Source organism: Corvus hawaiiensis, chromosome 2 (genome assembly GCF_020740725.1).
Source record: "Corvus hawaiiensis isolate bCorHaw1 chromosome 2, bCorHaw1.pri.cur, whole genome shotgun sequence".
NCBI lineage: Eukaryota > Metazoa > Chordata > Aves > Passeriformes > Corvidae > Corvus > Corvus hawaiiensis.
Window position 1 is genome coordinate 122720705 of NC_063214.1, and position 133250 is coordinate 122853954.

Consider the following 133250-nt stretch of genomic DNA (forward strand, 5'->3'; position numbering starts at 1 on the left):
ATGCCCATCCCACACCCCAGCGCCCAGGGTAAACATCCTGCACGCCAGCCCAAATACCCAGGATCTGCACCCCACACCCCAAGCCCCAGTGCCAGGATCCCACCTCCTGGGATCCCCACCTCACACCCCAGAACCCAGGGTCCACGTCCTGCACTCCAGCTCCAACACCCAGGATCCACATCCCACACTCCAGCACCGGTGCCCGGGGTCCATGTCCTGCACCCCATTCCACCCCCCACCCTGCCCAGGGTGCTGGGCTGGCCCCGCTGGCTGTGCCAGGGCTGTTCCAGGGCTGTGCCGGGCTGTGCCAGGTGGAAATGCTGTGGAGTTTGCCGAGAGCTCACAAAAATACTCAGAGCTTTATTTCCACCTCAAAGCCAAGGCGCCGCGGGGCAGCGCGTCACACGCATGCAGGGACGCGGATGGAGCCCATGGATGGGGACACTGAAGATGGACACGTGCGGCAGGACCCGCTCAAAGCCAGCCCGGCCCCAGCTCTGCCAGAGCCCCACAGCTCCTGCTGGAGGAGGCTCTGCCCAGCCCTGGGAACACAGGGATGAGCACTGGGACATCCCAGGGGACTCTCAGTGGTGGCTGTGCTCAGGTGAAGGGCAGGGAGGGACCCACGCTGGTCCTTCCTGGCCAAGTGTGGGGTGGGATGAGCCCTGGCAAATGCAGAGCTCCCCAAAATCAGGACAGCTCCAGGTGCCCCTCCCAGCAGCACTGCAGGAGGAGCTTGGGGACACTGTCAGACCCGAGCTTCCACCCAGCCATGTCCCCCATGCCCTGGCAGCCAGAGCTACACACTGGGGGCACTGCTGGGCCCCAGCAGTTCCCAGCTCCACCCCACAGCGCAGCACAGGGGAATCCATGGGAACATTGGAACAAAGACCTCCAGCACCAGCACACTCGCCCTTCCTCCCCAAACTGGGCTGGAACAGGCACAGCACCCCTGGGAGCAGCCTGTGCTGCTGGGGGCGCTTCTGGGAAAGGCAGGAGGGAGATGTGGATGCTCCCAGCACCTGCCCTGCCCCAGGTGCTCCCACACTGTTCTGGGCAGTCCCTGTATGGCCCAGTATGCTCCTCCTGCCCCCCTCCTGGGAACTCAGGCAGGGACGGGCCAGGACCTTGCCCCAGTCCAATGGGAGACCAGTGCCTGAAGCCAGTCCAAAAGGCCACCAGCCCTTTTTGAAGACTTGCCCCAGGATGCCCAGCCTGGAGGAGGAAGCATGAGACCCCCCCCAGGCCAAGAAAGGACAGGGCAGGGCTGGACCCATGCCCTGATACCAGGAGCAGCATCCTGCCTTGCCTGGAGCATCCTCCCAAGAAACAGGCAGCAGGTCCCTGTCCCTCCTGTCTTGCCCTCCTGGAGCTGGCAGGGAGCACGGCAGGGGGGCCCTGGGAAGAGCCTGCTGCTCCCCTGGACGAGAGCTGCAGGTGCAGCCAGGGACAGACACTCCTGGGATCTCTGATGATCCTCGCAGCGGCTCCACAGCAAACACCCCGGCCCCAGCAGGACAGGGAAGGGGCTCTCTGCCTCCCCCAGGGAAGAGGAGCCCCCAGCAGTGGGGCTGGCTAGAAGTGCTTGTCCTCCAGCAGCGAGCTCACCACCAGCTCCTTGTTGCCGAAGTCCCAGAAGGCAGTCATGTGGAAGGCCATGTTGGAGAGGACAACCAGGTACTCCAGGAAGGCAAAGACGGTGTACACTGGGGGAGGAAACACAGCAGGTGAGGGGGACCCGGGGGGCTGGGGGGTCTCTGGGCCACCTGCTTGGGGCAGCAGGGCACGGGCTGGGGGCCTTAACCCCCACCAGAGAAGAAGCATGGCCAGGCACCATGACCAGGAGCTGCCCTGGGCTGGGATTTGGAAGGCAAGGCATCACATTAGGAGGACATTGGACATCAGGGAGAATTTTTGGACATCAGAAGGAATTTTTTCACAGAAGGGGTGGTCAGGCATTGGAAGGGGCTGCCCAGGGAGGTTTGGAGTGCCCATCCCTGGAGGTGTCCCAGGAAGGCCCTCAGTGGATATGGCACTCAGTGCTCTGGGCTGGGTGACAAGGTGGGCATCAGGCACAGCTTGGACTTGCTGATCCCGGGCATCTCTTCCAACCTTAACGATCCTGTGATTCAGTGATTCAGTGACCACCCAGCCCCCTCCCCACACACACCCCAAGGCAGCCCCCTCACCTCCGGGGCCGCAGTACCAGTTGTGGTGGAAGTAAACACACACGGCAAACGCGAACGTGATGAAGGTGAAGAAGAAGAGCAGCTGCTTCCACTTGTATGACTTGCGCTCCTGGAAGAGGCCAAGGTCTGAGTGATGCTGGAGTAGCCATCCCCATCCCAGGGAAGCTCTGCCCTGGCCCCACACAGCCCCGGGGGTCTCTGCACCCTGGCTCCTTGTGCAGAGCCCCCCAGCCCAGGCCCAGGGGTGGCTTTGGCAGGGCTGTGCCCAGGGGCACACGAGGCTCACACCTACATGGAGATACAGGGAGTGAGGGAGCCACAGGGTTCCAGCAAATGGGGGGGCCCTGGGGCAGGAGCCCCCGGTGCTGGGGCGCACAGGGGACTCCCTGAGGATGGGCCAACGGCTCTACCAGAGGCAGAGCCCATGGCCCGGGTGGCTGCAGGTGGCCCCGGGACATGGGGAATTCACCGGGTGCTGCACCCCCCACTCACAACAGCACCAGGGAAGAGGAAACCACATGAAGGGGTGGCAGCCAGGGAGGGTGCTGCGCTGGAGACCTCGCCCAACATGCTCTGGCACAGAGGGGCCCCATCCTGCCTCCCAGCACCACCTCTTATGGGGCAGGAACAGAGCATGGGGATGCTGCCAGCGGCCCCACACCCTCAGCTCACTGCTCCTGTGCCCCAGAGCTCAGCCTCCACAAAGGGGACAACCCAGGGGCCAGGCCTGTCCCCCACAATGGGCTCCCCCGACCCACCACCCAGCACCTCAAATCTGGGGGCTGTGGGTGCAGTGACTCCCGGGAGGTACTGGCTCCAGTTCCCTTCCTCTATTTCTCCCATCACACTGAGGGTCATGGATAAGGATCCTATAGCCCTGGGGGCAGAGGAAGCCCAAACCATGTCTGGAGGAGGGGGGCTGCAAGGGGGGGGGGGAGGGTGTCAGCCCCACACAAGGGGCCTGAGGATGCCACAGACAGCCCAGGCTGTTATAGGTGGGAGGGGAATTTCCCCCTTGTCTGACACTTCACGTGAGACAAAAATTCCATTCCGAGGGAGTGCTGATAATAAGGAAAATTTAAATTGCCCCATCACACTTTCCATTATCCCCGGAACGCGTGCCAGGGGCCCGGCCAGGGAGGAAAACCCAGAGAGGAAGGACGGGTTCACGGGCGCCTCACCATGCGGGGACACGCGGGTGACGCCACCTCCAGCCCACGGGGCCTGGGCAGGTCCTTCCCGCTGGCACTGACAGGGTCCCTCTCGCCAGCAGGAGCTGGGGTGTGAGGAGCAGCGGTGCCACCGGCTGTGGCAGAGCCCGGAGCAGGGCCGGGGCGCGATGCCGAGTTTCACACCGGAAAAGCGGCTCGCAAACACCTCGCTGTCACCGCGCTGTCACCGCGCTCCCACGGCAGCGCCAACGGCTGCGCTGAGCCCCGGCACGGCCCCGCCGCACCCCACAGCCCTCCCGGGGGCTCCAGGGACCTGCCGGGATCACCGAGGCAGAGAATAGCTCGGGGCGGAGGGGACCTTAAAGCTCATCCAGTGCCAACCCCCGGTGCTGCTGCAGGACCCCGAGTTGTCCCTGCAGGAGCGGCCACCCCGGGCTCACCACAGTGACCCTGCACCTCTGGGTGCCCTCTGAGCTCCCCCTCTCCCAGTCTGGGCAGAGGATTATCACACGGGTAATTAGGTGTTAATCCCTAATGCCAGGGCACGGCTGGCTCAGCCCAGTGCCAGAGGATCACAGGGCAGGGTCCGCAGGGGGGTCCAGGAGGTGGCACACGGTGACATGCCACGACGCTGAGCAGCGCTGGCTTGGAAGGTGGCACCTCGGGGCAGGTCGCTGCAGGAGCACAGGCAGGATGCCCAGGCACGGCAGGGGGACTGGGGCGCATGGGGACCACAGTGGGATGTGGGAGCTGGAGTGCTACCCCTGTCCTGCTGCAGGAGGAGGAGGGAAGGGCCAGCCTGGACTTCGGGCAGCATGGTGGGAGCTCCAGGACTGCTGCATGGAGAGGAGCTGCCCATCCCCTCACTGGTGTGGGCTGGACGCACTGCCCTGCTCACGGCTCAGCCAGTGCCAGGCACTGTCCCTGCTTCCCCTGGCCCCAGCTTTGTGGGGAACCCCCACCTGGGGACAGCCCAGGGAGCCAGACGGTGGCCAGAGGAGGGCACCAAGATTAGAGAGATGGAGTGCCTCTGCTGTGAGGAAGGACTGGGAGAATTGGGATTGCTCAGCCTGGACAGGACCAGGAGCCCTCCAGGTCAGAGCCCTGGAGAGCAGCTGGCAGCTCCAGGCAGCCTGGCAGGAGGCCACCACGCTCCGGTTGCCTGTGAGGAAAAAGGGGGTAAGAAAATCCCAAGGACAGGGTGCTCCAAGCTGAGCTGGTGCCAGGCTCCCCTGTAGCCTGGCTGGGGCTGCCGGGCTGGCACAGCTGGGCTGCCAAGCCTGGCTGTGCAATTTCCTCCTGGCAGGACAGAGCGGGGCACCCGCGGCCCCTGCGAGCCCGCCCAGTGTCACACAGCCACCCAGCCCTCCGTGGCTGCACGTGTGTCTGGCCCAGAAAACCACAGGGGGATTATATTTAGTGCCCAGCTGGCGGCCGGGAGCTGAGGCACATTCCCTGGCACACCGAGATGAGTCAGGAACAGGGGCCGGACAATGGGGGGAGGAGAGAGTGGCTGCAGCAGCCAGCCCGGAGGGCACACTCGGGGATGGTGCTCCCAGCTCACGGGAGGCACTGGGGGTCTCCTTCCCCCACCCTGGGAGAGCCCCAAGCCCTGCAAATGCAGCTCCGAGGGCTGAGGGGTGGCTGCTGTGAGCCACCAGCAAGAAGGCACAGGAGCCTCCTGCTTCTTCCACCGCCTCCAGAGAGGGAGAAGGACTCTGCCCACACCCCAGTTCCTGATGGGGACAGGGATGACAGTGCTCCTAACTCAAAAGGCAACAGCTCACTCTGCAGGGACCTCCCAAGCACTCCTTCTGCCCTGGAGCCACCATCCCTTTCTGGGGGACAAGTGGCACCTGCAGGCTCTGTGTCACACACCAGTCCCAGCTCCCCTCGAGGGTTTCCGGGTCTGTGCAGAGAGCCCGGAGCCAAAGGGCCCCACAGAGAGCTCAGCTATTTATAGAGGGCTTGTCTGAGGCACCGCCAGCGCTCCCAGGGGCGCTGTGAGGAGCTGGGGTGAAACCACGCGTGGTCACCAAGGCGCTTGTGGTCCCTGCTGCTCACACGGCTCTGCCGCGGCAGGGACACAGCTCAGCCACCCTGCTCCAGCTCTGGGGGCTCAGCTGCGCCCAGCGGGGCTGTGCCCCAGCAGCTCCTGTGCCTCTGCACTGGCTGCAGCCTGGGCTGGGCTCAGCCTGTGTGCCCTGCGGGTGCCGGGGGAGCGGGATGTTGTGGGATAGAGCCCAGGGGCTGGTGGCAGAACAGGACCCAGCTCCACTGGCCACAGCATGGATTGGACTGCAAGCTTGTCCCATTCCACCATCCCAGGCTGCTCCAAGCCCCAATGTCCAGCCTGGCCTTGGGCACTGCCAGGGATCCAGGGGCAGCCCCAGCTGCTCTGGGCACCCTGTGCCAGGGCCTGCCCACCCTCCCAGGGAACAATTCCTGCCCAATCTCCCATCCAGCCCTGCCCTCTGGCACTGGGAAGCCATTCCCTGGGTCCTGTCCCTCCAGCCCTTGTCCCCAGTCCCTCTGCAGCTCTCCTGGAGCCCCTTTAGGCCCTGCAAGGGGCTCTGAGCTCTCCCTGGAGCTTCTCCTCTCCAGGTGAACACCCCCAGCTCTCCCAGCCTGGCTCCAGAGCTCCAGCCCTGGGAGCACCTCCGTGGCCTCCTCTGATGGGCCTGAGCCAGCCAGCCCGGTGGCCACCACATGCACACACTGGTGTCTGCTGGGGCCACTAGCCCTGAGCTAGGGGGAAAAAAATGTGTTTGCAAACAAGAAGTGAAACCGCTCTGCCCCACTGCCTGGCTCTGAGCCTCAGGGCTGGGGGAAAGGAGAGTTTTAAGGGTGAGCAGCCAGCCAGGAATAGCAGAACTGCCAGCCCAGGTGGGCACTGCCACGCCACAGCCAAGCACCAAGCACAGGGCACAGTGATCAGCCACAGCTGGAGGATCCCAGGCTCCATTTCCCTTTTCCACGCAATCTCTCTCTCTGCTTTGCCCCTTCCCCTCTGTTTCTCTCTCCTGCTTTCTGTTTTCTCCCCCCCGTAGAGCTTTATTTTCCTTTCTCTCACCACTTGCCACCTCGTAACTGGAAACCGCCTGTACTTCCCCATTGCAAACCAGTTCCTCTGCACCTTCCTGCCCTCGCAGAACAGCAGTTGCAACAGGAGCCCCACCGGACGACAAGCTTTTGCAAGACCAATTCCCGTCCCTCCTACGCCGCCAGACCTGGGGAGCTTCACCCCCTCCAGCAGCGCCAACAGCAGTGCCAGCCATGGGGCTGGGAAAGCTCAGCCCCCCTGTTCCCTCCTCCAGACGGATCCAGCTTGCCAGCTCCTCACGCGGAGTTTGTCCTGGAGATGGTCCCAGGTCTGGCCCTGGAGAACCTGAACACCCGTGGGGACCCTCTGCTGAGGAGGAGGGAAGGATGGAACACGGTGGGATGGGAGCCATTCCTCGCCTGTCCCCTCCTGCCACCGCCGGCTCCAGGGCTGGGGGAGCAAATGTGAACAAAGGCCCCCACAAGGGACACAAACAGAGCCAGAACCTGTCCCCAAGGTGCCGTGATGCACACGGAGGGATCAGCTGTGCCCTGGCCTAAAGCAGCCCCACGAGCGTGGCTGGGCAGCTCACTGGCACTGCCCAAGCCCTTGGATGGGGCCAGGCTGTGGCAGCAGCACTTCCCGTGTCCCGCTGTCCTGCCCAGCCAAGCCAAGCAAGCTGCGGGTGTCACAGGAGCTGCATCAAGCCTGCCAGGGGCCACCAGCCATGAGCAGAGGGCTTGCAGCCTGAGGAATACAGACAGAGAGTGGGACAAGCCCCAGGAGACCCCGCTCGGCTCGGAGGATCCGCGGGAATGACTGGCGCAGGAGCCCAACGCACATCACCAGACACGGAGACGCGGCAGCTGCAGAGTCACCAGAAGTGCCTTGGCCAAAGATGACGCCTGGTGGTGTGACAAGCGTTGTGCCCTCTTCACCCTGACACAGCTGGTCTGGGAGCTGTGTCACCCCGTAGCACCTTCCTCCTCCTCCCTCACCCGTCACCCTCATGCTCTAGGCGACAGCTCCATCCTGCGGCCCCACACGAAGCTGGCGGGGACACTGGAGCTGGCACAGGGACACTGCACCTCTGGTGGCCTCAGGGCTGGCCCTGGAGGGCTCCTCTCCCCTTGGGGAAGCCCCCAGCTTTGGGGGGACCACACACCCCCGAGGGCAGCTCCCCTCCACCAGCAGGGCTGTTCCAGGATGGGAGGAGGAGGTGGGTGGTGTCACTGTGCCAGGCAATGGCATGTTCAGCCAAGGTGTCACCATGTCCCCTGCCCTTCCCCCCAGGGATGTGCAGATTCCTCCAGTCCTCGGGGAGAACAAAACCCATGAGGCTGGAAAATCCCTCTGAGACCAGAGTCCAACTGCTCCCCAGCAGTGCCAAGACCACTAACCCATGTCCTCAAGTGCCACATCCACAGGGCTGTGAAATCTCCCCAGGAATGGGGACTCCCCCCTAGCCCTGGGCAGCTGTGCCAGGGCTGGACAGCCCTATCTAGGAAGGAATTTTCCCAATATCCACCCTGAGCCTGCCCTGGCCCAGCCTGAGGCCGTTCCCTCTCCTCCTGTCCCTGTTCCCTGGCAGCAGAGCCCGACCCCCCCGGCTGCCCCCTCCTGTCAGGGACTTGTGCAGAGCCACAAGGTCCCCCCTGAGCCTCCTTTGCTCCAGCCTGAGCCCCTTTCCCAGCTCCCTCAGCCGCTCCTGGGGCTCCAGCCCCTTCCCAGCTCTGTTCCCTGCCCTGGACACACTCCAGCCCCTCAAAGTCTCTCTTGCTCTGAGGGGCCCAAAGCTGAGCCCAGGATTTGGGATGCCTCACCTCTGCCCCCTGCAGGGGAGAGGAACCAGCCCCAGCAGGTGACGTGGCAGGGGATGAGATCCGGGGCTTTGGAGGTCTCACCCAGGAACAAGACAAGCCAAAACAATATGACATAAATAAAGGAAGCCGTGGGAAAGCTGCCAAGGAATGACTGTGAGCTCTCGCTATTCCCGTATCACTTCCAGTGAGCAAGGAGAACCCCAGCATCTCCAGAAGGCCCTTTCCTAAGGAATCTTACAGCCAAACAACTGCTGGAAGCTTCCTCTCCAGGTCTCTGGAGTAAGGCAGCAGGGGACAGGCTCAGTGAATTGGCGGAAGGGGAGGATCAGCAGCGGTGATGGAGCAGGAGCTGCTCTGGGACTGCTGGAGCTGGGCCCCCCAGCACTCATCCTGCTGGGACACGGATCCCAAGCACAGCACCTGCCCTGCAGCCCCACACACTGTGCCTTGGGAGAGGCCTGTCCAGCCCTTGGAGCTTCCCAGCCCTGGGACACAGGCACACACCTCCAAAGGGCTCTGATTTGCACACTGTCACCCTCCTGGGGCAACACAGCCCCGGGAACCCTCCCCATTTAACACTGGGACCACGAGGGCTGGACTGGGATCGGCTGGGGAGACGTATCCCAAGGGGAAAGGACAGAGAGATCCAGGCAGCCCAGACCCACAGGTGAAGCCAAGCATGCAGGAGCCACGTGGGCACAGAAGCAGCTCTCATACAGCCTCAAACCTGGATGTCCTGTCCTGCCCGTGGCTGTCAGTGCCCGCAGTCCAGGACAAACCTGGATATCCTGTCCTGCCTGTGGCTGTCAGTGCCTGCAGCCCAGGACAAACCTGGATTTCCTGCCCACCTGCCCCATAATCCAGGACCAACCTGGATGTCCTGCCCACGGTCCAGGACTCACACCACAAACCAGCACAGCACGGAAGCTGCATCCAGGCAATGGAGCCAGGAGCAGCAGCGGATCCTCCACTGGACCCGCTGCCCCCCCAGCCACTCCCTGCACCCCCTGACCCCTCCAGTGAAAGAGCCAGAGCCAGCCTGCTCCACAGAGTCATTCTGGAGGAAAGGGAGAACAACTCTGGTTGCCCACTGCTCCCAGCTTGCAGGACCAGCAATTCCCAGCACAGAGAAGCCAACTTCAGCTTAGGAACAGGCACGGAGAAGGGATGAGCAATCCCAACCCACAGGGATGCCAATAGTGGTTTTCAGTATGATCTCTCAGTGAAAGCTTAATCAGATACTGGGAAGAAATCCTTCCCTGGGAGGGTGGGCAGGCCCTGGCACAGGGTGCCCAGAGCAGCTGGGGCTGCCCCTGGATCCCTGGCAGTGCCCAAGGCCAGGTTGGACATTGGGGCTTGGAGCAGCCTGGGACAGTGGAAGGTGTCCCTGCCATGGCAGGGGTGGCACTGGATGGGCTCTGAGGTCCCTTCCAACCAAAACCATTCTGTGATTCTATGGCAGAACCAGAAAATAGGAAACTTTGCTTTGGTAAATAATGGGTTTTGTTGACTTTCTCCATTTCACCTGCTGCTGTTGGCCCCTTTAGCACGTGCTCAGGGCTATTTCACAAGCAAAGGCAGCCAAAGCCCTTCACTGCCAGCCCAGAGCCCCCTGCCAACTCCCAGCATGGCCCCAGAGCCCTGTCCCAGCTGTGGCACAGTCCCAGAGCCCCTTCCCAGCTCCCAGCACAGAGAGAAGAAAGGAAAGTGTCTGTACCTCAGGACTTACTGTGTGTTTCTTAGTCATTCTCCAGAGGATGCAGGTGAGCAGCATGTGGCCCAGGGCCGATGTGATGAACACAATGAAGGCATTTTCGTGGATTGCTGGATTGACAAACAACAGGTTTCCTGTTCAGTCCAAGCCAGGAGCACCAGGGGAACGTGGGGCAGGATTTAGGGGGGGCTTTGTGCATCCCGGTGATGCTGGGACTCCAGTGGGGTCCTTGCAGAAGACAAGCAAGGCTCCACAGCATGGCACAGCACGGCTCCACAACCTGCTCGTGGTGCCTCAGGGCCCCCTGGAAGGGGATACAAGTGCCTGAAAGACTTATCCCAAAGTGCCAGGAGGGTGTTTATGTGCTCTGGGACCATCGCTTCACACGGCTGTAAACTCAGGGACCCTTGGGAGCAGCTCAGCATCACCACTGTTGTTCTAGGGATGGGGAAACTGAGGCACGGGGGGGGGGGGGGTGCAAAGTTAGCCAGTCCAAAATCCAGAGGAGTCCATCTTGTGGTCCCTGTATTACCTGCCTGCCCATTAGCACCATCAGCAGCCTCATCTCCAGCGCAGAGGTTGCCTCATGCACACCTGGACTAGTCCACGTACAGTATCAGGCTGGGAAAGCAGCTGGAGCTAAACCAGAGCTGCTCCCCAGGCCCCAAACCCCACACAACCCTTCAGGTGAGAGATTTTTGTAAGTGCTGCTCTGAAAAGGATTTCCCAGCCCCTTCTCCAGACACTGAACCTCAGGCTGAATTCCCAAACACCTGAACATCAGAAATGCCCATCCCTGTTTCCCTTCTCCATGCCAGGGGAAGGGAAGCACGTGAGGTATCAGCAGGTGGGAGAGGTCAGGCCGGGGTGTCCCGCAGGGATGATTAACCTGAGCACAGCAGCTCAGGGCTGAAACTTTCCCCACAGCCGTGGGATTAGTCTGGGATGAGGATCCCAGAAGTGGGTCAGCCTCGGCTTCCGGGTGGCTCTGCCCGGCCACACCTCGGGCTCCCCCTCCCAGGGCTCCGCACAGGGCCAGGCCAGGCTGGGCAAGTACCCAGAGCTTGAAGGAGCACCTGGCTTTCCAAGGGCAGGGGCCCAGCCCAGACAAGCTGGAGAAGCCCCTGAGGCAGGTCAGGCTGCTGACCCTGCCACGAGGGGACACTGCCAGGAGGGAGGCACTGGGACACCTCGCCATGGGGACAGGGAATGCTGGCAGGAGACAAGGAGGGTGCGCTGGGCCGGGACACGGCCCAGACCACAGACCTCCATCAGCAGGAGGTTCCTGTCCTGCCATCCCAGTTACTGGGCTCCACCATAGATCATCCTCACCCCAAAGGCTGGGGGAGATCCTGGGACTCTGTTCACAGCACCACAACCCTGAATCCCAGAATGGGTTGGGAGGGACCTTAATAATCTTTTCATCCCACCCCCTGCCATGACAGGGACACCTCCCACTGTCCCGGGCTGCTCCCAGCCCCAATGTCCAGCCTGGCCTTGGGCACTGCCAGGGATCCAGGGGCAGCCCCAGCTGCTCTGGGCACCCTGTGCCAGGGCCTGCCCACCCTCCCAGGGAACAATTCCAGCCCAATCTCCCATCCAGCCCTGCCCTCTGGCACTGGGAAGCCATTCCCTGGCTCCTGGCCCTCCATTCTTTGTTCAAAGTCCCTCTCCAGCCCACAGCTGGACACAATATCCATCATCAGCATCCAGCTGTGCAGGCAAAGCCAACACATTACTTCCCTGCTGATACATGCCAGCACGGGGTTTGTTCCACTGCAACAGCACCACCTCACTGGCTCCTGGATTTCAGTGCTCTCCAACTAATCCCTGGTGCCTCCTCCAGATTTTAGGATGAAACAGCAGCTGGAGATCAGCATTGGCACTTAAGTTCTTCTGAGCTGAGACCATGAGAGGGAAGAGAATTTCCCAGCCTGACTAGGTTTTGGACACATGGATTTAACCTGAAAAACTCTGATTCTGTTCCCAGGAACTATTAGAAGGCAGGAGCCTCTCTGCTCTGGAGCCAGGCTGGGAGAGCTGGGGGTGCTCACCTGGAGAGGAGAAGGCTCCAGGGAGAGCTCAGAGCCCCTTGCAGGGCCTAAAGGGGCTCCAGGAGAGCTGCAGAGGGACTGGGGACAAGGCATGGAGGGACAGGACACAGGCAATGGCTTCTCAGTGCCAGAGGGCAGGGATGGATGGGAGATTGGGCAGGAATTGTTCCCTGGCAGGGTGGGCAGGCCCTGGCACAGGGTGCCCAGAGCAGCTGGGGCTGCCCCTGGATCCCTGGCAGTGCCCAAGGCCAGGCTGGACATTGGGGCTTGGAGCAGCCTGGGACAGTGGGAGGTGTCCCTGCCATGGCAGGGCTGGCACTGGATGGGCTTTGTGGTCCTTTCCAACCCAAACCAGTCTGGATTTTGTGATTCTATGACATTTTCCCCAGAAATTCCAGGGGAAGGTATCCAAAGACAGCTGGAGCAGAGCCAGCTCCGAGCCCAGCCCAGCTGTGGGGATGGAGGGGAAGCAGGATGAGCTCTCACCCACCTCACTCCCCCGCCCTCACCCCCTGAAGCAGGGCCTTGCACACGGGTGGAACCAAGTGCCGAGGCCTGGTCCTGGCCCCATCCCCAAACTGAACCCGTGGCTTCAACCAAGTACCAGCGACCCAGAACTGTGGGAAGAGCACGGCTGTTTGCACGTTCTGAACATATCCTTCCTCTACAACTATGAACTTTAATAGTCTCTGGGGGTTTTAAACTGTTTTTTCTCCCCAAACTTCCTCATTCCAAAGCAGTGGTCCAAGGAAGGGCTCAGGAGAGCAGGGCCCCAGGCAGGGGGTGACACCTACCATAGTTTTCGGTGGAGGACACGTAGGTGAGGATGAGGAGGGCGAAGTTCTCGAGCAGGTTGAGCAGCAGGGTGATGTGGCACAGGCGCAGGTAGCGGGGGTGGGGGCAGTGGCAGCTCTGGTAGTGGTTCCAGTAGGCCACGGCCACGAGGACGCGCGGGGCCGAGTGCAGGCCGATGCACAGGCGCCACACGTAGCGCTGCGGGGTCTCGCCCCCGATGGCCGCGCTGATGGACGGCAGGTAGTTGGGCACCTGCAGGGACACGGGCTCGTGGGGACAGGCACATGGCACAGCCTCACAGTCATCCTCTTCCAGACGCTGAAACTGTCCTCTTTTTAAATCCTAAATGAGTTTATTCCTATTCCCAAAGCCAGGGAATGTATCGTGGCAGCGCCGCCCCTGGTCCATCCCACGGGGTCGTGGACCCTACAGCCCTGCTGGGACAGTCCCGGGGTGCTGGGGGCCCTGCTTGGGTTTCTTGCCTTTACACTTTTGATCATCCATAGAATCCCTGGATGACTTGGGTTGGAAGGACCTTAAAGCCCAGGGACACCTCCCACTGTGCCAGGCTGCTCCAAGCCCCAATGTCCAGCCTGGCCTTGGGCACTGCCAGGGATCCAGGGGCAGCCCCAGCTGCTCTGGGCACCCTGTGCCAGGGCCTGCCCACCCTCCCAGAGAACAATTCCTGCCCAGTATCCCATCCAGCCCTGCCCTCCGGCACTGAGAAGCCATTCCCTGGCTCCTGGCCCTCCAGGCCCTGCTAAAGTTCTCCTGCTGGTGTGAGATGACTCCTGGCCTCCATTCCCAGCTCATATCCAGCTGCTCATCCAGCAGCCTGAAAGCCCTGGGGAGGAGCCCAATCTCACCCCATATGGAACTCCAGGCCCTGCCTCCCTCCCTCCCTTCCCAGACACCTGTGACTCCTCTGAACTCCAGCAGACCCAGGGGCAGCAGCTCTGGACCAACCCCTCCAAGGACAATGTATTTCCCTTCAGCTTCCCCACCTTTGTTCCTCACTGCAGTAACCCCCAACGTGCCCAGTCCAGACACCAGCCTGACCAGTCTCTACTTCCCTCAGTCCCAGTACAAAGCCAAACCTGCTGCTGCCAGTCCTGAGGTGTCACAAGGACAACAAAATAATGCAGCTTGTTCTGGATTCTGTAACACTTCTGATGGGAAAGCCCAAGAGAGGAGCCCAGAAGGACAGAGAAAAGGAGAGAGGAATCCAGAAGGTGGATAGGAGCCCAAGAGGAGAAAGGAGCCCAGAAGGACAGAGAAAAGGAGAGAGGAATCCAGAAGGTGGATAGGAGCCCAAGAGGAGAAAGGCACCCAGAAGGAGGGAGCTCTGTCACCCCCCCAGCTGCCCCAGCCCTGCAGCAGTGTGGGTTTTTCCCACAGCACTCTCTCACCCCACAGTGGGTCGCAGTCGTCTCACGGAAGTGGAAAAGCAGAGACCAGATCACACAGAAGAGGAACCCAAAGAGAGGGCAGAACACAGTCCCAAGGGCCAGTGTGGTGAAACGCAGCCGGAACAGGATCCCGTCCCGATCCAGCGGCAGCGGGACCTGCAACATCTTGGAAAGCTGGAAATGAACAAACAAATGTTTGACCTGGGTGCTCTGTCCTCCCGCTCTGGGCTGGTTGGTAAGGTGGGGATCGGTCACAGGCTGGGCTCGATGACCCTGGGGGGCTTCTCAAAACTCAGTGATTCTGGGATTCTGTCCACAGCCCTGGGCAGGGATGGACACACGGCTCAGCCCCTCAGACCCTGCGTGACCCCACACACACCGCTCAGCCCTTCACACCTGGGGCAGGCCGTATCACCCCTCTCCCCACCACAGGCGGCTGGTGCAGACAGGAGAGACAACCCAGGCGGGCAAGGCCCAGCAGGTATCATCTCCTGGCACCAAAAGGTCTGCCAGCTTAAGAGATGTGGGGAGAGATAAACAGAGGTGACCAAAAGGCCTGGTTTCACACTGTAAAAGTACTACAGATTATCACAGAGGCAGAAGTCTCTTACAAACTCCCTGGGAATGCGTGAGACAATTTCTCCCCAAAGCTTGGACGCAACTTTGCAGTTACTTTTCCGGAAATTGAGGGAAAGGATTTCGATGTGTGCCCCTTCAACAGCTTGGTGGTAAGATACATTGGATCCTAATCTATGCTATTTTGTCACTAGCCATATTAAAAATGGTTACCTTATCATGCACAGTGTATTTAGCTAGAAATAGCTTCTTTTGTCTTTTTTCCTGAGTGGTAATAGTCTGTTTAAAGTCTTACGTCTGTTAGTTTTGTGTTTATTAAAGAAATAATTCATTCTATAATAGACTGAATCAGCCATTATTAAAGAACTTGTAAGCAAGAGTGGGTCTTGGGGTGCTGGCCACCTCAACAAAGCTACTGCCTGCTGCCAGAGGCCTGGGCAAAAGGCAGGGACTTATCTAAACCCCTCATATCTAATTCAGAACAACACCCTGCATGACCCCACACAGACACATGGCTCAGCCCCTCACACCCGGTGTGACCCCACATGGACACACGGCTCAGCCCCTCACACCCCTGTGACCCCACACGGACACACGGCTCAGCCCCTCACACCCCTGTGTGACCCCACACGGACACACGGCTCAGCCCCTCACACCCCTGTGACCCCACATGGACACACGGCTCAGCCCCTCACACCCCTGTGTGACCCCACACGGACACACGGCTCAGCCCCTCACACCCCCTGTGTGACCCCACACGGACACACGGCTCAGCCCCTCACACCCCATCACCCCACACGGACACACGGCTCAGCCCCTCACACCCCCTGTGTGACCCTACACGGACACACAGCTCAGCCCCTCACACCCCTGTGACCCCACATGGACACACGGCTCAGCCCCTCACACCCCTGTGTGACCCTACACGGACACACAGCTCAGCCCCTCACACCCCTGTGTGACCCCACATGGACACACGGCTCAGCCCCTAACACCCCATCACCCCACACGGACACACGGCTCAGCCCCTCACACCCCTGTGACCCCACAGCCCCAGGGTGGGCAGCATGGAGAGGCATTCAAAGCAAATCCCCTTGTGGGGACGCAGGAACCTGGAGACTTACGGCCAACAGGGAGCAGGGGCAGCGCAGGGCCGTTCCCCGCAGGGCTCCAGAGGGATCTGGCAGGAGGGGCACGTGAATCTGTCCCGCGGGATGCATCCAGACCATTCCCTGCGCTCGGGGCAGCGCTGACGCAGCCGGGCCACTGCTGCCGGTGCCGCCGGGAGCCGCGGCTCCCCCGGCACATCCCAGCTCCCACAGCCCGCCCTCGCCCCGCCGCTCCCGGCCCGGCCGGCAGCACCGCCCGGAGCTGGGCCAGGGCAGGGTTAGGTTAGGTTTTAGGGAAAGGTTCTTCCCCTAGAGGCTGCTGGGCACTGCCCAGGCTCCCCAGGGAATGGGCACGGCCCCGAGGCTGCCAGAGCTCCAGGAGCGTTTGGACAGCGCTGCCAGGGATGCCCAGGCTGGGATTGGTGGGGTGTCCGTGCAGGGCCAGGGGTGGGACTGGGTGATCCCTGGGGGTCAATTCCCACTCAGACATTCCATGATTCCATAAAGCCCCGGCTGCAGGATCAGGGCAGCACAAGCCCCACACACCAACGAAGCCGCGGCTTGTCAGGTCGGGAACCTCTGGAACTTGGCAGGTGCCCAGAACAGGGGTCCCCGCAGCCCAGGGCTCCCCTCAGCCCCCCCAGCCCAGGCTCCCCGTCATGCCCTAAGGGATCAGGCTGGGATGGATCCCACCTCGCCACCCCCCGGCTGCGGGACAAATCCGATTTGCGGTCAATCCCTGAGCCGTCTGGGCAGTGCCCCAGGGCAGCACGGCCACTCTCTGCCAGCACCAAAAGACCCCCACAATGGGGGACCAAGCCTCCAGGGAAGGGACCGACCCCAATCACCGAGGGGCCACAGAAACCAGAGCTCAGCCCCATCCAGGCTGCTGGGGAGGGAGAGAGGGAATTATTTCCAGGACAAAAGCAAAGAGAAAGGGAAGCTCCAAAGGGCCGGGACTGGGTGTGGAGGGGGGTCCCCGGCCGGCTCAGGCTCCCCTCCCCAGGACCCCGAGGGGCTGGGTGGAGCCCCCCAAACCCTGGCCCTCCCTCGGGGGGTTCGGCCGTGGGGCCACAGCTCCTTGTGCCGTGGGGACACCCCGGGGATCCCACAGAAGGGACCCCGCAGCCTCTGCGCTCCCTCCCCCCGAGGGTCTTGCCCAAAGGGGGCAAATAAAAGGCGAATATTTTGTATCACGTGTTGAATGGCCCCGACCTATCCTGCAGAAGCAGGGCTGCGCCACCCCGAGACCTGCCCCGGGTACCCCACAGACCCTTAGAGACCCCCCTGAGACCCCCCCGGGTATCCCACAGACCCTTAGAGACCCTCCTGAGACCCCCCCGGGTATCCCACACCCCCTTAGAGACCTCCCTGAGATCCCCCCGGGTACCCCACACTCCCTTAGAGACCCCCCTGAGACTCCCCCGCGTACCCCACAGACCCTTAGATACACCCCTGGGACCCCTCCCCGGCCACCCCCCATTCCCCCGAGATCCCCGCAGGTGTCCCCCCTCCCCAGGCCCGCAGGGTCTCGCAGTGAGTGACCCCTCGGGGCACCTCACATGCCCCAGGGACCCGTCCCCAAAACCCGCGTGTCCCACGGTGACGGACCCCCGACACGACCCTCACCGCTCAGCCCCCTTCGTGCTGCTCCATGTCCCGGCCCGGCAATACCACCACGCCTCCTCCGCCTTTTCCTTTTCCGCCTCCTCCTCTTCCTCCCTTTCTTCCACCTCTTCCTCTTCTTCCCCCGCCCCCCCCAACTGCGCAGCGGCCCCTTTAAGAGGCGGGCCCAGCTCCCGCGCGCCGCGACACACGATTGGTCCTGGCGGCAGAAGCCCCGCCCCCTCAAACGCCCCGGATGTCGGGGCGGTGCCGCGCCACGGGCCGTTCTGGACCCTTCCGCGGCTCCCTGCCCGGCCCCCGCCCGCCCGGCCAATGGGCGCTCGGAGCGCGGCGCCGTTCCGCCCAATCAGCGCTGAGGGAAGGCGGAGCGCGGGGGGGAGTGGCCAATGGAAGGCGGAAGCGCGGCGGGCGGGGCGGGGCTGGGGCGGCGCGCGGTGGTGGCCGGGAGTGCGCGCGCGGGCTGTGACGCAGCTGCGGCCCCGTGAGGCGGCGGCGGCGGCGGCACCGCGGGCCCGACCCGGCCCGGCCGCTCCGAGCGGCGCTTCCCGGCACCTGCGGTGAGCACCGGGGCAGGGGGGGCTGCCCTGCCCGGCACCTGCGGTGAGCACCGGGGCCTGCTCACCCTGCCGTGCTTAGTATGGTTGTGGCGCCGCCGCCAGGCCTTTTGTGCCGGGAGACCGGGTGGTCCCGCGGGGGAGGGCCGCGGGGAGGCCCCGGGACGGAGGAAGGGCCGGAGGGGAGGCGGGAAGGCCTTGAGCGGGTGGGATTTCTCGGGGAGGAGGGACCAGCTCGTCCTGCCCCGGCAGTCTCCGGAGTACTTGCCGGCTTTGGGGGTTTTTTAGGCCTTTTTGGTGGTACCGGTGCGGTTGGAGATTTCGGATGTTTTCCACAGGGGATACGCGGCTTTTGATGCGGGTAACGGCCCGGCTGTTCCCGGGGCCGGGAGTTATTTACTGTCGTGTTAATTAGTTGTAGTTTAAAGTTAGGTTGGTTATACGGGATTTAAAGTTATGTTGATGACTTGTGGTTCTTTGGGTGGTTTTACGGGGATTTTGTGTTGTTGCTCTTACAGTTCAATTAGAGCCCTTTGGCGCGGGGGTGCAGCGAGTGGGAGAGAAATGTTGTGTAAACCCTCGAGTTTTACTAATTCTGCTCCACCTCTTGAGTTCACAGAACCCCTGAGGCTGGAAAAGCCCTCCCAGCCCAGCCAGGCCCAGCTGTGCCCCATGCCCACCTTGTCCCCAGCCCAGAGCACTGAGTGCCACCTCCAGCCCTTCCTGGGACACCTCCAGGGATGGGCACTCCAAACTTCCCTGGGCAGCCACTGCCAAGGCCTGAGCTCCCTTTCCATGGGGAAATTCCTGTTGCTGCCCACCCTGAGCCTGCCCTGGCCCAGCCTGAGGCCGTTCCCTCTCCTCCTGTCCCTGTTCCCTGGCAGCAGAGCCCGACCCCCCCGGCTGCCCCCTCCTGTCAGGGACTTGTGCAGAGCCACAAGGTCCCCCCTGAGCCCCTTTCCCAGCTCCCTCAGCCGCTCCTGGGGCTCCAGCCCCTTCCCAGCTCCCTTCCCTGCCCTGGACACGCTCTCCTGCCCTGAGGGCCCAGAACTGGACACAGCCCTGGAGGAGTTGCCAGGAAGGTGGGGTGGGTGCGAAGTACAACGAAATGCACACTGTGGGAGGGAGAAATCTTTCCATAACTCTTTTTTCCCTAGAAAATGATATTTCAGGTTTCTTCTTAGGTAGGTTTTGGTGTTTAATGATCTCAGGACAATGTGAGAGCAGTGACTTAAAAAAGAGGAACCACGGAAAATGAGGGACTTGTGAATTTGCAGATAAGGCTGAGAGTCACAACATCGGACAACTGGAACGTGCAGGTGATTTTTATGTTGCCTGAAAGAGAGACTTGCACTGGGGCAAGGGGAGATGGCTGAAAATATTCCGTAGGAGTGGAGAGGTGTGTTTGGGAGCAGGTCCTGGTGGAGAGGGAGCTGGGGGGGTCAGCCTGTAGAAAAGGAGGCTCAGGGGGGACCTTTCCACTCTCATAACTCCCTGACAGGAGGCTCAGGTTGGACAGCAGCAGGAATTTCCCCATGGAAAGGGTGGTCAGGCTTTGGCAGGGGCTGCCCAGGGAGGTTTGGAGTGCCCATCCCTGGAGGTGTCCCAGGAAGGGCTGGAGGTGGCACTCAGTGCTCTGGGCTGGGGACAAGGTGGGCATGGGGCACAGCTGGGCCTGGCTGGGCTGGGAGTGATTTTCCAGCCTCAGGGATTCCATGGGAGAAGGTGAGGAGGGCTCAGGATGCAATGTTACCCTGTGCCAGAGGACCTCTCCCAGGAGCTCCTCTCAGCTTGGGGAGTGCCGAGAGTTTGTCAGAGCAGCTTTTTCTGGCATTTACTGGGATCATTTCACTGACATTCCTCTTCCTGTGACAAATGAAATCCATAAGGATTTGCCTGTGGAAGTGTGGAGACCCTTAACACTCCAAAATTGTGGTGTGTGTCTGTTGGAGTAGTTGGAGATGACACAAATAATCTTTTTAGTTCTTTGGTCAGGGAAGTGTGGGATGCTGGTTGCTCTGGGCTGATTTAGTCTCCAGCTGTTCAGGGATGGTGGAAGACTGTGGCTGCTCCCAGTCTGGATTTGGCCATTCCCAGAAAGTGCTGTTGGTTTTAGGGAAACAAACACCTGAACTCCAAGGATGGGCAGATGGATGTAGTGATCTCCCTGCCGGGAGGCTGTGCTAGGCAGTGCCCAGTCCCCCTGTGCTTCCTTTGGCTGGGAGGAGGTAAAGGGGGCTGAGAAGAGGCAGCTGCCAAACCTGGGCACAGGGAAAGGGCAGCTTTGGCTTTAACTGGAATTGTTGGCTTTGGGCATATTCCTGGTGTGGGCCGTTCTTGAACTGCACTGCTGTGCGTCAGCTACTGCTGCCAGGGAGTACCTGGGAATGTGGGGGAATTCCTGCATTTCCTGCTGAATATGGAGGAGGGTTGGGTAATACTGGCATTTTTCTGGTTAATAAGGCATTGTTTTAGTAATACATGTTTTTTCTGGTCAATATTGTCAGTTTCTTTTGGCTGATATGGGTTTTCTCGGATCGTTACGCCCATTATTTTGGTTAACATGGCATTTTTGGGGTAATACTGTTTTTTAACACTGGAATTTTTTGGGTTAATATGGCATTTTGGTTTTGCTAGTTCTAGCTTTTTTTTTTGCTAGTATTGCCATTTTGGGGGTACTATGTACATTTTTTTGGGGGTAGTACTGGCTTTTTTTGTTAATCTGGCACGTTTTTGGCTAATCTGGAATTTTTCAATGGTGGAGCTGCAGGAAAACACCACACAATTCCCTGACAGTGTGCTCAAGGAGCCGTGGGGATTGTGCTGGATTTGTTGCCAAACTCAGGGAGTTGGAGCAGAGTTTGTACCTGTTTGTGCTCGGGGAGGAGATTGAGGAGAGGCAGCAGGGAATGTGCTGTAAATAAACCATGGGGGGGGGAAAGGGAATTGGGCCCAGCAAAACTCCCCTGGAACAGCAACTGCTGGGAAGTGCTGAAGTGGGAAGCAGAAGGAGGGTGGATTCCTGTAATCCCTGTGCAGTGCATTCCCCTTTGTTGTGTTTGAAGCAGTTGGCAAATAGGGTTGAACAGGAAAATCAGTCCTGGAAACCCCCGGGATTGCTGTGGGATTGCCACAGCCCAGGTACACAGGCTGAGATGGGCAGGAACTCCAGCCATAATTGGGGGTGACACCATAATTTTAGGAACACCGATGTTTAGTGCCACCTCCTTACCTGTGGTGTCACTGGAATGTTGGTGTCCTTGACCCCACAGGGCTCTGGCGGGGTTTGGAATCGCACAGTGCCATGGGGCTTGTGCTGAAAGATTCCGGTGGGATTGCTGCCCTCGGCAATGAGGGAGATGGAAAATGAGTTTGTAGGATAAGCTTTCAATAAAACCTGCATTCTGCTTTCCAGGTCTAGGGAGAAAACCTGATATATCCCCAAAATGTTTAACAAATCCTTTGGAGCTCCCTTCGGAGGCAGCACTGGCTTTGGGACGACTTCAACCTTTGGGCAAAGTAAGTAAAATATCTAAGGTGGTGTTAAGGTGGTTTTTAATGAGGTGTCTTTTCCTGGAGTGCAGCTCAGAAAATCCCATGGAGGTGGTGATCCCTCATGGGATGGAATTAGGGAGCTGCTGGGTGCTCCAGCTGGCTTGGATGAAGTTTAGGAGCCTGAGCTTTTAGTTTGGGCAGACACCAGGATTCCACGGCTGCTGTGGAAGCTTCCCTCTGTAGGAAGAGCGGAGAATGCAGTGCTTAGGGAAGGTGGTCTCGCTGGGGTTTTTTGGGGTTGCAGTCAGTACTGGGTTTGTTGGGAAGGCTTGGAAGGAAGAGTTCTGTTGTGAGGGGTGCTCGTGGCGCTCCAGCCGTGCTCCCAGCGCGGCCGTTGGGAAGGGACTCACTGGGCTCTGCTTCGCAGATGCCGGCTTTGGTACCACCAGCGGAGGGGCCTTCGGAACATCGGCCTTCGGCTCCAACAGCAACACCGGGGGCCTCTTCGGGAGCACGCAGACAAAGCCAGGTACTGCCCCGGGGGCGGGAGCGGGGCCTGCAGGGGGAATGTTGGTGAAAAAGGGAGGGAGGGGGAGAAAGGGAAAAACCCCCAAACCAAGGAATCCTCAGCAAAAAATAACCTAGTGCCCTCCCAAGCCCAGAACAAGAACCCATCAAAGCTCCCAAGCAAAGGAGGTTGTGAAGGATTAACAGCCTGTTTCTGTCTGCAGGAGGGTTGTTTGGGTCAACCACATTCAACCAACCAGCCACCTCCTCCACCAGCACTGGCTTTGGGTTTGGAACATCCACTGGGACATCAAACAGCCTCTTCGGAACCACCAGCACTGGCCTCTTCTCATCCCAGAACAATGCCTTTGCACAGAACAAGCCAGCTGGCTTTGGAAGTGAGTGAAACTGGTGCCCCTCTGCTGTTTGAGGGGAGAGCAGGGGGAGCTGGATCTACCTGGGGGCTGGGACAGGGGGCAGGGTGGGGCTGGGGGGTTTCTCCTGGAGGATACAGTGACATCCTTGGGCCCACAGCAGCCAAGGAGCAGCCCATGTGCTCCTGAATCTGTAGCTGTGATGCCAGCCCTAAATTTGAAAATAAATTGCCAGAGGCGGTTGGCTGGAATTTTTTTATTCTGAAGTCTCTTTTGGTGCTGCTTGATTTTAGGTTTTTATGCTGTGGCAGAGCAGCTACAGTTGGGTTTGTCTGTGCCAGGAGAAGACAGGGAATGCTGTTAAACTCTTCTGTAATTCCATGAAGCAAAAGCAACTGCTTGCAGCCCCTTCTGAGAAGAGACAGGGAGCCTTGCTGATTCCCTTTATTACAGAATTACTGTATTATTTTCTTCCTACTTGTCAGGAATAGAAGGAAACTGGCTGCTGTGGTTTGGTGTTTCTGAAGTTCTCTTCACAGCAGAGAACTGGATTAGCAGCACCATCAGTTTCCAGTTCTGCTGTCAAATTCTTTCTCTCAGCTGTTTTTTCCATTTTCAAACCAGTTTCTAATTTGAATAAAATATTAGGGTTTAAGTTTTAAACTTCAGGTTTGTTTTAATACTGATGATGTTATTTTTTTATGCTTTATTCAGACTTTGGTACGAGCACCAGCAGCGGAGGGCTCTTTGGCACCACCAACACCACTTCCAACCCCTTTGGGAGCACATCTGGTTCTCTCTTTGGCCCAACCAGCTTTACTGCTGCTCCAACTGGCACAACTATTAAATTTAATGTAAGTTCTGCTTTTTCTTCTTAATCCAGCCCCTTCACTGTGGGAAGCATTCAGTTTTGCAGTTGTTCGTGTGATGTCTTGGTCACTGAGATGAAAAAATGAGTTTATATGCAAGTGTTCTGAAATGATTTGAAAACATCCCTTTAGAGGGACTGTTGCAGTGGAAATAGGTGTCATTAACTCCAGGTTTTATCCTGAATTTGAAAAGCTTCTCAAACACCATAGGATTTCAGACTTGTGGGATTTAGAGCTGTGCTAATGCTGAAGGGGTAGAGGAGCTCCCAAAGCTGACCCTTCCCAGGAAGTGCCATGGAATTGAAGGTGATCCATGGCAAATGCTGGCAGCAGTAATGGTTACAGACATCTTGGGATGGGTCAGGATCAGGGCAGCTCTCCTGAGCCAGCCTGGCTTTGGGAATGGGACCTGGAAGGAGAGGAGTGGTGTCCTGCCTCCTCTGGACGAGTCCCCTTTAAGACAGGATTCAGTAACTGCTACTAAGTTCTGTGGCAGTTGGACCTGGAGGGAGGCCCAGCAGAGAGGCCTTGAGGAACTGGGCTAACTGGGGCCTGCTGGAAGAGGGACTCCTTTCCCCAAAAACTTGTTCATGCAGATCTCGTCTCTCTTCATTTCTGGATTGAGCTAGTGTAAGACTGAGGCTGTGGGGGCAGAGCTGTGGTGCTGCCTGGGCTCTTGCAGTGCTGCTGGTTTGTACTTTCATAGCACTGTTAAAAAAGGGGGGATAGTGAAATTCATGCAGAGCTTCAGGATTTGTGTCAGTAACTGAGGTAAACTGCTTTTAAAGTGAAACCAAAAGCAGAATTGCTGGGAGTTGTTTTGAGTGCTCCTGGGGTAAATTCCACTGTTGATTGTCATTGAACACACCTGGGTGAGGCCTCAGCTGTACAAATAATGATGGCATCATAAAACCATGAAATCACACAAGGTTTGGGTTGGGACCTTAAAGTCCATCCAGTGCCACCCCTGCCACGGCAGGGACACCTCCCACTGTGCCAGGCTGCTCCAAGCCCCAGTGTCCAGCCTGGCCTTGGGCACTGCCAGGGATCCAGGGGCAGCCCCAGCTGCTCTGGGCACCCTGTGCCAGGGCCTGCCCACCCTCCCAGGGAACAATTCCTGCCCAATCTCCCATCCAGCCCTGCCCTCTGGCACTGGGAAGCCATTGCCTGGGTCCTGGCCCTCCAGCCCTTGTCCCCAGTCCCTCTCCAGCTCTCCTGAAGCCCCTTTAGGCCCTGCAAGGGGCCTAAACCTGGAGCTTCCCTTCTCCAGGTGAGCACCCCCAGCTCTCCCAGCCTGGCTCCAGAGCAGAGGGGCTCCAGCTGTTGGAGCATCTCTGTGGCTTCCTCTGGACTCGCTCCTACAGCTCCGTGTCCTCCTTATCCTGGGGCCCCAGGGCTGGAGGCAGCTCTGCAGGTGGGGTTTTGCCTGAGCAGAGCAGAGGAGTCACACAGAGCCTCAGATCTGTGCTAGGTGTAGGATTTCCCAGGGTCTGCAGGGAGTTCTCTCTGTGTTCCCTCAAATTCATCTGGATTTTAACCTGGCCCTTCCTCCCTGCCCGGCAGCCCCCAACCGGCACCGACACCATGGTGAAATCCGGCGTCAGCACCAACATCAACACCAAGCACCAGTGCATCACTGCCATGAAGGAGTACGAGAGCAAGTCCCTCGAGGTCAGTGCAGGGGGGTACACAGCCTTACCCTGGGCCTTTCTGGGCCATCATTACAGTCTGTGCTCATTAATGGAAGAATGTTAATGAACCTTCAATATCTGCATCAAACACAAGAGATGTTGTCAAGTAAAGCAATTAATGCAATGCCACGTTAATTGCAGTTGGGTTTAAATGCTTAATGCAGGTCTGGAAGAGCTGAAATTCCATCTTGTCAGAAGGACACAAGATCCTGTTGGGAACAGATCCTGCTCTGCAGGATCCCATGCAGAACTCATTTGTTTATAATAAACTGATGTTCCCAAGGATTTAACCTGAGGCCTTCCAATTCTGGTTGGTTTGTTTGACCCTTCAAAACAGATCTTTTATGAAAAGATCTGAAAAACCTCTGGGAAGTCAAATTGAAGCCTGAACATGGATCTAGGTTCAGGTCTTGTTTTTGGTGTCCTTATTTTTAAAAACATAGATGTTGCAGCTTTTCTTGAGCCTTCACCTTGGGGAAGGTTGGGTGCTGTGTGCCTGTGGTAAGGACACTTGTCTGCCCTTGTCCTGTGTAAAAAGAGCTGGATTTTCCTCTAGGAACTCCGTTTGGAAGACTACCAGGCAAATAGGAAAGGACCCACGAATCCTGTAGGAGCAGGAGCAACTGCTGGCTTGTTTGGCTCTTCCACTGCCACGTCCAGCACAGCCACGGGACTTTTTGGCTCTTCCACTACCAATACAGGCTTTTCTTATGGACAGAATAAAACTGCTTTTGGAACCAGTAAGTACTGCCTGGCCCTGCCCTTCCTGGGAGTGCACGTGCAAATATTCTGTTAAACCATTTAAAATTCGGTGGTGCAAAATGCTGAAACACTGCTGTGAGCTCAGAGTTGTGCTGCTTGTATTGCCAGCATTCACTGGTGAGGCTCTTTGCCATAGAAATCTGTTTTCTTATGTTTCCTTGGAAAAATTGCAACAACAATTGGATTTTTATTAGTTTTTGGTGCAAACTGAAAGGTAAGTAGATCATGGAATCCCAGAGTGGTTCAGGTTGGAAGGGACCTTGAAGCTCGCGCAGTGCCATCCCTGCCATGGCAGGGACACCTTCCACTGTCCCAGGCTGCTCCAAGCCCCAATGTCCAGCCTGGCCTTGGGCACTGCCAGGGATCCAGGGGCAGCCCCAGCTGCTCTGGGCACCCTGTGCCAGGGCCTGCCCACCCCTCACAGGGAAGGATTTTTTCCTAATAATGGGTATTTGTGTTTGTGGAATTTGACTGTAAACAGATCCAGATCCTCCAGGCTGTAGGAATGGAGGTGGTTGTTGGATGAGCAGAGACAGCAGCCAGGGAGCGGCTGGAGCTGGGCCAGGGCAGGCTCAGGCTGGAGAGCAGGGAAAGGTTCTTCCCCCAGAGGCTGCTGGGCACTGCCCAGGCTCCCCAGGGAATGGGCACGGCCCCGAGGCTGCCAGAGCTCCAGGAGCGTTTGGACAGCGCTGCCAGGGATGCCCAGGCTGGGATTGTTGGGGTGTCTGTGCAGGGCCAGGGGTGGGACTGGGTGATCCCTGTGGGTCCCTTGCAGCTCAGGAGCTTCCATGACCTTTCTCCCTGTTTGAGTGCCGGAGTGTGGGATCTGCTGGCTTTGGTCTCTAATCCCCATGTGGTGTCCCAGGTACGACCGGCTTTGGCACCGGCACCACGGGCGGGCTCTTTGGGCAGCAGTCCCAGACCACGAGTTTGTTCAACAAACCCTTCGGCCAGGCCACCACCACGCAGAACACCGGCTTCTCCTTCGGGGGCACCAGCACCCTGGGCCAGCCCAACACCAACACCATGGTAAGAGGGGCTGCAAGCTGGGAATGGGGCTGCAGCTGCTCCTGTGGGACACGGGAGGCTGCGGGATTGGGATGTTCCTCACATTCCAGTACAGTGTGGTAAAAGCAGGATGCTGGGCTCTGAAGGCTGCGGTGGAGAGAAGAACCTGCTGCCAGTCAGCTTTGTTCCTGACAATTGGAGAGCAGTCAGCTGTTCACCAATCATGTACCCACTCACCTCCTCAAGCAGCTGCTCTCTAGCAACTCCTGTGCTTCCAATCATCTTCACACAGATTATGTCATTCCATGATTAACCCTCTGTGGGAATTCAAATCCTGGGCTTTCTGGTGACAAATGAGCAGCATTTGTGGGCTTTTGTGACAGATTCTACATAGCTGTAACTTGTTGCATAACTAGAGGCTTTGGCTCCAAATATCCTGTGTTCTTTGTGAATTTGTTGTGAGTTCTCCCAAAAACCCTGTGAAATGTTTCTTTTCCATCTCCCCTGCTCAAAGCAGTGACGAAATTCCAATATCCTTTAAAGCTTGGAGCATACCTTTTTTGGTTTTTTTTTAATTTCCTTTTTGTAACTAATGTCTTGGAGGAGAACTAAAGCTTCTGGAATGCTCTTCACCCCTCCTCTTCCCCCAGCACGAAGGCAAATGTAGCATTGTTTTATTGCCTGATTTTGTGTGTTGGGTCTGTTGTTGTCAGTGCTGGACTTGGACAAGCCTGGGAGCATTACCTTAACCTGGTTCCTGTTTGTAGGGTCTCTTTGGGGTCACCCAGCCCTCTCAGCCTGGAGGCCTTTTTGGGACAGCTGCCAATACAAATGCTGGGACTGGATTTGGAACGGGAACTGGCCTTTTTGGACAAGCCAACACAGGATTTGGTGTTGGTGGTTCGGTATGTCTGTGCCTTCATAATACTGAGAGAAAAGCAAGCAGAGCCCTGCTCTGGGGGGCTGACCTTCACAGAAGTTCTGTTAGCGTAGGAATTAAGATGTCTGAGATGCAAAAGTCAGGTGGTTTGCTGTAAACTGGAGGATAAACAGGTGTGGTAGAGTGCTTTTTTTAACAAGTGATGTGTGCAGTGGTGAAAGCAGCAGGACAGACTGAGGTTCTCAGTGCCTGGGGGTGCCTCAGCATAGGATTGGAAATACAGGTTGTAAGGTGTGATGGACCAAAACCAACCTTGGTTTTTGATATTCAGTCATTTTGGTTCTGCTGGAGCAAAAATCACAGGATCACTGAGATTGGAAAAGTCCCTTAAGCCCCTCGAGTCTGACCCTAACAGCTGCTTTTGGGGGGTCTTGCCCACAGCTTGGGATAACCCCATTCATGGGAAGGTGGGCTGGGGGGGCTCAGTTGTGCTTGGCTTTAGTTCTGCGTCCTTGCCTGCAGCCTAACACTGTTATGATTCCTGTGGTATCAGCCTCTCAGGTTTCCAAATTCCTGTTGTTTCCTTTCAGACCCTGTTTGGGAACAAGCCTGCTGGATTTGGAGCCACCACGACCAGCGCTCCCTCGTTCGGTACCACCACGGGCGGTGGCCTCTTCGGTAACAAACCAGCTCTGAGTTTAGGAGCCCCTGCAAACCCTCCCAGTTTGGGGACAGGGGAAAAAAATGGGGTTTCAATCATTTAAAGCTGTACTGTGTGTACCACACACTGCTGAGAGCACGTGCTAAGTATTGCAGTGTTGGATTTGTCACGTGAGCCATGGCCCTGCCGCAGGGAAATGTGCTGGGTGCTGGGTTGTGCCTTTGCTCTTGGTGGGACTCCCTGACTCCGGAAGTAGATGGTCAAGTGCCACTGTGTTGGTGGGTCCTTAAGGGAAGGTTCAGCCTGTGATGGCCAGGAGAGCCCCTGGGATCCTGGGGAGCGTTGGGAAGAGCATTCCCAGCAAGTCAGGGAGGGGATCCTGCCCCTCTGCTTGGCCCCAGGGAGACTCATCTGCAGTGTCCTGTTCAGTTCTGGGCTCCACAGTTCAGGAAGGAGCAGGAGAGGGTCCAGTGAAGGCCACAGAGATGATTTGGGGTGTGGAGCATCTTTGATGAGGAGAGGCTGTGGGAGCTGGGCCTGGTCAGTCTGGAGAAGGGAAAAGGCTGAGAGGGGATCCATCAATCCATCCAAATCTCTCCAGGGGCTGTCAGGTGGTGCCAGACTCTGCTCAGTGGTGCCAGTGGCAGGACGAGGAGCAATGGCCAGGAACTAAACCACAACAATTCCAGCCCAGCCTGAGGAAGAACTTCCTCCCATGGAGGGGCAGAGCCCTGGAACAGCTGCCCAGGGAGGGCCTGGAGTCTCCCTCTCTGGAGACATCCCAACCCCCCTGGACACGCTGCTGGGTCACCTGCTCCAGGGGACCCTGCCTGGGCAGGGCTTGGACTGGGTGATCTCCAGAGGTTCCTTCCAACCCCAACCATTCTGTTGTTCTGTTGTTGAAAACTCCTGAAATCAAAGATTTGGGGAGCAGAGGGGTTTGTTAGGAGGCTGTGAACGCCCTGTGTTGCCACAGCAGCACTGGGGGAATTGGGGTAAAACCAGGGATCCCTGGGCTTGGACAGGTGTCAGGAGATCCTGCAGTGAAGGTGAAGTCAGTCAGCTCCAGTTTAGCTGGTGGCTGTTGTTCTCCTTGGTGGTGTGAAGGACCAGCGTCCTGAGGAACTGGGTGTTGTGTTCCTGGTGGCCTCTGACCCTGATGTGAGAACTGGTGTCTGGTGAGTGTGTGACTGAGCAGGAGGAATGTGTAGGGATGGCTGAAGGGAGTGGCAGCTTCTTTTCATGGGACTCTGAAATCTCTTTTGCCTTCTTAATCCTGGATTTCAGAGCAACAAAACTGTCTCTAGAAGTGACTAGGCGGGGGTTGGATCCTGACATCCCTTTCCTGGGGTGCTGTTTTGTGTTGGTTATTTAAAGACAGTGGGGCCTGCCATGCCTTTAGCCTGCTGTGCCAGCCTGCCAGGATAGACAGGGAAGAGCTTTTGGGAACTGGATCCTTCCCAAACTGAGCTCTGTGCAGTTCTCAGTGCTCTGAACCAGGGCAGCACCTTGGCAAGCAGGGTTTGACTGTGGTGACCAGTCCTGGGCAAACCTCCCAGGGGTGTGAAAGGTGCTTCCAAGTTCTGGTTCTGCTGGTCAGGGTCTCCATAGCCCCACCAGTGTGTTGCCACTGTTTGGTGGAGACCAGCCTTTGCAGTGTGTGGTTTTGGTTTGCCTGTGTAGCATTTTGTAGGAGGAATGGAGAGGGAGTTGGATGGAGAGGGTTGGTGCACACCTGCCATTTTTCAGGTTAATCCTGGCTTTGTGTTCTAACCAAGCATGGGATGGGGTCAGCATCTGCAGTAGAACTGAGCTCAGGGTAGATTTGGGGTGGCCTTGTTGCAGCTACAGCTGTGTCCTTCAACTGTGCAGATCGGAGTTCCCACCTGCTCTGTGATGAGGGTCAGAGAAATGAGTGTGTGGTATAAACAGGATGAAATGAGGTGTGTTCCCTTCAGGCACTTAAAAAAAGCCAGCACATTTTACTCTGTTGCCAGATACAACAGCATGGTGTCAGCTCTGCCTTTCAGGGAAACTTGGAAGTTTGTAACAAACTGAAAAGCTTAAGAAGGCAGACAGCATTTTTCTGTGCTGCTTTAATGCTGTATTTATAACTAAAATATGTTTATTACCAGTGAAGGCCCTTCTTGCTGACTGTCAGTTTAACCTGCACTGCTGGAAACAGTGAGAAGTTTGACCTTGACTGTGGCAGGGCTTTTCGACCCTGTGATGCTTATTTATTTCAGTTTTAATTTCATCTCTAATGAGCTGCTCATTCTGTTGAAGGTTTTGGTGCCAACACTGCTGGAAATAGCTTGTTTGGAAATAAGCCTGCGACTGGGACTCTGGGAACTGGACTTGGGACCGGGTTTGGAACAGGTAAGCAGTTTCCCAGCTCACTTCTTGGCTGCAGTGCTGGTCCAGCCTGGGTATTGCCTGTAACTGTTGCAGTGGGGATACTGCAACATACCTATATCAAACCCTGAAAAGATACCTTCCACGTGTAACTGAGGTAGGAAAGGCTGGGAAAGTTGTAGCTTCAAGCCAGGATGTCTCTGGGCAGCTCCAAGGGGAGCTTCTTAGCACGGTGCCAAGTGACCTGATAGAAATTGGGCAGCACTGGTCACACTGGTGGGACTGGTGAGGTCCTCTGTGCTCAGAGCCTCTGATCTGATCACGAGGCTTGAGTGTCTGCAGCATCCATGGGCATGGAGAGTGTTTCCTGCAGTTTAATAAGGAATTGATTGTTGTGCTTGTGAACTTGTCACAGTCTTGTAGTAAATGACAGTCACCTCTCGTGTCACAGCTCTGGGGGCAGGACAGACGTCCTTGTTCGGGAACACCCAGCCAAAGCTGGGGGGAACACTGGGAACGGGAGCATTCGGAGCCCCAGGATTCAACACCTCCACAGCTACCCTGGGCTTTGGGGCCCCTCAGCCTGCTGTAGGTGAGTGTCCATGAAGCTGCTGCTTGCTGCCTTGTTCCCATGTGCCTGAACACAGGAGCACACCTCTCCCAAAGGGTTTGGAATGACAAAACATCTCCTTGAGGCCACTGCTGTTCTCAGACGCAGTGCAGACCATGTTAATGACCCTTTTTTTGCTAGTTATATGTGTATTTTTAAAGGAACTCAAAGTTGTTTTACACGCCCAATAATTGCACCTATTTTAGAGCGTTGTTTTCAAGATTGGTAGCATTTCCCATCGTTGAATTTGGGGCAGCAAGAATAGATGTTCACAAGGAAAGTAAGGGAAGTGCAGCATTGGCTTTTTCAGTACTTCCAGATCGGAGAGGCCTAGAGGCCCTTTATTATCAGGAATGCTGTGCCATTGGGACAAAAATAAGACCCAGTTGTCTCCAGCTCTCCTCATGACTTCCTGCAGACCCAGAGAGTAAGCTGCTGTTCTGAGAGTGGTTTTGTTGTTCTTTAGGAATGCCCACATTCACCCTGGTTTTGTTGGAATTAGAGTTAAGCTGCTTTTGGTGGCTGGAATGTTTCATGGTGTGAACTCTTAGAGCATTTTGATAGGAATTAAAATTAGATGGTATAAGATGGAAAGATTTAGAATCCATTGTAGAGGGCACTCTAGACCCGTATGTTTGGTTGTGGTAGCAGGAATGTCAAAATTCTGCATGAAATATTTTCCCTGCACACCCTTCAGAAGCCAGCTGGATTCACTGAATATTCTGGCAAGCCAGGCTCTCTCCACTACTCTGTAGCTCTCTGTGCCCTCAGCTTTTCACCCCTGAGAGCTCAGTGAATATGGTTGCCCTCTCTGATGGAGGAAGGAGATGCTGTGAGAGCTGTTGTGTTTCTGCCTGCCCTGGTTCTGTTCCCAAAGCTCTAAAACTAAAATGCTGCTCCTTTTGTAGCTCTGACAGACCCCAATGCCTCTGCAGCCCAGCAAGCTGTCCTCCAGCAGCACCTCAACAGCCTGACCTACTCACCCTTTGGAGACTCCCCACTCTTCAGAAACCCCATGTCAGACCCAAAGAAGAAAGAAGAGGTGAGTGCACATCTGCACTGAGCTCATTTATGGGTGACACTTGAAATTACTTTGGTCTGTGTGCAGCCTTCACCTAAATGCACAGCGAGCAGCCAAGCAAGTTGCCCTCTGTGCTCTCCCAGTGGTGCAGTGGCTGTTTACCCTCCAGGACACAAAGTGCTTGATTTATTCCAGTGGGAAGTTCCCTGCCCATGGCAGGGGGGTTGGAACTGTGTGATCTTTGAGGTCCTTTCCAACCCAAACTGTTCCTTGATTTCCTTCTTTTGCCTGCATCACAACCTTGGCTGTGGAGTTCCTGTGCTCACTGCTGCTGATTGGGAATAAAGATGGATCATTGTTAATGCTTGGAATAATTGCAGTGCTTTGCTTAGGACATCTCTGAGAGTCTCTGATAAATCTTTCCCTGTTGCTTTGTTCAAAAGATGACAAACACTTCCCAGTCTTTTGAAGCGTTAGGGGAGGTTCTAAGTGGCTGCTGCCCCTGACAGGTTCCGGGGGCTGGAGGTGAGCCCTGCCTGGCAGCTGGAGCCTGGAGGGGCACGTGGATCCGGGCTGATGGATGGGGCTGTGCATGGAGCCCTCTAACCTGGCTGCAATTGCTGCTTCCCCTTCACCTTCCAGGGCCCTGGGTGGGAGCACCCTAAAGCTCTGTCCCCATGCCCTGAGGGTTCCAACTGTCCATCTTTCTATTCCAGAGGCTGAAGCCAACTAACCCAGCAGCCCAGAAGGCCTTGACAACCCCCACCCACTACAAGCTGACCCCACGCCCCGCGACCAGAGTGCGGCCCAAGGCCCTGCAGTCGGCGGGCTCGGCCAAGTCCCAGCTCTTCGATGGGCTGGATGATGATGAGCCCTCCCTGTCCAATGGAGCCTTCATGCCAAAGTGAGCTTCTCCTTTGTCTCTGTGTGAGAATCTTCTGTAAACTCCTGTATATTACCCTCAATCCCGTGGGTTTGTGCCCTGGTTCAGATAGGAAGAACAAGCAAGTTGTCTGTAAGAATTCACTAGAACTGTTTTCTGTAGAGGAGGTAAAAAGGTTCGGCTCAAACTCCTAAGGCCAAATAAGCTGTAAAATGAGGTCAGGCCACAATGGGAGCAAAGCTCCTATAAAGTCATTTAGGAATTCTTACAAGGAAAGCTTGCACAGGGTAATAAATACTTCCTGCTCCTGAACTGGGAGTGTCATCAGGCTTGCTCATGCCCTTACTGTGGAGGCAGATTTCTGGTGATTTTACCCCAGCCCTGGTTCTGTTTCAGATCCACAGGTGTTTCTGTGAGAAATAAATTGTGGATCTGCCTGAGTGAAGCTTTGGGTTCAGTTTTTAGGTGCATCAGTGGCAATCAAATAGAAAAGGGGTTTGGAAAGGCCTGGAGTTGAGTGAAAACAAAGAGCAAAAGACTGAAGTGACCCTGCAGTAAAATGAACCTGCACCTGTGGGCCAGACCTTCTGTACTTCGAGAAACGCTGATTTGGGAAACAGAGAACACTGTGGTTTGCTGAACTTGGCCTTTGAGCCTTTCACTGGCTTGTGCGTTTTACACCTCCACATAAGCCAGAGCCTTAAATGGAATTCCCCAAAAAATTTTAGGATCTCTGACAGGAGACTTGATATGTCCTGGGTGTGGGAACAGGTCTCAGAGCTGGGTCCTGGTCCCTGGAGCATCTGAATAAGTACGAAATATATATTTATGCACTGGACAGGTCCAAATTTCCCTTCCTTGGTGTGTTTTGCTTTTAGGAAGAGCATCAAGAAGCTGGTTCTGAAGAACCTCAGCAGCAGCAACCTGTTCTCTCCCGTGAGCCGAGAGAACGAGGACCTGGCGTCGCCGTCGGAGTACCCTGAGAACGGGGACAGGTGAGGAGTCACCCTGCGGGGGTTTGTCCTCAGCAACGCAAACTGGTTCTGCCTGTCCCTAAATACTGCTGTACTGCAGCCACTTCTTCTCAGGGATGTCACTTCACTGTTCGTTGAAAGCAATTGACCTGCTGGGAGATTAATTTCCTCCTGGAGCAACCATGGGTTCTTCCTGTGTGGGCACTGCCAGGTCACCCCACTCAAAATCCGGGTCAGAGAGCAGGGACTTGTTTTCTGGATGAGTCTCTCTACGTGCCCTGTAGCAGGAAACCAGGACATGCCTTGAGGGAAGTGCTAAACCTGACTCTGAGAGGAGAAGACCCTCCCCTGGTCAGTCCTCAGTGATGTGGGAATTGCAAGGAGGTTCCACTGATCCTCATGCCTCATATTTCTATTTTCTATATGTTTATTTTGTACAGATTACAATGAGGAACCTCTAAAGCTACATCTTTGCCCCTAAAAGCCAGAATCCAACCTCCTCTGAAAAACCTGTGGCTATATTTCAGTTGAGCTCTGATTTTGCCTTGGTTTTCTTTTAATCAGGGTCTGGAAAGAACCTCCTGCTCAGCTCACCATGTTGGTTTTATTGAAAGCTACTAAAATAAGAGCTGCTGTGGGAGTGAGGTCACCCTGGCGCTGTGGGCAGAGGGTTTGGAGCTGTGGGGTTGCTGTTACAGCCCTTTTTGAGGCTCCTCTCCAGCCTGAGCTCCCTGTTCCGCTCAGCTCTGCAGAGGGCACGTGTTTCAGTCTCCAGCACCGTGGGGACTGTCCCAGTCTCTCACTGTCCTTGCTGTAGTGGGAGCCTCAGTGGCAGAGGTGGTCAAGCAGGAGCAGAGAGAAGGGGAATAATCACTGACACTAACCAGTTCATGTGGTCCTGTTGGCTCTTTGTGTGGAAAGAGCAGAATTTTAATCATTGAATCACAGAGTCTCCTGAGCAGTGAGGGACCCACAGGGGTCATCCAGGTCCAGCTCCTGGCCCTGCACAGGAATGTTGGTGTAGGTCTCTTAGAATGTAATAATTGACATTATCCTTCCTCTGCCCAGGTTCTTCCTGTCGGTGCCTCCCGAGGAGAACCACAGGCAGGACGGGGAGCAGCAGGAGGAGGAGGAGGAGGCCCACGAGGTGACCAGGTTTTACACCAATCCCATTGCCAAGCCCATCCCCCAGACCCTGGAGGGCAGCGGGCACAAGCCCCACTCGAGCGTGGACGACACCATCGTGGCGCTGAACATGCGCGCGGCCCTGCGCAATGGGCTGGAGGGCAGCAGCGAGGACGCCTCCTTCCAGGAGGATTCCCTGCAGGATGAGCAGGACAAGGAGGTGGAGGCCGTGCACCAGCTGCATCCTGCAGGTGAGGCTGGCGGGGGCAGCGTTTCATGCAAGTTTTCTGCTCTTTGACACCCTCAGCTTTTGCTTTTTCCCCTCCTCCTTTCACCAGAATACAAATCTTGCATTCCTTACCTACTGCAGAAATCTTATCTGCTGAGTCAATGAGGCTTTAAATTTTATCCCCCAATTTTATATCATGTGTGTTGGAGTTTTTTAAACTTGAGAAGGGAAAAGGAAAAGATCTGTTAATCGTTCCAGATACTACTTACGTGGCATGTAATGAAACTGGCAGGTGGCATGTGCAAAAGAAATGTCTCTAGACATTTTGTAGATGCAAAATGCTTTTGGAAAATAGGAAGATCATTAGACAACTTAATAGATGAAGAAGAATTGGAGCCTGTTAAATGTAGAAGAAGCTGCAGCTTGGTCAGCAGCGCCTGAGGCCCCAGGCTGCTAAAGCTGGGAGAGCGTTTCCTTCAAGTGTTGATGCATTTGCAATTTTTCTTTTCCCTGTGCACCATCTTCCCTTCCTGTTTGCACACCTGCTGCTCTCTGGCAGGTGCCTGGGCTGGAAGAACCTGCCAGAGCACTTGGTTTAAATGTACTCTGGAGGCTGTGGAATGAAGGTGTTCTGCTGTCTGTTGGCTTTGGGTGCACTGATCCTCAGTTCCTCTGAGGCTTCCAGCTGTTCAGGCTGGCAAAAGAAATGGGATGGGATGACAGTCTGGGAATGTTGATGCATTGCTGCCAGCCCTGTGCTCAGGGAATGTTGTGTTGCAGGGATTGTTCTGACACGAGCTGGGTACTACACCATCCCCTCCCTGGAGGAGCTGGCCCGGCTGACCAACGACAGGAACGAATGTATTGTGACAGACTTCACCATCGGCCGCAAGGGTGAGACCCCCCAGCCTTCCCAGGGCTTCACCCTGATCCAGGGATCTCTGGAACCCGAGTTCCAGACCCTCAGTCTGACTGTAACCAGTGCCCTTGCTTTGGGAGCAGCTTGCATCAAAGTCTTGTAGGATTTTGGGATAGAATAAATCACAGTATCACAGACTGGTTTGGTTTGGGAGGGGCATTAAAGCTCATCTCATTCCATGGGCAGGGACACCGTTCCCTTTCCCAGCTTGCTCCAAGCCTTGTCCAACCTGGTCTTGGAGACTGCCAGGGATCCAGGGGCAGCCACAGCTGCTCTGGGGCCTGCCCACCCTCCCAGGGAACAATTCCTGCCCAATATCCCATCCAGCCCTGCCCTCTGGCACTGGGAAGCCATTCCCTGTGTCCTGTCCCTCCATCCCTTGTCCCCAGTCCTTCTCCAGCTCTCCTGGAGGCCCTGCAAGTGGCTCTGAGCTCTCCCTGGGTCCTTTTGTTCTCTGGGTGAACACCCCCAGCTCTCCCAGCATTTTGATATCAGTGTCAAAGTTGATACTGCTCCTCCAGGGGTTTCCTGGGGAAGGAGGTGTCACTTTGCTTGGGAGACAGGACGGGGCTGGGTGGGGACAGGAGGAGCACAGCAGGAATGTGGGCTCTCTGGCACATGACTTTTCACAGACAATTGTGACCTTTTGGGTTGTTTTGCAGGTTATGGATCGATTTACTTTGAAGGAGAAGTAAATCTAACAAACTTAAACCTGGATGAGATTGTACACATCCGGAGAAAAGAGGTTATTGTTTACCCTGACGACGAAAGAAAACCACCCATTGGGGAAGGGTTAAACAGGTAAGCGTTAGATAAAGATGATTTTTAAAATCCTGACAGTCTGCTATGTTTGCAGGCAGCAACCAAGAGACAAATCCAAATGTGCGTTCAGTTTGCGGCGTTAATGAGTTACTTGCGAATTTCTGAACCACAAATTGGGTTTAAAAGCTGATATGAGTTCCCCGGCCCAGCTTCCCCATCCCTGTTCCCGGGCAGCTCTGCCTCAGCCCCTTGTCTCTGAGCCTGTTCCGTGCCCTCCCAGGCGAGCTGAGGTCACCCTGGACGGGGTGTGGCCCACGGACAAAACGTCGCGGTGCCTGATCAAGAGCCCCGAGCGCCTGGCCGAGATGAACTACGAGGGCCGGCTGGAGGCTGTGTCCCGCAAGCAGGGCGCCCGCTTCAAGGAGTACCGCCCGGAGACCGGCTCCTGGGTCTTCAAGGTGAGGGCATCACACGCACCCTGAAGCTGGGATCGCCTGAGAATTTGTAATTCAAGTGGTTTGCTAACTTGGGACAGCTGTGCCAAGTGCCTCGGCTCTGGTGAGAACTGTCCTCACCAAAGCAGCTTCTCGTTCCTGGGAGTGTTCAGGGTTGGGTTGGACAGGGCTTGGAGCAACTTGGACTAATGGGAGGTGCCCCTGCCCGTGGAATGAATGAGCTTTAGGGTCCCTCCCAGTCCAAACCAGACTGCGGTTCTGTGGTGAAACCTGTGGCCCCAGACCTGCCTAGTGTGGGTGGTTTTTGTCAGTGGAGAGGCTGAATTTGTTGCAGGTGTCCCAAGACCCTGTGTGTTTTAGGACACCTGTATAGGGCACAGTTACACCTGCCCAGTGTTCAGGCTTTCCAGAAATCTCACTTCCAAGCTGTGACATGTTTGTCCTTCTCCTTAACACAGGTAGCACACTTTTCCAAGTATGGCTTGCAAGATTCAGATGAGGAAGAGGAAGATCATCCTTTAAAAGTGGACACCAAGAAGTTAAAGACCACACCTGTGCCACCCCTAGGGCACCTGCCTCCCCAGCAGATGGCCCTGAATGGCAAACCAGCTCCCCCAGCTCAGGTAGAAGGAGAACAGTGACTAAAGGGGGTTGATGACATGGAATTTGGAGAGTAGTTGGTGCCTGGGAAGGGGGTGGTTGGAGTAACCTGGAATCTGGAGAGTGAAGCCATACAGAAACTCTTCTGAACTCTGGCTGAGTGGCTGCATGTTGTTTTCCTTTGAGACACTTGACATTGCAGACTGAGGATGGGGCGGGGAGGCTTTCAACCCTTGTTTCTTGTTTGAATTCTAGTCTGAGTTTGGCAGATTTGCACCTCTTCTGGAAGAACCCTTGTTTTTGTGACTATTAAATGCACGCCCGTAATGCCAACGCTGTGTGCTGCCTGCCTGGACAGTGATGCTGTGCACTCAGTTGCCTTTACCACCATTAGTGTGCAAGACTGTCTGCTTTCTATTTTAAGAATGTGCTCTATTTTTATTAAAATAATACTTTTTGTAAGGCTGGCTATATGCTGGCTTTGTAAACATATTTGTGTTGGATGTGACTGCTTTAAACCTTTGCAAAACATCCTCAGTGCTGGGCCCATCTTACACAGGAATGTTCAATCCACAGGCAGTGTTTGATCCAATTCACTGGGAATACCAGGAGCCCAGGTGGGCAAGAGGCCAATGGCCCTCGGCTGTCCCAGCCCTTGTGTGGCCACAGCCCCAGGGCAGGGATTGTCCCCCAGGGCAGGGATTGTCCCCTGTGCTGGGCACTGTGAGACCCCTCCAGGGCTGTGTCCAGTTCTGGGCCCTCAGGGCAGGAGAGCCCTGGAGGGGCTGGAGCGTGTCCAGGGCAGGGAAGGGAGCTGGGAAGGGGCTGGAGCCCCAGGAGCGGCTGAGGGAGCTGGGAAAGGGGCTCAGGCTGGAGCAAAGGAGGCTCAGGGGGGACCTTGTGGCTCTGCACAAGTCCCTGACAGGAGGGTGGAGCAGGAAATGGCCTCAGGTTGTGCCTGGGGAGGCTCAGGTTGGATACTGGGAAAATTCCTTCCTGGAAAGGGCTGTCCAGCCCTGGCACAGCTGCCCAAGGCAGTGGTGAAGTCACGTCCCTGGAGGGATTCCACAGCCCTGTGGATGTGACAGTTGGGGATGTTGTTAGTGGTGGCCCTGGCAGTGCTGGGGAATGGTTGGACTTGATGGGCTCAGAGGTTCTTCCAACCTCAAACAGTTCTGTGTTTCTAACATCAAAGAACTTTCCCCTGGCATTCAGTGTGAGTCTCTGCTGGCCACTTGTGTGGCAGGAGAGCAGAGCTCTCCAGGCAGGTGAGAGGGGCCTGATCCCTGTCCAGCAATTCCAGAAGCACCGTCTGCTCCCTGGGCAGGACATCCTGCTGCTGGGGCAGGCAGGGGGGCTGCCAGCTCTGCTGGATTCTGCATGGAGAGTCCCAGAGTAGTGGCCAGCTGCTGCTCCAGCTCTCCCAGCTCCTGGGCTAATTAACACCCACTCCTTCATCCCTCTGCTGGAGCAGATCCCTAATTATTTGCATTTTGAGCTGCACACTTGGCTGCCCAACAGCACCACTTCAGCTCCCCTTCCTGCTTCATGTTGAGATTGGGGGGACCAGAGCTGAGGTTTTAAACCTGCAGGAATACTGGGAATATCTCTGGTATTTTCAAACATTCTTACGCATTCCAGTGTACTTAGCAAAAACCCCTCCGGCTTCATTAACCTTTCTGACTTGCATAACATTAACTCAGGTTTTAATTTCTGAAATAAGGAAAAACATCATCTGGTTTCCCAAAACCCTAAGAAACATCATAGCATTGCTTAAAACTTTCCAAACTCTTGGTGCAGAACACACCTGACAATATTATTATTTGGGCTGTAAGAAGCATTTTGTATCTAGACTTGGTTTTTGTTTTGTCTTCCCTCACTAACTTAAATATTAATGAATTTATTAATGTTGCAAGGGAACCTGCTGCATTAAAGCCCAATGAAGGGAGCAGTGCAACTTGTGTGTTTGTAACCATATTTTGACTTGTAAATCTGTTCCACATGCGGGGCCAGGCTCAGATTCTACATCTGCCACTCAGTTCTGTCCTCACAGATCCCCAGGGTGATTTTATCTGCCTCAGCTGAGAACCTTCACCCCATCCTGGCTGATTCTACAGGGCTAAGCACAGCTTTGTGAGTGTGCTCCTTAATTCCTGAGCACGATTCCCAGGACACTCCCTGCCTGGGTTTCCTCACTCCTGTTTTTCTTCAGTGGTCTGTGCTGTGTTTTTTCTGGGAAGCTGGAAGCATGAGGCTTTCACAGGACATGAAGCTGAGTCATGGGTTGGTTAAACTGGAGCCAAACCAGTACGTGGGAGCTCAGGTCCCACAGAGTGAGCTGGGCAAAAGCACAGCCCATGACAGTGAGCAGAGTTAGCCATGGAATCATGGAATGGTTTGGGATGCAAGGACCTAAAAGCCCATTCAGTCCCACCCTCTGCCAAGGGCAGGGACCTATCCCAGGGTGCTCCCAGCCTCAATGTCCAGCCTGGCCTTGGACACTGCCAGGGATCCAGGGGCAGCCCCAGCTGCTCTGGGCACCCTGTGCCAGGGCCTGCCCACCCTCCCAGTAACCATGTAAAATGCAGTTCTTTGTGGAAAGCAGGCTCTGTGATTGGAATTTGTGCCACGTGGGGATGGATTTGGGAGGAGGGGAGGGAGGCAGGACACACAGAGCTCTCCATTCGCTGGGCACGTGAGAACTGGAAAGCTGAAGAGCAGTTTCCTAAACTGAGTGGCGGAACTGGGAAAGCTCCAGGAGGGCACCGCTAATCTGGGACTGCTCCTTCCCTGGTATGGCACACCCTGAAGGTTCTGTGTGCCCATCCCTGACCTTGGTGTGGAACCTTGGCAGAGCCAGGAATGCTCCGCAGCACCCACAGGTGATGGTTGCGGCTGTGGCTGTCCTGGCAGAGCTGTGCTCTGGGTGTGACGTGGCCTCTGTATCCGCAGCCCCCGGAGCTGGAGCAGCTGGGCAGGGTGGTGGAGCTGGACAGTGACATGGCCGACATCACCCAGGAGCCAGCCCAGGAGCCCTTGGCAGAGGACGCCCTGGCAGAGGAGCAGGAGGCAGTGCCGGCATCCACCCACATCGCATCCACCCAGGGCATCAACCCCTACGTCCTGCAGGTCAGTGTCCTCCTGCCCCTTGACCTCCCCAGGAGAGGGCTTGGGAAGTGGAGCACTTCTCAAGGATGGATTTGCCTCCCCAAGGGTATTCACACACCAGCTTGTAATGATCCCGTGGTGTGGGATTGAGCTCACACAGCCCATCTCGCTGTTCTGGGGGAAGCCTCGCACGTGGGAGGCTCAGTGCTGATGTGAAACACCTTAAAGCCAGAACTCGAGTGTGGGCACTGCAGTAAGCTGAACTAATACCAGAGCAGCTGCCTTGGGCCCCTTCTCCCTTGGTGGAGAAAAAGGTGTTGGGATAACTGGTCTTGGTTTGGGGCTTGGTGTTGATGCTTTTATTTCACAATACCACAGAAGGTTAAGGTTGGGGAAAAAACATAAATCCCATCCAGTGCCACCCCTGCCATGGCAGGGACACCTCCCACTGTCCCAGGCTGCTCCAAGCCCCAATGTCCAGCCTGGCCTTGGACACTGCCAGGGATCCAGGGGCAGCCCCAGCTGCTCTGGGCACCCTGTGCCAGGGCCTGCCCACCCTCCCAGGGAACAATTCCTGCCCAATCTCCCATCCAGCCCTGCCCTCTGGCACTGGGAAGCCATTCCCTGGCTCCTGGCCCTCCAGGCCTTTGTAATTTTTGTGGAAGCACAGTACCTTGAACACTCTTAGGCTTCTATGTGTAATAACAAATAGACAGAAGTTATTCCTTAAGATGACAAACAGCAGACAGAGCTAAGATCTAAGAAATCAGGATTATTTTGGGATGTCACCCCCATCCCCAGCAAGTCCTGTGCACTGATTTAACCAGTAGTTGTAAAACCTCATCCATCAGGCGACGAGCCTGAGCTGTGCCTCCACCGTTCCTTGGAATGTTTGCAGCATGGCTGTGTTGTTTGGTCATGTGCTGCACGTAGGAGTTTTTTTGGGTGGGAAGAGCTATTTTGATGAGCTTAGTGAGCTGCTGCTGTGGGAGGGATTGCTGATGTTCTGGCTTGGCTTCCCACATGCTCAGATCATGAAAGCTTCCTTGCTTGCTGATGATGACGACCTGGATTTGATCCTGGATTATCCTGGGAAGCAGCCTGTCAAGATGGACACTTCCCAAGAGATCTGCTCCCCGAGGCTTCCCATTTCAAAATCACAAGGACAGAAAAGACACACAGGTATGGTGAGAAACCACAGATTGTGTGAAGAAAGTTGCATTTTAACATGAACAGGCAAAATCCCGGGGTGTGCAGCAGTTCCTTCCTGCCACTCCTTCCTCCTCTGTTCACCCCTGCCCTGAGGGCTGCGAGTGCTCTGGTGCCTGGAGCACCTCCTCACCTCCTCCTCTGATGCTTGCACTGCTCTTTTGGCTATTTTTTTTTTTTTTTTTTTTTTTTTTTTTTTTTTTTTTTTTTTTAAGATCTCCCAGAGGCACCAACTTTGCAGCTTGGTTTGGAGGTGGCCTGTGGTGGGTCTGCTGTGGGCACCAGCTGTGCCCAGCACAGGGTAGCCCCTGCCAGATTCCCCCAGTGCCCAAACCTTGCCCCTTACACCCAGTGCTGCACCTACTAAATGGTGCTTTCCTTAGGGATATTGAGGAATACCTCTGGGAACAAGCAGGAGGATGCTCCCTGATTGAGAAAACCCATTAATTCATATCTGTTAATCAATTCCAAGCCCACGTGATTGACAGGAACAGACCTGAGGTGTGTGTGGGGCCAGCGTGAGCCCTGCTGATCCGTGTCTGACACCCCACTTCTGGTCTGATGTCCCTATTCCAACATTAAATTAGGGACTTCTTTGGGAACGGCCCAGTTTGGGGTGGGGCTGTGCCTTTCCCGTTCCTGGGAGCACCCCATGTGTTCCTTTGGGCAGTGCTGGAGGGTCAGCAGGACTCAGCACTGCAGACAGTCACACTGAGCTCCATGTTCCCGTCACACCATCCAAATGTTTGCCACTGGCTGCTCTGGGAATTCCAGGCATTCCAGAAATCCCTTTCAATGTCCCAGTGTGCCAGAATCTCCCCTGAAATCCATGTGCCCTTCCACTGAAACGTTCCTCCTGCTTCTCCCCACCAGTTGCTGGGCTGCTGCAATCCAAGTTTGCCAATGTCCTTTTCCAAGCACCGAGTGCTGCTGTGGCAGATGCCAAGGGCCCGAGGACTTTGGGCAGCCCCCCCTCTGCTGCCCTGTGGTCAGCGGCGTCCCCGCTGGCCTCGGCGTTCGCTGTGCCCCCGGCAGTGCCCGAGGTGCAGGTGAAGGCAGTCGGGGTCCGCAGGCAGCGCGGGCTCGTCCCTCTGGAGAGGTCCATCACCTATGGAAAAGGGAAGCTCCTGATGGATATGGGACTCTTCATGGGGCGCTCGTTCCGTGTTGGTTGGGGACCCAACTGGACACTGGTCAATTGTGGAGATCAGTTGAGTGGCTCGAGTGAAGTGGAAGATGCTCAGCTGGAGTCCGTGGAATATGGATTCCTGCCGACTCCCGTGGCTCCCAAATCGTGAGTAGTGGCTTCCTTCGGGGTGGGTGTGGCATGCTCGCTCTTGGTGGCTGACAGGATCCTGCCTGCGGCTCGCTGTCCTTCTGACGTGCAGGAGTGGTGCAGGATGGTGTTAGCCGTGGAGATCTCCTCCATGGCTCTTCTCCACAACAGCATCTCTGTCAGATCCTGCAATAGCATAGTAAGAGGATTTCTTTTTTTAACCAAATAGCACTGTCACCCAGCACGAGGTTACAGAGAAAGTTCGGAGTTGTTGTCCAGAAAGCTTCCAGTCTCTTTTCTCCCTGAGGACATCTGCCCTACCTGAGGAAGTTCTTGTTCAGCTTCTCAGTTCCCAGACACCTTCAATTCTGCCTGTGCATCCAGTGGCACACAGGCTTTAGGGTCTCCATACCTGAACTTGACTGGAATATAGCCCAGTCCCACCATTTAAGTGCAGCCAAAAGCTTGTCTGGATGTTCTGCAGCATATCTGAAGTGCTGAGGAATGAGCTGGGGTGAAGGTGTGCTCGCTGCCTTTGGAGAGCTCAGTGAGTCACGGTTTATTCGCCACATAGAAGGTTTGGGCTGGGAGGGACCTTAAAGACCATCTTGATCCAACCCCCTGCTGTGGGCAGGGACACCTTCCACTACCCCAGGTTGTTCAGGGTCCCAAAGCCTGGCTCCAAATCCCAGTATCTCACCAGGATCTTTGTGCCTTGGGTCATGTTTTACTGTCATGTTAATTAGGACAAGCTGCAGGATGAGCTGCTCCACTTGCATGGGGAACATGCAGGACATTTGCTACCTGGTCTGTCTTCTCTTTTCCTCCAGACTCACAGAATCCCCTTTCAAGGTTCATGTGGAAAAGTTGAGCTTGGAGCAATGGAAGATGGACAGAGACAAGGAGCTGTATCTCACCCCTCTGGAGATAAAGCTGAAGCACAGCACTGTCCATATGGATGAGCCCTGTCCCCTCCTGGCCCCCAATCCTGGGGTCTCTGCTATCCATGACTATGCTGACTGGGCCAGGAAAGCATCTGAGGATCCCACTGTGGCAGAGAGTGAGTATGAAATGATTCTTTTCACAGAGTGGTTTAGGCTGGAAAAGCCCTCCTAGCCCAGCCAGGCCCAGCTGTGCCCGATGCCCACCTTGTCCCCAGCCCAGAGCACTGAGTGCCACCTCCAGCCCTTCCTGGGACATCTCCAGGGACGGGCACTCCAAGCCTCCCTGGAAGCCCCTTCCAAACACACTGGGGACAGTGACCCCTCCAGGGTGGGGCAATGAACCTGCCAGGGTTACCATCACATGAGCCCCTCTGAGTTCTGTGCTTTCACTCCTGATGCTGGGCGTGTGTCCCCACAGCCGTTGTGAAGCACTGGTGCTTGGCCTGGACGTTATGTGAAGCTATTTGGGGCAACCTGAAGGAGCTGGAGGCCAGCCTGGAGGAGCCCAGTGAGTACGTGCTGGCCCTGGAGCGCCGCAGGGCCTTCTCGCGCTGGCTTTCGGAGACGGCGGCCGGACGCATCGAGGACGAGGTGTCCCTGTCCCGGCACGGCAGCCACGTCGAGGCCGTGTTCAGCTGCCTCACCGGGAAGAGGATTGGCGAGGCCTGCAGGCTGGCACAGCAGGCAGGTGAGCACCCCAGGCTGCTGGGCACTGCCCAGGCTCCCCAGGGAATGGGCACGGCCCCGAGGCTGCCAGAGCTCCAGGAGTGTTTGGACAGCGCTGCCAGGGATGCCCAGGCTGGGATTGGTGGGGGGTCTGGGCAGGGCCAGGGGTGGGACTGGGTGATCCCTGTGGGTCCTTCCTACTCAGGATATTCCCTGATTCTTTAAGTCTCAGCTTTTGTGTAGAGGAGGAAGGAGATGCACAAAGAGAGTTTAAACTCTGAGAGCTCATAGTCACTAGCTGCTCTGCATGTGGAATGTTCCCTTGTCAGTGACCACAAAATCATGGAATGGGCTGGGTCGGAAGGGACTTTAAAGATTATCCAGCCCCACCCCCTGCCATGGGCAGGGACTCCTTTCACTATCCCAGGTTGCTCCAAGCCCCGTTCCACCTGGCCTTGAAGATTGGGTAGGAGCTGCTGGAGTCCCCAGTCCCCCTCACTCTGGCTCTGTCAGCTACCCCCAGTTAGGAAGTGCTGCTGGGGATTGCATTTGGAACTGGGAGTGTTTGTAGTCACTCCTTTGAATTTTTAATGAATCTTCTTTTTAATTGAGCTTCTGTTCAGATGTTTTACATTTGGGTTAAAAACATGTATTTTCAGAGCCTTATGGCAGGTTTTATCCCTGTCTGTTATACCAGCTCACATTAAACTTCATTTGTCTCCCTTGAGGACACTGCTCTACCCCTTCCTCTGTCTCCTCCTCCTGGTCCTGTTTTCCCAGGCGTTTATGGAGTGGTTTATTTTGTAAGAAATAGTGGAGTTGTGGCCTCCTCATCCCTGAAAGTGTTCCATCCCCCAGTGGATGGAGCTTGGAGCAGCCTGGTCTAGTGGAACGTGTTCCTGTCCATGGCAGGGGCTGGAATGGGATGAGTTTCAGGATCCCTCCCAACCCAAAGCCTCCTGGGCTCTAAGCTGTGCCCGCAGCCCGGGTGTGCAGCCGTGTCCCAGGCTCACAGCGTGTCCCTGCAGGTGACCACCGCCTGGCCCTGCTGCTGTCACAGCTGGCCGGGAGCCAGCCCGTGCGGGACCTGCTGACCCTGCAGCTCGTGGACTGGCACCGCCTGCACAGCGACCGCTTCATCCAGGAGGAGCGGCTGCGCCTCTTCGCGCTGCTGGCGGGGAAGCCGGTAAGGATGGACCCCCGAGCCCCTCAGAGCCCTCCCCACACAGCCACGGGCAGTGCAGGGAGGGGGCTGCTTGCCCAGGGCCACCTCCTGCTGCTGCACACCCGGTGAGGTACCCACATATGAATATCGATCTCATATCGATATCCAACTGAGATGGACAAAAACTCTCTAACAGTTCAGAGTTAGAAAGTGCATGTTTGATTTGGCACCGGGCACTGCGTGGGATAGCTCCCTAAGACGCAGGGCCCCGATCCAAGCAAACACGATACCTTTTATTTCCAAATATTATGAATATCCAAAATACAAATGCATATTCATAACATTAACACCTCCCATTCTCCGCTTCATATGGAAATGAGCTTAAATGTCATTAAGCATGCATAGTGTGTGTCCTGAATGGAGTCGGTGGTCTTGAATTGGGTCAGTGGTCCTAAAGAAAGATGAAGTAACTCATCTTCCTCATTTTGACCTTTTTGCCTTTCTGAGCTTTAACAATCCTAATTACTTTAGTGACCTCTAAGTTTCTTTTTGCGTGGCTTTTGAACGGGTTCCCACCAAGGGAGGAAATTGGTAGTTGTCCTTGTTCCCTACACCAACTTAGCAATGTTTTATTCCTAATTCTAAGCACAGCTAAACAAACATGCAAATGACAGATCATCAGTTATTTGGCAATCAGTTACTAACATCTAAAACCCTATTTCAGGTCCAGCTCTCCAAACTATTTTATTTAACTCTCACTGGGCTCAAATTCTTTCCTATTCCACCCATTCCAACACAGCTAGCCTGTAACTAAAATCTTTATGTTTCTTCTAAATCTGTGTTTCACCGGCCCGTGAGGCAGGCCTGTGGCTGAGCAGGGTTTGTGTCCCCAGGTGTGGCGGCTCTCCGAGAGGATCAGCATCAACGTGTGCTCGCTGCTGGACTGGAAGCGCTGCGTGGCCGTGCACCTCTGGTACCTGCTGCCCCCCACGGCGTCCATCTCCAAGGCCCTGGCCATGTACGAGTCGGCCTTTCAGGTGGGTCACTCCCTCCTGCCCAAAAGGAGCCCTTCAGGCTGCTCCTGCCTGTCTGGTGGGGCACAGAGGCTCCTATGAGCAGCCAGGAATCGCTGAATGTGGGATTGAGTATAGGACAAGGGGGAATGGCTTCCCAGTGCCAGAGGGCAGGGCTGGATGGGAGATTGGGCAGGAATTGTTCCCTGGGAGGGTGGGCAGGCCCTGGCACAGGGTGCCCAGAGCAGCTGGGGCTGCCCCTGGATCCCTGGCAGTGCCCAAGGCCAGGCTGGACATTGGGGCTTGGAGCAGCCTGGGACAGTGGGAGGTGTCCCTGCCATGGCAGGGGTGGCACTGGATGGGCTTTAAGGTCCTTTCCAACCTGAACCATTCTGTGATTCTATAGAATCATAAATTCTGTGGAGAAAACTCATTTATGGAGTGTTTCCAGGTTTTGTCTAGCTGTTTGACGGTTGGAGAAAATTAGGAAGAGGGACAGTGGCCAGCAGCAGGAAGGCCCTTTTGAGCCAGGCAGCCTGTTTTCCCACTGGGATCATTAACCCTCAGCTGCCTTGTCCAGCAGCCTGTGGTGCCCCACACCCTGTGTGTGCCCCCCCAGCCCTGGTCCCACACCCCGTGTGGCTCCATGCATTATGCAGAGCCCTGAGTGCTGCTGCAGAGCTCTCAGCTCTCTGTGCAGCAGGACAAAGGGTTCTGCTGAAAAACATGTTTAATGATTTAACTAAAGCCAGCTCAGCCCTCCATCCTCAAGGCAGCCTAAGCACAGCAGCAAGTCTGGAATCTTGTCACTGATGCTTGCTTCAATATTTAGTGTTCTCTGTGTACAGTGTCCAGCACTTCTAAATACTCAGCTCTGGTGAAAGTTCTCAGTTAAACTGTTCTGACTGACTCAGTGAGTTCAGTGCTGCTCTTGGCTGCCCAGACCCTGCTTAGCTACAGAGAGAAGGCTCACTGGGATGCACCTGCTTCATTTCATCAAGCCCTATGTGGTTTTCCAGCTATAAAATCCTTCAGGAATACAGGCTGTGTGTGAGAGCTGGCTGTACCTCCAGGCAGGGGTTTGTAAGAGCTCAGTGTGAGACATGAACCTGCCAGAGCATTTTGGGTTCAGGTTTTTCATGTTGGTCCATAGTTCTGGGGAGGTTCCAACTGCAGGTGCAGTTGGTTGCACCTTCTTTGGAGCAGAAAGATTCTCCTGAGCCTGCTGAGCTGTGGAATTCATTTTTGGTCAGAATATTATCCTTAAACTTACTGTTAAAACTATGTCCCTAGAACACCTCAGAGTGTGAAAAATACGCCTGCTGTCCTCTGCCTCCTTACCTGGAAGATTCTGGGTGTGTCATTGAAGAAGATGACAATGCAGGAAGGCCCCTGAGAGATGTCTGCTTCCATTTGTTAAAGCTCTACAGTGACAGGTAAGTGGGCAAAGAGTTCAATGAGTATTTAGAAAAATCATGATCAGTCAGTGACTTCCTGAGTTCACAAAGCAGGGCTATGAAATCAGCCTGAACTGCTTAGAGCAGTCCAAAATCAGCCCCACATGTACCCCCTGACAGAAGGTGGTGTCACACCTGGGGATGGTAGACATGGGGAACCTTAGGCTTTGGGGCACATCTGTGGGCTTTTTAGATCCTTTCTGTGTCTGAAGAGTGCGGGAAGGCTTCTCTGTAGCTGCCTGTTTTGAAGGCAGTGAGAAATCTGCAGGGGAGCACCTACAGAGGAAAAGGGGTGATAGTCTGGGTGCAGACTCAAAGGAATTTTAGTAGTAAATACTGTTATTTTTCTTCTTACAAAACAAAAACCAAACACCCACACCGATATAAATCACACACATGGAGGTGGGTGAAGGGAAGGGATTGGATTTGATTTTGTGGGCACAATCAGCTCTTGGAGTTACCACTGTTTTCCTCTCCAGGTCCTATGAGCTTGACCAGCTGCTGGATCCCAGGAGTGTCACCTCTGACCCGCTGGATTTCCGCCTCAGCTGGCACCTGTGGGAGGTGCTCCGGGCCCTGAACTACTCCCACCTGTCCCAGCAGAGCTGGGGGGTGCTGAACACCAGCTATGCTGCCCAGCTGGAGAGCGAGGGGCTGTGGGAATGGGCCGTGTTCGTGATGCTGCACGAGCCTGACACGCAGTGAGTGACCCTGTGTGACTGTTCTGGGCCTTGGCACAGTGTGAGTGACCCTGTGTGACTGTTCTGGGCCTTGGCACACCGTGAGTGACCCTGTGTGACTGCTCTGGGCCTTGGCACACCATGAGTGACCCTGTGTGACTGCTCTGGGCCTTGGCACACCATGAGTGACCCTGTGTGACTGCTCTGGGCCTTGGCACGGTGTGAGTGACCCTGTGTGACTGCTCTGGGCCTTGGCACGGTGTGAGTGACCCTGTGTGACTGCTCTGGGCCTTGGCACACCGTGAGTGACCCTGTGTGACTGCTCTGGGCCTTGGCACGGTGTGAGTGACACTGTGTGACTGCTCTGGGCCTTGGCACACCGTGAGTGACCCTGTGTGACTGTTCTGGGCCTTGGCACGGTGTGAGTGACCCTGTGTGACTGCTCTGGGCCTTGGCACGGTGTGAGTGACCCTGTGTGACTGCTCTGGGCCTTGGCACGGTGTGAGTGACACTGTGTGACTGCTCTGGGCCTTGGCACGGTGTGAGTGACCCTGTGTGACTGTTCTGGGCCTTGGCACACCGTGAGTGACCCTGTGTGACTGCTCTGGGCCTTGGCACACCGTGAGTGACCCTGTGTGACTGCTCTGGGCCTTGGCACACCATGAGTGACCCTGTGTGACTGTTCTGGGCCTTGGCACACCATGAGTGACCCTGTGTGACTGCTCTGGGCCTTGGCACGGTGTGAGTGACCCTGTGTGACTGTTCTGGGCCTTGGCACACCGTGAGTGACCCTGTGTGACTGCTCTGGGCCTTGGCACACCGTGAGTGACCCTGTGTGACTGCTCTGGGCCTTGGCACACCGTGAGTGACCCTGTGTGACTGTTCTGGGCCTTGGCACACCGTGAGTGACCCTGTGTGACTGCTCTGGGCCTTGGCACGGTGTGAGTGACCCTGTGTGACTGTTCTGGGCCTTGGCACACCGTGAGTGACCCTGTGTGACTGCTCTGGGCCTTGGCACACCGTGAGTGACCCTGTGTGACTGCTCTGGGCCTTGGCACACTGTGAGTGACCCTGTGTGACTGTTCTGGGCCTTGGCACGGTGTGAGTGACCCTGTGTGACTGCTCTGGGCCTTGGCACACCGTGAGTGACCCTGTGTGACTGCTCTGGGCCTTGGCACGGTGTGAGTGACCCTGTGTGACTGCTCTGGGCCTTGGCACACCGTGAGTGACCCTGTGTGACTGCTCTGGGCCTTGGCACGGTGTGAGTGACCCTGTGTGACTGTTCTGGGCCTTGGCACACCGTGAGTGACCCTGTGTGACTGCTCTGGGCCTTGGCACGGTGTGAGTGACCCTGTGTGACTGTTCTGGGCCTTGGCATGGTGTGAGTGACCCTGTGTGACTGCTCTGGGCCTTGGCACGGTGTGAGTGACCCTGTGTGACTGTTCTGGGCCTTGGCACACCGTGAGTGACCCTGTGTGACTGCTCTGGGCCTTGGCACGGTGTGAGTGACACTGTGTGACTGTTCTGGGCCTTGGCACACCATGAGTGACCCTGTGTGACTGCTCTGGGCCTTGGCATGGTGTGAGTGACCCTGTGTGACTGCTCTGGGCCTTGGCACACCGTGAGTGACCCTGTGTGACTGCTCTGGGCCTTGGCACGGTGTGAGTGACACTGTGTGACTGTTCTGGGCCTTGGCACACCATGAGTGACCCTGTGTGACTGCTCTGGGCCTTGGCATGGTGTGAGTGACCCTGTGTGACTGCTCTGGGCCTTGGCACACCATGAGTGACCCTGTGTGACTGCTCTGGGCCTTGGCATGGTGTGAGTGACCCTGTGTGACTGCTCTGGGCCTTGGCACACCGTGAGTGACCCTGTGTGACTGCTCTGGGCCTTGGCACACCGTGAGTGACCCTGTGTGACTGCTCTGGGCCTTGGCATGGTGTGAGTGACCCTGTGTGACTGCTCTGGGCCTTGGCACACCATGAGTGACCCTGTGTGACTGCTCTGGGCCTTGGCATGGTGTGAGTGACCCTGTGTGACTGTTCTGGGCCTTGAAATAACATGGGCTCAGTTCTAAAGACCTGTGGCTGTCGTGGTTTCTCCCACATGGAACTGTGCACCCGGAGGGCTCTGCGCCACTTGGGAAAACCCCGGAATCCCAGACTGGGTTGAGGTGGGAGGGGCCTTGAAGCCCATCTCGTTCCAATGTCCTGCTCCTTGTGGTGAAGTGACCTTGTGGTGGGTGACAGGAAGGGGCTTGTTGCAGCTCAGGCTGCTCTCTCTCCCCAGCATCCGGGAGAAGGCCGTGCGGGAGCTGCTGAGCCGGCACTGCGCCCTCGCCGAGACCCCCGAGTCCTGGGCCAAGGAGACCTTCCTGACACAGAGGCTCTGCGTCCCCCCTCACTGGATTCACGAGGCCAAGGCAGTTCGGGCGAGGATGGAGGGTGACAAGCACAAAGAGGCCCTTTTCCTGTTCAAGGCTGGGCACTGGAACCAGTGCCACAAGCTGGTTGTCAGGCACTTGGCCTCAGGTGGGTCTGTGCTGCTCCTCTTGCATCCTGCTCTCTGAGCAGCACACACAGGCACATGGCAGGAGTAGGAGTGGATTGTCAAGGCTGGAGCCCCTCTGCTCTGGAGCCAGGCTGGGAGAGCTGGGGGTGTTCACCTGGAGCAGAGAAGGCTCCAGGGAGAGCTCAGAGCCCCTTGCAGGGCCTAAAGGGGCTCCAGGAGAGCTGCAGAGGGACTGGGGACAAGTGGAAGGGGGTGGGACTGGATGATATTTAAGGTCCCTCCCAACCCAAACCAGTGAGTGACTCCATGATTTCCAAGGCATGGGGGGGGGGGGACAGTGAAGAGATCAGGCTGGGTTTGGAGCAGCAGGATTAGCACAGAGGGCCTGACAGTTCCAAACCAACTCTCCCTGGGTACCTGGTGTGGTGCTTTTCCTGGGCAGACAGGGAAGCAGGGCGGTGCTTTCCCTCTGCACAGCCCCACCTTCCTGGGGCACAGGGGCAGCAGTGACCTTCCTGTTCCCTGATCCTGTGGGTGTCCCTGCTGTGGGAGATGGGATGGCCTCTGTTCCTAACTCCTGTTCTCTCCAGATGCAATTATCAACGAGAACTACAAGTACCTGAAAGGATTCCTGGAAGACCTCGCGCCTCCGGAGCGCAGTGCGCTCATCCAGGACTGGGAGCTGGCGGGGCTGGTCTACCTCGACTACATCCGTGTGAATGAGATGCTGGACAGGATTCAGCAGGTAGCAGGCAGCTGCTTTGCCTGGGCTTTGGAAGCTCACACAGAGTCTGGATTGAAGCTGTTTCTGACTGCTGAGGGGGGGGAGTTGGTGCTTGTCTTTGGCAGGCACTTCAAACAGAACATGGGCATCTCTAAAACCAGGGCTTTGCTATCTGCTGTCACAAGGGGTGGCTGTGCCCTGCACATGTGCTCTGTGGGTGTGTGACAGTGACAAATGAGAGGGACAGGACAAACCCAGCAGTCTCCATGTCTGGTCTAGGCTCCCCCTTTGCCTGCTCTGGTGTTAATTCAGGCAGGTTTTTGGTGTAGTGTCACCTGGTAGGTGAGTTTGGCTCTGGCTGTGCTGCCTCAGAGCTGACTCCTGTTTGCTTGCAGCTGGATTGTTCCACCTATGAGCTGGAGCGGTTACACACCAAAGTGACGTCCCTGTGCAACAGGATAGAGCAGCTGCAGTGCCACAACGCCAAGGACCGCCTGGCTCAGTCGGGTATGGTGACATCCCTGTCCAGCAGCTGCCTGGGACAGCCTGGCTGACACCTGGGCTGCAGCTGTATCCCAAATCCACAGAATCATTTAGGTTGGAAAAGACCTTTCAGGCTGAGTCCAGCCATTCCCCAGTACTGCCAAGGCCACCACTGACCCATGTCCCCAAGTGCCACATCCACAGGGCTGTGAAATCCCTCAAGGGATTGGGGCTCCACCACCTCCCTGGGCAGCTGTGCCAGGGCTGGACAGCCCTTCTGGGAAGGAATTCTCCCAATATCCACCCTGAGCCTCCCCTGGCCCAGCCTGAGGCCGTTCCCTCTCCTCCTGTCCCTGTTCCCTGCGAGCAGAGCCTGACCCCCCCGGCTGCCCCCTCCTGTCAGGGAATTGAGGAGAGTGAGAATGTTCCCCCCCAAGCCTCCTCTTCTCCAGGCTGAGCCCCCTCAGCCCTTTGGGGGAAATAATTCTCCCCAATATCCAAGGAACCGGCTGTTTCCTCTCCCCCTGTGGCTGCAGTGCCTGTGCTGAGGGAGGGGATGGGGAAAGGACAGCATGATCCACATGCCTTCACTCCCCAATTGCTGCCCACCCCATCAGTCCCTCCTCGGGGGTTCGCTGTGCAGCGCTCCCGCAGCGCAGCCCACGCAGAGCCCGCTGTCCCTCTCTTGCAGACATGGCGAAGCGCGTGGCCAACGTGCTGCGGGTGGTGCTGAGCCTGCAGCAGGGCCCGGAGCCGGGCCCGGAGCCGGCGGAGCCGCGCGTGCCCCTGCGGCTGCTGGCCCCGCACATCGGCCGCCTGCCCATGCCCGAGGACTACGCGCTGGAGGAGCTGCGCGGCCTCACCCAGGCCTACCTGCGGGAGCTGGCCCTGGCCGCGCACTGACCGCCGGCGGCCGGCCGGGCCTCAGCCTGGCCAGGACTGAACCAGGACTAGTTCTGGGACGAGCAGAGAATGCCAAGCCGCTCGCTCGGAAATTGCTCCGCTCGGGTCCCGGGGTCCTGCCCAGCGGCCTCGGCCCTGGCACTGCCCCGTGCTCACGGAAGGTCTTTATGCATGAGGAGTATCGAAAGGTTTTTATCAAAAAAATATAAATAAATGCTCTAGATTATTTTCCTGTCTTTTTGAAAACAATAAATAAAATGTTTATAGTACTCCCCTGGGTTCCTTTGCTTTTTAAGGCAGGGCTTGGGTTTGTAGGTGTGTGTCCCTTGCTCTGTCACCCTGGGGTGGTGGGGCTGATTGGGTGGGGGCACAGCACAGCCCCAGGAATGTCTGACACAATCCCACCTGCCTTTGGTGGGGATCAGGGAAGGCTCCTTCAGCATCTTGGGAGGATCTATCATCTATAGATTATCTGTCATCATCTATCTCGAGGATGGGGTGTGGGGAACCCAGATAAACCAGATTGTGGCCTTTTGGTCCTGAAAGGGGCTCGTGTAAAAGCTGGAGAGGGACTGGGGACAAGGGCTGGAAGGACAGGACCCAGGGAATGGCTTCCCAGTGCCAGAGGGCAGGGCTGGATGGGAGATTGGGCAGGAATTGTTCCCTGGGAGGGTGGGCAGGCCCTGGCACAGGGTGCCCAGAGCAGCTGGGGCTGCCCCTGGATCCCTGGCAGTGCCCAAGGCCAGGCTGGACATTGGGGCTGGGAGCAGCCTGGGACAGTGGAAGGTGTCCCTGTCCCTGGCCGCGGTGGCACGTTCAGGTGACACTGGCTGCGTGCAGGGGCCGGGTCACTCCGGCTTCGCCTCCTTCCATTACTGTAATTGGGCCTGAGCGGCCCCGGCGGCTCCGGCCCGGGCGGGACGGGCTGGGATGAATAATTCACCGCCTGGAAACAAAACCTCCGGCCTCAAAACCGCTCGGCATCTGCCGCCGGGGCTCGGCGTGGGAAGGGTGCCAGGAGACGCCGGGAGAGCGGAGCCGGCGGATTCCCCGGGGCTGGAGCTGGGGATGCTCCGGCACCCCTGTGCCAGACGCCGCTGCCCCTCGCAGCTTTGTCTCCTGACTCGTGTCCCTCCCTCAACCTCCCGGGATTTTCTCCTCACCGAATGGGAATAATCTGCCTCTTCCCTTCCCCTGCTCTTTTGTAAGACCAGAGAGCGGGATGCCCCTTGCTGCGCACGGGGGTCACTCCACGCCAGGGCCGCAGCGGCTGCCCCCGGCTCCCGCCCCGCCCCGGTGTCCCCGAGCGGCGGGTCCGGTGTCCCCGGGGCTGGGGCAGGTGCTGGGCAGCCCACGGGCACAGCGCGGCTGCGGCCAGTGCCTCCCAAAGCCCTGCCAAACGGGACCCGGCTGCACCCGGAGCCCGTCCCGGCCGCTGCCGCCTCCCAGCCGGGACCCCCGGGGGTCACCCCCGTCACCCCTCGCCGTGGGTGCCTGGGGGGCCGTGCCCCCCCGCCCTGTCCCCGCCCTGACGTCACCCGCCCCCCCGTGTCCCCGCACCTGCGGCGGGATGGAGCCCGGAGCTCGCCTGTGCCTCGCCCTCTGCCTCGCCGGCGTCCTCCCGGCCCCGGGTGAGCAGGGGGGGCTCGAGGGGCGCGGACCCCTGCTCCGGCTGCGGGGGGGCCCTGGAGCAGCGTCCCCCGCACACAGGGAATGCCGGGGGTGGGGGGCTCAGGGTGGCGGTGAGGAGGGGCGGGGGTCCCGTCGTGCTCCTGCCCCTCCCAGCTACCGGAGAGTCCCCGCGGCCGCGTCCTGGGGATCCCTCGGGAGGGGTCCGGCTGCACTCCGGCCCCTCCAGCCCCCGCTCCGGCTCTCTCCAGGCTGCCGGGGGGCGCAGGGCAGGCTCGCCTACAAACTGCTCCACGACCTCTTCGCCAACTACTCCAGCGCCCTGCGCCCCGTGGAGGACACGGATCGGGCGCTCAACGTCACCCTCCAGGTCACCTTGTCCCAGATCATCGACATGGTGAGTGCCCGGGCACGGCACCGCCACCGCGCTCTGCTCCCCGCAGCAGCTCCTGCCCAGCCCCACGCTGACGCTCAGCCCTTGAAACCAGCCCGGGTCCAGCCCCAAACCAGCACAGCTGCCCCCGAGTCAGCTCAGACCATTTTGCAGACAGCCCGGTTCCCCCCAAAACCAGCACGACCCCCTCGAATCCAGCTCAGCTTTGCGGGGCACTCGGATAGGCCATTGGGCTGGGGGCTGAGGGGCGTGGGGGTGGCACCGGGGTCTATTCCCCACGCCCACCCTCTCCTCTCGGCAGGACGAGAGGAACCAGGTCCTCACCTCCTACCTGTGGGTCCGCCAGACCTGGCTGGACGCCCACCTCAGCTGGGACAAGGACGGGTACGGCGGCATCGACAGCATCCGCATCCCCAGCAGCTACGTCTGGCGACCTGACATCATCCTCTACAACAAGTGGGTTGTGCTTGGCCCCTCATCTGCTCCCGGAGCCAGGGGGTCCCCGGCTGGGGCTGGGGGGCTGCACGGGGCGGTGCAACCTTGGGGTGGGAGCAGGAAGGTCCTGCAGTGGGAGATGCAGGGAGATGGGGGGCAGGGGGTGCTGGCAGCAGCCATATGTGCCTGGGACTGACCCCCACCACCGAGGGGACAGCCGGGGGCTGCAAGGGGCGCGGGCAGGGGACGTGGCACCACGGCCACCCCTCCCTGCCCAGCGCCGATGAGCACTTCGGCGGCTCCATGGAGACCAACGTGGTGCTGCGCTCCGACGGGCACATCATGTGGGACTCACCCGCCATCACCAAGAGCTCCTGCAAGGTGGACGTGTCCTACTTCCCCTTCGACGGGCAGCAGTGCCACCTCACCTTCGGCTCCTGGACCTACAACGGGAACCAGATCGACCTCCGCAACCAGCTGGACACCGGGGACCTGACGGACTTCGTGGAGAACGTGGAGTGGGAGGTGCTGGGCATGCCCGCCACGAGGAACGTCATCACCTACGGCTGCTGCTCCGAGCCCTACCCCGACGTCACCTACACCTTGCTCCTGCGCCGCCGCGCCTCCTTCTACATCTTCAACCTGCTCCTGCCCTGCATCATGGTCTCCTTCCTGGCACCCCTCGGCTTCTACCTGCCAGCCGACTCGGGGGAGAAGGTGTCGCTGGGGGTGACGGTGCTGCTGGCCCTCACCGTGTTCCAGCTGCTGGTGGCCGAGAGCATGCCGCCCTCGGAGAGCGTCCCGCTCATCGGTGAGCCCCGACGGCACCCAGGACCAGGGGGTCTGTGCTGGGGCCGGGCAGTGCCGGTGCCGGGGTCGGGGCTGTGGCACAGTGGGGGGGAGCAGGACCCCCTGTGGGGCACAGGACCCCCCGTGCCCCCTGTCAGTGCCCACTGTCCCTGCAGGGAAGTACTACGTCGCCACCATGACCATGATCACGGCCTCCACCGCGCTCACCATCTTCATCATGAACGTGCACCACTGCGGGCCGGGGGCCCGGCCTGTGCCCCCCTGGGCGCGCCGGCTCATCCTGCACCACATGGCCCGGCTCTGCTGCGTCTACGAGGTGGGCGAGAGCTGGAAGAGCCCCCAGCGGGCGCTGGGTGGGCGGGCGGGTGTGGGGGACGCCGGGGGGCCAGCGGAGAGCCTCGGGGAGGGGCAGGTGGGCACCGAGGCGGGGGGCTGCCCCTGGGACCACTGCCTGTGCCACCACGATGCCCTGCTGAGGAACGTTGGGTACATCGCCGGCTGCTTCCGGCGCCACCGCGCCAACCAGCGCCGCACCGGCGAGTGGAAGAAGGTGGCCAGGGTGATGGACCGCTTCTTCATGTGGGTCTTCTTCCTCATGGTCTTCCTCATGAGCGTGCTGGTCCTGGGCAACGCTGCCTGATGGCTCTGCAGACCCAGCACTGCGACCCCTCCTGGACCCCCCAGAGCCGCAGGGTGGGAGCTGCACCATCACTGGGGAAGAGGTGCCCGACAGCAGGACCCCCGCCCAGCTGCAAGGCTGAGGGGTCCCAGCCCCTGTCCGACTGTACCAGAGTGGGCACCCACATCCCCCCGTGGCGTCCTGCTCCTGAGAAATCCATCAGGCTGGAAATAAACCATGGAACGCGTCCTGCTTCCACTCCCTGGAACAGGGGTGCTGGCCAGGGTGAGGGTGGCCCTGGGAGGGATGGAGGGATCAGGCCCCAGAGCCTTCCCTGACAGATGGGGGACTCCCCACGGCAAGGAGTGCAGGGCCCAGCAGGGGCTCTGGAGCTGCTGTCCACCCTGGCCATGGCGGCTTGGTCCCATGGTCCATCAGTGCCTGCCCAGCCCAGCCTTTGGCAGCCACTGTCCCATGGCAGCCTGGCCCCTCGGGGAACCCTGCCCGGCCCCAGGGCAGTGGAGACCCCCCTGTCCCCACAGGGCGTGGGACCCCGGCCAGGGGAGGGACAGCAGTTCTGCAGCACCGCACGGGTCAGCTCCACACAAAATGTCCCCCTGCACCCCAATACCTGCACCTCACACCTGCACCCCAACATCCCACACCTGCACCCCAATACCTGCACCCCAACATCCCCACCTGCACCTCAATACCTGCACCCCACCCAACATCCCACACCTGCACCCCAACATCCCCACCTGCACCCCAATACCTGCACCCCAACATCCCCACCTGCACCTCAACATCCCCACCTGCACCCCAATACCTGCACCCCAACATCCCACACCTGCACCCCAACATCCCCACCTGCACCCCAATACCTGCACCTCAACATCCCACACCTGCACCCCAACATCCCCACCTGCACCCCAACATCCCACACCTGCACCCCACACCTGCACCCAGGACCCTGGACACCCCATCAGCTGGATGGACGCTGGGACCAGGACTGGGGATGGCTGGAGAGCGCTGGGTCGGCTGGGGAGAGACAATTCCGTTCCTTCCCATGGGGCTGTGGATTGGATTTGTGCTGCAGTGCTGATAGCCCGGAATGTTTCAGCCAATGCAGCCTCCGCTGCTCCTTGTGGGAAAGGGAAGGAGAAGGGGAAGGGGAAGGGGAAGGGGAAGGGGAAGGGGAAGGGGAAGGGGAAGGGGAAGGGGAAGCTCTCCAGGACTGGTGGGTCCTGTGATGGGGGGAGGCTCTCCTGGGCACAGCGACCACTGAAGGAGGAGATTTGGATTCCCAGGCAAGCAAGGAGGAGATTTGGATTCCCAGGCAGCAGAAATGGAGAGGGACGGCCTTTGGAAGAAGGGGCAGCAAATCAGGAGGCAACAAGGATGTCCTGAGGTCCTGCAGGGGCAAAACAAGAAACGCCAAAGCCCCTCTAGAACTTCATGTGGCTGCTGCTGTGAAAGACAGTAAAACTCACTTTTACAAATGACAGCTTCGGTTTGGGGTCTTTGGTATTGGTTTGTATGGATCAGGCCAGGCCAGCGTGGGTTTGGGAGAGCCAGGTGCTGCCTGACCAGGCCGCTCCCCGTGCAGGCCAGGCTGCCCGCAGGGCCAGGAGGGGCTGGGGACACTGCTGGGGCTGGGACAGCCCCGGCTGCCCAGCTCGGGGACATTTCACCCCTCTGCACCCCTGGCCACTGGGCCAGCTGGGCCTCCAGCTCCTTGCTGTGCTCCTTGAAGAGCACCTGGGAGTCCTGGCAGCTCCAGATAAAGCTTGGGAAACGCCTCCTGGAGCTCATGGAACTGCGTGGGGCGCTGCCATGGGGAGCTGCAGCTGCTCAGCACCCGCTGTGTGCTCCTGGGGGCCCCGCTGTGTGCTCCTGGGGACCCCGCTGTGTGCTCCTGGGGGCCCCGCTGTGTGCTCCTGGGGGCCCCGCGGCTCCACTTCCATAGCCTGGCACGTGGGCATGTCCCCTTTGTCAAGTGGCACTCAGATGTCACACAGGGGCTCTGTCTGTCCCGTGATGTCACACAGGGGGCCCTCGCTGTCCCACACTGTCACAAAGGGGGCTCTGCCCCCCGGCTGGGGTATAAAAGGGGCCATGGGACACTGTGACACCGCAGACTGGCATCACCATAGCCTCTGCCAGCCCAGTAGGTTTGGGGCCCCTTCACTGGGTCCCCTTCACTGGGGCCCCCCAGGTCACTGGGGAACATCTTCACCAGCCTGTGCTGGTGACCTGGACTGCCAGGGACGGTGCCATGGGGTTCCTCAACATCTTCACCATGGGTGAGCTGGTGGCAATCACGATGGTGGTGCTGCAGCTCATCCTGGTCACTGCCATGCTACGGGACAAGTGTCTGTGGGTAGGCGGCCTCTGATCTGCTGTGTGGGTTGGGCTGGGCTGGGCCATGTGGGTTTGGGGTTGGTGTGGCATGCGTGGCAGGACAGTGTGAAGCATCCTGGGGAGCTCCTCTTGTCTCACCCCTCTGTGGTTCTTGCAGAGGATCCGTCAGAACTCAGAGCATCCAAGCACAGCGAGAGGCCGGCTGGAGGGGCAGAGCAACGTGGACAGGGCACAGAGATCAGCAGACACTGAGCTGCCCCATGGCAGCACCCCACGCAGTTCCATGAGCTCCAGGAGGCATTTCCCAAGGTTCATCCGAAGCTCTCGGGACTCCCAGGCGCTCTTCGAGGAGCACCGCAAGGAGCTGGAGGCACAGCTGGCCCAGTGGCCAGTGGTGCAGAGGGGCTGCGGGGCGGCCCAGACTGAGGTGCCCGCAGAGCCGGGGCTGCTGGGGGGCAAAGAGTCGCCGCAGGGCCCTGGAGAGGAGCGGCCGAAGGCGGGCACGGACAACGCACCCAAGGAGGACAAAGCCAAGGCCGCGGGACGAAGCAGCAGCAGCTCCCCGGAGCTGGACGGCGGCAGCTCCCCGGCCGCGGCCTGGTTCATCCCCAGGGATGTGGTGATCGCCGAGGCCGCGGGCTCGGAGGGCAGCAGCAGCAGCAGCAGCTCCCTGGGGCTGGAATTCAGCATCCCGAGCTCCGACCCGTGGTGGGGCCCGGCACAGCCGCCCGCCCACCCGCCGCTGCCCGCGGGCCGGGAGCCGGGCCGGGCCCTGGGGAAGCTCCGCGCCCGGCTCGGGGGCTGCCTGGGGGCCTGGTGGAGCCGCTGCTGCCGCCGCCGCTGAGCCGCTGCCGCCGGAGGAGCGAAATGTCCCCGAGCTGGGCAGCCGGGGCCGTCCCAGCCTCAGCCGCGTCCCCAGCCCCTCCCGGCCCCGCAGGCAGCCTGGCCTGCACGGGGAGCGGCCTGGTCAGGCAGCACCTGGCTCTCCCAAACCCTCCCTGAGCCCCTGGCTCCTCAGACTTTCCCTCGTTCTTTGTCTCAATGTTTCCTCTCAGCAATGAAAAAAAAACCCAAAAAGAACCCAGCCAAACCAAACCGAAGCTGTCATTTGTAAAAGTGAGTTTTACTGTCTTTCACAGCAGCAGCCACATGAAGTTCTAGAGGGGCTTTGGCGTTTCTTGTTTTGCCCCTGCAGGACCTCAGGACATCCTTGTCGCCTCCTGATTTGCTGCCCCTTCTTCCAAAGGCCGTCCCTCTCCATTTCTGCTGCCTCCCTCCTTGCTTGCCTGGGAATCCAAATCTCCTCCTTCAGTGGTCGCTGTGCCCAGGAGAGCCTCCCCCCATCACAGCCCTTTCTCTTCTTTTCTCCTTTCTTTGTATGTTTGTATTTTGCCTTCCAATTTTTTTGTAATTTGTTTCTGTTGTCTCACAAGTTTCTTTCTCAGCATCATGTGCCCAAGGCAGCGAGGGCTCTCCCTTGGGCTCCCGGGTGTCACAAAGGGATTTCTGTCTGCCCCACGCTGTCACAAAGAGGGTTCTGGCTGCCCCATGATGTCACGCAGGGGACTCTGCCAGGCTATAAAAGGGGCCCCACAGGAACAGACAGTGGTTGCTGGGCACAGCAGTCTGGCAGTGTCTTGGCAGACAACAGCCTCAGCCTCTGCCTCCCCACCAGGGTTGGATTCCCATCACTGGGACCCCTTTTCCCCGGCCTGTGCTGGTGACCTGGAGCTCCAGGGATGGTGCCATGGGGTGCCCCAAGACCTTCACCCAAGGCTCATCCAAAGCCCCTGGGACTCCCAGGCGCTCTTCGAGGAGCACCACAAGGAGCTGGAGGCACAGCTGCCCCGGTGGCCAGGGATACGGATGGGCTGCAGGGTGGCCCAGACTGAGGTGCCCATGGACCCGGGGCTGCTGGGGGGCAAAGAGTCTGCCGAGGACCTTGGAGAGGAGCGGCCGAAGGCAGGCATGGACAATGCACCCAAAAAGGACAAAGCCAAGGCCAAAGGACAAGGCAGAAGCAGTTCCCGGGAGCTCCAACACAGCAGCTCCAGGGCCAAGACCTGGTTCATCCCCCCTGGAGAAGTGCAGACCTTTGGCTCCGTGGCACCAAGGGTCAGCATCAGCTCCCAGGAGCTGGGCAGGACCGTCACCGTTGCTCAGGGCAGGAGATCCCTGTCACTGCCCAGGCCCCAGCAGCAGGTGCCTGAGGCCAGGGAGGGTGGCAGGAGGGCAGGATGTGGCCTCCTGGAGCTCTGCTCCTCCCTGAGGCAATTCGTGGTGGGCTGGTGGACACGTCACATCCAGCGCCGTCACATCCAGCGCCGCCGCAGCCGCCACGTGCACTTCGCCACCCCCCTGGTGACAGTGAGGTACATTGACTAGAGCAGGCGGGGATATTGCCCTCCAAGAGCCTTGGAATTTGTTTCTAATTAATGAATTATCAAAACCCATGAGCTTCTTACTTTTATCCTTTCAATTCTGCCCCTCCATTCCTACAGGGATGCAGGAAGGGGTTCCTACCCATGGCAGGGGGATCAGAATGAGATGATTTGTAAGGTCCCTCCCAACCCAAACCACTCTATGATTACACAGTGATACCACACTGCTTGAGAGGAACTCCCAAGAGGAGCTGTGCCATCATTTATGGCTACAGCTCTTGGTGTGGAGAGAGTCATCCCCTAACAGCTGGACTAAAACCTGTGGCCCATTTCCTGCATGGCACCATCCAGGAGCTGGGTGGCTGTGCCAAGAGCCCTGTGTCTCTGCTCATCGTGGCTTTAAGGATGTCACTGCAGCTGAGCAGGTGCAGATCCCCAGTTGTCTTTTCGGCAACAGCAAAGCCCAGCTCTCCCCACCTCCCACTGAATGCAGGAGCTTAAAGGTCATGAAGGAAACCAGACTGGTGGTGTTCTGTGCATGCCAGGCAGGAGAACCACGCTGCTGGGGTTCTGTGCGTGCCAGGCCAGCGGGGCAGCTTCTCAGTGTTCTTTGACAGCAAGAAACTCTCACCTGCCAGCTGGAGCTGCTGATCTCCAGGACAGGAGAGGGACTGGGGCCCAGACTGGTCACAGAATCATAGAACTGTTTGACTCGAAAAGGACCTTTGAAACCCCACCCAGTGCCAACCCTGCCATGGGCAGGGACACCTCCCACTGTGCCAGGCTGCTCCAAGCCCCAATGTCCAGCCTGGCCTTGGGCACTGCCAGGGATCCAGGGGCAGCCCCAGCTGCTCTGGGTACCCTGTGCCAGGGCCTGCCCACCCTCCCAGGGAACAATTCCTGCCCAATCTCCCATCCAGCCCTGCCCTCTGGCACTGGGAAGCCATTCCCTGGGTCCTGTCCCTCCAGCCCTTGTCCAAAATCTCCAGCTCTCTTGCAGGCCCCTTCAAAATGCAGCCTGCAGCAGGTCGGTGAAGCTGAGCCCGTGCACAGTTGCGGTGGAGGCTGAATTTCCCATCCCATCAACTTCTCCTCTTTATTCCTTTTCTAACACACCAACCACCGCCTCAGGCAGCCTCTGAGGCAAGTCCACAACGATAAATACAGCTGATAACCAACCACATCCTCTAATCAACAACCCATTTGACTTTTGGGGAAGCTGACTGCCGGCTTATCTTGTCTGTCCAAAAGCCCTGGAAGGGCAGGAGCAGCTCAGGCGCTGCAGGTGCATGTCTGTGTCCCCTCAGGCAGGAGAGCTGGCCCTGTGCTCCCGCCGGGCTGTGCAGGGCTGCGAGGTGCCAGGGGAAGGACAGAGGACAACGAGCTGCCAAATGTCCATCCACAGCTGGGTTTTGTTGAGGTGCCTCAGGGCCAGGACAGTGAGAGCTCGGACCTGCCCTGATGGGCACCTTGGGCTTTGAAAAGCCGGAGAAATGGAAAACGCCGCAGACACGGCAAGGATCTGTGGAGAACAGAAAGGAACTGGCATCAGCAGAGGGTTCCCAGTGCCGTGGGAGGGATCTATCTTTTATCTAAACAAAACAGATGCGAGAGCAGAGCTGGGGGTGGGGGAGCCGTCACAAGTTGTGCTTTACCAAAACCCCCCTCCCTCAGAGCCCCCGGTACGGGAGGACAACAGGCAATGACACCCGAACGTCCCCGGTCCGAACTCACCTTTCCAGGGGCACACGAACCCCGGGCCCGATCCTGGCCCTGTCCCGGTTCTGTCCCGAGCACACGAACCCCGGTCCCGATCCTGTCCCGGTTCTGTCCCGGTTCTGTCCCGGTTCTGTCCCGGTTCTGTCCCGGTTCTGTCCCGGTCCGGTCCCGGGGGTGGCGCGGCTCCTGCAGCTCCGCGCGCGGCCGCCGGGGGGCGCTGGTGGCGCGGCCGCAGCGCAGCGGGACCGGGGGCGTGGGGAGCGCGGCCCGGCCCTGCCGGGTGTCCCGGTTTGGTCCTGTCCCAGCCCTGCCCTGAGCTCCCCTGAGCTCCCCAGCCCTGCCCTGAGCTCCCCAGACCTTCCCAACCCGCCCCTGAGCTCCCCAGACCTTCCCAGCCCTGCCCTGAGCTCCCCTGAGCTCCCCAGACCTTCCCAGCCCTGCCCTGAGCTCCCCAGTCCTCCCCATGGAATTTCCACGGGGAAATTCCTGCTGCTGTCCACCCTGAGCCTGCCCTGGCCCAGCCTGAGGCCGTTCCCTCTCCTCCTGTCCCTGTTCCCTGGCAGCAGAGCCCGGCCCCCCCGGCTGCCCCCTCCTGTCAGGGACTTGTGCAGAGCCACAAGGTCCCCCCTGAGCCTCCTTTGCTCCAGCCTGAGCCCCTTTCCCAGCTCCCTCAGCCGCTCCTGGGGCTCCAGCCCCTTCCCAGCTCCCTTCCCTGCCCTGGACACGCTCCAGCCCCTCAAGGTCGCACACCACAGCTCCCATGGGATCCTCCGCTGCCATCTGTTCAGGCCAGGCTGGTCAGCAGGCAGAGGCGATGGGCTGGAGGCTTGGGGGTGGTGGGGAATCCGGGGAAGGGAAAGCTGGTGGGGTGTCAGAAGATGGGACCCTGTTCCTGCAGTCCCACGGACACCTGGCACAGGCAGGAGCCTCTGGCTCATGAGCCCCAGCTCAGCATGGCCTCGGGAATGTGTGCCTGGAGCCAGGATCCAGGTGGTTTTCCAAGAGCTGCCCACTGAACCTGCTCCTCTTTTCCTCTGGGGAGGGATGCTCCGTGGCTGCCTGCACAGGGACTTCTACCTTTGGGATCTGTGCTTTTCCCCGTGACGTCTGGAACTTCCCCTGCTTTTGGCTGGGTTTCACACGGTGGATTTTGGGCTCTGTCCCATTGTCAAGGTCACCTGAAATCCCTCCTGCTCCAGGGTGAGAGCAGCCCTTGCGTGGCTCTTGGCCCCAGGTTTCACCCCCTCGCTGAAGCTGTGGGCTCTGCCCGGGAATTCTCTCGGACCCCTGCCTTGGAGCTCTAAGATTTCTGACTTTTTTCCCTGCCTTTTTGTCTCTGTGTGTTTGATGCTTCTTAATTTATGGCAGCAAAGTCTAACGGAGATCCTTAACTCCGCAGCCGCAATGCAGCAGGAAAACAAGGAGCTCCCCCCCACTCTCAGGCCCTTTCCCATCTATTTTCCTATTTTAAAAATTACAATTTTTTATGCATCACTTCACAGTCCTCCCAACTTTCTGTAGACACTTAGAAATATCAGCTGGCAAATACAGCGAGGTGCTCCCAGACCTCCCTGTCTGCCCAGAACTCATTTGTGTTCCATAAAAAATGAGGCTTTTATGCTGGGGGAAGATGCTAATTCCCTGGAGTCCTTGCATTGCCCAGGATTTTTTTTTCCCACGAGCATTGAAGTCAAACTCAGTAAAAGCATAAAATATTGCTGAGCAGCTCTTTGGGTTTAATATTCATCTGGCAGCTCCTGCTCTCTCCTGCTTCCCTACAAACCTCGTCCCCACGCACAGCAACACCTTGTAGGTGTGGAGGCGTGGAACTGCTCATTAATTTCGGCCCAGGCTCAGATGCCTGGCAGAAATTAAGTGCTGGAAGGCTTGGAGAGGTTTTTAAGAGGCTGAGAGAGTTAGCTGGGGGCAGGGTTCTGTCCGGGGGCTGCTCCTGGGCTCTCATGGATGACCCTGCAAACCTGGCTGCTGTGTAAAGGGATAACAGGTGGGAAAGGTCTGAATTGCTTCAGCACCTGAGCTGAGAGAGACAGCCAAGGTCTCCCCAAGCTCCAGGGCCCCCCAAATCTGAGTCCAGTGGTCTGAAGAGGTGGAGGAGAGCCCCTTGCTGGGTCCCTGCTCACCCAAAGCTGTGCTGCATTGAGGGGATGGGGGGAATTGCGGGGTTTGGATCCAGGACCTGCAGAAAACAGAACAGGATGGGCTGGAGACACCAACCAGCCCATCCCCTCCCAACCCAAACCCTCTGCCATTCCGTGATTTACTGGGTGAGTCACAGAGGAGCACGACTTGGGAAAAATCCAGCCCTGATTTGGCAGGGGGTTTATAAGCACAGACACACATTACACATACAGGGTGCTTAGGGTTAGTCAGGCTGAGAGCTAATTATGACATTAATCTAATTAGAACAAAAGAGCCAAAGTCCCTAAGGAAAATTCCTGACTGCAGGGGGAGGGCTCAAGTAAAATAACCCAACCAAAGATATTGTGGAAATAATTGAATACTTTAAAATTGACGTAAAACAAAGCAAATACTCTGATTAAGGGATGGAAGAGGTGAAACTGCTGCAGAGGAAGGGAGGGTCTGGGTGAGTGTTGTGGTTGAGAGGTTGGACATCCCAGCATGACCAGCATGTGCAGAAGCACCTGTAGGCCCTTTGGGGACAGTGGGACCAGCTGCTGTGGGCCTTGGCTTTGGACCAGCTGTCTACTTCTCTTAGCACTTGAATTGGATGAGAAGGAGCTGACCCAAAATCTGCAAACTGGGATGTGCCAGTGTTGTGCCAGCCCTGGGTGTCCAGGGTGCCCTCCCTGGCAAGCGAGTGCCACCGTGGCCACACTGCCGAGGCCAGAGGGACATCGGTGCCAGTCGATGGCCGCACAGCAAGGATGTTGTGTCAAACAAGCCCCATGGTCGGGGAATTTGGGAAAGGTGCCTGTCCAGAGGCACATGGTCAGGTGTCCATCACAGGGCTGGATCCCTGGGAACTGCATCTGCCACTGGCAGCACACGGAGGGCCTCAAACCCCATTCACAAACCCCAGCGCTGTGAGTTTGTCCATTTGCTTTGCACTCCAGCCCCAAGCGCTGCAGTCTCAGCCCCTGAGGGGAAACATCAAAATGGAAAACAAGCAGAGGTTGTGCCCTCTTGCTGGATGCTCCTGGAGAGCTCTACCACCACCCGAGGATGTTCAGGTGAAGAGGTTTTCCCTGGCCCAGAGGTCTCTAGTCCTCTGCTGGTTCATGTTGGGTTTGACAGTGTCTCCCAAGCTGGGTGCCAGGCTCGGGTGCTTTTTTACACCCTGTCACCTCCACTGGATTGTGGTTTTCCTCCACAGTCCTTGTGGCTTTCCCCTGCAATCTCTGTCTCTGCTTTTGCTCCCACCAGCACCTCTGAGCAGGTTGGGCCACTCTGCATTCCCAGCTCCCTCCATCTGATACCTTCAGGGAATGGCTCCTGACTGACACTTGGAATCTGAATTCCTGTGAGCTCACTCTGGGTTTCCATGGAAGCTGAGGCTGTTCCCGCAGCCTCTCCACAGCTTCCTCTGCTGCTTGGGGAGCACACAGGATCTGTGAGAGCCTCAGCAATGGGGCAGGTTGGAAAAGCACAACCTGAAGCATCTAATCCAGGTTTGGCTCTGGTCTTGGGGTCCCCTGTGATTATCGCCATAGGGTGGGAGGCTCCAAAGTCCCTCTCGCACAGGCAGGGCCTGCTGGGGCTCATCCTGGCCAGACCTGTGAACACCTGGGAGCAAAGGGAGTCAAAGAGCACCAGAAGGCTCCTGGACACTGCTCCTGGCTGTTCCCATGCAATGAGTGTCCCTAAGCTGGTCCCAGCTGGGGACAGAAACCTGCCACAGCCCAGACCCCACCTGACTAAAGGCCAAGAGAGCTCAGAGCATCAGCTGAGGCTGGCAGAGCTGGGGGTGCTCACCTGGAGAAGGGAAGGATCCAGGGAGAGCTCAGAGCCCCTTGCAGGGCCTAAAGGGGCTCCAGGAGAGCTGCAGAGGGACTGGGGACAAGGCATGGAGGGCCAGGACACAGGGAATGGCTTCCCAGTGCCAGAGGGCAGGGCTGGATGGGAGATTGGGCAGGAATTGTTCCCTGGGAGGGTGGGCAGGCCCTGGCACAGGGTGCCCAGAGCAGCTGGGGCTGCCCCTGGATCCCTGGCAGTGCCCAAGGCCAGGCTGGACATTGGGGCTTGGAGCAGCCTGGGACAGTGGGAGGTGTCCCTGCCCATGGCAGGGGTGGCACTGGATGGGCTCTGAGGTCCCCTTCCAACCCAAACTGTTCTGTGATTCCATGATTCTGACTTGGGGCAGAGAAGGTCAGTCCCATGCTCAGGGCTGTTCCCAGAGCAGTGTCAGGGCTGTCCTCAGGCAAGTCCTGGCTGTAAAGTCCAGCCTGAAGCCGCTGTGCCGGTGCCCGGTGGGTGCCGGTGGCGCTGCCCATGCCCTGAGAGTGGGGACGTGGTGGCACTTCAGGGTGGTGACAGGGGTGGCAAGGGAGTGGCACAAGGAGACAGGGGATGGCAATGCAGGGAGGTGGCAGGGGGTGACAGTGAGGTGGTGACAGTGTAGGGAGGTGACAGGAGGGGGCAAGGAAGTGGCCGAGGGTGGCAGGGAGGTGCCAGTGAGGTGGTGACAGTGCAGCGAGGTGGCAGTGCTGCCTTCTGGCCAGGAGGGGCCTCCTGCGATCCACACTTAGGGCCATGCCCGGTGTCACCACCGCGTTCCCGGGCGGCCCGGCCCGGCCCGGCCCGGCTGCTGCTCGCCCTCGGCACAGGGAAGAGGTTGGGAGAGACATCCATTCATTTTGTTCCTTCCCCGACAGCCTGGCAGTGCGAGCGTCATCATCATCATCATCGTCATCATCATCATCACCAGCAGCAGCAGCGGCAGTGGGGCAGGGTGACCGCCTGAGCTCTGTGGTCACTCGTCAGCAGAGCAGTGACACCCCCCGTCCCCCCCAGCCCCCCTTGCAGAGGCACCGGCAGCCCCGAAGGGCCAGAGTCCTGCTGGAGAGGCGTTCATGGAATTGTGGAATGGTTTGGGTTGGATGCGACCCCAGAGCTCATCCAGCCCCACGCCCTGCCATGGGTCACTCCAAGGTGCGGAGCCGGGCACGCTGCTGTGCGAGAGAGCATCGCTGGGCCGGCCTGGACGGAGCTCAGCCGGCCCCGGGGAGCTGCTCCTGCCCCAGGAGGGCAGGGCCATCGGCCTCGTCCCCTGTCCCTGCTCACAGGTTTGGGGTGTGTGACGGTGGCGGAGGGCAGCAGCGTCCCTCTGACTCACTTCCCTCCCTGGGCTTTCCAAGGAGTCGAAGTTAAAAGCAATTGAACTTTGTTTATTATGTTTTTTCCGTCAGGTTCCCTTTGGGAGAGTTCAATTAGCGCTAACGAGGGGGCTGGTAATTACAGCTCTGGCCCCAGGAGCATTGAGTGCTGCTGGCCGGGCGGCTGCGGCCGGGCCCCCCCGCCGCTGCCCAGGGCCCAATTAACGCGTTTGTCACCGGTGCCGCTCCCCGAGGACTTTCCGTCAGCGTCCTGGCTGGAGCTGGGCTGCTGGCGCTGGGGGGACTGTCCCGCACCCGCGGGGCATCGCAGGGAGAGACGCGGCTGCAGGAGCCCCCTGCCCCGTGCCAGACGAGCCTCCCGCGGCAATCGGCTCCTCTGTGAGCCCGCAGCCCGGGGAGGGCACCGGGACACCGCTGCTCTGAGCCGCCTGTGCCCGCTCCAGAGGGAGGGATGTTTGTGCCTCGCTGTCCCTCGGTGCCCGTCGTGGCCAGGCAGGGACTGTCCCGGGGTGTCCCGTGGGGACCCCAGCCCCTCCTGCTGCCGGAGGTGGCTCCATCCCGCGGGAGCGGATCCGGGCAGCTCCCGCTGCCGAGAGCAGGAGCCGAGCAGAAGCTTTCCTGTAAAAGTCAGAGTCGCCCTCCCCAACCCAGCCCAGGGCTGAGGCAGTTTTAGGGGCTAAAAATGCCACGGTAAAATGGGAAAACCTGTGCCGGTGGCAGCTCCAGCCCCCAGCACCAGAGCCGGAGTTTGGGTGGTACCGAACAGGACTGTTTATGCTGTTGTGTGTACAACAAGAAGGTTGTACACTACAGGCATGCAGGGAAATGCTGCTGGACAGCGAAAAATTAGCTGGAATTAAATAAACATTAATTCTGAGTGACCTGAGGCCGGGGTACGGGCTGTGGTGGAGGGATGGTGCAGGTTCTGGGCTGGTCCAGGCAGGGGGGGACAGGCAGGAGGATGGGTGGGAGCTGGGGTCTGTGCCCAGCCTGGGCCCCAAGCAGCCAGTGCTGCACTTGCTGAAACCCTGGAATTTGTTCCTGCTCCCGCAGCTCTTTGCTGCCCTCCCACAGCTGGCTCTGTGTATGGTCACTGTGCCTCGGGGGTCTGTCCCAGCACCGCCCAGGGAGCTGCAGCCAAACCAGTGCCCCCAGCCAAGGGGCTTGGAGCAAACTGGGACAGTGGAAGGTGTCCCTGCCCATGGCAGGGGTGGCACTGGATGGACCTTAAGGTCCCTTCCATCCCAAACCTTCTGTGATTCCATGATCTTGAGGTGCTGTGGTGGTTCAGGGCTGCTGGTGTTGCAAAGGCTTTGCAACTCTGCAACCAGCTGTGGAGGGAGCAGAGACCCTTCCATGCATGGCCGGGACTGGGGTCAGTGCCCAAAGCCACCAGTGCCCCACGCCCCGCCCTGGCAGGGACTGCGTGTGCCCCTGCTCATCTCCGAACGGACAGCGGGCGCCCGGCCCCGCCCAGCACCTGCAGGGGTGAGCTGTTGTTTGCTTTGAACACTTCACCCAAAGGAGAGATTCAAAACTAGCAAGTGAGCCCTGGCTCAGAGCTGGAATCACCCTGAGGCCCAGCTGGAATCATCCTGAGGCTCGTTACTCTGCTGTCCCTGTTGGGCTCGGCTCCTCTGCAGGTAAACAAGGAAGGGCCTCTTTCCTTGGGGCTCCTTCATGGAAGAACCTGGGGTGGATGAACCCGGATCCAGGAGCTGCCCCGTGTCACCACTGCCCCATGTCACCCCTGTCCCAAGCACCTGCACAATGGGGCTCCTGTCCACCTTCCCACAGTGCTGGGGAAAATACTGTCCCCCAAAATTCCCAAAAGCCAGCACTCCCCAGCTACTTGGGACTTGCTCCAGCACTGGTTTGTCTGGTGTTCTGTCTGCAGGGAGCCCAGCCCTCACTTCACAGAGCTCAGTCCTGCCCTGGCCCGGGCAGGGGGAGCTCTCCCAGTGAAGTCACAGGTACTGAGGACACATCCTGACCGTCACCGGTGGGGTGCCTCAGCCAGGACCAGCCCTGCTAAGCATACGGAGAAGCAGCAGGTTCACCTGGTGGCTGTGCTGGTGTCCAGAAGGACCTCGATGGGATGGAGAAATGGGCCAACAGGAACCTCTTGAGTTCAACCAGGACAAGTGGAAGGTCTTGCCAGGGCTGGGGAACGAGCCCAGCACCAGCACAGGCTGGGGCCACCTGGCTGGACAAACAGCTTGGCAGAGAAGGGACACCAGGCTGACCAGGAGCAAAGGTGTCCAAAAGTGCATCAGGAGGAGCTTTGCCAGCACAGAGAGGGGGATGATCCTTCCCTTCTGCTCACCACTGGAGAGGCCACACCTGGAGTAGAGGGTCCAGTGCTGGGCTCTCCAGTACCAGAGAGACTGGGGCATAGTGGGCATTACATGGACAGACAGTGACAGGACAAGGGGGAATGGCTTTAAACCAAGGGAGGAGAGGCTTTGATTAAATCTTGGGAAGAGATCCCTCCCTGGGAGGGTGGGCAGGCCCTGGCACAGGGTGCCCAGAGCAGCTGGGGCTGCCCCTGGATCCCTGGCAGTGCCCAAGGCCAGGCTGGACACTGCCAGGGCTTGGAGCAGCCTGGGACAGTGGGAGGTGTCCCTGCCCATGGCAGGGGTGGCACTGGATGGGCTTTAAGGTCACTCCCAACACAAACCATCCTGGAATTCCATGATTCCCAATTGGTGTCTTGGAAGGGAGGAGTGCACTGGCCAAAGGGACAGTTGCCCAAACGCATCTGCACTGGCCCACTGGTTTCCTGTCGATCGGCTGTTGCCGTGTCAGCGTCAGGCATCTGGTCAAGGTTCCCCTTTCTGGAGAGAGAGATGGACCTTTCTGGGGGACAATTCATTGCACTCAACTTCACACCTCTCCTGGCATGGGAGAAATGTTTTTCTGTCTCTCTGAACCTGAGCCACCTTTAGCAGCTTGTGAGCTCCTGGGTCCTGCCAGCTGCCCCAGCAGTTTGTGGATTCCTTCCTGGATCTGCTTCACCTTTATGCCATAAACGAGCGGGTTGAGCGTGGGAGGGACTGTCAGATAGGAATCAGCCACCAGCACCTGGACATGAGGTGCCAAGCTGCGAGTGAACATCTGCAGGTACATGGAGAGGAGCCCACCTGTGTAAAAGATCAGGATGACGAAAACATGGGACCTGCAGATCCCGAGGGCCTTGAGCCGAGCCCTGTGGGATGGCAGCCTCAGCACAGCCTCAGCACAGCCCTGAGGATCATGCAGTAGGAGAAGGTGATGAAGGCAGGGTCTGTCCCCACGAGCAGCGTGGCCATGCCGAGGCTGTAGCGGTGGCTGGTGGCCGTGTCGGCGCAGGCCAGCCCCAGCACAGCCAAGTGCTCGCAGTAGCAGTGGGGGATCACCCTGCTGCTGCAGTAGGGTGGCTGGTGAGGAGCCACATCAAGGGGATCATGATACCAACTCCCCTGGCCAGGGACAGCAGTCCTGCCTGGATGGCCCTCGGGCTGGTCAGGATGCTGCTGTACCTCAGAGGGTGGCAGATGACCACGTACCGGTCCAGGGACATGGCCAGGAGCACCCCCGACTCCATTGCGGAGAATGTGTGGATGAAGAACATCTGGATGAAGCAGGCCTCAAAGCCAATCTCCCTTGAATCCAACCAGAACACACCCAGCATCTTGGGAACAACGGCAGTGGAGAAGATGAGGTGGATGAGGGCCAACGTGGCAATGAAACAGGACATGGGCTTGTGCAGGCTCCTGTCCAGGCCCACGGCCAGGAGCACCAGGGTGTTTCCCAGCAAGGCCATGATGTCGGAGATGCAGAACGGGATGGAAATCCACATGTGGAAAACCTCCAGGTCAGGGACACCCCTCAGCAGAAAGGGCAGAGGGTTGGTGTTGGATTGGCTGGGGGCTGACATGGCACAAGCAGCCCAAGCTGCATCCTTGTCCCCTGCTGCAGCTCCCTGTAACAGGGACAGACAGGCTGGGACTGGGGCTGCCAGCAGTGTGACCACAGTGCCCGTGGCATCAGGGAACTTTGCTCTGTTCCTTTGGGGAAAAGCTTTCAGAACCTCTTCTCTGCAGTCAGCCTTTGAACTGGTGCTGTGATCAGCACATCCCAGAGGATCACAGAGTCGCAGAATATCCTGAGCTGGAAGGGACCCCCAGGGATCACCCAGTCCCACCCCTGGCCCTGCACGGACACCCCACCAATCCCAGCCTGGGCATCCCTGGCAGCGCTGTCCAAACGCTCCTGGAGCTCTGGCAGCCTCGGGGCCGTGCCCATTCCCTGGGGAGCCTGGGCAGTGCCCAGCAGCCTCTGGGGGAAGAACCTTTCCCTGCTCTCAGCCTGAGCCTGCCCTGGCCCAGCTCCAGCCACTCCCTGGCTGCTGTCCCTGGCCCAGGAGCAGAGATCGGAGCTGTCCCTGCGCTGCCCCTCGGGAGGATGTTGAAGACCCCAGTGAGGTCTCCCCTTGGTCTCCTCTTCCCCAGCCCAAATTTGCCATATCCATGTCTGTCTGCAGGCTGGCACCACGGTGTCCTGCCCTGCTGTGGCTTCCTGCCACTATTGCCACTCTCAGTGGGCAGAAATGGGGCATAATCCCAGAATTACAGAATTATTTAGGTTGGAAAAGACCTTTAAGATCATCAAGTCCAACCCATAACCCAGAACTTCTGGGGCCACCAAGGACCCCGGGCTCTTTGGCCCCTGCCCAACCTTCAGAAGCGTTTCTGTGGCAGAGCTCAAGCGAGTCCTTCCTCCCTATGTCCTGCTCAGAAAGGAGCGGGCATGTCCAGGTCATACAGGTTCATCCTGATGTTCCTTTGGGTCATGCAGAAGCTGCACCATGTCTGTGGTGAAACTGGGCTGAGAGAAAGTACAGCCAGAGAAATGGTGCTCCCTGCTGTGGCCCAGCCCTGAGGGACACGGGCACCACTGGCAGCTCTGGCTGCGAGTCCCAGTCATGGAGAGCTCACTGAAAATGGTGCTGCCCCTGCTCCACACTCACCCACCTGTGGGCTGAAGGCCAAACCGTGAAGAGCAGGTTTGTGTCAAACCCTCTGCACCAGAGCTCACAGGATTTACTAAATTATGCTTGCCTGGAAGAAATTGGACTGTCCAGGCTTGTGGGCATCCAGAGGTGGAGGAGAATCTCCAACCCTTGACTGGCACACAAGTGCAAATCACCCTCAGGGTTCTAGCCCCCTGCTTTTCCTCCTCTTTAACCCTGTCTGTCTGCTCCTCCCAGCCATGGCATCCTTCTCCTGCCTTCTCTTGGCTGGAGAGCCCTCATGGCAGAGCCCCTGATAAACTAAAAGATATAAAATTAACACAGACTAAAGGCCCAGAGCCCTGCATTTTCTCATCTCCACCTGCCAGTTCCAGTATCTCTCTTACTGAGGCTTTTTTGCACATTGTCGAGATTTAAACACCTTTTAATGAAATAATCTGACTTTTTCCATTTCCCTCTTACACCCCCAAACTGCTCTGGCCCCTTTGGCTGCCAGCATTACCCTCCCAGGTGCTGGCAGCTGCTCCAGAGCCTCTGCTCTCCAGGACATGGTGCTCCACTGGGAAAACTTCATTTGAGACATTATTTGTGCTGGTTTGGGACAACTGGTGAAAGTCGTACAGAACAGCTTCCAGTCCTGAGCCAGACACTGTGAAACCTCTGCAGAGACAAGTCTGGACTTCTGACCAAACCATTCTATGATCCCAATATTCTTCAATTCTCTGAGTCAAAGATTCAAAGATTCTCTTACTCAATGATTTTCTGATTCTCTGCTTTGATGATTCTCTGACCTGATGAGAGTTGGAAGCTGTTAAGTGGAGAAGCCAGAGAAAAGCAGACAAAGGCAGCTGTCCTCCGCATGGAGGAGGGAGGTGCCGGCCGCCCCGAGAGAAAGACAATCAGAGAACTTTATTTCTTAATGTCATTTATTTGACTGGCAGCTTTGAAGGATGTTAAACACCCTCTGCTAAAATAGAAAATAAACCCAGCAGCTGGCTTGGATCATTTCCATGACAGGAAAAGCATCTCCAGAGGTCTTTGGTGGGTCCTGCCCAACTTCCAGGAGCCCTGGTACGCTGGGGGCTGCAGGCACTTCCTGGGATGTTCCCTGGGGAGCAGGGACACTGAAGTGATGAGCTGAGAATGTCACCCTGACGTCAGAGCCCAGCAGAAAGCCAGAGAACTTAACAGGTGATTTGGTCAATAAAGAATGACAGGATTGGAATCAAATTAAATTATGGCAATCAAGAGGGCTGCAGGAAACAGCTGCTGCCAAACAAACCCGATTCCATTTTCTGCCGAGTGAAAGGTTTTGTTAATGGGGTGTGAGCACAGAGAGATCTCAGAGAGAGGTGCCTCTGCCCCACTGCTCACAGGTGAGGAGCTGGCACAGGGACACTCCTGGGAAATATCAGAACCAGGTGATTCAGAGACCTCAAAATGAAGCTGTCAGAACCATCATAAAATCACAGAACACACTGGTTTGGGTTGGGAGGGACCTTACAGGTCCTCCAGTGCCACCCCTGCCATGGCAGGGACACCTTCCACTGTCCCAGGCTGCTCCAAGCCCCAATGTCCAGCCTGGCCTTGGGCACTGCCAGGGATCCAGGGGCAGCGACAGCTGCTCTGAGCACTCAGTTCTTCCTAACACCTAACTGGGATGCCAGTGCCCTGCCTGCCTCCTCCTCCTCTCCCCCAGTCCCACTGGTGCCCCCCATGACATAATCCAGCCTATTTTTATATATATATTTATATATATAATTCTGCCTGCTGGTGAGCTCCCAGCCCTGTAGCTTTCCATCCCAATACCTGCTCCTGTGTCAAGGCGTTAAGAACATTATCCATGGTTGAAAATCTAGTTTGTATTACAGAAAATGTGTATTCAGCCAAGTATGGATTGATTATACAATCAGAAACAAGTCAACTCCTTTGCAGGAATTTCTGGGTTTAGTTGAAAGGTTTGATGTTTATTTGTTTACTTCTTTCAACTCTAGTCCTATTTTTACCTAAAAAAAATACTTAGAGAATCAGAAATCTGCAGCGTTAGAATGGCAGTTTGGTTTGATAAGAAAGTATGAAAAACTACTTTTAGAAGAAATTTCCAGCTACTGCCATTTTCCTGGCTCTCTCACACTGTGCAGGCTCCAGGCTGGATGCTGAAGTTCCCCCAGCCCCTGGCCTGGGGCACCTGCCATGCCCGAGCTGCCACCAGCACCCACCTGGCTCTCTCTGTGCTCAGCTCCACCTTGGGGACGGCCACACCAGAAAGAAACAACTCGTGTGCTCCAGGGCTGTGCATGAATCACCCCAGGAAGTGCCAGTGGGAGTACCTGGGATGGGGATTCCCAAAGGCACGAGCCCTCTCCAGGCTCCTCTGTAACAACCACAGCGGGGCTGGTGGGGAGCAGCCTTAGCCCCACGTCAGTTCTGTCTCATCTCATTTCTTTAATGAATGGCACGTGCTAGGAGATCACGGAGTCATGGAATGATTGGGCTGGGTTGGAAAGGACTGTAAAGCTCATCTCATTCCACCCCGGCCATGGGCAGGGACACCTTCCTCAGACCAGGTTGCTCCAAGCCCCGTCCAACCTGGCCTTGATGGCCGAGCCAGACAGGAATGTGCTGCACAAGTTGCCTCCAGCAGAATTAAAAACCATTTTTGTGTTTGCCTGGAGAATGCTGGAGCAGTTTCATTCCCAGTTCTGCTGCACTGTTGGCTGGAAGCCTCTGCTGGCTTTCAGTACCAAGGATCATGCCATGGAATGGGCTGTCTGTGCCCCCACCAGGCCCTCCCGAGCCCCAGGCACTGTAAACCCAAAATGTGCAAATTCAGCCTAGAAAAAAATGCAAATTTAGGGCAGCAGAAACATTCTGTCAAGTGGTTTTTGAGATGTTGGGGAAGGTGCAGCAGAAAGTCAGATAAACACCAGAAAGACAGGAACAACATGTTTGAGGTGAAGAATGACAGATTCGAACCAGTTTTGAAAACAATCCACTGAGCTTTAATTTTAATGTAGAAGTGAAGACTAAAGAAGGTGTTTTGGGTGGGATTTGTGGCAGTTGTAGACACGGTGTTGGGCTGTGGTTGGAACCAGTCCTTCAGATGTCCTTCGTAGCTGTGGACACAAACAGTCATTTTAGGGCACAATTCATAGAATGATGGGATGGTTGGGGCTGGGAAGGACCTCATAGCTCATCCAGTGCCACCCCCTGCCATGGGCAGGGACACCTTCCATAGACCAAGTTGCTCCAAGGCCCATCCAGCCCGGCCTTGGGCACTGCCAGGGATCCAGGGGCAGCCACAGCTGCTCTGGGCAGGGTTGTTGCATCGTGGTAGCTCTCTGACATCACCAGGTTGCTCCATCCAGAAGAGGTCAGAGGAATTATGCTGCACCCAACTCTTCCATCACCATGACTTTGAGGGTGACCCTGTGGAGCTCTGCCCCAGATGTGTCTGGGCAGGATGGGCCTTGTCCCCCTGCTTTGCTTCAGAGGAAACACCCTGTGTCTGATGATTTCCTGGGGAATCCTTGCATTAATCACAGAGTCATTAAGTGTGGAAAAGCCCTCTCAGACCATCAACACAACCATTCCCCCAGCACTGCCAAGCCCACCACTAACACATGTCCCCACATGCCACATGCACACGCTGTTGGAACTTCCAGGCACGGTAATTCCACCACTTCCCTGGGCAGCCTGTGCCAGTGCCTTACCACCCAGTGGACACAGCCCCCAGCCTCATCCCTCTGCTCCTCTTCCACCCTCACACCCAGCTGGGCTCTCCTCCAACCTTGGTGATTCTGGGATTCTGTCACTCCGCAGGGACAGAGTGCTTTGAAGAGCTCAGTTTTGAATATGCTCAGTTTCCATCAACATCCAGAAACCTGGAAAAGCTGGTCAGGGCTCAGCCATGATCCATGATCCTCTCAGCCTCTTATGCAAGAGGGGCCCAGAGAAGAGAACCTCTGGGATGGTCCAGGGGGATTAAGAAGAAAACGCAGAAGAAATCTCCCCATTTGGATCAGGATCTGTGTATTGACTGACACAAATGCACCTGGAGTCCTGAAATTATCACAGGGATATTCCCGGCACCAGGAACATCTCTGAACTCAAAGGTGGGTCCTTGCTGCTGCGTCTCACCTGGAGAGGAGGAAGGGAAAGAGGACCCGGTGTGTGCCCTTGCTCCCAGTCCCAGATAACTCTCATCACGGAGTAGGGCTTCCTTTAAGCCAACGAGTCCTCCCTGCTCCCTGCTCCTGCTCGCCCCGTGCACTCCCTGGGAGGGCAGCTGGAGCTGCCAGTGCAGAGATGAACACGCCTGGAAAATCACAGACTCCTGCACCAGGCACAAACCTTCCCGGGAAAGAGCATTTTGATCAGAGCCTGGCGGATCTGCCTGGTCCTCATGCTGTACACCAGGGGGTTGAGCGTGGTGGGCAGGGTCAGGTACAGATCGGCCAGCAGGACCCGCGTGCGCTCGGACACGGCGCCGCCGAACTGCTGGGAATAGATGGACACGATCCCAGGGATGTAAAACAGCAGCACCACGCAGAGATGGCACCCGCAGGTGCTCAGGGCCTTCCAGCAGGACTCCTTCCCCAGGACAGCTTTCAGGATCATCCCATAGGACACAGCAATGAAAGCCATGTCCATCCCCACTATCAGGGAGGAGCCGGCCACGCTGTAGAGGCTGCTGGGCCAGGGGTCAGCGCAGGCCAGGCTGGCCACGGCCATGTGCTCGCAGTACGAGTGGGGCACCACGCGGGAGCCGCAGTAGGGCAGGGACGTCACCAGCCCCATCAGGGGCACCATGAGAAGGACAGCTCTCAGCACGATGGCCAGGCCCATCTGGGCAATAGTTCGGCCATTCAGGATGGCATGGTACCTGAGAGGGTGACAGATGGCGATGTAGCGGTCAACAGCCATGGCCAGGAGCACTCCCGACTCCTCAGCTGTTGTGGAGTGAACAAGGAACATCTGCACAAAACAGGCCACGTAGCCAATCTCAGCAGAGTCCAGCCAGAACACGCTCAGCATCTTGGGGACCACAGATGTCGCCATGACCACATCGATGACTGCCAGCATGCCCAGGAAGCGATGGATGGGTGCCTGCAGGGCCTTGTCCAGCTCAAGGACCAGCAAAACTGCCCCATTTCCTACCACAGCGAGGACATAGGCGGAGCAGAAAAGGATGCCCAGGCAGGTGGGGAAAGCTTCCAGGCCTGGGACACCCACCAGGATGAAGGTGGAGGAGCTGCTGTTGAAGGGATCAGAAGCCATGAAGGAGAATCTTGATTTGTGTTTACATAAATACACCCAATTCTGAGTCCTGAGCTGCCAGAGGGATAAGATGGGGACCCTGCCTCAGTGCAAGAGCCAGATCAGAAATCCACAAAATTATTACAATGTGAAACAGTGTATCACCATTTCCCCATGGAAAGGGAGCTCAGGCCTTGGAAAGAGCTGCCCAGGGAGGTTTGGAGTGCCCATCCCTGGAGGTGTCCCAGGAAGGGCTGGAGGTGGCACTCAGTGCTCTGGGCTGGGGACAAGGTGGGCATCGGGCACAGCTGGGCCTGGCTGGGCTGGGAGGGCTTTTCCAGCCTCGGGGATTCTGGGATTCTGGGATTCTGTGATCACCAGCTAGGGGCAATGGGTCAGAAATGCAGAATAAATGGGCTTGTTGTGGCTAGAAAGTTCCTATGAGGTGACGAAGTTGATGTTTCTGGTTGTGCCACCAGGGCTAACCAAGGGACTTGTAGTCTGTTGCTTGTGAAGGGCTTATTCCTTTGTTGGCTGCTTGCCAGGGCTCAGCTGACATCCTGAAATGAGCTGCAAGAGGAGAGAACAAGGAGAGCAAGGTCAGCTGCCAGCCCTGGCTTCCCTCAATGGGCCCAACACAGGAAATTCCTCCAAATTTGTGGAGCAAAACAGGGCTCTGGGACATTAAATGTGATCATGAAATTCCCTTTTGCTGCTCTGTCTTCCTTCTGTCATCTGCCCATAACAGAAGCCTGCACAGGCAGGCAGGCAGGCAGAGGAAAATACCAATTTCTGAGGGTTTATTCTGATGGGAGAAGCTTGAAGGTAACATAGAAACTCCAGAGAACTGTCCTGGAGGGACAAGAAGAGTCTGAGTGTGGTGGGCAGGATCTACGCCTTCATTTGTGCTGAAAATTTTTCTGCCGCTTCTCCCCAGAAAGCAGCAAAGACCAGGCAGTGCTGACACACCAGATCCTGCTGACACACCAGACTCAGCTGGAGAAATTGCCTGGAGGATCATCCACCAGCAGCTTTCCAGTGCAGAGCAAGCTGTCCTTGGCAAGGCACAAACTCACCTGGTCTTAGCCCGAATGTTTGGGAGTTGTCCCACCTCTCCTCCCATCCCAGGCTGGCCCCTGGCTGCAGCCTCCATCCCTCCCCTCCATATTCTGGGAGTTGCAGACTCAAAGTTGAGCACATTTATTTTCCATCGGTATAAAAACTTAAGGTGGGAGAAGGAGACCCAGAGCACTGGGAGGATGGAGCTCAGCAGGACTCTGGTCACCTACACACCTCTGCAGGTGGAAACCACACTGTGTTCTGGGCTGGAACGTCCCGTCTGACTCCTGCCTGGGGAAACGGGATGTTCCTCGGCACCATCAGCATGTGCTGCCCGGAGGGTTTCTGCTGTGAGAGCTGAGGCTCCTGCGCACGGGCTGAGGCTTTCCCTGACCTGGAGCTCTGAATGAAACAGCACTGTCAGCTGTGGGGCTGTTCCTGCTGGAGCCTAAATCCGCATCACCTTGCTGGAGCCCCTCTCTGGATGGGCATCCCACCCACGGGTTCCCTGTGCCTGTGTTAGAAAGGAAAACCAGTGTCATGTCCCCTCCAGCACCCCCTTCCACGGCACGTGCACCTCCCTCCCCTCCAGCCCTCGGCAAAAGCAAGTGCTGTGACTTGTCCTGTTGTACAGGGAACACAGACACGGAAGGGTTAAACCGGGCTGTTGGCAGTTTGGGAATGGGATGCAAGTTTCTCAGGCACTTGTATCCTCTGCTTCAGCCAAAATACCAAAGGGCCAGACCACATCCCCTCAGCTTTCCAGGCATTTGACTTCCTTGACCCTGAAATAGTTTAATGTCTCCTCCAAGTCACTTTGAGTCCTCCCCATGCCACAAACCAAGAGGCTTTTCAGCCTGGCTCAGTCACCGCCCTTGGCCATGTGAGGCCGAACACTGCAAAGCCAATATTGTGACAGCGCTGCCCAGACGATGGTGTTGATGATGGTTTATTGCTCAGAGGACTCTGTTCCCAGCCTGGCAGCTGTGAACCCGCAGCTGACACAAGCCACTCCAGCAGGAAACACGTCTCGTGCAGGAATTGTTTGTTTGGAAAGGGCAAACATGTCTGAGATCTTGTAATCCTGAGCTTGGGAAAAAACAGCTCCTCCCTCCCTCCTCCCTGTCTGATCCTCTGGGCAGCAGTTTCTGCCCTTCATCCTGGCTAACAAAGCCCTCCAGGTTATTAAATAATGCTGCTCACACAGTAGCAGGCTCAGATTTACTGGGTCCTTCTGCTTCACAGTGCTGCTCCAGCCCTATTTCCTTGTCACAGAATCCCCGACTGGTTTGGGTTGGAAGTGACCTCAAAGCCCCTCCAGTGCCACCCCTGCCATGGCAGGGACACCTCCCACTGTCCCAGGCTGCTCCAAGCCCCAATGTCCAGCCTGGCCTTGGACACTGCCAGGGATCCAGGGGCAGCCCCAGCTGCTCTGGGTACCCTGTGCCAGGGCCTGCCCACCCTCCCAGGGAAAAATTCCTTCCCAATATCCCATCTAAATCGAGGCTCCTTCAGGGAGGGTCACACACACACAGAGGTGTCCAGTACCAGGTCCCAGCCCTGTGTGAAGCATCACACCTGGACTAGCTGCTCCTTCCGGCTCAGGGGGGACCTTCTGGCTCTCCACAACTCCCTGGCAGGAGGGTGCAACCAGGTGGGGGTTAGGCTCTCCCACTGCTCTAACTCTGTACTTTTCCCAAATCACCCATCCCAGTGTTTTTTCCTTGCTTCAAGCCTGTATCTCACCAGAACTCATGACTTTTCCCAACCACCCGTTCCCTTCCCAGTGGTGTTTGCCATTCCTGGGTGTGTGCAAGCATGAGGAATGGACCGGAGCTGGGAGCAGGGAACCGCAGGTCACGCCAGGTGACAGGATTGGCAGATGTCACACCTGTGTGTCTGCAGCTTGTTTGAGGTTGCTTTAACCGAGGAAGAGCCAGGTAATTAGCACTGTTGTAATTAACCTAAATAAGGCAGCCAGTGGTGGTTCAGGTATGTGACTGGCAGGTCATGACCACAAAATTCACTAAATCTGGGGTGTCTGGAAGTGCTGAAGCAGCTCATTAACTCCATCAGAGACAAAGCCCACTTAGATGTACTGGCACTGCTGCCCAGCAGCTTTTCTGGGTGGTTTTTTTAATCTTCCACCTTGATTTGGCTAAAGTTTGAACCTGGCTCAGAGCGTGGCACTGTGCTTAAAAGTACTGCCCCAACAGCAGGTTAAAAGTAAAAAAATACATACCCAGGATGATGTATGACCTGCTCCCGCCTGTACCTACAACACCTGCAAGCACTGGTTCTCTCCTCAGCCTGCAAAAGGACTTGCATGGAAATATTAAGTGTCTTAAGGAAGCTGATCTGCCTAATCACTCATTGCTGGGACTTCAGGGACTGAATCATCACAGGGGAGAAGCTGCTGCCTGGGAATAGCCAGGGAGAGAAATGATAAACAAATGCACTGCTCCCACTGCGTGGGTGATGTCTGTCCCAGCACCAGGATGCCAAACAGATCCTGGGTCCACAGAGGGGGAATATTTTAACACTGGGTGGACATGGAAGTGCTGGAGCAAGTCCAGAGGAGGCCCCGGCACTGCTCCAGGGCTGGAGCCCCTCTGAAGCCAGGCTGGGAGAGCTGGGGGTGCTCACCTGGAGAGGAGAAGGATCCAGGGAGAGCTCAGAGCCCCTTGCAGAGACTAAAGGGGCTCCAAGAGAGCTGCAGAGGGACTGGGGACAAGGGCTGGAGGGCCAGGACCCAGGGAATGGCTTCCCAGTGCCAGAGGGCAGGGCTGGATGGGAGATTGGGCAGGAATTGTTCCCTGGGAGGGTGGGCAGGCCCTGGCACAGGGTGCCCAGAGCAGCTGGGGCTGCCCCTGGATCCCTGGCAGTGCCCAAGGCCAGGCTGGACATTGGGGCTTGGAGCAGCCTGGGACAGTGGGAGGTGTCCCTGCCATGGCAGGGGTGGCACTGGGTGGGCTTTGAGGTCCCTCCCATCACAAATAATTTTGGAATTCTGTGATCTGAACATGCAAATTGCACCACATGATGGACTGCAAAAATCCACCCCAGACGCATCAGTTCTGCAGCAGCTACATGATCCCCTTTAAATGTCTCCCATCTCTTTCCCAGGTAACGAACTGAGTGATTTCTGTACATTTGCAATGAAAACAGTGACATTTCAGAAACCTGCTGGGCAGCCTGGGGGTGCTCAGTCCCACGGTCAGCCCATGCAGAACTGGGACACTTCAGAGTACTCAGCTGACAGGGAGCTGGAGGTAAATGATCCCCGTGTTTGAGCTCCACAGGCTGCATTTCTGCTCGTTGTGATGCTGAAGAGCTGCTGAGGGCCTGCAGGTCCCCCCAGAGAGAGCGATGGGTGCTGCTGGAACATTTAATGAAGGTAGGGGGGCAAGAGGGGCCAAACCATCCTGTGTTGGCCTGCTCAGGGGCTGACCCTTCCCACGGGAACAGGGGTGGATGGTGGGCGATGCCCCTTCCTCGGCTGCATGGCCCTGGCACAGACACCCAGGCCTGGCCCCAGCCCTCGGATCGTGGCATCTCCTGGAGGAAGGGGCTCCCATTTCCCAGCATGAGCTCTGGGAACAGCCTCGGTGGGCGCAAGTTAAACCTGGGGCCATCCCTGATCCCCCAGACAGCGAGGGCAGAGCACTGTCCCCTTCCTCTGGCCCTGAGTGCACTGCAGGCCTTGGCCTCCAACAGGGGCAGGTGCCAGGTCCTGCCCTTGGGTCACCACAACCTCCTGCAGTGCTCCAGGTTGGGGCAAGAGCGGCTGGAAAGCTGGGAAAGGCCTTGGGAGTGCTGCGGACAGCGGCTGGACACGAGCCCAGGTGTGCCCAGGTGGGCAAGAGGCCAATGGCCCTCGGCTGTCCCAGCCCTTGTGTGGCCACAGCCCCAGGGCAGGGATTGTCCCCCAGGGCAGGGATTGTCCCCTGTGCTGGGCACTGTGAGACCCCTCCAGGGCTGTGTCCAGTTCTGGGCCCTCAGGGCAGGAGAGCCCTGGAGGGGCTGGAGCGTGTCCAGGGCAGGGAAGGGAGCTGGGAAGGGGCTGGAGCCCCAGGAGCGGCTGAGGGAGCTGGGAAAGGGGCTCAGGCTGGAGCAAAAGAGGCTCAGGGGGGACCTTGTGGCTCTGCACAAGTCCCTGACAGGAGGGGGCAGCCGGGGGGGTCGGGCTCTGCTGCCAGGGAACAGGGACAGGAGGAGAGGGAACGGCCTCAGGCTGGGCCAGGGGAGGCTCAGGGTGGGCAGCAGCAGGAATTTCCCCAGGGAAAGGGAGCTCAGGCCTTGGCAGGGGCTGCCCAGGGAGGTTTGGAGTGCCCATCCCTGGAGGTGTCCCAGGAAGGGCTGGAGGTGGCACTCAGTGCTCTGGGCTGGGGACAAGGTGGGCATGGGGCGCAGGTTGGACTGGATGGGCTGGGAGGGCTTTTCCAGCCTCAGGGATCCTGGGAGTCTGAGGGAGACCAGCTCCCAGCTCATGGGGAAGAACACAAACATGAGAACATGGATTTTTTATCTGTCTTTTCAGTTGTGTTTGTCCTCCTATGACTTAGACATAACTTCTGTTGCCTGAATTAGTTATCGATGTGTGCGGCTGCTGCAGAGCTGATTCACAGATCAAATACAAATCAGCAGCACTGAGAGATGCTGAAGATAATGAAATCCATAATATTTCCACTGATTTAATGTACCCACTTCCTTTATTTCCCCCAAGTCTCAGAACAAGAACCTGCAGAACTGGAATATTTATTAATCTGTACTGATACAAAAGGCTGTTCTTCATAAGGCATAAGAGCAAATCTGGCCTGTTTTACTGTTAAATCCTTGATCCAGCTCTTGCCATCCCAGCCCAGCAGGTCAGAAATCCCCACACCCAGGTGGCCCATGCTGCCCTGAGGGTCACAGGGTTTTGTAGGGTCTCTGTTTGCTTCCCCCAAGGTGTCCTCATCAGCTCTCTCTCCAGCACAGAGCCCATGGCCAAGGAGAAGGAAAAAAATACAAATATCATATTTAAATGTATATATGAAATATATAAATAAATTATATAAATAGTCATTTTTCACACCTGTGGGAGGTTCCCAATTTAGTTCTGCAGGAATTGAGCTTTGCACATACAGGAAAGGATGGAATTGGGTTGTTTTGAAGCTTTTTATGACCCTCCCTATGATGCCTTAAGAAGCCTCCTAGAAACAGAGACTAGACAGGAGTAAGGGAATAAAAGTAGGTGTTTATTTGAAAGGCCTTCAAAGGTACCCCTGGGGGCCAGAGGCCACTGCCGAGATGGGCCCCAAAGTGGACGGCAGGGCACGAGTTCCTCACCCTTTTATAGGTTGGGTTCATTTGCACAGCAGGGTTAATTCTCCAATTAAAGCTTCAGTTTAATGATGTAATTGCCCTCAGCTTACCCCCCCTTTAGAGGCTTTTGGTTTATACTTTTTGGGTCTGGGTGTCCTTGGAGAGCAGGCCTGGAGAGGCTTTGTTCTGTGTGCCTGGCACAGAGAGCAGAAATTAACAGGCTCCAAGGAACTTTCAGAGTGACACACCAGGCAGTGCGGGATTTGAAAAATATCAAAGTTAAAACCTAAGGCATCACCTATACCCAGAGTATGTGAGGGATATGAGGGATCATGGGAAAACTTTGGGGTGCTGAGAGATGAAGTGATAAACTGGACACTCATATTCAGTGTGGATTCATTCCTCTGAGGGTGTACCTGCTCTGGTGGGGGTCCCCCAGGGGTGCAGACCCTTCAGGGATGTACCTGCTCTGTTTGATATTTTCTGCCCTTTATAATAAATATGTTTACACAAAGGCACCACAGTTCCCCATCCCTGGCAGTGCCCAAGGCCAGGTTGGACACTGGGGCTTGGAGCAGCCTGGGACAGTGGGAGGTGTCCCTGCCATGGCAGGGGTGGGATGGGACGAGCTTTAAGGTCCCTTGCATCCCAAACCAGTCTGGGACTCCATGATTCCATGATTTTGTGATGGGTCTGTTACTGATCCGTGTGGAACCACCTGTGCCTGGCACAGGGCAGCCCAGAGCTCCCTCCTGGGCACCCTGCACCCCACCCACTGCTAAAACCCACCCCAAAACACCTCCCCACAAACATCTCGAGCTGCTGTTTGCAAACAGGATTTTGCTGTGTGGATAACGAGTTAATTTGTTCCTAATTCAGGAAATGAAGCTCTTAATTTGGTTTGTGCTAGAACTTTCTGCTTCCACAAAGTATTATTGATTTGCTTCTTTCAAAAATAATTCTCTAAATTATAGGCAGTGATTAAATGCAGGAAAAAGATGACACAATGTGCCCCTGCCACATGTTTTGTGAATATTTTGTGCTGTCTGTCTGAGTGGCACTCAGGGATGCACTGGGATGTGCTGCAAGGGAAGGAACACGTCCCAGCTAAGGGGTGACTCCTGGCAGGCTCTGAGTGCACCCGTGAACCCATCAGCTGCCGGGCTGCTGCAGCCCTTTATTGCAGCCCCAGTGCTGCTTTGCAGCATGGCTTTGCTCCACGATGAGCAACCACAAATCACAGTTCTTTGTGCCGAGAGTCAGCCCGGGGACAGCTGAGGAGCCCCTTCCCATCCCCAAACCTTCCCAGTGGGCTCAAGGGCTGGGTGTGGCCCAACGGGAAGTTCTGCCTTGAAAACTTTAATTGGAATCAGGATCCTTGTCTGTATCTGCTTGGTTCTCACCCCATAGATGATGGGGGTGGGCACACTGGGCACCAGGATGTAGATGCTGCCCGTGGTGATGTGGGCAAGTGGAGCCAGGACCTTCCCACACCTGTGCAAAATGCCAGATTCTGGAATCATTAAGGATGGAAAAGCCCTCCCAGCCCAGCCAGTCCGACCTGTGCCCGATGCCCACCTTGTCCCCAGCCCAGAGCACTGAGTGCCACCTCCAGCCCTTCCTGGGACACCTCCAGGGATGGGCACTCCAAACCTCCCTGGGCAGCCCCTGCCAAGGCCTGAGCTCCCTTTCCCTGGGGAAATTCCTGCTGCTGTCCACCCTGAGCCTCCCCTGGCCCAGCCTGAGGCCGTTCCCTCTTGTTCTGATTTTATCATAGAATCACAGACAGGTTTGGGTTGAGAGGAACCTCAAAGCCCATCCAGTGCCACCCCTGCCATGGCAGGGACACCTCCCACTGTCCCAGGCTGCTCCAAGCCCCAATGTCCAGCCTGGCCTTGGGCACTGCCAGGGATCCAGGGGCAGCCCCAGCTGCTCTGGGCACCCTGTGCCAGGGCCTGCCCACCCTCCCAGGGAACAATTCCTGCCCAATCTCCCATCCATCCCTGCCCTCTGGCACTGGGAAGCCATTCCCTGTGTCCTGGCCCTCCAGCCCTTGTCCCCAGTCCCTCTCCAGCTCTCCTGGAGCCCCTTTAGGCAGTGGAACACTCACAGCCCTGGGCTGTGCCCTGTCAAAGGTGTGGAACAGGCAGCTGGAGGCTCCCCCACAGCTGTGGACAATGGGAGCAGCACACCACCCTCCATCTCTGTACCCCATCTGTGTGTGAAATTCATCACATTATTAAAAAAAAAAAAAAAAAAAAAAATCAAAATACCATTTCTGATTAAGAATCAGAAGGTGTGGACCATGGTGAGGTGGGATGGAAGGAAATGAGCTTTGAGGTCCCTTCCAACCCACACCATTCTGTGATTCTGTGGTGGTTCTATGAATCCTCTGACAGGTTTCTTGGTCTGTGCTCCTTTTTTAGGAACCTTTTAGGGATTTTCTTCTTGTCCTTGTTTCCTGGTATTTAATCCCTCTCTCTCTCTGTATCTCTCTCTCTCTCTGTCTAAATGTGATAAACACACAGGCGTGCAAATGTAGAGATATAAAATCTACCTTGGTACAAATCAGGGAGCTGCACGGGGGCAGCCAGGGGAGGAGGGCACCAGGGCTGGATCACTTCACTTTCCCAAGTGCAAAATTTTCACAGAGCAGGGTGAAAATGTGTGAATTTTCTGTGTACGTCACTTCTGCTATTTTTTTCTCCATCTACTGTCCCAAATCTCCCTTTCCTCCCATTTTTCACGGTGCTGTTTTTTCAGAGAAAACAAGGAAAAGCGTGTAGGCATTCCTGTGGTGCTCACACGCCCTGAAGGACAAAGACATGAGCTGTGTGTCCCTGGGGGAGCCCCGCGGGGTTTTGTGGCTGCTTAAATGCAGCTTCCCAGCCCTGTGAGCAGCGTGAGCAGCCAGGGCTGGCCCTGGTCCCCTCCCCGTGTCCTCTGCTGTCACCCGGGTAAGTACAGCTGGGCTGCCTGAAGGAAACAGGGATGTTGTTCCTCTGAAAGGGCAATTTCTGTCAGGGCTTGATTCAAACCAGAATTTACGGAGGTCTCTGGCTGAAGCAACAAACAGCGTGTAAGGAAAGTGCTGGGAGCAAATCGCTTTGCTAAATATTCCTTTTGATCTCATATCTACAGGTGGGCTTGGGGCAGGGGGTGGAGCTGGGCAATGTTTATGTTCCTGTCAAACCTTTCTGTGCTGATTCTGTGCTGATGAAAAGGCACCCTAAAAGTCCACCTTGGTCAATAATTACGAATTCCCTTCATTCTCTCAAGTGGTTCATGAATAGGTGTTGGCTGCCCCTGGATCTCTAGCAGTGTCCAAGGCCAGGCTGGACATTGGGGCTTGGAGCAGCCTGGGAGGTGTCCCTGCCATGGCAGGGGTGGCACTGGATGGGCTGTAAGGTCCCTTGCATCCCAAACCACTCTGGGATTCTGTGAAGAGTCTGAGACAAATTTTAATCAATCTGTGCTCCTCAGCTATGCACAAAGTGTTAATTCCCAGCTGATAAGAGACCCAGAGCTTTTCCCTGGCCAGCCGTGGTGAGGGCTGAGCTGAGCTGCTGCCACCATCAGCTGCTCAGCTGGAGTTTGTAACAGGCACTAAATGCACCTGCATTTGCAGAGAGCCTGCTCTGGAAATCCCCCCCAGCTGCCCCCACCTCCTCTCGCTGAGCGCCGCAGCTCCTGCCCCCTGCTCGGGCTCTGAGGATGCCCAGGAGAGCAGGCGGCTGCTGGGATCCTAGAGAGAGACCTGGAATCCACTGGTGAGTTTTCTGACGGCCTCAGGGCAGGTGAAACATCATTTCATCTTCAGTGTCCAACGTCCCTCAGGGCAGGAGAGACATTGAGCATGTCCAGGGAAGGGAACGGAGCTGGGGAAGGGGCTCAGCCTGGAGAAAAGGAGGCTCAACAGGGGGACCTTCCCAGGGAACAGGGAGAGGACAAATGGAAATGGCCTCAAGCTGTGCCAGGGGAGGCTCAGGGTGGACAGCAGCAGGAATTTCCCCAGGGAAAGGGAGCTCAGGCCTTGGCAGGGGCTGCCCAGGGAGGTTTGGAGTGCCCATCCCTGGAGGTGTCCCAGGAAGGGCTGGAGGTGGCACTCAGAGCTCTGGGCTGGGGACAAGGTGGGCATCGGGCACAGGTCGGACTGGCTGGGCTGGGAGGGATTTTCCAGCCTCAGGAATCCTGGGATTATGTGATTCAGGTTTTCTCTCTTATTTGAGCCTCTGAATTTCTTCCTTTCCATTTAATCTTTTTGGAGCTGAGAAGTACAAATGGCATTTCCTTCCCTCGGGGCTGGTTTGGATAATTGACCCGCAGATCTCGCTGATAAAGCTCCCTAAAACATCACACACTCTGCCAAGCTGAAAGCAAAGGGGAAGGAATCAACACAGACTCACACGTAATGGGGCTGCTTCTCCTCTCTGAGGGAGATGTTCTCTCTCGTGGTCCCACCGCATTCAGTTCAGCACAAACATTGGCTTTTCCCTGCCTTCATCTCACGCCCCCTCCATCCTCCCTTCCCTCTCCTGCCGGCTGCCTCATCCCTGCAGGAACCAGCATGGCCAAGGCTGCTCCATCACTGCCATGGGGAGCAGCCAGCCCCGTTCCCAGGGTGATCGCCAGGGCTCCATCCCACCTCTCCTCCTACCCCGGGCAGGAACACACAGCTTGGTCTTGTCTGTGCTGCTGAGAAGCTTTGGGGCACCTGCCAAAGGGCTGAGCACCAAATTTCCTGAAAATTTTGGCATTTAAAAGGGACTGCAACAGGGGGAAACACTTACATGTCCTACTTCTGTCCCTCGTTGTCTGCTGCTGTACACAGCCCTGGCGATGGTGATCCCGAGGCTGGTCCACTGTGGCTTTTCCTTCACTGATAACAGAGTCATGGAATCCCAGTTTGGGTTGGGAGGGACCTCAAAGCCCATCCAGTGCCACCCCTGCCATGGGCAGGGACACCTCCCACTGTCCCAGGCTGCTCCAAGCCCCAATGTCCAGCCTGGCCTTGGACACTGCCAGGGATCCAGGGGCAGCCCCAGCTGCTCTGGGCACCCTGTGCCAGGGCCTGCCCACCCTCCCAGAGAACAATCCCTTCCTAATATCTATTTAGAAATTAGGAAGAAATGATCTAATATCTTTCTCATATCTGATCGATGGGATAGTCTCAAATGAGTGCAGCTGCTCAGGGCTTTTTGGCTCCCAGGAGCCTGCCCTCCCCACCCTGTGCCAGCTGGGATGTCTCCTAGCAGGGCTTTTATTCCAAGATACTTTAATTTCCAGACCCTTGGACCACTGGAGCAGTGAGATGTCCTCTTCCAACAGGACTGGGTCCAGCCCCCTGGCCTTCATCCTCACAGGCATTCCCGGGGTGGCAGTGAGCAGCCTCTGGGTGGCCCTGCCCCTGTGCTGCCTGTACCTGCTCATGCTGCTGGGGAACTGCTGCCTGCTCTGGGCCATCAGGGCAGAGCACGCCCTGCACGCCCCCATGTACCAGCTCCTGTCCATGCTGGCCCTGGCAGACCTGGGGCTGTCCCTCTGCACCCTGCCCACCGTGCTGGCCGTGTTCTGCGTCCCGGCCACCTCGCTCCCCTTCCAGGCCTGCCTTGCCCAGATGTACTTCATCCACACCTTCTCGGCCATTGAGTCCGGGGTCCTGGTGGCCATGGCCTTCGACCGCTTCGTGGCCATCTGCCACCCCCTGCGCTACGGCTCCGTGCTGAGCGGCTCCCTGGTGGCCAGGGCAGGGGTGCTGATCGTCCTGCGGGGCACCTGCCTGGTGCTGCCCGTCGCTGCCCTCATGGCAAGGATGCCGTTCTGCAGGGCCCGCGTTCTGTCCCACTCCTTCTGCCTGCACCAGGACATGCTGAGGCTGGCGTGCGGGGACGTGCGGCCCAGCAGCTGGTACGGGCTGAGCGCCGTGATCCTCACCAAGGGCCTGGACTCACTGGCCATCCTCCTGTCCTACGTGCTCATCCTCAGGGCCATCCTGGGCACCATCTCCCCGGGGGCGCGAGCCAAAGCCTTCAGCACCTGCATCTGCCACCTCTGCGCCGTCCTGCTCTTCTACATCCCACTCATCAGCCTGTCCGTCATCCACAGGTTTGGGAAGCACCTGCCCCCCCTCGCCCCCACGCTCCTGGCTGATGCCTGCCTGCTGGTCCCCCCTGTCCTGAACCCCCTCGTGTACAGCTGGAAAACAAAGCAGATCCGCAGGCGGATCCTCCTGCTGCTCTGCTGGAGAGGGACCCAGCAGCAGGGCTAGCCCCAGAGTGCCCCAAGGCTGGACTCCTCCCTCTTTCCTCTCCACACTGGAGTCCCAGAGTGGCAATTTCCTAATGCCAGTCTCCTCCTTCTGTTCCTCTCCAGACTGGTTGCTCATGGGCAATACCTCTCCTGGAGAAAATCCCTTGTGTTCCTTCCCATCCCTGTCACCTCTCTGCAGCACGGCTCTGCTCCTCTCCACAGAGGGATGGGTTATGACAATCCACACTATCCCCCTCCCGTTTTGGGATGCTCCACTCTCCGAAGGGCTGCGAGAGGCCAGAGCTGGTGTGGCCTTGTGGCAAAGCTGCCCTCCCTGCAGGCAGAGGAGAGACAAGGCTGCTGGGAGCAGGCTTTCACTGGAATTCACTGCCAAGATGGGGTTTGGTCTCTGCAGAAATACAGACAGTGTTACCAGACTTGTGTTTTTATTTGCAATATCCCTGTTCAGTCCAGGATATGAGACCGTCAGTTCCCAGAGTTGTGTGACCCTCTGAGACTCCTTAGCCTTCATTGTACAGCCAATGTGAGCCACATCTTTGCAGTTAGGGAGACAAGAACTCGCCTGTGGACACAAACCCAGAAATCTGAGTACCTGGGACACAAACCCAGAAACGTGACTGTGGTGTCCTTGAGGGGTCTGCAAGGGGAGTGTGTGGTTTTTCCTGACTCATGATACCATCTCAGCCTATAACCCTTCTGGGAACATCAGGAAAATCCCTCCCGCCTCCGAGGTTATGATCCCAATGAGGACAGGCTCCTCTGAGTGGAGCTCCAGGGTACCCTGGGTATGCAGTGCCATCCAAAGGCGTCCTGTGATGTGTGGGGTGGTTGTGCACAGCCACAGTCCCTTAGGCACACTCGAGATGCACAGGTGACATGTTTCACACCTGGGCTGCTGGGCTGCCCCTCTCAGAGCACCCAGTAGTCACTGAGGAGCCTCCACCCCATCCCCAGGCAATCCCTCCTGACTAACCACACCTGGAATTGTGTAAAATAATCCTCCCTGCAAGGAAAACCACAAAAATCCCCGTGACTTTGTCCTGTCTGCAGGGTCCTGCCAGGCCCTTTCCTCCTTTCTGCCTCCACAGCAGTGCCTTGAGTCTTCCCTGGGGCTGCTCTCCTCCTCTGGGATATCTCAGCCCAACCTGCTCCTCATCCCTGTAGCTGAGTGGACAAGGAGGAGAAAAGGAAAGGGAAACCACAGAATCCCAGACTGGCTTGGGTTGGGAGGGACCCTAAAGCTCATCCCATCCCACCCCTGCCATGGCAGGGACACCTGCCACTGTCCCAGGCTGCTCCCAGCCCCAATGTCCAGCCTGGCCTTGGGCACTGCCAGGGATCCAGGGGCAGCCCCAGCTGCTCTGGGCACCCTGTGCCAGGGCCTGCCCACCCTCCCAGGGAACAATTCCTGCCCCATCTCCCATCCAGCCCTGCCCTCTGGCACTGGGAAGCCATTCCCTGGCTCCTGGCCCTCCATGCCTTGTCCCCAGTCCCTCTGCAGCTCTCCTGGAGCCCCTTTAGGCCCTGCAAGGGGCTCTGAGCTCTCCCTGGATCCTTCCCTTCCCCAGCTGAGCACCCCCAGCTCTCCCAGCCTGGCTCCAGAGCAGAGGGGCTCCACCCCTGGAGCAGCACCAGGGCCTCCTCTGGGCTCTGTCCAGCAGCTCCATGTCCCTGTTTTGGGGCCCCAGAGCTGGACACACTCCAGGCGGGGTCTCATGAGAGCAGAGAAGAGGGGCAGAATCCCCTCCCTCGCCCTACTGCCCTCGTGTGGGATGACCCAGGGTATGGGTCATGCCCTGTGCTCCCTTGTGGCTCTCCCTCACTCCCATCCTGACAGCTCCCCCCAAACCCGGCTGTTCTCCAGCTGTTCCCAACTCATAGCAATTCGCTGTCTCCATTTAATCATTGACAGCACCTCGACTCTTCCCAGCATTCGCTGTTTGCTTTGCTCTGTTTGACTTTCCATAGCATCGCCCAAAGCAATAATGGACAGACCAATTTTTCTACAAGTGCTTTCCAGCTGTCGCTGCCTTTCCCCACCTGAACTTCCTCAGCCCTGGACCTGCACACTGTATTTGCCATCCCAAAATTCCATTTTGCCAGCAGACAGTAGGAGCTGTCAGCTTCCTCTTCACACCAGCACCGGCACACAGGGGGTGGTTCAGGGGCTCCAGGATGCTCACAGGAATGTGAAGCTTCTGCTCTGGAGCCAGGCTGGCAGAGCTGGGGGTGCTCACCTGGAGAAGGGAAGGATCCAGGGAGAGCTCAGAGCCCCTTGCAGAGACTAAAGGGGCTCCAGGAGAGCTGCAGAGGGACTGGGGACAAGGGCTGTACCTTGGTTTGAGACAAATTTGGAGGAAAAGGTACGAAATGAACGTCCCCCTGTTAGAAGGCAGATTTCAGCAGCTCCTCCCCCACCAGGTTCGGAAAGAAATTCCTCGGAGGAAAGTGAAAAAAACCGCTATTTATTTAACAAGCAAAGTGCATGCAGGCACGGAAAAGAGAATGAACCTCTCGCTGTGGAGAAGAAACCTGGGTAGATTTCAGAGTCCTTTCTGTGGGTGTGGCTCTGCTCTCTCCGGAGCCGGGGCTCGGCGCGGGCTGCCCGGTGATGGCGATCCGGACCGCAGCAGAACAGTCCCAAGAAAAGTTCTTGCCTCAGCTAGCAGGCTAGCTACAAAGCAAAGAGTTTTAACTCTCCGTCTCCCTCCTGAGAAAAGGAGCCGAGAGCTGGGAAAAAAGCAGGAAGGTGCTTTCCTCGGCTCTGTAGCAGCAGCAGCAGCAGCGCAGGGGACCGTGTGTGTCCTTGAGCACAAACCGCTCTGAAAAATTCGCCTGGCTGCTCTCCCCCCTCTCCTGAGAAACAGCTTAAAGACACAGGAAGGCACAGGATTCATGTCTGGCGCAGGATTCATGTCTGGCACAGGGCAGACCATAGGGAACACAGCATCATACAGTCACCCCCGGACAGGCTGGAAGGACAGGAGCCAGGGAATGGCTTCCCAGTGCCAGAGGGCAGGGCTGGATGGGAGATTGGGCAGGAATTGTTCCCTGGGAGGGTGGGCAGGCCCTGGCACAGGGTGCCCAGAGCAGCTGGGGCTGCCCCTGGATCCCTGGCAGTGCCCAAGGCCAGGCTGGACATTGGGGCTGGGAGCAGCCTGGGACAGTGGGAGGTGTCCCTGCCATGGCAGGGGTGGCACTGGATGGGCTTTGAGGTCCTTTCCAACCCACACCTTTTTATGATGATGAAGAAACGACACTGCCTCACTCCATTCTTATTCTGATCAACTTTTGTGTTTTGTACCCATCTCACAGTTCAGTCCCATGTCTGACATTCCTTTGGTATCAGCTGACCCCACACAGCCCCCCCAGAGATTCAGCTGGGTTTGTGTTAATGGATTTGAAAGAGTTTTTCTTCCCAGCAAGGGAGAAGTGTCTCTGCAGCAGCACAACTTTCTTACTGGTAAAACTTCATCTGCTCTGCAAGACATCAAAAATGGGTCCTAAGGAGTTAAAGGGGTTAAGGAGACCAGCTCTGAAATGGAGTCGGATCTGGGATACTCTGATGCATTCCACTGAGATGTTTTTCCTTTTTATTGTTTTTAGGAGCAGCCACTGAACCCCTCTGCTTCTGTATCTTGGGATTTCACTGTCCTGTGAAAGTCCAGGGAACTTTCTTGTAAACCAGCATGACTGGTGTGGTCCTGAGGGCAGTCACACATTCATTGGGAAAGTTTGTTCTGTCTTGGGAATTGGACATGGACTAATGTTCTGACCTAGTCTGAGAACACAAAATCCTCTGTTTACACCTCCATATCCGCATCACCAGACAGAGCAGCCCTGGGCTCCGGGTGAACAGATTCCATGTGTTAATCTCAGCCCTGAGAACGCAGCAGGTCATCAGTGAGGCCAGAATGAAATGGGATGTGGGACACTATAGAGGGATATAGGGCTTTTCAAATGATGAGGAAAACCTCCCAAAATGCAGCTTTGGAGTTTCCCCAGATCTGCACTGAGTGTCTCAAACATGAGGCTACCTGTGAAGTCCAGGTTCCCATGGCAGGAGGGGATGGCTCGATGTGGTCCCTGGAGCTGTGGAGCTCATCTGCTCTAAGGTGAGCTGAGATGCTCTGCCAGTTCAAACAAGGAAACTTCAAACCAAATCCTAACCCCAAACCCACATCCCAGATCCCAAACGCTTCGTCTCAGGTTTCCCCTGGTGGGTGGGACCATGGGAAGTGTTTATAGCTCTGTAGGTCATGCAGAAATAAACCCTCAGCTTTTGCCCTGGGCAGCTGTGCCAGGGCTGGACAATCCTTCCCATGACGGAATTTTCCCAATATCCACCCTGAGCCTGCCCTGGCCCAGCCTGAGGCCGTTCCCTCTCCTCCTGTCCCTGTTCCCTGAGAGCAGAGCCCGGCCCCCCCAGCTGCCCCCTCCTGTCAGGGACTTGTGCAGAGCCACAAGGTCCCCCCTGAGAGATAAAACTGGTCTGTGATAAGAACACAAACCCATCTATCCATGAGCAGCTCAAGGTTCTGAGATCACTCAGCATCACAGTTGCTCATGTACCAGTTACAAATTCCCCTGGATCTTTCTCCCGTCCCTTCTGGAAGCAGAATCATCTGCTAATGTTTTGCCAGATTGAATTTTGACCAGTTTGATGACATCCCAGTGATTTATTTTGAAGAAATCATTGCAGAATTGCAGCATAATCTCGTTACTGCCTATCCTCACAGCTCTGCCCTCTTTTCCTTGCGCTGTTAGTGAGATGCCTGGTGCAGTATTTTCCAAAAATCCCATTATATCAGAGTGATAAAGGACAATGGACACATTTGGCCTTATGAGAATGAAACTACTTCAAACTAAAGAACGTAAGATCTGTTGAGGAGATCAAAACAAAGAGTCTTTTAAACCTTTTCAGACTTATAGCCCTGGCAGTGTTCAAGGCCAGGCTGGACAGGCCTTGGAGCAACCTGGTCTAGTGGAAGGTGTCCCTGCCCATGGCAGGGGGTGGAACAGGGTGAGCTTTAAGGTCCCTCCCAACCCAAACTGGTCTGGGATTCTATGACTCTATATTCTGGAATTTTGGTATCTTTAAACCTTGTGAAACAGGGTGAAGAAAAATGTGAAATTCATGCAGCACTCATGCACCTCAACCCTGCCTCCTTGATCCAGACATGGCCAGGCAACCTGGAAACCCTTAAATTAATTCTTTCTAGGAAGGAAATCCTCCTGCAGAGCAGACCATAGCTGTCCCTATCCCTGGCAATCACCTGGATCCATCTGGCCCATTTTGGGCACCCGGGAATGCACTGGAAATCAAAGGGGGCTTTTCAGTGACAAGTTTTGTTGCTTTGGCGGAGCAGCGGTCTCTCCGCAGGCAATGCCATGCCCTCTCCCCTGCCAGCCGTCCCTGGTGGAGCTGTGCTGGGCATGGGGAGCTCGGGGAGGTACCAGCCACGGCTGTGAGGAAGCCCCTCAGGAACAACGTTTGTCCAAGAGTCCCCACACGTGGTGCCGAGTTTGGGGATTGGGCACTGCTCTCCTTGGGACCATCCAGCAGCAGGAGATTCACAGCTTTGCCTGACATTCCTTCCCCATCAGGGTAAATTTATTGCATTCCAGTTGTTAGTTAGAATCACAGAATATCCTGAGCTGGAAGAGACCCACAGGGATCACCCAGTCCCACCCCTGGCCCTGCCCAGACCCCCCACCAATCCCAGCCTGGGCATCCCTGGCAGCGCTGTCCAAACGCTCCTGGAGCTCTGGCAGCCTCGGGGCCGTGCCCATTCCCTGGGGAGCCTGGGCAGTGCCCAGCAGCCTCTGGGGGAAGAACCTTTCCCTAAAATCCAACCTAACCCTGCCCTGGCCCAGCTCCAGCCGCTCCCTGGCTGCTGTCCCTGGCCCAGGAGCAGAGATCAGAGCTGTCCCTGCGCTGCCCCTCGGGAGGAGCTGCAGCCCCGGGGAGCTCTGCCCTCAGGCTCCTCCAGGCTGAGCTGACCAGGTGACCTCGGGTGGCCCCTGCAGACCCTTCCCATCCTCCTGTCCCTCCTTTGGACACTCTCTAAGAGCTTTAGATCTCCTTCCTTTGCAGCTCTCAGCCAGCACTTTCCTGCCTGGTGGAGGTTTGGGACATGCTGGACGTGTCTGCTCTGAGTCTGCATTTCAGCCCATGGCACCCAGGCTGTGCCTCTGAACCTCTCTGCCATCTCTGATACGGGCAAGCAAAACCCAGTGTTTGCAGATGTCTCTGGGACTGTTTGATTTTCCATCCCGCACACTAAAAGTGGAGTCTGCTGCCCATACAGCCTCACTGCCTGTGCCCTCTGCATTTTCTGAACCTCCCGTTGGGTTATTTCCCTGATGGACCAATTCAGGCATTAACTGTGTCAATGTTTGCCCCTGAAGAGCTCATTCACTTGAGCAGGATAGGGCATGGGGGCCGCAGAGCTCTTCTGTGTCGCTCAGGGCAGCACAGGAAATTGGCTGATTCCACTTGGCTTTACCTGGGGTTTGTGGTGATTTCAATTAAAGTCACCATTTCTCTCCCAGAACTGCCCCAGCGCCCTCACCTCTGCATGAGCTGCAGCTGTGCAGGCGGAAAGAAGGAGCCTGGGCTGGAGTGGAAGCATCTCCCTCTGTAATTTTTTCCATGGTCAGTGTTGAGGTCACCCTGTTGTTCATAAGATGATGAATCCCAGAATCCCAGGATCCCTGAGGCTGGAAAAGCCCTCCCAGCCCAGCCAGGCCCAGCTGTGCCCCATGCCCACCTTGTCCCCAGCCCAGAGCACTGAGTGCCACCTCCAGCCCTTCCTGGGACACCTCCAGGGATGGGCACTCCAAACCTCCCTGGGCAGCCCCTGCCAAGGCCTGAGCTCCCTTTCCATGGGGAAATTCCTGCTGCTGTCCACCCTGAGCCTGCCCTGGCCCAGCCTGAGGCCGTTCCCTCTCCTCCTGTCCCTGTTCCCTGCGAGCAGAGCCCGACCCCCCCGGCTGCCCCCTCCTGTCAGGGACTTGTGCAGAGAGAGAAAACGGAAAGGGAAAGGGAAAGATTTGCTTGGAAGGAACCTACAATAATCCAATCTATCAGCCTGACCACTCCAAGGAAGCTCCTGTAGAAATGGAGATTGTCAAAAAAAGAACTTTCAGCCCTGAGCAGAGACAATAAAGCAATACAGGAAAGGTCTGTAAGATAAAAAATGGGAAGGAGACGATCCATATGGAGTCATTATTCAGCTTTACTCACACTATGTGGACCAGGAAGGGGAGAACGCACACTGAAAACGTCAGCATGTTAAAGATATATTAAAGAATATTTATAAATAGATATTTGAGGTCCCCACCAGCCCCAATCTTCCTGTGATTTTAATCAAGTAAAAAAATACTTTTTAAAATGAGCTTATAATGGAATTATGGAACTCTCCACTGCTGGATGCTGTGGGATCCCAAAGGATATGTAAAATGATCAGACAAGTTCATAGGTGAGAGATTCTTTGTTTTCTATGAAACACGGTGGCTGAGGTGCTGTCTCCTGCTCAGGAAACCTCTGAAGTGATTGCCAGGTGCTGGGACATGTGCCAAGGGAATGATAAACTGCAAATGACCTTCCTAAATGGCCATTAATAGCCACTCTTGCCGCAGGATGGCAAGATGTAGGATCGTTTCATTTGCTCAGTAGAGTAGAACCCCAGACTGGTTTGGGTGGGGAGGAACCTTAAAGCCCATCCCGTTTCACCCCCTGCCATGGGCAGGAACACCTTTCACTAGAGCAGGTTGCTCCTACCCGGCCTTGAACCCTTCCAGAGATGGGGCAGCCACAGCTTGCTTGAATCACCCACCCACATATTGCACAGTGTGAGATTATTTCATCTTACCAGATATGCTCCAAGTCTTACAATTCCTCTGATTTGTGCCTCAAGAGTTGCCCACACCGAGCTTCCCACAGGGGTGGCTCCACACTGTGCCCCCACCAAGCCACTCTTGCTGGTTTTCTGCTTAATTCCCTTTTCCAGACACGTGGGTATTGCTGTGAGTGGGGAGGGGTGTGAGGAGCTTTCATCTATTTTCCCATCTTTAGGAAAATAACAAGAGCTTTCCCAGGAGCCCAGCTGGGGGTGAGCACAGCCACCACTTGGCACCCGGCAGTCTGTGCTGGAAGTGTTTATGATTTGAGGCTGAGCCAATCCTCATAAATTGACTCTGCAGGGCAGAGTTCAGGGGGTCAGTGCTCAGAGGAGTGTGGGAAGGGATGGCGAGGAGGGAAGGAAAAGGGGTGGAGGCTTGGTCATGGAATCACAGGATCCCAGGATCCCTGAGGCTGGAAAAGCCCTCCCAGCCCAGCCAGGCCCAGCTGTGCCCCATGCCCACCTTGTCCCCAGCCCAGAGCACTGAGTGCCACCTCCAGCCCTTCCTGGGACACCTCCAGGGATGGGCACTCCAAACCTCCCTGGGCAGCCCCTGCCAAGGCCTGAGCTCCCTTTCCATGGGGAAATTCCTGCTGCTGTCCACCCTGAGCCTCCCCTGGCACAGCTTGAGGACGATCCTCAGGCCTGTTCTGTCCTCCCATGTGAAAACCTTTACAAGACCCCATCCCTGGAGGTGGTCAAGGAAGGCTTGGATGTGGCACTCGGTGCTCTGGGCTGGGGACAAGGTGGAGTTTGGACACAGGTTGGTCTTTGTGGTCTAGTACAGCTTTTCCAGTCTCAGTGATCCTGGGATTCTGTGAATTTCCTGGTGTCCATGGAGGGCAGTGCCCCAGCACAGATGGGTTTACAACTGCACAAGTGTCTTTTAGGGCCAGAGGCTGCATTTTCTACAGAGACCGCACATGAGACAAACTGATTTGCTCCCCCTGGCCTGGTTCAGGTGCAGAAGTAGTGGTTAAATTCAGTTTCCATCCCACAGCTGAGGAGGAAAAGATAAACTTATTGCCACAACACATCTTGACACAGACAGCTCCTGGGCCGCCCGAGGGGACGCCCACCCCTGGGGCTGTGTTTGCCTTTGTAATATCCAGTTTGTTTTACTGTGCAGTATATTATGATTTTAATTAAACATGTGGTGTCTCACCGGTCAGAGGGAGACAGCCAGAACTTCCCCTCTGTCATTTCCTCGGAGCGATGCTGCAAGCACTCCTCTTGCAAAATTTATTATTTCCACTACAGATTTATCCTCCCAATAAAAATTATGTGTATTGCCAGCACCGTGGCTGCAGCACTGCCAGCCATAAATCGCCGGGAGCCATAAACATGTCACCAATAAACTATCAGGAGAAAATCCTGCCTGCTGGGAGAGCAGCATAAATGGAAACGCTCATTTACTGCACGCACTCCTCCCGCTGTTTGCGCACGGGAGCCGGGGCTGCGCGGCTCCCGGGTGATTGGGCAGGGTCAGCGTTATAAGCGCTGCCCTCCGGACACGGACACGGACACGGACACGGACACGGACACGGACACGGACACGGACACGGGATCTCCCTCTGCTCCTCGACAGGGCCGAGCCGCCTGCGCTGGCCCGAGAGCCCCCGGCACCCCCGGTGAGTGCGGTCAGCCCCTCTGGGGACAGTGACAGGGCCGGGCGGTGGCCCCAGCGCCGCTCGGGCGGTGCCCGCGGTGCCCGCGGCTGGGACGGGCCGGAGGGAGGGGGCCGGTGCATCTCGGGTGCCGCCGGGGAAGCTGCAGCCACCGCGGGGCTGTCGCTGGGCTGTGGCTTTGCGTGGGATCCAGCTGCTCTCCCACTCTTGGGGGGCCGTCCCGGCTCTGGGAATGGCCCGTCCCTGTCCTGGCCCCCAAAGTCACCAGGCAGTTGGGCTCTCTGGGTGCTGCATCGCCAGGGTCCCTCTGCTGACCCTGCTCCCTTCGCCGAGCCCTCACTTGGTTGCCTGAGTTGGCAGCGATGCCATTGTGCAAACAGCAACGTCTCCTCTTCGGGAAGAAGCAGATTTCTGAGCCTCATCCGGCCCCAGCCCCAGCTCCCAAGGCCCTGCTCCTGCCCTGGCTGACAAGAACTCTTACAACTCCAGCATTTTGCGTTATTGGTGAACATTAAAGCCGGAGAAAGGCAAAAATCAGGAGGCGGCTTTAAGGGCAGGAGAACGGACGGCACTGTGTCTTCATGAGGCTTCTACCCTGGTGCCTGGCCGCTTCTCCCAGCGCTGGGCTGCTCCTGGGGAGCAGGAACACCTTGGGCACCAAGCAGGAGATACCTTCTGTGGGGCTGGATGGCTCAGCAGCCACCTGCCATGAATCTTTAACTTGGTATCCTCCAGGAATGGGAGGTTTGCTTCCTCCTCAGGGCTTGGCTGCGCAAGAAAGGTGCAATTGCCATCCCATGATAGTCAGCCAGGAGATCTTTTCTGACCTGGTTTTGTGATTCTGTGGTCCTGTGACAGACACATGCGTGCTGTAAGTTGAGCTGTCTGTTACCTACACACACAAATGCACTTAAACATGAACAAGCAGGCCTGGTTGTTGATACATTTCATACATTGGGTGTGTATATATTTATATACATCCCTTACAGACACACACATAAAACAAGCAGGGGTAGAACCGTCTAGGAGAGGAATCTCTATCTGTAGTGTGTTGGGGCACATAACAAACCAGAGCAGCTCAGAGGGGAACAGAGTGAATAAATCATATTTCTGAGCCATTTTCTGTGCTGGGAGTTGATGGTGTTTTTGTCAGGTTTGAGGGAAGGTTTTTGCTGTAAGTGAAGCATCTCCTACAGACCCAGGGGGTTCTCACCAGTCCCTTCTTTCCTTGGTGCTCTAACAGTCTCTTTATCCACCTCCATATTCCTGGAAAACTGTTGGATCTCCATGTCTTTGAGAGTTCTGGATATCTGCCAGAAGCTGCGCTCAGGGACGCAGGCCTGCGCACACTCGGAATTTTTAGGGTTTTTACCCAGGCTCCAGATGTGACTGAATTGCAGGAGTCAGCAGATGGATTTCACTGCTCAGATCACAGAATTGTGGAATAATCTGGGTAGCAAGGGACCTTAAAGCTCATCCAGTGCCAGCCCTGCCAGGCACAGGGACACCTTCCACCAGACAAGGTTCCTCCAAGCCCTGTCCAACCTGGCCTTGGGCACTTGCAGGGATCCAGGGGCAGCCCCAGCTGCTCTGGGCACCCTGTGCCAGGGCCTGCCCACCTGCAGATGCTGTTGCATTGGCAGAAAGGGGCAGCTCTTACCTTTGGGGAGCTCTGAGCCAGCAGCGAGGACCAGAGGTACCTGCGGGCAGGTCCCTTTGGTGCCATCAGGCTCTGTGGAACCAGCAGGGGATGCACCAGCTGCCCACCCCTGCCCAAGCCCCCCACGCGCTGCCCAGGCTCTCCTGAGGAAGGGCTGAGATTGTCCTTTCAGCACCTGACACAGCAGGGCTGCAGGTCAGGGTGATTCTGATACCAGCATGGGACTCTGCCTTGCCTGGAGAAAATCAAATGATTTTGGGTTTTCCCCAGGTCCCATCAGTTATGTGTTGCTTTTGCCCTGGAGCAGGAAGATGTTTGTCCTTGCTGAGCTTCAGGATTTATTGTCACATTGGACTCTCAAGCTGAGAATCTAGTGAAGAAAGTCGTATTAGGAACCTAAGAAATATGTCATGGAAGAATGTGTGTTATTCAAACATGAGCTGTGTTACAGTAAACCCTCTGGCTCATAATGCAGGCACTCTGTGGCCTGAGTTTTGTATCCTGTGGAAGGTGCAGGAAGACTGAAGTCGCAAATATTTTTTTGTTTTAATTAGCTCTTGTCTTGCACATTTGCTGCTTTCCCCCACCCACCCAGTGGGTCATTCTGTCACTGAGGGGCTCAGGGACCCTGTCAGCCTCTCCAGCATTGTCACAGGAAATGAAGGAACCTGGATTGTGCCAAGACTTGGAGGTTCAGTGGATAATTCACATTGGAGACACTTCTGAAGATCTCTAGTCCAACATCTGCCTCAAGGCAGGGCCGGCTGGGAGGTCTCATGGCTTTGTCCAGCTGGGTCTTGAAAACTTCTGTGGATGGAGATGTACAACCTCTGGGCAACCTGCTCCGATGTCTGATGGGGAAATAGTTCTCATTTTATTCAGTCTAAACCTCCCTCCTTTCAACTTATACCTGTTGCCTCCCCTCCTTCTTCCGTGCTCTGCTGTGAAGATCCCGGTCCAGCCTCCTCGATGCCTGCTTGGAGCTAGGGGAAGGCTGCTGCCGGATGCCTGCAAACCTCTCTTCTCCAGGCTGAACAAGCCTCTTTCCTGGATCTCTTATTCCAGGGCATTCTCCACCGCCACCTGTCTCAGTGACATCCTGCTGAGCTCGCTGGAGCAGGCACTGCTTGGCAGATTTCTGCCAAGGCCTCACTCCCCTCCTGCCCTTGATCCCTCTCTGAAACACCCACCATATCCCATGTGCCCCTCGCCTCCAGCTGGGACCCAGAGGCTTTCCCAGGATCCTCCCCAGGGCTCTGAACCTGGAATATCTTGTGCTTTGCCTGGTGTGTGCCTGTTACAAACACCGCACAGAGCCTGTGCCCGCATGGGGTTTGGCTCATTTATTCCCCTCCACCTGGCAGTGAGATTGTGAAATGAGCAGGGCTTGGGTGTGAGAACTGCTGAAATTCCACCTTGCCCTGGGAACCATCTTCTGAGCTGAGAGCAGGAGGGTCTGAGTGGCTGATTCTCTGTTCTGCTGGAAATCGTGGAATCCCAGACTGGTTTGGATTGGGAGGGGCCTTAAAGCCCATCCTGTTCCAGCAACTGCTGTGGGCAGGGACACGTTCCACTAGACCAGGCTGCTCCAACCTGGCATTAAACACTCGCAGGGGTGGGGTAGCCACAGCTTCTCTGGGCAGCCTGTGCCAGTGCCAACAAATTTTGCATTTGTTTCCAGTGTTGATTTCCTAAAGAAGAAGTGTCAGGGTTAAACTTTCACAATTTTCACGCCTTTTGATCTCCAGCTGGCATAAAAAAGAAGCTTTGGCTTAGCAGCTTGGTCGTGGTTGGGATGATCATAGAAAAGGCGTTTGCTCACTCCACAGAGCATCTCAAACTCTGGAGTTTGGGGACAACTGTGAAATAGTAGCACTCCCCAGGAATGTTTTCCTTTTCATTCTAAAGTCTTTCTTTTTTTTCTCTTTTTCAAGAAGAAATGTCCATCCTTTTCCTTCATTTTGGTAAACAAGAGCGTAGCCATATGTGACACTGTTCCCAAACATCACGGGGATCCCTGCAGAGGCTGGTGGGGAGGGGGAGGGATGTGCAGCTCCTCTGTTAGCGGAGGCTCCCGCTATGTGGAGTTTGTGTTCTTGGTTTGTTTTAGGTCTAGGCCATGTGAGAGCTGAGCTGGGATGGAGCATGACTCACACAGCCCTTGGGAATTCAATGGCTCCTTCTATCAGCCTTCAGCTTTCCTCATGATGGGCATCCCGGGCCTGGAAGCCCTTCACCCCTGGATCTCCATCCCTTTCTGTGCCCTCTACCTCACTGCTCTCTTGGGGAACTGCGTCATCCTGTTCATCATCAGGAAGACCCAAAGTCTGCATGAGCCCATGTACTACTTCCTGTCCATGCTGGCGGTCACTGACCTGGGCCTGGCTCTCTGCACCCTGCCCACCACCCTGGGCCTCTTTTGGTTCAATGTGCGCAGGATTGGCTTCGACGCCTGCCTCACCCAGATGTATTTCATCCACATCCTGTCCTTCATCGAGTCCTCCGTGCTCCTGGCCATGGCCTTTGACCGCTTCATTGCCATCTCCCACCCCCTGAGACACCCATCCATCCTGACCAAAACCATTGTCCTAAAGATAGGCCTGGCCATCGTGCTGAGAGGGATGGTCTCGCTCCTTCCCATTCCCTTCCTGCTCAAGAGACTGACCTACTGCGGCAAGACGGAGCTTTCCCACTCCTTCTGCTTCCATCCTGACATCATGAACCTGGCATGTGCAGATATAAAGGTCAATGTCTTCTACGGGATGATCATTCTCTTATCCACGGTGGGGATGGACTTCATCTTCATCGTGCTGTCCTACATCCTCATCATCAGAACCGTCGTCAGCCTCACCACCAAGGAGGAGTGTCTGAAGGCTTTGAACACCTGTGTCTCCCACATCTGTGCTGTCCTCGTGTTCTTCATCCCCATGATCGGACTGTCCATGATCCATCGCTTTGGAAAGAACGTTCCTCCCCTCGTTAACACCTTGGTGGCCTACACCTACCTCATCATTCCCCCTGCTCTCAACCCCGTTATCTACAGCATAAAATCCACCCACATGCGGGAGGCCTTGCTCAGGGCCCTGCGCAGGAAGCGTGGATCTGACTGGTAGTTTCCTCCACCAGTTCTGCCAGAAGGTGCTGATGGACTGGGTTGTGTGTCAGACCTCTGGGGCTGGGTTCTCTGTCACAGCTCTGGGGCTGGTTTCTCAATCAGAGCTCTTGGCCTGGTTTCCCAGTCAGAGCTGGTGGACTGGTCTCTTGGTGCTCCATCCATGCAGGTCACTGCCAGAGGAAAGAACGGCAGATCCACTGGGATGCTGTCCCCCAACCCAGAGCTGTGAACTCTCATGTTCTGTCCTAGCATGGTGCTTTCCTGCCTTCCTGCAGACACCCCCAGATTAAGGATCCATCCAGGCTGGGCACAGAGCATTCCTCACTGGGTCCTGTTGAGGGACCCAGGGTGCTCTCAGCCCTTCTCAGCCATCATCCATGTGTCTGGAGTGCTGTGCCCATCCCCAGTCAGAAAACAGCTGCTTTTGCATCTCTTGTGGATGTTTTTGAGTCTTACCAGCTTGCCAAGTCTAATTAATGTCCCAGTCATTGCTCTGCATTGAATGTCACGTATGTGCAGCATCCACAATAAAATCCATCTATTCGTTGTGAAAGGTCGTGAGATTTGACGAAGCCTTTTTTCTGTCTCTATGATGCAGAAGTATTAGGTTGGAGTTGCCTAAAATCTTCAGGGTGTGCTGCAGATGGGCAGGACTGTATGGGTCAGGTGTGTCTGGATGGGCTTGGGGGTCTGGTGGGGTGGAAACTATCTTGCAAAAAAAAAAGGGGGTTCAGAAACATTGTAGGAATGGCTAAACTTCCTGACACCCAGGACCATGTGCTGCTGCCTTCCATCTGAGGCCTGCTAGTGCTGGCTGTGCCCCTCAGAGGAGTGGGAGGAGATCTCCAGGGGCATCCCCAGGTGGGAGATGACAGCATGTCCCAGCATCTCCTTGCTCTGCTGGAGGCTGGCTCTCAGCCAGGCACGCAGAAAGGCTTCGTGGTTCTCCTGGCCCCTGTCCTCCCCCAGACAGAATAAAATGGCCCCAAATCATAGAATAGAATCACAGGACCACTAGGGTTGGAAAAGCCCTCCCAGACCTGTGACCGATGCCCACCTTGTCACTCAGACCAGAGCAGCGAGTGCCACATCCAGTTGTAAATTCCTCCAAATTGCAGAGCTGTAGTTCTGTTTATCTCAAACCATATTTAGGCCAGTCTTGAGCACAGTGGAGAATAAGAAGCAACAGTCAGTGTTTATCTTGGAAGGATAAAGCAGCAAAGGCACTGGGACAGGATCCCATCCCTGAACTGGCCTGGTTTTGCCTGACACTGAGCACTTCACCAGCCCAGATCAGTTTCTTTCTATTCTGCTCCACATGTGCAGGAGCTGGAGAGAAAAAAATGGAGAGAAAAAATAATGCAGAAACAGCTTCATAAAAAGCCAGAAAGAGGGCAGGGAAGATTCCAAAGGGGAGGATTCCCAGGCCACTGTTTGCTCTGTGTTGTGCTCATTATCTCAGTGTGTCCCCAGGGGCCCTTGCCCAGGGTGAAACGCCAACAGCCCCCAGGAGCTCAGCCTGGGGAGCAGCTCCCACTGGCACTGGGGACTGGCTCTGCTCAAATATCTCTGATCTGAACTGGAGCTTGCAGGGAAAATTAACATAAGGGAACAACATCTAGGAGAAAAGAGCTGGAGGGAGGCCTGGCTTGCAGCATCCTCACACAGGATTCTGAAATTGATGATTGAGAACTCTGAGAAGATTCTGAGTCTGCTCCCACTCTGAAAACTTCCAGAGTTCATCCCTGGCTGTCTGTGCTTCCCAGCTGCAGCTGTTCTCCAAAATGGCTCTGAAACAAAAAGCCTGAGACGCCTCTGCCACAGTAAGAAAGTGTCTGGGGGGGAGTTGGAGGGCAAAGTGTGACGGATTTATCAGCACATCTGTGAGCACAGCTGGAGAGCAGGGTGGAGGGGGAATGAGAGGGAGAGATAAAGGCTGAGGGGAGAGGAAGGGGAAGGGAAAGAGGGAGAAGGCGGAGAAGGCAGAGAAGGAGAAAGAAGAAGAAAGGTGAGAGAGCTGGGATCATTCAGCCTGGAGAAGAGAAGGCTCCAGGAAGACCTCAGAGCCCCTTCCAGGACCTAAAGGGGCTCCAGGAGAGCTGGAGAGGGACTTTGGAAAACAGCCTGGAGTGCTAGGACAAGGGGGAATGTCTTCCCACTGCCAGAGGGCAGGGCTGGATGGGATATTGGGCTGGAATTGTTCCCTGGGAGGGTGGGCAGGCCCTGGCACAGGGTGCCCAGAGCAGCTGGGGCTGCCCCTGGATCCCTGGCAGTGCCCAAGGCCAGGCTGGACACTGGGGCTGGGAGCAGCCTGGCACAGTGGAAGGTGTCCCTGCCCATGGCATGGGTGGCACTGGATGGGCTTTGAGGTCCCTCCCAACCCAAACTGGGATTCCATGGTTCTTTGATGAGGTGGGGATTGGTCAAAGGTTGGACTCCATGATCCTGGATTTCCAACCTCAGTGATTCTCTGATTCTGTGAGTTTGTGATTTACTGCTGGGGCTGCTGCTTGGATCCTCCTAGGAAAATAAATCTGCATTTACTGGTGTTTCAAAGACATGGATCCAGTTTCCATCTCTGCAGAAACCCAGGCCCTCACAGCACCCTCTCTGCCCACCAGCAGTGCCAGATCCTGAGCCACTTCTGAGAACCTGGGTACATTTATTGGTGCCAGAGAATCAGAGACAAACTGAAGCATCAGGGACTGTTTTGGTGCCTGTCTCACAACCCCATTCCCTCAGGGAAATGATCAGAGGGGCAGAGATTTTCCAGTGAGACACCGGTGATTCCGTCAGGGCTGGCAGCTGAGGTGTCTCAGTACCTGTTGGTGATTACTGAGGCTCCGTGTTCATTCCATTTGTGTCTTAATTCAAGTGCTTGGCTGCCAGCGTCATCCCTGGAATAGATTTTGGGCACAGTGACAGCAACAGCCCTCCCACGCTGTGTGTAAATCGGGTATAAAAAACTACAATGTGAGTCCTCCGTGTTATACATCCGAGATGGAAAAGCCCCACATCAGGAGAATAAACCTGATGGTATTTTAAGCCTTCACCACAGATGTGCAATAAAACCCCCCATGTTTCACAACCCAACATTACTTATAAAATAACTCCATTAATAACCTGCAGAGATTGCCATAAAACCACTTTGCATCATTGATTTGCATGGAATAACCAGAAAGTTCAGGTTATGTGCTTGACTTTGTGCTGTCCATCCAGGGCTGGAGGGATGGTGGGTTTATTGCAGCACAGGTACAGCCAGGTACTGGCTTGGTGCCTGAAATTAGACAGGTGCCTAAAATATACCTCCAGGTATGTAGCCTTTTATGTACCTCCAGGCCATTATCCTTGGATCATAGCACTCCTGGAAAATCCACAGATACAGAATAAGGTGAATAATCTGATTCTTTTTTTCCACAGATATTCTGGTTTTTCCCTACATGTTTTTCATAAGATGAAAATCCAATTTGTATGTGCAAAAGAAGATTGAAAGATTCATGTCTGCCTGTGCCTGTGTGCTGTTCTGGGGAGGGCTGGGCTGTGGGAGGTAGCACCGCCAGCTTCAGCCTCACTGAGCACATTTCTGACAGGGCACCACGGCACATACAGAAAACATCAAGCAGCACTGAAGTTTTACAGAAAGCACTGAAAATCTGCTGGGCTTTTTGTTATTATTTTTAATTTTGTCCTTTAAAAAGAAAAGCAAACAAGTTCAGCTGATGGGTTTGTTCTTCAACAGGTTGATTTTACAATGTTCTGCCTTTTAGAGAATTCAGGCAATTCCTGTTGAAACTCAAATGTCAGCATTTTGTCACTGCATATGTTGTTGCATAGAGCCATAATGGGGTAAAAAACTGTGAGACGAGCTCTCTGCATCAGTGTGGCAACTCTGAGAATCCCAGGAATGGCCCTGTGGGATCCCAAGCCGTGGGAAAGGGTTTATAAAAAATCCTGTTTGTGTTTCCCTTGCAGCAGGAAGTGCCCTGGCATAGCATGAGTGCCCCTGGCCCTGTGGGCCATGCCCTTCTCCAACAGCTCTGACCTCAGCCCGTCCTTCATCCTGGCCAGCATCCCGGGGCTGGAGGCCGCGCAGTCCTGGATGGCCATCCCGCTGTGCTCTGCCTACATCCTGGCGGTGACGGGCAACTGCGCGGTGCTGCTGGTGGTGCGGATGGAGCCCAGCCTGCACGCGCCCATGTACTTCTTCCTCTGCATGCTGGCTGCCATCGACCTGGCCTTGGCCACGGCCACCGTGCCGCGCATCCTCTCCTTCTACTGGTTCGACAGCAGGGAGATCGGCTTCGGCGCCTGCCTGCTCCAGATGTTCCTCATCCACACGCTCTCGGCCATCGAGTCCACCGTGCTGCTGGCCATGGCCGTGGACCGCTATGTGGCCATCTGCCACCCGCTGCGGCACGCTGCCATCCTCACCAACGCCGCCACGGCCAAAATCGGGCTGCTGGCCATGGCCAGAGGAGTGCTCTTCTTCCTGCCTCTGCCTCTGCTGCTCCTGCCCCTTCCCTTCTGCGGCTCCCGGGTGCTGTCCCACTCCTTCTGCCTGCACCAGGACGTGATGAACCTGGCCTGCGCCAACACCACCCCCAGCGTGGTGTACGGGCTCACTGCCATCCTGCTGGTCATGGGGCTGGACGCCGTCCTCATCTGCCTCTCCTACATCCTCATCCTCAAGGCCGTCCTGCGCCTCGCGGCGTGGAGGGAGAGGCTCAAAGTGTTCAGCACCTGCATCGCCCACATCTGCGTGGTGCTGGCCTTCTACGTGCCCCTGATCGGGCTGTCTGTGGTGCACAGGTTTGGGAAGGACCTGGCTCCGCTGGTCCACATCATCATGGGCAACATCTACATCCTGGTGCCCGCTGTGCTCAACCCTATCATCTACGGGGTGAGGACCAAGCAGATCCAGAGGAGGATCCTGAGTTTGATTCATGTTAGTGACAGAACTCCCCGGTGACCTGGGCTCGGCCGCTGTCCCCTGTGTCCTCACGCCGGCTCATCTTGTTTCACACTCAGAGTCTGTGGTGCAGGACTGTCCTGTCCGTGTGCTCTGAGGTGCTGCCACCAGGCAAAAGCTGATTGTAAACTCCTGATTGTAAACTCCTGATTGTAAACTCCTTCCAAGAGTGTTTACCCTCACCAAACTTAGAGAGAAATGACTGCAATGATCTAAATCCAAGCCCAACCTGGCAGGTTCTGCAAGGAAGGAAAAGTGACTCAGCAAACTTATCAAGATGGCCCAGCATTGCACCTCTTGGTTCCCATCCCACCTCTAACAGTGGGAGAGCAGAGCAAATGCTGGATGGTTTGGGATGATTTAGTTAATTCATTGTTTTCACATGTGGCACATTCACATTCCAAAATTTTTGCCAGAAAATTTGCATGTAGCAGCATTCTCTAAGTAAAATAATTACAGGAAGCCTGTCCAAAGTGACATTACAGATGCAGAAATGCATTTCAGAAGAAGAACTTCCACCTCTGAGGTCTTGTTCTGACCTCTTGTGTGCTCTGTCAAGACCCCTCAACATCCTCATAGCAGATGCTGTGGAAAAACTTTGGACTCAGAGTTACTGGTAGCAACTGTAAAAATAATTTAAATTAATAATTGTATTCAATAAAATGACAACATCTCAAGGGAAAAAAATAAGCAAGTTATAAATGTCAGTGATGATTCCATGCTGAAGGAAGTCTCATTTCCAAGCCAAGGGTGTTTCATACCTTTGATTCCACACTGGGAATTCTTAAAGTCCTGTCACTGTAACCACTGAACAGAGTTTGGCACCATCCTCTGGCACCCCTTGGAGAGATTTGTGTGGATTGATGGGAGCCTCTCTCACTGTTCTCATTATCATGAATTGTGGTTCCACTTTCGAGGTGAAACCAGGGATGTGCTCGCAGTTCCCACTGCAGCAGCCACTGAGATCCCTCCGGGAGAGGTGCCCGGAGTGAGTTCCCATTTGATCAGGGTGCTTTTGCTGCACAAGGGGGTGGCACAAAGCCCTGCCCAGACCTTTCTCAGGGAACTACAGCAGCACTGGTTTGATCTGCACTCCCTCAGGAGACCCAGGTGCTCTCAAACACCAGTGTCTTCCTTAGTATCCCAGAATCCCAGGATCCCTGAGGCTGGAAAAGCCCTCCCAGCCCAGCCAGGCCCAGCTGTGCCCGATGCCCACCTTGTCCCCAGCCCAGAGCACTGAGTGCCACCTCCAGCCCTTCCTGGGACACCTCCAGGGATGGGCACTCCAAACCTCCCTGGGCAGCCCCTGCCAAGGCCTGAGCTCCCTTTCCATGGGGAAATTCCTGCTGCTGTCCGCCCTGAGCCTGCCCTGGCCCAGCCTGAGGCCGTTCCCTCTCCTCCTGTCCCTGTTCCCTGGCAGCAGAGCCCGACCCCCCCGGCTGCCCCCTCCTGTCAGGGACTTGTGCAGAGCCACAAGGTCCCCCCTGAGCCTCCTTTGCTCCAGCCTGAGCCCCTTTCCCAGCTCCCTCAGCCGCTCCTGGGGCTCCAGGACAGAGGACAGGTCCAAGTGCTGCACTCAGGGGCTCTTGTCCATGGTTTTAGATGAGGGATCTCACCAAAGACTGTCAGGGCCTCCAGTGGCTGCAGTGTTTGCTGGAGTTTGGTGCAGTTTCTTCCAAGTGCCAGCTAACGCTGAGAGTAAAATGGGCCTTGTTTTTGTAGTCTGTGCTGGTACAGCTTCAGTCTTGGTATAGCCTTTTCTGCTAAATTCAACCTCAATTTATTTCAAAATAAATACTTTCATTTAGGCGAGTTACAAACAGTTCTCATCTGGGACTTTGAGGCAATTCTGTCCCCTGTCACTTTGGCATATTCTGGTTTAATAGAGCTTAGAAGGGTAAAAAAAATCTCATAAAAATGAAAACAATCTGTACCTGCCTAATATGATTTGGGAAATGTGAATGAATTTTTCAGAGGCATTATGGGTCTAAACCCTTTTCAGGTAGCCATGGCACTGAGAAACGGCTCCTGCTCATTCCCCATATGTTCCTTTTTTTCCTCTTGTGCTGAGAAAAAAATTAATAAAGAAAAATGAATGAACCAGCCTGGAAATGCTGTATTGTATTTCCTACTAATTTTTTTCTCAGGGAGTAATAGAGCCTCGGAGCAGGAAGGCATGATGGATTTCTCCTGGCTGCAGATAAAAACTCGGTCACATCTTGTTTTCCAAAGTTTCATCGTGGAGTGTTGCTTTTTTGGGGAACAGAACATGGCTGCTTCCTTGGCACATGGCTTTGCCAATGAGTATAGCAACCACTTTCCTTCTGGAATGCCCAATGCTGAGGCCCCAGGCCACCTCTCCTGCTGCAGAAGGAAAACCTCAACCAGAGCATGGGGACACCCAACCCACATCTCCTCCATGAGCAGCACCAGAGCCAGAGGTGGAGATGGTCCAGCTTAGCTGGAAAGAGTTGGGCTCTTTTGACTGAAAAGGGAAGGGTTGAGACAAGGAGATGGAGGAAAAAGCAGGATGGGAGAGGTGGGAAGAGGACTGGGAGTCACAGGAGCCTGGAGGTGGCAATAGAGGCAACAGGGACACACAGGGGCTGAGGCACTGAGGGGGTTAAAGACTGCTGCCTTCTCTGACTTCAGTCGCTAATTAATCCTGAAGGAGCGGGGGAGAAGCAGAGCTCCCTGCTGGGATTGATGTGCCAGGCAGAAAAACATCCCTGGTCTCTGCGGAGCAGAGTCCCCCCTCGGGACCTGCGGAGGCGGGTGAGTATTTAGGGTTGGGGCAGCAGATTGTTGCTGTGCACAAAGGGCTTTGGTGCCATCGCTCCTCCGGGCAGCCCCGCTCCCGTCCCCCATCGCCTTTGCCTGGGAGCTCTGTTCCCTGCCCCTGTGTTCTCCACAGAAGAATGAAGTTTTAGGTAGAGCACCATCAACAGAGGCAGCTGCCAGGAAGGAGGCGAAGAAGAAAATGGTCAGGACTTTCGATTCCCAGGATGTTTAAAGCCACATGGAAAAGACGGGGAATGTCCCCAGAGTGCAGGTGACCCCCAGCCCAAAGTATCTGTGAGGTTTCCAGCGTGGCCCTGACAGCCCAGCTCCAGCTGGTGACTGGTGGCCGTGCTGGGACGGGCTGGGACGGTCACAGTGTGACATCTGTCTCCACATGCAGCGGGAGCAGAGCCCAGCTCGGCTACATCGGAGCCTCGGGGAGGAAAAGCCTGGTTCTGTTCTGGGACACTGCTCATCCCTCTGCTACCTGCAGGTCTCCATCAGCTCCGGGAATGCTTCCAAAGGCTCCTGGCAGGCCGGGGACATCAGCCTGATCTGCTCTGCAGGGCTCTTCAAGGCATCCTTTCTCCCAGGTATCGGGGAAAAACGAGCTGAGCAATGTGCAGGGTCTGCGTGAGTCCCACTCCTCTGGGGGGGAACGGGCAGCACTGGAGCACGGGCTTGTGGGGCAGGGGGTGGGGGCTGTCACACACTGTGACACTGGCACGTTTTGCCCTGAAATTGGTGTTTCTTGACCAAGACGAGCACTTGGCACCTCAGTTTACACTGATGAGCAGCACGGTGCTGTCAAATGTCCTTAGAGCTCCGGGGCTGGTGACAAGGACTCGTCTTCCCACTAACCACACTTCAGGAAGGTTTGCTGCAGACCAGCTTTCCTCTGGTCTGCTGGGCTGGACACCCTGTGGACACTGGGCAGCAGCAAGTGTGCACCTCGGGCATCTTCCTGTTCAATTTATCCAGGAGTCCAGTGTGCTCCAGCAGAACCCCACAGCAGGGACAGGACAGTTCCAGTGGAAGCTGCCCGGACATTTATTTCACAGGGGCTCTCCTGGCCCAGTGCAAGCAGCTGCCAAAGGCTGAGGCGGAGATCTGAGCTTGCAGACCCACTGTCACGCCAGTCTCTGCCACTGGCCAGGTCAGGTCGAGAGGGTTTGATGCTTTTTTTTTTCCACAGGACAGAAAGCCCTCAGCATAGGCCACAGCCAAGAAGGGTTCATGTCTCTGAACTCTACTGCCTTCTCCCACCCTCCCTATTTCCTCCTCATTGGCATCCCTGGGCTGGAGGAGGAGCAGTTCTGGATTGCCTTCCCCTTCTGCATCATGTATGGCGTCGCCCTGCTGGGGAACATCACCCTTCTCCTCATCATCAAGGCAGAGCCCAGCCTGCATGAGCCCATGTTCCTCTTCCTGGCCATGCTGGCCTTCACTGACCTGGTCCTGTCCACCTCCACACTACCCAAAATGCTCAGCATCTTCTGGCTGGGCTTCGGGGAGATTGGGTTTCCCTCCTGCCTCACTCAGATGTTCTTCATCCACACCTTCTCCACGGTGGAGTCGGGCGTGCTCTCAGCCATGGCCTTGGATCGCTTTGTGGCCATTTGCTGCCCACTGAGGCACTCCACCATCCTCTCGGGGCCCGTGGTGGTGGCCCTGGTGAGCCTGGTGCTGGTGCGGGGGGTGCTCCTGGTGAGCCCCACGTGCTTCCTGGTCCACCAGAGACGCTTCTGCCAGCACCACGTCATCGCCCACTCCTACTGCGAGCACATGGCCGTGGTGAAGCTGGCCTGCGGGGACACCAGGGCCAATGTCACTTACGGGCTCTTCGTGGCTCTCCTGGTGACAGGGACTGACCTGGTGCTGATCTCTGTGTCCTACACCATGATCCTGCGTGTGGTGGCGAGGCTGCCGTCCAGAGAGGCCCAGCTGAAAGCCTTCAGCACTTGCACGTCCCACGTCTGTGTCATCCTGGCCTTTTACACCCCTGCCCTCTTCACGGTCCTCGCCCACCGCTTTGGGCAGGGCATCCCTCCCCCTGTCCACATCGTGGTGGCCAATCTGTACCTGCTCGTGCCCCCGACACTGAACCCCATTGTGTATGGGGTGAGAACAAAGAAGCTCTGGGACAGGGTGGTCAGACTCTTCCAGCGCAAGGGAACCTGACCCAGATGGGCTCCACTCGATCATCCTAAAGGTCTTTTCCAACCTTTATGATTCTGTGTGTGACTCAGACTGTGCTCATAATTTACTGCAGCTGCAGGGAAACTGAATGAAAGATAACACCGGGACCATTCAGGGAGGAGCCTCCCTCCCTACCTGGAGTTTAAGAGATCCATTCTTGCAGAAATCACTTGATTCTCTCCTCTGTTATCACTGTCCAGGAGGTTTCACCCATTGTGCGATGAAACTTGGCATAAGAACATTCAGTCTGACTTCTATGCCACTGGGAATGCAGTGTTCACCCCTCCCAGGAGTTAAACTCCTCACTGCTAAAATCCTTCCACTATTAAAAAAAAATCCTCTCCTGACTAATTATTTTCACTGTAAGGCTGAGTAGGTCTGAAAGACCTTCCTGCAGCAGATTTCATCTTATGAAGTGTTCTGGGCTGTGTGATGGCATTTAAAAGCCCTGTAAAAGTGGCACTTGGGGATATGGGTTTGTGGTGGCCTTGGCTGTCTTATGTTTATGGCTGGACTCAATGACTTTAAAGCTCTTTTCCAACCTAAATGACTGTTATTCCATGGGAAGGTGCTCAGATGGGAATGGGGACCATCCTTGTAGAAGGACATGGGTAGAATTCAATTTTAAGCATTAACCTTGTTTTTGTAAAGAAGGCAAAAACTGCAACAATCCTGTGCTAGCAGATTCCAAATGTGCTGTGCAGACACAAAGCCTTCCCAAGAGATCAGGAATCCTCACTGCTGCAATCCTTTGGAGTGACCTGTCACGGGGAGGTCACGGGGCTGGGCTGCACACACTCCACCCTGCTCAGGTGAGACCCCTCCTGCAGAGCTGCCCCAGCCCTGGGAGGACGTGGAGCTGCTGGAGAGAGGCCAGAGGAGGCAGTGCCCACCCAGTGCCAGCCCTGCCATGGCAGGGACACCTCCCACTGTCCCAGGCTGCTCCAAGCCCCAATGTCCAGCCTGGCCTTGGGCACTGCCAGGGATCCAGGGGCAGCCCCAGCTGCTCTGGGCACCCTGTGCCAGGGCCTGCCCACCCTCCCAGGGAACAATTCCTGCCCAATCTCCCATCCAGCCCTGCCCTCTGGCACTGGGAAGCCATTCCCTGGGTCCTGGCACTCCTGGCCCTTGTCCCCAGTCCCTCTGCAGCTCTCCCCCATCTTGCACCATTGCTCTCTCCTCTTGGTGCGTTCACATCTCTCCTTGTCCCCACAGAGGGTCTCCCAGCAAAGGTTCCTCCTGCCTGAACTCCCTTGCTGAGGCAATAAACCAACACCACGTTCCCATCCTGCTTTGACACCATTCCCAGTCCTATTTAGCTGCTGGTGCCAGCACAAGGCAACCCCACAGCAGCTCCTGCTGGACACTGGGATTCCCTCTCAGGAGCATATTTGCATCATCCCCTTTGACACTGCAGAGCAGCCAAAAAAAAAGAAGAAGAAGCACTGAGTGAGCCTGGGAGTCCTGGGGGACGTTGTGGAGAGGGATATGAAGACATTCACTGGCAGCCTGGAGGGAAGATGCTCAGGCAGCTCCTGTTTGGGCATGGATACAGAAATATCCATTTCAATATTCACATTTAAGGCAAAGTGATCTGGGCTTTTCTGGGCTGCTTTTTACATGTCAGCTCTAAATATCAGATCGCTTTGACAGTGCTGCTGTAGTTGCAGTGATGATCAGTTTTAAGGGGAGGGTGCCCATGTCATGAAGATCTTGTTGCCCTCAGACCCTTTATCTTGCTGATGAGAGCTCTACACACCATTTATCCAGCCAGGACATACCAGGGGTGACACAAACTGCCTTTGGCAGTGCCAGATGTGCCGTGATGGGATCGATGGGTCCTGACAACCAACTGAGATTCTTCTTCCTGCAGAGCAGGGACCTGCACCCAGGTGAGGGGCCAGAAACCTGTAAGGAAGGACAATTCTTGCCCATGTTTCAGCTTGGCCAGGTGAGTAAGCTGGACTGAAATCTCCTCTTCCCAGCATGCTGAAGTAGTTCCTGGGCAGCACAGGGAGCTCTCCCCTCCAGGAGAGGGTGATGTGGTTATTGTTGACTTCATTCATGCTGGAAAACAGCACCCGAGTTTGTACATACAGGCATATCCAAGTCCAACATCTGCCACCCTTGGGCTGGCAGATGTTCACAGTGCTGCTTTTTGGCATCCACAAGCTGCTGGATGCTTGGCAAAGCATTGCTGCACTGCCCGGGTTCTCAGCTGTGCTCAGCTCTGAGATGCAGAAACTGCCTGGCACAAAGGCACTTCTCTCAGGCCTCTGCTGCCAAGGTTATTTTTAGAGAAGGAAAAGATCATCAAGCCTGAGATTTATTCACAGAAAGAAGGAAAGTAGAGGTGCAAATGATTTAAGATAATAATAATAATAGTGACAAAAACAGATCTAAAATGAGGATGGGGCTCCCAGCCAGCAGAGATGTGCTCTGCAGCACCTGCACAGAAGGGAGTCAGGAATCTCCTCCACAAAGCACTGAATCCATGCTCAGATCTCCAGGTGAAGGGGTCACCTGGCAATGTCAGAGCCCAGGTCCTGGTGATGCCTTGTCCTGGTCTTAAAATCAAGAGTGAGACACGGTTAGAAGGGAAAAAGGGATTTTACCTTGGTATCTCTTTTAAGGATCCTTAGGTGCACCACGCGCAGTTTGAATGCACCTCCATGCGCACCGCAATGCCCACCCCAAAAGATCTGGTGTAACATTATAGGTCTTACTAATTACTAATCTATCAAAAATTCCCCAAGGAGAGGCTCGAATGAGCCCCGCTCCCCAAGGAACCTTCCCCTGGATGGTTCTATCTTAGTTTACAAAATGTGTTCTGGAGAGGACCTTGGGGTCTGGGGCACACTGACCCCTAACTACGAAGCTTCTAAAATGTTTCATCTCCCAGCTTAACGAACAAGGCCAAGAATGTAGGCAAAAAGCACTAAGAATACAGGAGCTGTAAAAAGGTATAAAAGAAAAGGCAAAAAATCATCATGGCATCACTGGTACACACATGGGACTCCTCCTCTGGCGCTGCTACCGGGCCTGGAAAAGCCAGAGCAAGGACCAGTGAGCTCCCTCCCAACTCCCAAGCCCAGAGGCCTGAGGGAAGTGCCTTTGTGCAGAATTACACCCAAAGCAGGGTCAGGGACTCTCGAAATGAGCGGCCTTCATGTGTGCTGGGTGTTTAAGCTGCTGTCAGCCAGGAGATCTATTCCAGCCAGAGCCTGGAGCAGTGGCTCAGGTCACCCTAAAGCAGGGAGCTTGGGCTGGTTTTATAGAACCACAGAACAGTTTGACTTAGAAAGGACAGGGACACCTCCCAACAGACCAGGTGGCTCCAAGCCCCGTCCAACCTGGCCTTGGACACTTCCAGGGATGGGTGCTCTGGATTTCACCCCAGAATACCCTGTCTTCTCCCCACACTTTCCCTCTGCTTTGATTTCCATGTATTTGAATGGGATTGCTTTGGCATGAGGTTAGAAAACAGAGTCAAAGCAGTGCCGTGCCCTGAAAAGAGACCAAAATTACTGCTGGCAGTGCTGGGTGCAGCCAAGGCCGGCGCCTTCCTCACTGTGCAGCATCCACCCCCCAGCAGGGGCTAGGAACAGCCAAAATACATCCTGGTGTCTTCTTTTCCTTACATAAAGCTGTCACTGCTGAGAACAACCCCGGCAGCCTAAAGGGGCACATCAACACCCAAGGGGTATTTGCTAAGAATACACAGAAAAATAACAAAATGCACCTTGAACGTTCCTGGTCAGACCAAGCACTGACTGCTCCTCAGTGCTTGACCTGATTGGATTTCACTGATGTGACCCAAAAACCAGACACCGTCTTCCTCAGGCTGAGACCCTTCCGAGGGTTTTGGGGCTAACACTGGGTTTGACAAATTTTTGTGAGGTTTCCCACATCAACAGATGTGTTACACACACCCACCACCACCCAACAGGAGTGGTAAGAGGGCAAGAGTGGGACTGGCTTGTGTAGGACTCGTGATCCCAGCAATGAGCTGTCACAGCCGGCTGTCACCAGGTCTCGGGGGGGCTCTGGGTGTGTAGGGGCTGTACAGAGCTTGCTGCAGCAGAAGGAAGCACATCTTCTATGTGGAAGTGGGGTTTTAGCAGCCCTATAAAACCACAGAGGACAGTCGTTATCAGTCCAGTGCCTGCCCTGCTGTCCTGGGCGAGCTCTGGGAGTTCCCTGTGCCCTCCATGCACTCACTGGTGACAACGCAGAGCAAAACGAGTCCTACAGCAATCCCAGTTTCCTCCATTCCCCCTACAAAGTGATTTCATAAGAAACATTTAGCCATGGGATTTGGGACATCCATGACTGTGGGGATGCCTCCAGCTGGAGTCACTGTCCCACAGAACCTGTCCCTGCCCATCGCAGGGGGGTGGAACAAGAGGAGCTTTAAGGTCCCTCCCAACCCAAACCATTCCATGATTCTACCGGCCCTCCTGTCCCCCACCTGCACCCTTTGCTCTCTCTTATCACACCCTTCAGTGGAAGGAAAAGGGGAAAGGCTGCAGTTGTCTCCCTGCTTTGTGTCTGTGCAGCACCTGGCACTGTGGAACTGTGCTCCCAGGAGCTACAGAAACAGCAGCAATTACCAGAAGTTACCTGTCACCCACGCTGGCCCCCGAGGGCACAGGTCACTCCTACAGGTCTAAGGCACTGGCAAATCCAGAACCTTTTGTTTCCCTCCATTTCCGAGTTTATTCACTGTTCCAGTTGCCGCTGCCATTGCTGTAACCCCAGCGGCTCCCAGTACCAGGTACTTCAGTCGATATTTATTAGGAAAATACACAGCAACTATAATTCTTATCAGGAATGTTGTTGTTGCAGCTACGGCTGTGAGGAAAATTAGGCAACACGTGCACAAATCCAGTGCTCGTCTCTCCTACAGAACTGTCAGCCCAGGGCTTCCCACCCAGCCCACAGACTCCTCAGGGAAATGCTGTGCTCTGTGGAGCACAAATCGTAACAGAAAAGAGATGCTTCAAGGGCTCAAGCTTTGAAGGCAGAACGGTGCCCTAGGGGTTGTGAGGAAAAAATTAAAAACAAGTTATAAAATGCCCCTCAAGCTGATACTAATGAGTTCCTGACTTGCCCACTGCTCTTTTTAGGGGCTGATGTGGGAGAAGTTAAATTTTTGCAGCCCCCAGCATTCAAGGAATTCACACTCAATCTGTCTATGTAAACAGGGAACTTGGCATTGTTTAATTGAGGACTAAACTCATCAGCATGCCATGAGAAATGGAATTGGTGTATTTTCAACTGCCCCACATCTCAGACAAAGCTCCAGACATCTGCGCCTCCGCTCTTCACTTCAGCAGCTCAATAATTAGCCTGGTAAGTTAAATTAGCAGGCAGCTTTCCAGGGTGCTCTATGGCCCTCAACGTGAAAATCCAGATTTAAGTGTTTGAATCTGGGTGTGCCAACTCAGATGTGCACCGCATCCTCATCCTCTGCAACATCCCGCAAAAACAAGTGGATGGATTGATTCACTCTGTGCATCACCCACTGTTCTGGTCTTGGTAAAAATGGGTAAAAAGCAGGACAAGTCACATCCTCCCACCTTGGGGCTGCCCCAGAGGGTGGACATCCTGCCTCCATGCCCATCCATGAAGCTCTTCACCTGGACTGCTGCACGGCGAGACACGGGCAGGAATATTCCTCACCTGCTCCTCCCATGGCCCTTTTGTTGTGTCCCTGTGGGACACAGCAGCGCCGAGTGTGGGCAGGGACAGGGTGAATTCCCACAGCCCAGGCACTGCTGTGCTGAGTGGGAGCAGCGGCCGCTCCGTGCCCAAGGATGCCGAGCTCCTGCCCGATGGAAGAGCCTGTGGACAGCACAAGCGCTGCAGGGCTGTGCGTCCCAGCACCACCTGCCAGGCTCCCAGTGAGTCCAGAGGAGCTGGGTCACCACCTCCAGTCATGTTCAGCACGGCTGACCAGGTGGGATCATCGCAGGTTGGACTCCATCATCTTGGAGGGCTTTTCCAACTTCAGTGATTCTGGGACTCTGGTCAGTCTTTCAGTGCAAAAGCCTCACCCTGCCTTCTCCGTGGGCTTGACAAGATTCAAGTTTTCCCATGGCAAAATTTTGGGGAGAGAGGGCTGGGAAAGGGCTGAGGAGAAAGAGGAGCAGCGTGATCTGTGTGCACAGCAGCCATCACCTGAGCTGGGCAAGGAGAGATTGAGGGGGACGTGGTGAAAACGCTGCCAACCAAGTCAAACAGCAGAAGGGTCTGGTCTCTGAGGTCACTCTGTGCCAGGCAGTCAGAACTCCTGCACTTCAGGTGAGACTTTGGGGTAGGAAAGAGAAACTCAGCAGCAGCTCAGAAATGTGATTCCTGCACGTGTCTGGTTCTCTGCTGCAGAGAATTTGGGCTCGAAGGGCACTGACAGAGGGGGGAGGAGGCAAGGGGGCGGAACAAAGGAAAGATGAGGCAGATCAGCTCTGACAAGTCCCTCTGGGGTTTCCAACCTTCCTTTCTCCAAAGTCACCAAGGGATCAAACACCTTTTAACATCCACATGCTATTTCTGAGGGGCTTTGCAGCACTGCTGCAGTTGCCATGACATCAGATCATAGCAGTGACACAGGAAAAAGTTGTGATCCTGTTCCCAGCCAGCCCTTGCACAAGGGGCCCATGGAAGAGAGCCAGGAAGGCTGGTCCCATCCCTCCAGTCTCACCTGTTGCTTTGGCCATATGGATTAAACCCATCCTAGGAAATCTGCAAGGATCCCTTTGTGCCACAGGCAGAGAGATTTTCTGTCTAAATATCCCTGTGACGCAACACACAGCATCACAAACTGCCTGAACCAGTCACTGCAGGAGCACGGATCCTTCGGGCAAGTTGGGAATTTCCGCTCTGGTTCCTGGAGAAAACAACATCTTTATTTACCTCTCAAAAGCAATGAAGCATCTTCTAAGCATCAGAGCAAGGACACTGTCAGTCCCCCTCCTTCCAGCAGTGTCAAACACAGCAGACACGTCCCAGGGGCAGCTGATGTGGTGATTGCATTCCAACCCCACCAGCTCGGGCTCCTGAAATGCTCCGTGATGCTGACACTCCTGACAGAATTCCCTCGAGAGGTGTAAAATCGTGCCTATAAATACACGATAAATAACCCTGGCAGGGGCAGCACAGAGCTGCCTAAAGAGTATTTTTGGCTTGTGCTGAGAAGTGAACTGAGGACTTTTTCTGCTCCTGCAATGTTGATAAGTGTGGGAATAAGGGATAAGCAGCAGATAAAAATAATTACACCTGATAGTCTCCTGGTTCCCCTGCTCCTGACTAACATTTGAATAAGAATTTCTTAAAAGGTGCTGGGAGTTGGAATCAGCACAGATTTGGTTCAGGTGTGGTTTAGACAAGATGGAAAACTCCTGAGTCCCTCTGAATTGCATCATGCAGCTCTGGAGTGGTGGGAAGTTCACCCCAGCAGGATGATTGATTGTTCTCTTCTCTCACAGCATCACAAAACTTTGATGAATGAGCTGCACATGGTGCTGCTTGGGAAACAAAGGAAGGGAATGTCCACAACAACAGCAGAGAGTAATGACTGAGCAGATTTCAGGAGAGGAGGATTGCTCTTCGGCAAAATGGGTAGGAAAAGGCATTGGGAAATAGTGTTAAATTATAGAAATCACAGTCGTGATCTGTGCTTGTGATTCCTCAGCCGCTGGGAGATGGCACCTCTCCTCCTGGAGACCACCATGAAAATCTCAGACTGCTTTGGGTGGGGAAAGGACCTCAAAGCCCATCCAGTGCCACCCCTGCCATGGCAGGGACACCTCCCACTGTCCCAGGCTGCTCCAAGCCCCAATGTCCAGCCTGGCCTTGGGCACTGCCAGGGATCCAGGAGCAGCCCCAGCTGCTCTGGGCACCCTGTGCCAGGGCCTGCCCACCCTCCCAGGGAACAATTCCAGCCCAATCTCCCATCCAGCCCTGCCCTCTGGCACTGTGAAGCCATTCCCTGTGTCCTGTCCCTCCAGCCCTTGTCCCCAGTCCCTCTCCAACATCTTCTGAACCTCCCAGGGGTCTGAGTTCAGACTTTGTCCTGGATCAGGTGCTCTCACAGGAGACGGTGCATCCCCGGGCCTAGGGATGGGCACAGCAGGTACCAGTTCCCTGAGGGCAGCAGCACCTTGATTAGGGAATTCTGTGCTCTGGATACGGCTGGCTTCACCTTAGCCCACATTACTGCAGAGCTGGGAGAACAGATTTGGGCAACGCTCTCAGGCGTGTGGTGGGATTTTGGGGTCGTTCTGTGCAGGGCCAGCAGTTGGACTCGATGATTCTTGTGGGTCCATCCCGCTCAGGATATTCTGTGATTCCAGGATTCTCTTTGCAGCCTCCCCGTTCCCACAGCCCTCCCCGGCTGCAGCGATCGCATATCAGAGAGCACTGCGGAGTTAGGGAATCTCCGTGTGCCCAGCCCTGGAGCTAGGGAATCTCCGTCTGCCCAGCCCCGGGAGACCGGGAATCACCCACGGGGATGGCCCCGCGCCCCGGGACAGCCCCCGGCCCCCCTCCCCAGCACAGACACAGGGACACGTCGCAGGTGAGCCGCTGGAGGGTTTATTTGTGGTCAGGGGCTCCCAGTGGGCCGCTCCCCGTGCCCAGGGGCTGGCAGTGCGCCGGGGCTCCTGCTCTTCCCGGGCTGTTCAGTGGTACTTGCGGGCCAGAGCGTGAGCCACGACACTGACGAGCTTCTGCCAGGCGAACTGGCACGCAGGGGTGAAATCCTTGCCGAAGTGGGAAGCCAGGACGATGATGAGGATGTCTCCAAGGAGCTGGAGAGATAGGAGCACAGGCAGGGTCAGGGTCAGTGCTGCTGGGAGCTGCTGGTCAGTCAGAGCTGATCAGGGAGCTCGGGACATCCTGGCCGGACCCGCTGCCACCAAGGCTCTGCTGTCACTGGAGGCCCCTCCACCACCCTCCTGTGTCCTGCCGTGCCTTTGGCTCCAAACAGCTTCTCCTTTACCTTTCCCCACTTTTGCTGCTGCAGATTTTCCCCCTCCCCAGTCCCTCTCCTTCCTGTCCACCCCCCAGACACCACCTGCAGCCCACAGGTTTCCTTCCCCGGCTTCTCCCTGAGGTGGAATTCCCCTCCTGAAAGGACCTCACACACTGCACACTCCTCCTCCTTTTCCTCCTCAGCCCCTGGTCCATGAGTGGGCATGGCTCACTCCCTGTTCTCTGAGGCAACAGAATCCTCAGTCTTTCCACAGAAAGCTCTGGGTTTGGGGAAAACAATATTTGTAAAATAAAATGAAATAAAATAAAATGAAATAAAATAAAATGAAACCAGAAAGAACCTTCAACTATTTCCCCATTTTTGCAATGCTAAAACATTTGGATTTGGCCTGAGACCCACCCTGAAAAACACTGGGTTTTTTTCTTTTTGTCTTGAGACATAAATGAAGACAATGATCCATTTTTAAATAAAAGTGCTGGAGAAGGGGGGAGTGTCCCACACCCGGTGCCAGGGAAGGCAGGACCCTGCTCCTTGGTTCTATCTTGCTGTGGGAGCTTGGAGTTCCTGAACTGCTCTGCTGAGCTTCCCTCTGCTCTGACTCCTCCAGCCCAGGCTGCACCTTCCCCTGGGGTCGTTCCACAGCCAGATCTCCTCCAGGTAACCAACTCTCCATACCTTCCCTCCCTGGTGCTGTGCTGGCACCAAAAATGGGACTTTTTAGGGAGAAAGTCACAGACACTGTTGCAAAAACCCTGGTACAAACCATCACCCCTCTTGGGTATTGCACAGGGATTCTTCCCCCACCAGCCCAAGAAAATGTCCCTGGACAGAGCAGCAGCAAAGTCTGGCTCTCCCCACACAGCCCAGGGAAGGGCTGGGACTGCACACACAGCTCACCCTGAAGTTCTCGGGGTCCACGTGCAGCTTGTCGCAGTGCAGCTCAGACAGCTTGGAGTAGGTGCCCTTGATGTTGTCCAGGTTCTTGATGGCTTCCCCGAAGGAGGTGAGCACCTTCTTGCCGTGGGCACGCACCTTGGGGTTGCCGATGATGGCCGTGGGGCTGGACAGGTTCCCGAAGTTAGAGAAGAACCTCTGGGTCCAGGGGTAGACGATCAGCAGCCTGGGGAGAGACACAACAGAAGCACAGCCGCGTGAAGGCTCCCGTGACTGCAGAGTTTCCCTCTCCAGGTGCAGCCGGGCAGGTTCCCGGCAGCTGGGCCTACCTGGCCAGGGCCTCGGCGCCGCATTCCTCCACGCTGACCTTGCCCCAGATGCTGGCGATGAGCTGCTTCTCCTCGGCTGACCAGTGCACCATGGTGGCGGCGGCTGGGCTGGGCTGCAGGAGGACACAGACCCCGTAGCTGAGCCCAGGCCCCGCCGGGGCTTTTATCCCCTGCCCGCAGCCCCTCCCCGGGCCCTGCAGCGGGGCCATTGGCTGGCACGGGCAGGGGTCCCCAGCGGGGAGCAGGGGGGCATGGCCAGGGCGTGGCACCCGAGAAGGGGCCTCTGGTTATCCTGAGCTCCAGAGCTTTATCCCTTCCCGTCTGTGAGGGCAGTTCTTTCACCTTCCAGCACGGGCCCCCTGCGGGTAAAGGGCTGCAGGAGCCCCAGCAATGGTCCATCACCACTGACCATGGGCAGGGGCTCAGGGCTGTGACCTGTGGGCCAGTGAGCCTTGTGCCTCAGCTCTTTGAATGCTGGGCTCTGCCTGGCACCAGTGAAGTGATGAATGTTCAGGCTGACATACAGCCTGTGGCAGAGCCACACAGAGGGGTTTGCCCCCAGCAAACCCTGCAGCCCCTGCCCTGCCCAGCGGCTTGGGTGTCCTTGCACCGTGGGAGCTGTGCTGGAGCTGCTCAGAGGATGCTCAGGCTCTGCAGCCAACATCTGCATTAACCCCATTATTGTCCTCCTGTAACAGAACTTGACCTCTTTGATTTATTTGTGCCTTGCGGAGCAGGAGGAATCATAGCTGGACTTTGGAGTCCAACTTCTGAGCTGGACTTCAACTGTTGTGGCTGGTTGGTCCTTTCCTATTCAAGATATTCTAAGACAGAATCTCAGAATGGTTTGCTCTGGAAGGACCCTAAAGCTCATCCATGCCGTGTGAGGCCCACCCAGGTGTTGTCCCCTCAGACATGACAGGACCAGCCCGATGCAGTGCTGTGGGTGGGGAGCGGGGGCCAAACAGGATCAGCCCGTTCCTGCTTTCAGCCACGTCCATAAAGAGCAGTGAAACGGGCTTGGAACACAACATTTGTTGCTGCAGGTTCTGCTGTAGGCTCTAAAAACAACAAAAGCTCAGGTCAGGGATGTCCAGACTGTGGGGGAGCCCAGGGCCTGCCCCTTCTGAGTCTGCCAGGTTCCACATTCCCCTGCCACATTCAGCCAGGCCAGGCTCTCCTGGAGGGATGTTTGGATTCCCCTGACACACCCTGGAGCATTGCCGGGGTGAAGCACTCTGACCAGGAGCAGTGCCCTGGGGAGATTTGCTCTTTTGTTTTCTGCATAAACCCCAAGAAATGCCGTTCTTGCTAAAATCAGCACAGGGGTTTTGATCCTGATCCCAAGGTGCCAGGGCCAGTGCACTGTTTTCCTGTTGTTTTCCAGAGGATTTGGACTGGGCTAAGGAAGAGCTGCTGGGTCCTGTCGGGCTGGGGACAGGTGAGGAGGTGACCAGGCTGCAGCAGAGCCACAGGGCTAACCCAGCTCCTCTCAGACTTCGGCACTTCCTCCAGGGGCCATCTCCTGCTAAGTGTCTTCTGCGCTGAAAATATGGCAGGAAAAGCAATCAAAAGAAAGAAAGTAGCAAGGGAGGTCTCTAGCCTAACAATATCTTTTTCCCACTCCAGCTGTAGATTTTTTTTTTAGTGGAATAGGAATGAATAATCTTCATTAGATTCGCTTACATTTGCCTTTTCTCCAGTAAATCCAGTCCCCACAGCTGGGGGCTGGACCACAATGACGAATCAAGCTGAGCTCAGCCTGGCACAGGCAGGAAGGGGGAATATGCAGGGAAAAGGCCGCCAGGCTACCACAAGTGCCCACCCTCCTGCACCCCCTTATCAGCCCCACCGGGACCTGGGTGCTGCCAGTGCTGCACTGTGCACCACCCAAGGGGTGCTGGCACCCACAGGGATGTTCTGACATCATGGAATGGGAGCAGGAAAAGCAGCATGGGGAGAGGACATCCCACAGGATGTGTGTGCTGGGGGCACCCGGAGCAGGGTGTCATCCCCAGCTGGGAATGGAGATGGGAATGAAGCCACAAGGCAGCACCAGCGAGGGCTGTTCCCACTGTGCCGTGTCTCACCAGGTGCAGGGAATGCCAGAAGCCTGGAGGTCTGCTCGGGTTGTAGGATCATGGAAGGATAGAATGGGTTGGGATGGAGGGACCTCAGAGCCCATCCAGTGCCACCCCTGCCATGAGCAGGGACACCTCCCACTGTGCCAGGCTGCTCCCAGCCCCAATGTCCAGCCTGGCCTTGGGCACTGCCAGGGATCCAGGGGCAGCCCCAGCTGCTCTGGGCACCCTGTGCCAGGGCCTGCCCACCCTCCCAGGGAACAATTCCTGCCCAATCTCCCATCCAGCCCTGCCCTCTGGCACTGGGAAGCCATTCCCTGGCTCCTGGCCCTCCTGCCCTTGTCCCCAGTCCCTCTCTAACTGTGTTGTCCTTCCTATCCCCAGACACCTCGCTTGCAGGAGGAGACCTACTTATTCAAGCAGTTCACTCATTTCTGCCTGAAGATCAATCATGTTCATAGGAAACTATTAATATCTGTCACAAAGCCTATGAAAAGTCACGTAGAATTTGGGGTTTGGTGACTCTGTGACTGCCCAGTCTCCCTACAGGGAGAAAAACCCTTTGGGACTTGCTGCGAGTCATCTTCTCTCCTTCTCAGGGTGTGCCTTGATGCCGGGAACAGAATGCCTCTTTCTTTGGGTGACATGACTGAGAAATGGCATTTATAGATCACAGGGGGCTTCTAACACCTTCCTGTGGGTCAGGGGCAGAGAGTGGAGTGCCCAGAGATGTGGGTGAGGCAGAGACAGAACACAGTGCAAACTGGGTGTCAGAAATCCTGGGATAAATAGCTTTGCCCAGGTCATTTCCCTTAGAAATGACCACATCCTTTCGGCCAAGCATTGCTTTTGCTGCATCATGCTCTGTTCAGATGTGCTTCCCATGCCAAGAACAAACCCTACCCGAAGGAGTCCTGCTCTGCAGACACCTAAACCCACCCAAAACGCGCATCCAGGAAATTAAGTCGCTGCTCTTGGCAGGATCGGGCCCCCTCCAAATTGCAGAGTGGGCGGCTCAGGGTGGGAGGGATGTGAATAAACAAAGTCTGGACAGGCCTCGATAGCAAAATGTTTATCTAAAACCTGCCCCCACCCAGCTGGCTGCTGGGCCTGCGTGACTCAGCTGATTTCGGGTAGGTTTTATGCCAGGGATGAGCCAGGGTAGATTAAAGTCTTCAATTTGTTTATCCTCCCCTCAGAAAAATATGAATCCTCTCAATTTTCCTTGTCTAGGAGAGACATGCAGGTTTTACAGTAAAATACTGAGTAGCTCCGCCGTGCAAAGTCCCCGGTGTGTGACCCCGGGGGTGGCAGGACTTTATCAACCCGATATCCCAAAAGCACAATTTCCAGAGGCAAATCCCACACAAACCACCAAAACCACCCAGAACAAAGGCAGGGGGTATTTTCTGGAACCCTGCTCAAGCTGACAGCCCAGCCCAGCTGCCCCCCCAAGCCCTCCAGGCCCTCAGGAACACACAGACGCAGTGGAGACTTCACAGGATGAGCTTTATTTGGCTGTTAGAAGCTGTTGGCTCCAGCACAGCAGCGGGTGCAGGACACCGAGGGCGCTGCCGGGGCGTTCCTGCGGCTCTTTAGTGGTACTTGCGGGCCAGAGCGTGGGCAACCACACGCACCAGCTTCTGCCAGGCAGCCTGGCAGTCGGGAGAGAAATCCTTGCCGAAGTGGGCGGCCAGGACGATGATCAGGATGTCACCCAGGAGCTGTGGGGACAAGAGCACCCTCAGGTTAGCAATGCCCGGTACATCCCCACACAAGCACTCACATTACACCCAGCGAAGCCCCCAGGAAATCTGCAGTCTTAAAAACCTCTTAAAAACAAGTGCTTTTTAAGAGTCACCTTAAATTTGGTCTCTGCTCTTTTTCTAAAGGTTCAGGTTCTGCTACCATATGGAAAGAGCAACCAAAAATTCCCCACAGTTTTTTTGGATTACATTTTTCTTTGTCCCTTCTGGCTTTGTTTTGGGGTTTCTCCCAGGCAGAAGACCCAGACGAGCTCCCAGCGCAGCAGGAGCCAGCGCTTGGCCCCGCACAGCACCCTGGCACAAACAACGAGCTCATGCTGATGTAGGGGGATCTCTGCCAGCCCCAGCCCGGGGACAAATATTGGGGTTAATTCCCCACTGAGACACTCTCAGCCAAAGTTTTCTTTCTGTAGATCCTCTTGGTTTTGGCATCCAGCTGCCATCTCCTGCTCCTCACTCATTTCTCTGTTCTCCTCTGTGCCAAGCTTTGCTCTGTTCCTTCTCTTCCCCCTCAGCTCAAACCTCTTCCTGCTTTTGCTTTGTTCTCCCCCTCCAATCCCGCACTGAAACCACGTCCTCCCCTTCCTGTCCCCCGTCTGCCCTCGCTCAGCCCCTCCACACAGCCCCTGTCGCCTCTCAGGCTGTGCGGTGCCTTCTCACCAGGCTGCACTGGGTCCCTTCCCTCTCCGTCCCTCTGCATCTCCCCCTCATGCCAACCACCACCCCCTCTTCCTCCCGCACTGCCCTGTCTGGGGTGAATCCCTCTCCTGGTGGGGATCAGGGTTAGGGGAGACACTGCAGTGGGGAGGGCACGTCAGGGGCACAACTCACCCTGAAGTTCTCGGGGTCCACGTGCAGTTTGTCGCAGTGCAGCTCGGACAGCTGGGAAAAGGTGTTCTTGATGTTGTCCAGGTTCTTGACAGCTTCCCCGAAGGAGGTGAGCACCTTCTTGCCATGGGCCTGCACCTTGGGGTTGCCAATGATGGCAGTGGGGCTGGACAGGTTCCCGAAGGAGGCGAAGAACCTCTGGGTCCAGGGGTAGACGATCAGCAGCCTGGGGAGAGACACAAACAGACACAGTCACATTGATGTTCCCATGACTGGAGTGGTTCCTCTCTCCAGGTGCAGCCGGGCAGGTTCCCAGGAGCTGGACCTACCTGGCCAGGGCCTCGGCACCGCACTCGGCGACGTTGACCTTGCCCCAGAGGCCGGTGATGAGCTGCTTCTCCTCGGCTGTCCACTGCACCATGGTGTTGGCAGGAGGGTTGCGTGTGGCAGGTACGGAGGAAGGCTGGGCTCTTGCTCCCGAAGGATCGCACTCTGGTGAGCCGCTCTCCCCGTCCCCGCTTTTATACACTGTGCTGGGCCCCTCCTCTCCCCTGTGCACCCCTCCATTGGCTGGGCCCCCGGGGGGGCCCCGCAGCCCTGGCACCCCAGGGGAGGGGACCCAACATCAGGGTGGGGCTCCAGGGCAAGATGCCCAGATCCAGCGCCGGGCTTGGCTGGCCACCCGCCCTCCCCTGTCTCTGATTTCCAGCCCTGCTGGATGGTGGCATTATCTCCACGCAAAGTCCCAGCACGGCTCCCTGCAAGTTCTGCAGCAGCTCCCCAGGGAAGGTGACAGGCCTGGTGCCCCTTGGATGATGCCAGCCCCTGAGGCAGGAGACTCAGATCTGGGCCTCTTGGGTTCTCCCTCTGAATGCACCAGTTTCTCCTTCTCCTCTTCTTGCAGGACCTGTCAGGCTTTGGGTTCTCCCTTTTTCTTTCCCACCAGCTCTTTAAGAGTTTGATAACTTCAGGATGACACTGCTAAAACCACGGCAAGGCCTTGCAGCCAAGAGGGAGCTCCTTCCTCAAAGAACCTCTGGGCAAAGCTCAGGCAAGGCTGGAAGGGAGATGTTATAGCCCTGGGCAAACCAACTGCCTGCAGGGTGTTGGCTCACAGGGCATGAGGAGAGGTGCAAAGACTGG

General features: G+C 56.3%; 12 protein-coding genes across 23 annotated transcripts; 7 read left to right on the plus strand and 5 right to left on the minus strand.

Moving 5' to 3' along the window:
- Window positions 1-340: 340 nt before the first annotated feature.
- On the minus strand, window positions 341-17618 carry PGAP2 (post-GPI attachment to proteins 2). Of its 3 annotated transcripts, none has more exons than XM_048292567.1 (6): window positions 17514-17618; window positions 14200-14373; window positions 12790-13042; window positions 9957-10051; window positions 2190-2298; window positions 341-1706 (listed from the first exon to the last, which is right to left on the minus strand). In XM_048292567.1, the coding sequence occupies exons 2-6, from the start codon at window positions 14362-14364 to the stop codon at window positions 1576-1578; spliced, it is 753 nt and encodes a 250-aa protein (XP_048148524.1). In that variant the 5' UTR covers window positions 14365-14373; window positions 17514-17618; the 3' UTR covers window positions 341-1575. The 3 variants fall into 3 exon arrangements, with proteins under 3 accessions (XP_048148524.1, XP_048148506.1, XP_048148515.1); XM_048292549.1 differs by having other exon boundaries at window positions 9945-10051; XM_048292558.1 differs by lacking the exon at window positions 17514-17618 and adding an exon at window positions 14579-14588 and having other exon boundaries at window positions 9945-10051.
- Window positions 17619-17985: 367 nt separating this feature from the next.
- Window positions 17986-54652, plus strand: NUP98 (nucleoporin 98 and 96 precursor). 3 transcript variants are annotated; one of them, XM_048292581.1, is made up of 34 exons: window positions 17993-18067; window positions 19249-19383; window positions 21480-21583; window positions 21987-22088; window positions 22291-22464; window positions 23155-23294; window positions 24873-24980; window positions 25557-25740; window positions 26628-26791; window positions 27538-27675; window positions 28241-28328; window positions 30598-30690; window positions 31118-31258; window positions 32185-32318; window positions 33014-33201; window positions 34059-34175; window positions 35223-35530; window positions 36289-36402; window positions 37090-37228; window positions 37470-37647; window positions 38103-38267; window positions 41197-41373; window positions 42384-42534; window positions 43435-43855; window positions 44668-44897; window positions 45200-45469; window positions 46476-46633; window positions 47506-47649; window positions 48919-49061; window positions 49562-49783; window positions 52052-52293; window positions 52864-53018; window positions 53393-53504; window positions 54172-54652. In XM_048292581.1, the coding sequence occupies exons 3-34, from the start codon at window positions 21511-21513 to the stop codon at window positions 54381-54383; spliced, it is 5385 nt and encodes a 1794-aa protein (XP_048148538.1). In that variant the 5' UTR covers window positions 17993-18067; window positions 19249-19383; window positions 21480-21510; the 3' UTR covers window positions 54384-54652. The 3 variants fall into 3 exon arrangements, with proteins under 3 accessions (XP_048148548.1, XP_048148538.1, XP_048148556.1); XM_048292591.1 differs by lacking the exon at window positions 19249-19383 and having other exon boundaries at window positions 17986-18067; XM_048292599.1 differs by lacking the exon at window positions 19249-19383 and having other exon boundaries at window positions 18024-18110.
- Window positions 54653-55933: 1281 nt separating this feature from the next.
- CHRNA10 (cholinergic receptor nicotinic alpha 10 subunit) lies at window positions 55934-58320 on the plus strand. Its single transcript, XM_048294963.1, has 5 exons — window positions 55934-56014; window positions 56264-56409; window positions 56708-56862; window positions 57120-57652; window positions 57807-58320. Exons 1-5 carry the CDS (start codon window positions 55954-55956, stop codon window positions 58289-58291), a joined length of 1380 nt encoding a protein of 459 aa, XP_048150920.1. The 5' UTR covers window positions 55934-55953; the 3' UTR covers window positions 58292-58320.
- Window positions 58321-60423: 2103 nt separating this feature from the next.
- Window positions 60424-61475, plus strand: LOC125321180. The gene is made up of 2 exons (XM_048293575.1): window positions 60424-60650; window positions 60789-61475. The coding sequence occupies exons 1-2, from the start codon at window positions 60546-60548 to the stop codon at window positions 61473-61475; spliced, it is 792 nt and encodes a 263-aa protein (XP_048149532.1). The 5' UTR covers window positions 60424-60545.
- Window positions 61476-64082: 2607 nt separating this feature from the next.
- Window positions 64083-73965, minus strand: LOC125321181 (olfactory receptor 52K2-like). Its single transcript, XM_048293576.1, is given in 5 exon segments — window positions 64083-64534; window positions 64747-65004; window positions 73020-73280; window positions 73283-73464; window positions 73467-73965. Coding segments are annotated over 5 exon segments (1419 nt in total). The 3' UTR covers window positions 64083-64315.
- Window positions 73966-79386: 5421 nt separating this feature from the next.
- Window positions 79387-80340, minus strand: LOC125321183 (olfactory receptor 52I2-like). The gene has a single exon (XM_048293577.1). It carries the CDS (start codon window positions 80338-80340, stop codon window positions 79387-79389), a length of 954 nt encoding a protein of 317 aa, XP_048149534.1.
- Window positions 80341-89574: 9234 nt separating this feature from the next.
- Window positions 89575-93951, plus strand: LOC125320365 (olfactory receptor 51G2-like). 2 transcript variants are annotated; one of them, XM_048292619.1, is made up of 4 exons: window positions 89575-89642; window positions 90314-90455; window positions 91972-92790; window positions 93058-93951. In XM_048292619.1, exons 3-4 carry the CDS (start codon window positions 91997-91999, stop codon window positions 93413-93415), a joined length of 1152 nt encoding a protein of 383 aa, XP_048148576.1. In that variant the 5' UTR covers window positions 89575-89642; window positions 90314-90455; window positions 91972-91996; the 3' UTR covers window positions 93416-93951. The 2 variants fall into 2 exon arrangements, with proteins under 2 accessions (XP_048148576.1, XP_048148585.1); XM_048292628.1 differs by having other exon boundaries at window positions 91972-93144.
- On the plus strand, window positions 89588-112924 carry LOC125320382 (olfactory receptor 51E2-like). 3 transcript variants are annotated; one of them, XM_048292672.1, is made up of 2 exons: window positions 89588-89642; window positions 111238-112924. In XM_048292672.1, exon 2 carries the CDS (start codon window positions 111284-111286, stop codon window positions 112232-112234), a length of 951 nt encoding a protein of 316 aa, XP_048148629.1. In that variant the 5' UTR covers window positions 89588-89642; window positions 111238-111283; the 3' UTR covers window positions 112235-112924. The 3 variants fall into 3 exon arrangements, with proteins under 3 accessions (XP_048148629.1, XP_048148613.1, XP_048148621.1); XM_048292656.1 differs by lacking the exon at window positions 89588-89642 and adding an exon at window positions 102401-102493; XM_048292664.1 differs by lacking the exon at window positions 89588-89642 and adding an exon at window positions 108315-109088.
- On the plus strand, window positions 102406-107846 carry LOC125320375 (olfactory receptor 51G2-like). 2 transcript variants are annotated; one of them, XM_048292640.1, is made up of 2 exons: window positions 102406-102493; window positions 106261-107846. In XM_048292640.1, exon 2 carries the CDS (start codon window positions 106289-106291, stop codon window positions 107261-107263), a length of 975 nt encoding a protein of 324 aa, XP_048148597.1. In that variant the 5' UTR covers window positions 102406-102493; window positions 106261-106288; the 3' UTR covers window positions 107264-107846. The 2 variants fall into 2 exon arrangements, with proteins under 2 accessions (XP_048148597.1, XP_048148605.1); XM_048292648.1 differs by having other exon boundaries at window positions 102414-102493; window positions 104421-107846.
- Window positions 112925-116218: 3294 nt separating the features above from the next.
- On the plus strand, window positions 116219-117677 carry LOC125321727 (olfactory receptor 52R1-like). The gene has a single exon (XM_048294967.1). The coding sequence runs from the start codon at window positions 116252-116254 to the stop codon at window positions 117194-117196; it is 945 nt and encodes a 314-aa protein (XP_048150924.1). The 5' UTR covers window positions 116219-116251; the 3' UTR covers window positions 117197-117677.
- Window positions 117678-125793: 8116 nt separating this feature from the next.
- Window positions 125794-130983, minus strand: LOC125320398 (hemoglobin subunit epsilon). Of its 4 annotated transcripts, none has more exons than XM_048292692.1 (5): window positions 129523-129679; window positions 128915-128976; window positions 127433-127545; window positions 127107-127329; window positions 125794-126024 (listed from the first exon to the last, which is right to left on the minus strand). In XM_048292692.1, the coding sequence occupies exons 1-5, from the start codon at window positions 129572-129574 to the stop codon at window positions 125896-125898; spliced, it is 579 nt and encodes a 192-aa protein (XP_048148649.1). In that variant the 5' UTR covers window positions 129575-129679; the 3' UTR covers window positions 125794-125895. The 4 variants fall into 4 exon arrangements, with proteins under 4 accessions (XP_048148649.1, XP_048148641.1, XP_048148659.1 ...); XM_048292684.1 differs by lacking the exon at window positions 129523-129679 and adding an exon at window positions 129119-129509; XM_048292702.1 differs by lacking the exon at window positions 129523-129679 and adding an exon at window positions 130453-130983 and having other exon boundaries at window positions 127433-128971.
- Window positions 130984-131005: 22 nt separating this feature from the next.
- Window positions 131006-132658, minus strand: LOC125320419 (hemoglobin subunit beta). The gene is made up of 3 exons (XM_048292733.1): window positions 132437-132658; window positions 132111-132333; window positions 131006-131237 (listed from the first exon to the last, which is right to left on the minus strand). Exons 1-3 carry the CDS (start codon window positions 132526-132528, stop codon window positions 131109-131111), a joined length of 444 nt encoding a protein of 147 aa, XP_048148690.1. The 5' UTR covers window positions 132529-132658; the 3' UTR covers window positions 131006-131108.
- Between the last annotated feature and the right edge of the window lie 592 nt (window positions 132659-133250).

Excerpts from the sequence above, each read along its gene's own strand:
- PGAP2 (XM_048292549.1), bottom strand. The coding sequence starts at position 14,364 with ATGTTGCAGGTCCCGCTGCCGCTGGATCGGGACGGGATCCTGTTCCGG. Across the intron at positions 10,052-12,789 it reads GTCCTCCACCGAAAACTATG|CAATCCACGAAAATGCCTTC; the intron begins GTAGGTGTCACC and ends TTGTCAATCCAG. Across the intron at positions 1,707-2,189 it reads CTGGTACTGCGGCCCCGGAG|TGTACACCGTCTTTGCCTTC; the intron begins GTGAGGGGGCTG and ends TTCCTCCCCCAG.
- NUP98 (XM_048292591.1), top strand. The coding sequence starts at position 21,511 with ATGTTTAACAAATCCTTTGGAGCTCCCTTCGGAGGCAGCACTGGCTTT. Across the intron at positions 37,648-38,102 it reads CCGGCTCCTGGGTCTTCAAG|GTAGCACACTTTTCCAAGTA; the intron begins GTGAGGGCATCA and ends TCCTTAACACAG. Across the intron at positions 44,898-45,199 it reads GGATCCCACTGTGGCAGAGA|CCGTTGTGAAGCACTGGTGC; the intron begins GTGAGTATGAAA and ends GTGTCCCCACAG.
- CHRNA10 (XM_048294963.1), top strand. The coding sequence starts at position 55,954 with ATGGAGCCCGGAGCTCGCCTGTGCCTCGCCCTCTGCCTCGCCGGCGTC. Across the intron at positions 56,863-57,119 it reads GACATCATCCTCTACAACAA|CGCCGATGAGCACTTCGGCG; the intron begins GTGGGTTGTGCT and ends CTCCCTGCCCAG. Across the intron at positions 57,653-57,806 it reads GGAGAGCGTCCCGCTCATCG|GGAAGTACTACGTCGCCACC; the intron begins GTGAGCCCCGAC and ends CTGTCCCTGCAG.
- LOC125321180 (XM_048293575.1), top strand. The coding sequence starts at position 60,546 with ATGGGGTTCCTCAACATCTTCACCATGGGTGAGCTGGTGGCAATCACG. Across the intron at positions 60,651-60,788 it reads TACGGGACAAGTGTCTGTGG|AGGATCCGTCAGAACTCAGA; the intron begins GTAGGCGGCCTC and ends TGGTTCTTGCAG.
- LOC125321183 (XM_048293577.1), bottom strand. The coding sequence starts at position 80,340 with ATGGCTTCTGATCCCTTCAACAGCAGCTCCTCCACCTTCATCCTGGTG.
- LOC125320365 (XM_048292619.1), top strand. The coding sequence starts at position 91,997 with ATGTCCTCTTCCAACAGGACTGGGTCCAGCCCCCTGGCCTTCATCCTC. Across the intron at positions 92,791-93,057 it reads AGCCTGTCCGTCATCCACAG|ACTGGTTGCTCATGGGCAAT; the intron begins GTTTGGGAAGCA and ends GTTCCTCTCCAG.
- LOC125320375 (XM_048292640.1), top strand. The coding sequence starts at position 106,289 with ATGGAGCATGACTCACACAGCCCTTGGGAATTCAATGGCTCCTTCTAT.
- LOC125320382 (XM_048292672.1), top strand. The coding sequence starts at position 111,284 with ATGCCCTTCTCCAACAGCTCTGACCTCAGCCCGTCCTTCATCCTGGCC.
- LOC125321727 (XM_048294967.1), top strand. The coding sequence starts at position 116,252 with ATGTCTCTGAACTCTACTGCCTTCTCCCACCCTCCCTATTTCCTCCTC.
- LOC125320398 (XM_048292684.1), bottom strand. The coding sequence starts at position 129,362 with ATGATGTCAGAACATCCCTGTGGGTGCCAGCACCCCTTGGGTGGTGCA. Across the intron at positions 127,330-127,432 it reads GGCGCCGAGGCCCTGGCCAG|GCTGCTGATCGTCTACCCCT; the intron begins GTAGGCCCAGCT and ends GTCTCTCCCCAG. Across the intron at positions 126,025-127,106 it reads TGGACCCCGAGAACTTCAGG|CTCCTTGGAGACATCCTCAT; the intron begins GTGAGCTGTGTG and ends CTATCTCTCCAG.
- LOC125320419 (XM_048292733.1), bottom strand. The coding sequence starts at position 132,528 with ATGGTGCAGTGGACAGCCGAGGAGAAGCAGCTCATCACCGGCCTCTGG. Across the intron at positions 132,334-132,436 it reads GGTGCCGAGGCCCTGGCCAG|GCTGCTGATCGTCTACCCCT; the intron begins GTAGGTCCAGCT and ends GTCTCTCCCCAG. Across the intron at positions 131,238-132,110 it reads TGGACCCCGAGAACTTCAGG|CTCCTGGGTGACATCCTGAT; the intron begins GTGAGTTGTGCC and ends TTGTCCCCACAG.